The 144179-nt window shown below is 42.7% G+C and overlaps 3 protein-coding genes across 6 annotated transcripts; 1 reads left to right on the top strand and 2 right to left on the bottom strand.

Annotated features, from left to right (window-relative positions):
- Window positions 1-31096: 31096 nt before the first annotated feature.
- Window positions 31097-77663, bottom strand: LOC110533243 (iron-sulfur clusters transporter ABCB7, mitochondrial). Its single transcript, XM_090198945.1, has 16 exons — window positions 77232-77663; window positions 70727-70804; window positions 70522-70596; window positions 62095-62214; window positions 56901-57033; window positions 52071-52339; window positions 47751-47839; window positions 47480-47567; window positions 45271-45445; window positions 42519-42676; window positions 42068-42231; window positions 40818-40947; window positions 40088-40259; window positions 37605-37708; window positions 35095-35202; window positions 31097-33496 (listed from the first exon to the last, which is right to left on the bottom strand). Exons 1-16 carry the CDS (start codon window positions 77424-77426, stop codon window positions 33278-33280), a joined length of 2277 nt encoding a protein of 758 aa, XP_090055071.1. The 5' UTR covers window positions 77427-77663; the 3' UTR covers window positions 31097-33277.
- Window positions 77633-95833, top strand: LOC110533244 (uracil phosphoribosyltransferase homolog). The gene is made up of 7 exons (XM_036943580.2): window positions 77633-78044; window positions 81018-81060; window positions 81165-81234; window positions 88300-88362; window positions 88476-88637; window positions 89770-89868; window positions 93451-95833. The coding sequence occupies exons 1-7, from the start codon at window positions 77773-77775 to the stop codon at window positions 93555-93557; spliced, it is 816 nt and encodes a 271-aa protein (XP_036799475.1). The 5' UTR covers window positions 77633-77772; the 3' UTR covers window positions 93558-95833.
- Window positions 95834-98720: 2887 nt separating this feature from the next.
- On the bottom strand, window positions 98721-124773 carry zdhhc15b (zDHHC palmitoyltransferase 15b). Of its 4 annotated transcripts, none has more exons than XM_090198947.1 (11): window positions 124448-124773; window positions 123918-123944; window positions 123700-123794; window positions 117834-117954; window positions 117145-117214; window positions 116714-116746; window positions 110809-110929; window positions 110148-110280; window positions 108528-108654; window positions 101148-101260; window positions 98721-99583 (listed from the first exon to the last, which is right to left on the bottom strand). In XM_090198947.1, exons 1-11 carry the CDS (start codon window positions 124563-124565, stop codon window positions 99534-99536), a joined length of 1008 nt encoding a protein of 335 aa, XP_090055073.1. In that variant the 5' UTR covers window positions 124566-124773; the 3' UTR covers window positions 98721-99533. The 4 variants fall into 4 exon arrangements, with proteins under 4 accessions (XP_090055073.1, XP_090055075.1, XP_090055072.1 ...); XM_090198946.1 differs by lacking the exon at window positions 98721-99583 and adding an exon at window positions 100281-100874 and having other exon boundaries at window positions 124448-124729; XM_090198949.1 differs by lacking the exon at window positions 101148-101260 and having other exon boundaries at window positions 124448-124729.
- Window positions 124774-144179: the final 19406 nt, after the last annotated feature.

Here is a 144179-nt window from a genome sequence, read left to right as displayed (position 1 = left end):
GCTAGATCTACTCTCTCAATTATATTATGACAGACCAGCTACATCTACAGTCTCTAATATATTATGATAGACATGCAAGATCTAATGTCTCAATTATATTATGGCACACCAGCAGGATCTACTGTCTCTATTATATTATGACAGACCAGCAAGATCTACTGCCTCTTTTATATTATGACAGACGAGCTAGATCTACTCTCTCAATTATATCATGGCAGACCAGCTAGAACTACTGTCTCTATTATGTTATGACAGACCAGCTAGATCTACTGTCTCTATTAAATTCTTCCAGACCAGCTAGATCTACTGTCTCTATTATATTATGACAGAACAGCTAGAACTACTGTCTCTATTACATTTTGACAGACCAGCTAGATCTACTGTCTCTATTATATTATGACAGAACAGCTCAAACTATTGTCTCTATTAAACTATGACAGACCAGCTAGATCTACTGTCTCTATTATATTTTCACAGACCAGCTACATATACTTTCTCTGCTAATTTATGACAGACCAGCTAGATCTACTGCCTATTTTATATTATGACAGACCAGCTACATTTACTGTCTCTACTATATTATGACAGGCCAGCTACATCTACAGTCTCTAATATATTATGATAGACCTGCTAGGTCTACTTTCTCATTAATATTATGACAGACCAGCTAGATCTACTGCCTCTTTTATATTATGACAGACCACCTAGATCTACTGTCTCAATTATATTATGACAGACCAGCTAGATCTACTTTCTAAATTATATTATGACAGACCAGCTAGATCTTCTGCCTATTTTATATTATGACAGACCAACTAGATCTACTGTGTCTATTATATTATGACAGACAGCTAGATCTACCTTCTCTATTGTATTATGACAGTCTAGCTAGATTTAATGTCTCAATTATATTATGACAGAGCAGCTAGATCTTCTGCCTATGTTATAATATGACAGACCAGCTAGATCTACTGTCTCAATTATATTATGACAGACCAGCTACATCTACAGTGTCTAATATATTATGATAGACATGCAAGATCTAATGTCTCAATTATATTATGGCACACCAGCAAGATCTACTGTCTCTATTATATTATGACAGACCAGCAAGATCTACTGCCTCTTTTATATTATGACAGACGAGCTAGATCTACTCTCTCAATTATATCATAACAGACCAGCTAGATCTACTGTCTCTATTAAATTCTTCCAGACCAGCTAGATCTACTGTCTCTATTATATTATCACAGAACAGCTAGAACTACTGTCTCTATTACATTTTGACAGACCAGCTAGATCTACTGTCTCTATTATATTATGAAAGAACAGCTCAAACTATTGTCTCTATTAAACTATGACAGACCAGCTAGATCTACTGTCTCTATTATATTTTCACAGACCAGCTACATCTACTTTCTCTGCTAATTTATGACAGACCAGCTAGATCTACTGCCTATTTTATATTATGACAGACCAGCTAGATCTACTGTCTCAATTATATTATGGCACACCAGCTAGATCTACTGTCTCTATTATATTATGACAGACCAGCTAGATCTACTGTCTCTATTAAATTCTGACAGACCAGCTAGATATACTGTCTCTAGTCTATTATATTATGACAGACCAGCTAGATCTACTTTCTAAATTATATTATGACAGACCAGCTAGATCTTCTGCCTATTTTATATTATGACAGACCAACTAGATCTACTGTGTCTATTATATTATGACAGACAGCTAGATCTACCTTCTCTATTGTATTATGACAGTCTAGCTAGATTTAATGTCTCAATTATATTATGACAGAGCAGCTAGATCTTCTGCCTATGTTATAATATGACAGACCAGCTAGATCTACTGTCTCTATTATATTATGACAGACCAGCTAGATCTACTGTCTCAATTATATTATGACAGACCAGCTACATCTACAGTCTCTAATATATTATGATAGACATGCAAGATCTAATGTCTCAATTATATTATGGCACACCAGCAAGATCTACTGTCTCTATTATATTATGACAGACCAGCAAGATCTACTGCCTCTTTTATATAATGACAGACGAGCTAGATCTACTCTCTCAATTATATCATAACAGACCAGCTAGATCTACTGTCTCTATTAAATTCTTCCAGACCAGCTAGATCTACTGTCTCTATTATATTATCACAGAACAGCTAGAACTACTGTCTCTATTACATTTTGACAGACCAGCTAGATCTACTGTCTCTATTATATTATGACAGAACAGCTAGAACTACTGTCTCTATTAAATTTTGACAGACCAGCTAGATCTACTGTCTCTATTATATTATGACAGAACAGCTCAAACTATTGTCTCTATTAAACTATGACAGACCAGCTAGATCTACTGTCTCTATTATATTTTCACAGACCAGCTACATCTACTTTCTCTGCTAATTTATGACAGACCAGCTAGATCTACTGCCTATTTTATATTATGACAGACCAGCTAGATCTACTGTCTCAATTATATTATGGCACACCAGCTAGATCTACTGTCTCTATTATATTATGACAGACCAGCTAGATCTACTGTCTCTATTAAATTCTGACAGACCAGCTAGATATACTGTCTCTAGTCTATTATATTATGACAGACCAGCTAGATCTACTGTCACAATTATATTATGACAAACCAGCACGATCTACTGCCTCTATTATATTATGACAGAACAGCTAGATCTACTGTCTCAATTATATTATGACAGACCAGCTACATTTACTGTCTCTACTATATTATGACAGGCCAGCTACATCTACAGTCTCTAATATATTATGATAGACCTGCTAGGTCTACTTTCTCATTAATATTATGACGGACCAGCTAGATCTACTGCCTCTTTTATATTATGACAGACCACCTAGATCTACTGTCTCAATTATATTATGACAGACCAGCTAGATCTACTTTCTAAATTATATTATGACAGACCAGCTAGATCTTCTGCCTATTTTATATTATGACAGACTAACTAGATCTACTGTGTCTATTATATTACGACAGACAGCTAGATCTACCTTCTCTATTGTATTATGACAGTCTAGCTAGATTTAATGTCTCAATTATATTATGACAGAGCAGCTAGATCTTCTGCCTATGTTGTAATATGACAGACCAGCTAGATCTACTGTCTCAATTATATTATGACAGACCAGCTACATCTACAGTCTCTAATATATTATGATAGACATGCAAGATCTACTGTCTCTATTATATTATGACAGACCAGCAAGATCTACTGCCTCTTTTATATAATGACAGACGAGCTAGATCTACTCTCTCAATTATATTATGACAGACCAGCTACATCTACAGTCTCTAATATATTATGATAGACATGCAAGATCTAATGTCTCAATTATATTATGGCACACCAGCAGGATCTACTGTCTCTATTATATTATGACAGACCAGCAAGATCTACTGCCTCTTTTATATTATGACAGACGAGCTAGATCTACTCTCTCAATTATATCATGGCAGACCAGCTAGAACTACTGTCTCTATTATGTTATGACAGACCAGCTAGATCTACTGTCTCAATTAAATTCTTCCAGACCAGCTAGATCTACTGTCTCTATTATATTATGACAGAACAGCTAGAACTACTGTCTCTATTACATTTTGACAGACCAGCTAGATCTACTGTCTCTATTATATTATGACAGAACAGCTCAAACTATTGTCTCTATTAAACTATGACAGACCAGCTAGATCTACTGTCTCTATTATATTTTCACAGACCAGCTACATCTACTTTCTCTTCTAATTTATGACAGACCAGCTAGATCTACTGCCTATTTTATATTATGACAGACCAGCTACATTTACTGTCTCTACTATATTATGACAGGCCAGCTACATCTACAGTCTCTAATATATTATGATAGACCTGCTAGGTCTACTTTCTCATTAATATTATGACAGACCAGCTAGATCTACTGCCTCTTTTATATTATGACAGACCACCTAGATCTACTGTCTCAATTATATTATGACAGACCAGCTAGATCTACTTTCTAAATTATATTATGACAGACCAGCTAGATCTTCTGCCTATTTTATATTATGACAGACCAGCTAGATCTACTGTCTCAATTATATTATGACAGACCAGCTACATCTACAGTCTCTAATATATTATGATAGACATGCAAGATCTACTGTCTCTATTATATTATGACAGACCAGCAAGATCTACTGCCTCTTTTATATAATGACAGACGAGCTAGATCTACTCTCTCAATTATATTATGACAGACCAGCTACATCTACAGTCTCTAATATATTATGATAGACATGCAAGATCTAATGTCTCAATTATATTATGGCACACCAGCAGGATCTACTGTCTCTATTATATTATGACAGACCAGCAAGATCTACTGCCTCTTTTATATTATGACAGACGAGCTAGATCTACTCTCTCAATTATATCATGGCAGACCAGCTAGAACTACTGTCTCTATTATGTTATGACAGACCAGCTAGATCTACTGTCTCAATTAAATTCTTCCAGACCAGCTAGATCTACTGTCTCTATTATATTATGACAGAACAGCTAGAACTACTGTCTCTATTACATTTTGACAGACCAGCTAGATCTACTGTCTCTATTATATTATGACAGAACAGCTCAAACTATTGTCTCTATTAAACTATGACAGACCAGCTAGATCTACTGTCTCTATTATATTTTCACAGACCAGCTACATCTACTTTCTCTTCTAATTTATGACAGACCAGCTAGATCTACTGCCTATTTTATATTATGACAGACCAGCTACATTTACTGTCTCTACTATATTATGACAGGCCAGCTACATCTACAGTCTCTAATATATTATGATAGACCTGCTAGGTCTACTTTCTCATTAATATTATGACAGACCAGCTAGATCTACTGCCTCTTTTATATTATGACAGACCACCTAGATCTACTGTCTCAATTATATTATGACAGACCAGCTAGATCTACTTTCTAAATTATATTATGACAGACCAGCTAGATCTTCTGCCTATTTTATATTATGACAGACCAACTAGATCTACTGTGTCTATTATATTATGACAGACAGCTAGATCTACCTTCTCTATTGTATTATGACAGTCTAGCTAGATTTAATGTCTCAATTATATTATGACAGAGCAGCTAGATCTTCTGCCTATGTTATAATATGACAGACCAGCTAGATCTACTGTCTCAATTATATTATGACAGACCAGCTACATCTACAGTGTCTAATATATTATGATAGACATGCAAGATCTAATGTCTCAATTATATTATGGCACACCAGCAAGATCTACTGTCTCTATTATATTATGACAGACCAGCAAGATCTACTGCCTCTTTTATATTATGACAGACGAGCTAGATCTACTCTCTCAATTATATCATAACAGACCAGCTAGATCTACTGTCTCTATTAAATTCTTCCAGACCAGCTAGATCTACTGTCTCTATTATATTATCACAGAACAGCTAGAACTACTGTCTCTATTACATTTTGACAGACCAGCTAGATCTACTGTCTCTATTATATTATGAAAGAACAGCTCAAACTATTGTCTCTATTAAACTATGACAGACCAGCTAGATCTACTGTCTCTATTATATTTTCACAGACCAGCTACATCTACTTTCTCTGCTAATTTATGACAGACCAGCTAGATCTACTGCCTATTTTATATTATGACAGACCAGCTAGATCTACTGTCTCAATTATATTATGGCACACCAGCTAGATCTACTGTCTCTATTATATTATGACAGACCAGCTAGATCTACTGTCTCTATTAAATTCTGACAGACCAGCTAGATATACTGTCTCTAGTCTATTATATTATGACAGACCAGCTAGATCTACTTTCTAAATTATATTATGACAGACCAGCTAGATCTTCTGCCTATTTTATATTATGACAGACCAACTAGATCTACTGTGTCTATTATATTATGACAGACAGCTAGATCTACCTTCTCTATTGTATTATGACAGTCTAGCTAGATTTAATGTCTCAATTATATTATGACAGAGCAGCTAGATCTTCTGCCTATGTTATAATATGACAGACCAGCTAGATCTACTGTCTCTATTATATTATGACAGACCAGCTAGATCTACTGTCTCAAAAATATTATGACAGACCAGCTACATCTACAGTCTCTAATATATTATGATAGACATGCAAGATCTAATGTCTCAATTATATTATGGCACACCAGCAAGATCTACTGTCTCTATTATATTATGACAGACCAGCAAGATCTACTGCCTCTTTTATATAATGACAGACGAGCTAGATCTACTCTCTCAATTATATCATAACAGACCAGCTAGATCTACTGTCTCTATCAAATTCTTCCAGACCAGCTAGATCTACTGTCTCTATTATATTATCACAGAACAGCTAGAACGACTGTCTCTATTACATTTTGACAGACCAGCTAGATCTACTGTCTCTATTATATTATGACAGAACAGCTCAAACTATTGTCTCTATTAAACTATGACAGACCAGCTAGATCTACTGTCTCTATTATATTTTCACAGACCAGCTACATCTACTTTCTCTGCTAATTTATGACAGACCAGCTAGATCTACTGCCTATTTTATATTATGACAGACCAGCTAGATCTACTGTCTCAATTATATTATGGCACACCAGCTAGATCTACTGTCTCTATTATATTATGACAGACCAGCTAGATCTACTGTCTCTATTAAATTCTGACAGACCAGCTAGATATACTGTCTCTAGTCTATTATATTATGACAGACCAGCTAGATCTACTGTCACAATTATATTATGACAAACCAGCACGATCTACTGCCTCTATTATATTATGACAGAACAGCTAGATCTACTGTCTCAATTATATTATGACAGACCAGCTACATTTACTGTCTCTACTATATTATGACAGGCCAGCTACATCTACAGTCTCTAATATATTATGATAGACCTGCTAGGTCTACTTTCTCATTAATATTATGACGGACCAGCTAGATCTACTGCCTCTTTTATATTATGACAGACCACCTAGATCTACTGTCTCAATTATATTATGACAGACCAGCTAGATCTACTTTCTAAATTATATTATGACAGACCAGCTAGATCTTCTGCCTATTTTATATTATGACAGACTAACTAGATCTACTGTGTCTATTATATTACGACAGACAGCTAGATCTACCTTCTCTATTGTATTATGACAGTCTAGCTAGATTTAATGTCTCAATTATATTATGACAGAGCAGCTAGATCTTCTGCCTATGTTGTAATATGACAGACCAGCTAGATCTACTGTCTCAATTATATTATGACAGACCAGCTACATCTACAGTCTCTAATATATTATGATAGACATGCAAGATCTACTGTCTCTATTATATTATGACAGACCAGCAAGATCTACTGCCTCTTTTATATAATGACAGACGAGCTAGATCTACTCTCTCAATTATATTATGACAGACCAGCTACATCTACAGTCTCTAATATATTATGATAGACATGCAAGATCTAATGTCTCAATTATATTATGGCACACCAGCAGGATCTACTGTCTCTATTATATTATGACAGACCAGCAAGATCTACTGCCTCTTTTATATTATGACAGACGAGCTAGATCTACTCTCTCAATTATATCATGGCAGACCAGCTAGAACTACTGTCTCTATTATGTTATGACAGACCAGCTAGATCTACTGTCTCAATTAAATTCTTCCAGACCAGCTAGATCTACTGTCTCTATTATATTATGACAGAACAGCTAGAACTACTGTCTCTATTACATTTTGACAGACCAGCTAGATCTACTGTCTCTATTATATTATGACAGAACAGCTCAAACTATTGTCTCTATTAAACTATGACAGACCAGCTAGATCTACTGTCTCTATTATATTTTCACAGACCAGCTACATCTACTTTCTCTTCTAATTTATGACAGACCAGCTAGATCTACTGCCTATTTTATATTATGACAGACCAGCTACATTTACTGTCTCTACTATATTATGACAGGCCAGCTACATCTACAGTCTCTAATATATTATGATAGACCTGCTAGGTCTACTTTCTCATTAATATTATGACAGACCAGCTAGATCTACTGCCTCTTTTATATTATGACAGACCACCTAGATCTACTGTCTCAATTATATTATGACAGACCAGCTAGATCTACTTTCTAAATTATATTATGACAGACCAGCTAGATCTTCTGCCTATTTTATATTATGACAGACCACCTAGATCTACTGTCTCAATTATATTATGACAGTCTAGCTAGATTTAATGTCTCAATTATATTATGACAGAGCAGCTAGATCTTCTGCCTATGTTATAATATGACAGACCAGCTAGATCTACTGTCTCAATTATATTATGACAGACCAGCTACATCTACAGTGTCTAATATATTATGATAGACATGCAAGATCTAATGTCTCAATTATATTATGGCACACCAGCAAGATCTACTGTCTCTATTATATTATGACAGACCAGCAAGATCTACTGCCTCTTTTATATTATGACAGACGAGCTAGATCTACTCTCTCAATTATATCATAACAGACCAGCTAGATCTACTGTCTCTATTAAATTCTTCCAGACCAGCTAGATCTACTGTCTCTATTATATTATCACAGAACAGCTAGAACTACTGTCTCTATTACATTTTGACAGACCAGCTAGATCTACTGTCTCTATTATATTATGAAAGAACAGCTCAAACTATTGTCTCTATTAAACTATGACAGACCAGCTAGATCTACTGTCTCTATTATATTTTCATAGACCAGCTACATCTACTTTCTCTGCTAATTTATGACAGACCAGCTAGATCTACTGCCTATTTTATATTATGACAGACCAGCTAGATCTACTGTCTCAATTATATTATGGCACACCAGCTAGATCTACTGTCTCTATTATATTATGACAGACCAGCTAGATCTACTGTCTCTATTAAATTCTGACAGACCAGCTAGATATACTGTCTCTAGTCTATTATATTATGACAGACCAGCTAGATCTACTTTCTAAATTATATTATGACAGACCAGCTAGATCTTCTGCCTATTTTATATTATGACAGACCAACTAGATCTACTGTGTCTATTATATTATGACAGACAGCTAGATCTACCTTCTCTATTGTATTATGACAGTCTAGCTAGATTTAATGTCTCAATTATATTATGACAGAGCAGCTAGATCTTCTGCCTATGTTATAATATGACAGACCAGCTAGATCTACTGTCTCTATTATATTATGACAGACCAGCTAGATCTACTGTCTCAAAAATATTATGACAGACCAGCTACATCTACAGTCTCTAATATATTATGATAGACATGCAAGATCTAATGTCTCAATTATATTATGGCACACCAGCAAGATCTACTGTCTCTATTATATTATGACAGACCAGCAAGATCTACTGCCTCTTTTATATAATGACAGACGAGCTAGATCTACTCTCTCAATTATATCATAACAGACCAGCTAGATCTACTGTCTCTATTAAATTCTTCCAGACCAGCTAGATCTACTGTCTCTATTATATTATCACAGAACAGCTAGAACTACTGTCTCTATTACATTTTGACAGACCAGCTAGATCTACTGTCTCTATTATATTATGACAGAACAGCTAGAACTACTGTCTCTATTAAATTTTGACAGACCAGCTAGATCTACTGTCTCTATTATATTATGACAGAACAGCTCAAACTATTGTCTCTATTAAACTATGACAGACCAGCTAGATCTACTGTCTCTATTATATTTTCACAGACCAGCTACATCTACTTTCTCTGCTAATTTATGACAGACCAGCTAGATCTACTGCCTATTTTATATTATGACAGACCAGCTAGATCTACTGTCTCAATTATATTATGGCACACCAGCTAGATCTACTGTCTCTATTATATTATGACAGACCAGCTAGATCTACTGTCTCTATTAAATTCTGACAGACCAGCTAGATATACTGTCTCTAGTCTATTATATTATGACAGACCAGCTAGATCTACTTTCTAAATTATATTATGACAGACCAGCTAGATCTTCTGCCTATTTTATATTATGACAGACCAACTAGATCTACTGTGTCTATTATATTATGACAGACAGCTAGATCTACCTTCTCTATTGTATTATGACAGTCTAGCTAGATTTAATGTCTCAATTATATTATGACAGAGCAGCTAGATCTTCTGCCTATGTTATAATATGACAGACCAGCTAGATCTACTGTCTCTATTATATTATGACAGACCAGCTAGATCTACTGTCTCAAAAATATTATGACAGACCAGCTACATCTACAGTCTCTAATATATTATGATAGACATGCAAGATCTAATGTCTCAATTATATTATGGCACACCAGCAAGATCTACTGTCTCTATTATATTATGACAGACCAGCAAGATCTACTGCCTCTTTTATATAATGACAGACGAGCTAGATCTACTCTCTCAATTATATCATAACAGACCAGCTAGATCTACTGTCTCTATTAAATTCTTCCAGACCAGCTAGATCTACTGTCTCTATTATATTATCACAGAACAGCTAGAACTACTGTCTCTATTACATTTTGACAGACCAGCTAGATCTACTGTCTCTATTATATTATGACAGAACAGCTAGAACTACTGTCTCTATTAAATTTTGACAGACCAGCTAGATCTACTGTCTCTATTATATTATGACAGAACAGCTCAAACTATTGTCTCTATTAAACTATGACAGACCAGCTAGATCTACTGTCTCTATTATATTTTCACAGACCAGCTACATCTACTTTCTCTGCTAATTTATGACAGACCAGCTAGATCTACTGCCTATTTTATATTATGACAGACCAGCTAGATCTACTGTCTCAATTATATTATGGCACACCAGCTAGATCTACTGTCTCTATTATATTATGACAGACCAGCTAGATCTACTGTCTCTATTAAATTCTGACAGACCAGCTAGATATACTGTCTCTAGTCTATTATATTATGACAGACCAGCTAGATCTACTGTCACAATTATATTATGACAAACCAGCACGATCTACTGCCTCTATTATATTATGACAGAACAGCTAGATCTACTGTCTCAATTATATTATGACAGACCAGCTACATTTACTGTCTCTACTATATTATGACAGGCCAGCTACATCTACAGTCTCTAATATATTATGATAGACCTGCTAGGTCTACTTTCTCATTAATATTATGACGGACCAGCTAGATCTACTGCCTCTTTTATATTATGACAGACCACCTAGATCTACTGTCTCAATTATATTATGACAGACCAGCTAGATCTACTTTCTAAATTATATTATGACAGACCAGCTAGATCTTCTGCCTATTTTATATTATGACAGACTAACTAGATCTACTGTGTCTATTATATTACGACAGACAGCTAGATCTACCTTCTCTATTGTATTATGACAGTCTAGCTAGATTTAATTTCTCAATTATATTATGACAGAGCAGCTAGATCTTCTGCCTATGTTATAATATGACAGACCAGCTAGATCTACTGTCTCAATTATATTATGACAGACCAGCTACATCTACAGTGTCTAATATATTATGATAGACATGCAAGATCTAATGTCTCAATTATATTATGGCACACCAGCAAGATCTACTGTCTCTATTATATTATGACAGACCAGCAAGATCTACTGCCTCTTTTATATAATGACAGACGAGCTAGATCTACTCTCTCAATTATATTATGACAGACCAGCTACATCTACAGTCTCTAATATATTATGATAGACATGCAAGATCTAATGTCTCAATTATATTATGGCACACCAGCAGGATCTACTGTCTCTATTATATTATGACAGACCAGCAAGATCTACTGCCTCTTTTATATTATGACAGACGACCTAGATCTACTCTCTCAATTATATCATGGCAGACCAGCTAGAACTACTGTCTCTATTATGTTATGACAGACCAGCTAGATCTACTGTCTCAATTAAATTCTTCCAGACCAGCTAGATCTACTGTCTCTATTATATTATGACAGAACAGCTAGAACTACTGTCTCTATTACATTTTGACAGACCAGCTAGATCTACTGTCTCTATTATATTATGACAGACCAGCTAGATCTACTGTCTCAATTATATTATGACAGACCAGCTACATTTACTGTCTCTACTATATTATGACAGGCCAGCTACATCTACAGTCTCTAATATATTATGATAGACCTGCTAGGTCTACTTTCTCATTAATATTATGACGGACTAGCTAGATCTACTGCCTCTTTTATATTATGACAGACCACCTAGATCTACTGTCTCAATTATATTATGACAGACCAGCTAGATCTACTTTCTAAATTATATTATGACAGACCAGCTAGATCTTCTGCCTATTTTATATTATGACAGACCAACTAGATCTACTGTGTCTATTATATTATGACAGACAGCTAGATCTACCTTCTCTATTGTATTATGACAGTCTAGCTAGATTTAATGTCCCAATTATATTATGACAGAGCAGCTAGATCTTCTGCCTATGTTATAATATGACAGACCAGCTAGATCTACTGTCTCAATTATATTATGACAGACCAGCTACATCTACAGTGTCTAATATATTATGATAGACATGCAAGATCTACTGTCTCAATTATATTATGGCACACCAGCAAGATCTACTGTCTCTATTATATTATGACAGACCAGCAAGATCTACTGCCTCTTTTATATAATGACAGACGAGCTAGATCTACTCTCTCAATTATATCATAACAGACCAGCTAGATCTACTGTCTCTATCAAATTCTTCCAGACCAGCTAGATCTACTGTCTCTATTATATTATCACAGAACAGCTAGAACGACTGTCTCTATTACATTTTGACAGACCAGCTAGATCTACTGTCTCTATTATATTATGACAGAACAGCTCAAACTATTGTCTCTATTAAACTATGACAGACCAGCTAGATCTACTGTCTCTATTATATTTTCACAGACCAGCTACATCTACTTTCTCTGCTAATTTATGACAGACCAGCTAGATCTACTGCCTATTTTATATTATGACAGACCAGCTAGATCTACTGTCTCAATTATATTATGGCACACCAGCTAGATCTACTGTCTCTATTATATTATGACAGACCAGCTAGATCTACTGTCTCTATTAAATTCTGACAGACCAGCTAGATATACTGTCTCTAGTCTATTATATTATGACAGACCAGCTAGATCTACTTTCTAAATTATATTATGACAGACCAGCTAGATCTTCTGCCTATTTTATATTATGACAGAACAACTCGATCTACTGTGTCTATTATATTATGACAGACAGCTAGATCTACCTTCTCTATTGTATTATGACAGTCTAGCTAGATTTAATGTCTCAATTATATTATGACAGACCAGCTAGATATACTGTCTCTATTATATTATGACAGAACAGCTAGAACTACTGTCTCTATTAAATTTTGACAGACCAGCTAGATCTACTGTCTCTATTATATTATGACAGAACAGCTCAAACTATTGTCTCTATTAAACTATGACAGACCAGCTAGATCTACTGCCTCTTTTATATTATGACAGACCACCTAGATCTACTGTCTCAATTATATTATGACAGACCAGCTAGATCTACTTTCTAAATTATATTATGACAGACCAGCTAGATCTTCTGCCTATTTTATATTATGACAGACCAACTAGATCTACTGTGTCTATTATATTACGACAGACAGCTAGATCTACCTTCTCTATTGTATTATGACAGTCTAGCTAGATTTAATGTCTCAATTATATTATGACAGAGCAGCTAGATCTTCTACCTATGTTGTAATATGACAGACCAGCTAGATCTACTGTCTCAATTATATTATGACAGACCAGCTACATCTACAGTCTCTAATATATTATGATAGACATGCAAGATCTAATGTCTCAATTATATTATGGCACACCAGCAGGATCTACTGTCTCTATTATATTATGACAGACCAGCAAGATCTACTACCTCTTTTATATTATGACAGACGAGCTAGATCTACTCTCTCAATTATATCATGGCAGACCAGCTAGAACTACTGTCTCTATTATGTTATGACAGACCAGCTAGATCTACTGTCTCAATTAAATTCTTCCAGACCAGCTAGATCTACTGTCTCTATTATATTATGACAGAACAGCTAGAACTACTGTCTCTATTACATTTTGACAGACCAGCTAGATCTACTGTCTCTATTATATTATGACAGACCAGCTAGATCTACTGTCTCAATTATATTATGACAGACCAGCTAGATCTACTGCCTCTTTTATATTATGACAGACCACCTAGATCTACTGTCTCAATTATATTATGACAGACCAGCTAGATCTACTTTCTAAATTATATTATGACAGACCAGCTAGATCTACTGCCTCTTTTATATAATGACAGACGAGCTAGATCTACTCTCTCAATTATATCATAACAGACCAGCTAGATCTACTGTCTCTATTAAATTCTTCCAGACCAGCTAGATCTACTGTCTCTATTATATTATCACAGAACAGCTAAAACTACTGTCTCTATTACATTTTGACAGACCAGCTAGATCTACTGTCTCTATTATATTATGACAGAACAGCTCAAACTATTGTCTCTATTAAACTATGACAGACCAGCTAGATCTACTGTCTCTATTATATTTTCACAGACCAGCTACATCTACTTTCTCTGCTAATTTATGACAGACCAGCTAGATCTACTGCCTATTTTATATTATGACAGACCAGCTAGATCTACTGTCTCTATTAAATTCTGACAGACCAGCTAGATATACTGTCTCTAGTCTATTATATTATGACAGACCAGCTAGATCTACTTTCTAAATTATATTATGACAGACCAGCTAGATCTTCTGCCTATTTTATATTATGACAGAACAACTAGACCTACTGTGTCTATTATATTATGACAGACCAACTAGATCTACTGTGTCTATTATATTATGACAGACAGCTAGATCTACCTTCTCTATCGTATTATGACAGTCTAGCTAGATTTAATGTCTCAATTATATTATGACAGAGCAGCTAGATCTTCTGACTATGTTATAATATGACAGACCAGCTAGATCTACTGTCTCAATTATATTATGACAGACCAGCTACATCTACAGTGTCTAATATATTATGATAGACATGCAAGATCTAATGTCTCAATTATATTATGGCACACCAGCAAGATCTACTGTCTCTATTATATTATGACAGACTAGCAAGATCTACTGCCTCTTTTATATAATGACAGACGAGCTAGATCTACTCTCTCAATTATATCATAACAGACCAGCTAGATCTACTGTCTCTATTAAATTCTTCCAGACCAGCTAGATCTACTGTCTCTATTATATTATCACAGAACAGCTAGAACTACTGTCTCTATTACATTTTGACAGACCAGCTAGATCTACTGTCTCTATTATATTATGACAGAACAGCTAGAACTACTGTCTCTATTAAATTTTGACAGACCAGCTAGATCTACTGTCTCTATTATATTATGACAGAACAGCTCAAACTATTGTCTCTATTAAACTATGACAGACCAGCTAGATCTACTGCCTCTTTTATATTATGACAGACCACCTAGATCTACTGTCTCAATTATATTATGACAGACCAGCTAGATCTACTTTCTAAATTATATTATGACAGACCAGCTAGATCTTCTGCCTATTTTATATTATGACAGACCAACTAGATCTACTGTGTCTATTATATTACGACAGACAGCTAGATCTACCTTCTCTATTGTATTATGACAGTCTAGCTAGATTTATGGTCTCAATTATATTATGACAGAGCAGCTAGATCTTCTGCCTATGTTGTAATATGACAGACCAGCTAGATCTACTGTCTCAATTATATTATGACAGACCAGCTACATCTACAGTCTCTAATATATTATGATAGACATGCAAGATCTAATGTCTCAATTATATTATGGCACACCAGCAGGATCTACTGTCTCTATTATATTATGACAGACCAGCAAGATCTACTGCCTCTTTTATATTATGACAGACAAGCTAGATCTACTCTCTCAATTATATCATGGCAGACCAGCTAGAAGTACTGTCTCTATTATGTTATGACAGACCAGCTAGATCTACTGTCTCAATTAAATTATTCCAGACCAGCTAGATCTACTGTCTCTATTATATTATGACAGAACAGCTAGAACTACTGTCTCTATTACATTTTGACAGACCAGCTAGATCTACTGTCTCTATTATATTATGACAGACCAGCTAGATCTACTGTCTCAATTATATTATGACAGACCAGCTACATTTACTGTCTCTACTATATTATGACAGGCCAGCTACATCTACAGTCTCTAATATATTATGATAGACCTGCTAGGTCTACTTTCTCATTAATATTATGACGGACAAGCTAGATCTACTGCCTCTTTTATATTATGACAGACCACCTAGATCTACTGTCTCAATTATATTATGACAGACCAGCTAGATCTACTTTCTAAATTATATTATGACAGACCAGCTAGATCTACTGCCTCTTTTATATAATGACAGACGAGCTAGATCTACTCTCTCAATTATATCATAACAGACCAGCTAGATCTACTGTCTCTATTAAATTCTTCCAGACCAGCTAGATCTACTGTCTCTATTATATTATCACAGAACAGCTAGAACTACTGTCTCTATTACATTTTGACAGACCAGCTAGATCTATTGTCTCTATTATATTATGACAGAACAGCTCAAACTATTGTCTCTATTAAACTATGACAGACCAACTAGATCTACTGTCTCTATTATATTTTCACAGACCAGCTACATCTACTTTCTCTGCTAATTTATGACAGACCAGCTAGATCTACTGCCTATTTTATATTATGACAGACCAGCTAGATCTACTGTCTCAATTATATTATGGCACACCAGCTAGATCTACTGTCTCTATTATATTATGACAGACCAGCTAGATCTACTGTCTCTAGTCTATTATATTATGACAGACCAGCTAGATATACTGTCTCTAGTCTATTATATTATGACAGACCAGCTAGATCTACTTTCTAAATTATATTATGACAGACCAGCTAGATCTTCTGCCTATTTTATATTATGACAGAACAACTAGATCTACTGTGTCTATTATATTATGACAGACAGCTAGATCTACCTTCTCTATTGTATTATGACAGTCTAGCTAGATTTAATGTCTCAATTATATTATGACAGAGCAGCTAGATCTTCTGCATAAGTTATAATATGACAGACCAGCTAGATCTACTGTCTCAATTATATTATGACAGACCAGCTACATCTACAGTGTCTAATATATTATGATAGACATGCAAGATCTAATGTCTCAATTATATTATGGCACACTAGCAAGATCTACTGCCTCTTTTATATAATGACAGACGAGCTAGATCTACTCTCTCAATTATATCATAACAGACCAGCTAGATCTACTGTCTCTATTAAATTCTTCCAGACCAACTAGATCTACTGTCTCTATTATATTATCACAGAACAGCTAGAACTACTGTCTCTATTACATTTTGACAGACCAGCTAGATCTACTGTCTCTATTATATTATGACAGAACAGCTCAAACTATTGTCTCTATTAAACTATGACAGACCAGCTAGATCTACTGTCTCTATTATATTTTCACAGACCAGCTAGATCTACTGCCTATTTTATATTATGATAGACCAGCTAGATCTACTGTCTCAATTATATTATGGCACACCAGCTAGATCTACTGTCTCTATTATATTATGACAGACCAGCTAGATCTACTGTCTCTATTAAATTCTGACAGACCAGCTAGATATACTGTCTCTAGTCTATTATATTATGACAGACCAGCTAGATCTACTTTCTAAATTATATTATGACAGACCAGCTAGATCTTCTGCCTATTTTATATTATGACAGAACAACTAGATCTACCTTCTCTATTGTATTATGACAGTCTAGCTAGATTTAATGTCTCAATTATATTATGACAGAGCAGCTAGATCTTCTGCCTATGTTATAATATGACAGACCAGCTAGATCTACTGTCTCAATTATATTATGACAGACCAGCTACATCTACAGTCTCTAATATATTATGATAGACATGCAAGATCTAATGTCTCAATTATATTATGGCACACCAGCAAGATCTACTGTCTCTATTATATTATGACAGACCAGCAAGATCTACTGCCTCTTTTATATAATGACAGACGAGCTAGATCTACTCTCTCAATTATATCATAACAGACCAGCTAGATCTACTGTCTCTATTAAATTCTTCCAGACCAGCTAGATCTACTGTCTCTATTATATTATCACAGAACAGCTAGAACTACTGTCTCTATTACATTTTGACAGACCAGCTAGATCTACTGTCTCTATTGTATTATGACAGTCTAGCTAGATTTAATGTCTCAATTACATTATGACAGAGCAGCTAGATCTTCTGCCTATGTTATAATATGACAGACCAGCTAGATCTACTGTCTCAATTATATTATGACAGACCAGCTACATCTACAGTCTCTAATATATTATGATAGACATGCAAGATCTAATGTCTCAATTATATTATGGCACACCAGCAAGATCTACTGTCTCTATTATATTATGACAGACCAGCAAGATCTACTGCCTCTTTTATATAATGACAGACGAGCTAGATCTACTCTCTCAATTATATCATAACAGACCAGCTAGATCTACTGTCTCTATTAAATTCTTCCAGACCAGCTAGATCTACTGTCTCTATTATATTATCACAGAACAGCTAGAACTACTGTCTCTATTACATTTTGACAGACCAGCTAGATCTACTGTCTCTATTATATTATGACAGAACAGCTAGAACTACTGTCTCTATTAAATTTTGACAGACCAGCTAGATCTACTGTCTCTATTATATTATGACAGAACAGCTCAAACTATTGTCTCTATTAAACTATGACAGACCAGCTAGATCTACTGTCTCTATTATATTTTCACAGACCAGCTACATCTACTTTATCTGCTAATTTATGACAGACCAGCTAGATCTACTGCCTATTTTATATTATGACAGACCAGCTAGATCTACTGCCTATTTTATATTATGACAGACCAGCTAGATCTACTGTCTCAATTATATTATAGCACACCAGCTAGATCTACTGTCTCTATTATATTATGACAGACCAGCTAGATCTACTGTCTCTATTAAATTCTGACAGACCAGCTAGATATACTGTCTCTAGTCTATTATATTATGACAGACCAGCTAGATCTACTGTCACAATTATATTATGACAAACCAGCACGATCTACTGCCTCTATTATATTATGACAGAACAGCTAGATCTACTGTCTCAATTATGTTATGACAGAACAGCTACATTTACTGTCTCTACTATATTATGACAGGCCAGCTACATCTACAGTCTCTAATATATTATGATAGACCTGCTAGGTCTACTTTCTCATTAATATTATGACGGACCAGCTAGATCTACTGCCTCTTTTATATTATGACAGACCACCTAGATCTACTGTCTCAATTATATTATGACAGACCAGCTAGATCTACTTTCTAAATTATATTATGACAGACCAGCTAGATCTACTGCCTCTTTTATATAATGACAGACGAGCTAGATCTACTCTCTCAATTATATCATAACAGACCAGCTAGATCTACTGTCTCTATTAAATTCTTCCAGACCAGCTAGATCTACTGTCTCTATTATATTATCACAGAACAGCTAGAACTACTGTCTCTATTACATTTTGACAGACCAGCTAGATCTACTGTCTCTATTATATTATGACAGAACAGCTAGAACTACTGTCTCTATTACATTTTGACAGACCAGCTAGATCTACTGTCTCTATTATATTATGACAGAACAGCTCAAACTATTGTCTCTATTAAACTATGACAGACCAGCTAGATCTACTGTCTCTATTATATTTTCACAGACCAGCTACATCTACTTTCTCTGCTAATTTATGACAGACCAGCTAGATCTACTGCCTATTTTATATTATGACAGACCAGCTAGATCTACTGTCTCAATTATATTATGGCACACCAGCTAGATCTACTGTCTCTATTATATTATGACAGACCAGCTAGATCTACTGTCTCTATTAAATTTTGACAGACCAGCTAGATATACTGTCTCTAGTCTTTTATATTATGACAGACCAGCTAGATCTACTTTCTAAATTATATTATGACAGACCAGCTAGATCTTCTGCCTATTTTATATTATGACAGAACAACTAGATCTACTGTGTCTATTATATTTTCACAGACCAGCTAGATCTACTGCCTATTTTATATTATGATAGACCAGCTAGATCTACTGTCTCAATTATATTATGGCACACCAGCTAGATCTACTGTCTCTATTATATTATGACAGACCAGCTAGATCTACTGTCTCTATTAAATTCTGACAGACCAGCTAGATATACTGTCTCTAGTCTATTATATTATGACAGACCAGCTAGATCTACTTTCTAAATTATATTATGACAGACCAGCTAGATCTTCTGCCTATTTTATATTATGACAGAACAACTAGATCTACCTTCTCTATTGTATTATGACAGTCTAGCTAGATTTAATGTCTCAATTATATTATGACAGAGCAGCTAGATCTTCTGCCTATGTTATAATATGACAGACCAGCTAGATCTACTGTCTCAATTATATTATGACAGACCAGCTACATCTACAGTCTCTAATATATTATGATAGACATGCAAGATCTAATGTCTCAATTATATTATGGCACACCAGCAAGATCTACTGTCTCTATTATATTATGACAGACCAGCAAGATCTACTGCCTCTTTTATATAATGACAGACGAGCTAGATCTACTCTCTCAATTATATCATAACAGACCAGCTAGATCTACTGTCTCTATTAAATTCTTCCAGACCAGCTAGATCTACTGTCTCTATTATATTATCACAGAACAGCTAGAACTACTGTCTCTATTACATTTTGACAGACCAGCTAGATCTACTGTCTCTATTATATTATGACAGAACAGCTCAAACTATTGTCTCTATTAAACTATGACAGACCAGCTAGATCTACTGTCTCTATTATATTTTCACAGACCAGCTACATCTACTTTATCTGCTAATTTATGACAGACCAGCTAGATCTACTGCCTATTTTATATTATGATAGACCAGCTAGATCTACTGTCTATTTTATATTATGATAGACCAGCTAGATCTACTGTCTATTTTATATTATGACAGACCAGCTAGATCTACTGCCTATTTTATATTATGACAGACCAGCTAGATCTACTGTCTCAATTATATTATAGCACACCAGCTAGATCTACTGTCTCTATTATATTATGACAGACCAGCTAGATCTACTGTCTCTATTAAATTCTGACAGACCAGCTAGATATACTGTCTCTAGTCTATTATATTATGACAGACCAGCTAGATCTACTGTCACAATTATATTATGACAAACCAGCACGATCTACTGCCTCTATTATATTATGACAGAACAGCTAGATCTACTGTCTCAATTATGTTATGACAGAACAGCTACATTTACTGTCTCTACTATATTATGACAGGCCAGCTACATCTACAGTCTCTAATATATTATGATAGACCTGCTAGGTCTACTTTCTCATTAATATTATGACGGACCAGCTAGATCTACTGCCTCTTTTATATTATGACAGACCACCTAGATCTACTGTCTCAATTATATTATGACAGACCAGCTAGATCTACTTTCTAAATTATATTATGACAGACCAGCTAGATCTACTGCCTCTTTTATATAATGACAGACGAGCTAGATCTACTCTCTCAATTATATCATAACAGACCAGCTAGATCTACTGTCTCTATTAAATTCTTCCAGACCAGCTAGATCTACTGTCTCTATTATATTATCACAGAACAGCTAGAACTACTGTCTCTATTACATTTTGACAGACCAGCTAGATCTACTGTCTCTATTATATTATGACAGAACAGCTAGAACTACTGTCTCTATTACATTTTGACAGACCAGCTAGATCTACTGTCTCTATTATATTATGACAGAACAGCTCAAACTATTGTCTCTATTAAACTATGACAGACCAGCTAGATCTACTGTCTCTATTATATTTTCACAGACCAGCTACATCTACTTTCTCTGCTAATTTATGACAGACCAGCTAGATCTACTGCCTATTTTATATTATGACAGACCAGCTAGATCTACTGTCTCAATTATATTATGGCACACCAGCTAGATCTACTGTCTCTATTATATTATGACAGACCAGCTAGATCTACTGTCTCTATTAAATTTTGACAGACCAGCTAGATATACTGTCTCTAGTCTTTTATATTATGACAGACCAGCTAGATCTACTTTCTAAATTATATTATGACAGACCAGCTAGATCTTCTGCCTATTTTATATTATGACAGAACAACTAGATCTACTGTGTCTATTATATTTTCACAGACCAGCTAGATCTACTGCCTATTTTATATTATGATAGACCAGCTAGATCTACTGTCTCAATTATATTATGGCACACCAGCTAGATCTACTGTCTCTATTATATTATGACAGACCAGCTAGATCTACTGTCTCTATTAAATTCTGACAGACCAGCTAGATATACTGTCTCTAGTCTATTATATTATGACAGACCAGCTAGATCTACTTTCTAAATTATATTATGACAGACCAGCTAGATCTTCTGCCTATTTTATATTATGACAGAACAACTAGATCTACCTTCTCTATTGTATTATGACAGTCTAGCTAGATTTAATGTCTCAATTATATTATGACAGAGCAGCTAGATCTTCTGCCTATGTTATAATATGACAGACCAGCTAGATCTACTGTCTCAATTATATTATGACAGACCAGCTACATCTACAGTCTCTAATATATTATGATAGACATGCAAGATCTAATGTCTCAATTATATTATGGCACACCAGCAAGATCTACTGTCTCTATTATATTATGACAGACCAGCAAGATCTACTGCCTCTTTTATATAATGACAGACGAGCTAGATCTACTCTCTCAATTATATCATAACAGACCAGCTAGATCTACTGTCTCTATTAAATTCTTCCAGACCAGCTAGATCTACTGTCTCTATTATATTATCACAGAACAGCTAGAACTACTGTCTCTATTACATTTTGACAGACCAGCTAGATCTACTGTCTCTATTATATTATGACAGAACAGCTCAAACTATTGTCTCTATTAAACTATGACAGACCAGCTAGATCTACTGTCTCTATTATATTTTCACAGACCAGCTACATCTACTTTATCTGCTAATTTATGACAGACCAGCTAGATCTACTGCCTATTTTATATTATGATAGACCAGCTAGATCTACTGCCTATTTTATATTATGATAGACCAGCTAGATCTACTGTCTATTTTATATTATGACAGACCAGCTAGATCTACTGCCTATTTTATATTATGACAGACCAGCTAGATCTACTGTCTCAATTATATTATAGCACACCAGCTAGATCTACTGTCTCTATTATATTATGACAGACCAGCTAGATCTACTGTCTCTATTAAATTCTGACAGACCAGCTAGATATACTGTCTCTAGTCTATTATATTATGACAGACCAGCTAGATCTACTGTCACAATTATATTATGACAAACCAGCACGATCTACTGCCTCTATTATATTATGACAGAACAGCTAGATCTACTGTCTCAATTATGTTATGACAGAACAGCTACATTTACTGTCTCTACTATATTATGACAGGCCAGCTACATCTACAGTCTCTAATATATTATGATAGACCTGCTAGGTCTACTTTCTCATTAATATTATGACGGACCAGCTAGATCTACTGCCTCTTTTATATTATGACAGACCACCTAGATCTACTGTCTCAATTATATTATGACAGACCAGCTAGATCTACTTTCTAAATTATATTATGACAGACCAGCTAGATCTACTGCCTCTTTTATATAATGACAGACGAGCTAGATCTACTCTCTCAATTATATCATAACAGACCAGCTAGATCTAATGTCTCTATTAAATTCTTCCAGACCAGCTAGATCTACTGTCTCTATTATATTATCACAGAACAGCTAGAACTACTGTCTCTATTACATTTTGACAGACCAGCTAGATCTACTGTCTCTATTATATTATGACAGAACAGCTAGAACTACTGTCTCTATTACATTTTGACAGACCAGCTAGATCTACTGTCTCTATTATATTATGACAGAACAGCTCAAACTATTGTCTCTATTAAACTATGACAGACCAGCTAGATCTACTGTCTCTATTATATTATGACAGAGCAGCTAGATCTTCTGCCTATGTTATAATATGACAGACCAGCTAGATCTACTGTCACAATTATATTATGACAGACCAGCTACATCTACAGTGTCTAATATATTATGATAGACATGCAAGATCTAATGTCTCAATTATATTATGGCACACCAGCAAGATCTACTGTCTCTATTATATAATGACAGACGAGCTAGATCTACTGTCTCAATTATATCATAACAGACCAGCTAGATCTACTGTCTCTATTAAATTCTTCCAGACCAACTAGATCTACTGTCTCTATTATATTATCACAGAACAGCTAGAACTACTGTCTCTATTACATTTTGACAGACCAGCTAGATCTACTGTCTCTATTATATTATGACAGAACAGCTCAAACTATTGTCTCTATTAAACTATGACAGACCAGCTAGATCTACTGTCTCTATTATATTTTCACAGACCAGCTACATCTACTTTCTCTGCTAATTTATGACAGACCAGCTAGATCTACTGCCTATTTTATATTATGATAGACCAGCTAGATCTACTGTCTCAATTATATTATGGCACACCAGCTAGATCTACTGTCTCTATTAAATTCTGACAGACCAGCTAGATATACTGTCTAGTCTATTATATTATGACAGACCAGCTAGATCTACTTTCTAAATTATATTATGACAGACCAGCTAGATCTTCTGCCTATTTTATATTATGACAGAACAACTTGATCTACTGTGTCTATTATATTATGACAGACAGCTAGATCTACCTTCTCTATTGTATTATGACAGTCTAGCTAGATTTAATGTCTCAATTATATTATGACAGAGCAGCTAGATCTTCTGCCTATGTTGTAATATGACAGACCAGCTAGATCTACTGTCTCAATTATATTATGACAGACCAGCTACATCTACAGTCTCTAATATATTATGATAGACATGCAAGATCTAATGTCTCAATTATATTATGGCACACCAGCAGGATCTACTGTCTCTATTATATTATGACAGACCAGCAAGATCTACTGCCTCTTTTATATTATGACAGACGAGCTAGATCTACTCTCTCAATTATATCATGGCAGACCAGCTAGAACTACTGTCTCTATTATGTTATGACAGACCAGCTAGATCTACTGTCTCAATTAAATTCTTCCAGACCAGCTAGATCTACTGTCTCTATTATATTATGACAGAACAGCTAGAACTACTGTCTCTATTAAATTTTGACAGACCAGCTAGATCTACTGTCTCTACTATATTATGACAGGCCAGCTACATCTACAGTCTCTAATATATTATGATAGACCTGCTAGGTCTACTTTCTCATTAATATTATGACGGACCAGCTAGATCTACTGCCTCTTTTATATTATGACAGACCACCTAGATCTACTGTCTCAATTATATTATGACAGACCAGCTAGATCTACTTTCTAAATTATATTATGACAGACCAGCTAGATCTTCTGTCTCAATTATATTATGACAGACCAGCTAGATCTACTTTCTAAATTATATTATGACAGACCACCTAGATCTACTGTCTCAATTATATTATGACAGACCAGCTAGATCTACTTTCTAAATTATATTATGACAGACCAGCTAGATCTACTGCCTCTTTTATATAATGACAGACGAGCTAGATCTACTCTCTCAATTATATCATAACAGACCAGCTAGATCTACTGTCTCTATTAAATTCTTCCAGACCAGCTAGATCTACTGTCTCTATTATATTATCACAGAACAGCTCAAACTATTGTCTCTATTAAACTATGACAGACCAGCTAGATCTACTGTCTCTATTATATTTTCACAGACCAGCTACATCTACTTTCTCTGCTAATTTATGACAGACCAGCTAGATCTACTGCCTATTTTATATTATGACAGACCAGCTAGATCTACTGTCTCAATTATATTATGGCACACCAGCTAGATCTACTGTCTCTATTATATTATGACAGACCAGCTAGATCTACTGTCTCTATTAAATTCTGACAGACCAGCTAGATATACTGTCTCTAGTCTATTATATTATGACAGACCAGGTAGATCTACTTTCTAAATTATATTATGACAGACCAGCTAGATCTTCTGCCTATTTTATATTATGACAGAACAACTAGATCTACTGTGTCTATTATATTATGACAGACAGCTAGATCTACCTTCTCTATTGTATTATGACTGTCTAGCTAGATTTAATGTCTCAATTATATTATGACAGAGCAGCTAGATCTTCTGCCTATGTTATAATATGACAGACCAGCTAGATCTACTGTCTCAATTATATTATGACAGACCAGCAAGATCTACTGTCTCTATTATATTATGACAGACTAGAAAGATCTACTGCCTCTTTTATATAATGACAGACGAGCTAGATCTACTCTCTCAATTATATCATAACAGACCAGCTAGATCTACTGTCTCTATTAAATTCTTCCAGACCAACTAGATCTTCTGTCTCTATTATATTATCACAGAACAGATAGAACTACTGTCTCTATTACATTTTGACAGACCAGCTAGATCTACTGTCTCTATTATATTATGACAGAACAGCTCAAACTATTGTCTCTATTAAACTATGACAGACCAGCTAGATCTACTGTCTCTATTATATTTTCACAGACCAGCTACATCTACTTTCTCTGCTAATTTATGACAGACCAGCTAGATCTACTGCCTATTTTATATTATGATAGACCAGCTAGATCTACTGTCTCAATTATATTATGGCACACCAGCTAGATCTACTGTCTCTATTATATTATGACAGACCAGCTAGATCTACTGTCTCTATTAAATTCTGACAGACCAGCTAGATATACTGTCTCTAGTCTATTATATTATGACAGACCAGCTAGATCTACTTTCTAAATTATATTATGACAGACCAGCTAGATCTTCTGCCTATTTTATATTATGACAGACCAACTAGATCTACTGTGTCTATTATATTACGACAGACAGCTAGATCTACCTTCTCTATTGTATTATGACAGTCTAGCTAGATTTAATGTCTCAATTATATTATGACAGAGCAGCTAGATCTTCTGCCTATGTTATAATATGACAGACCAGCTAGATCTACTGTCTCAATTATATTATGACAGACCAGCTACATCTACAGTGTCTAATATATTATGATAGACATGCAAGATCTAATGTCTCAATTATATTATGGCACACCAGCAAGATCTACTGTCTCTATTATATTATGACAGACCAGCAAGATCTACTGCCTCTTTTATATTATGACAGACGAGCTAGATCTACTCTCTCAATTATATCATAACAGACCAGCTAGATCTACTGTCTCTATTAAATTCTTCCAGACCAGCTAGATCTACTGTCTCTATTACATTTTGACAGACCAGCTAGATCTACTGTCTCTATTATATTATGACAGAACAGCTCAAACTATTGTCTCTATTAAACTATGACAGACCAGCTAGATCTACTGTCTCTATTATATTTTCACAGACCAGCTACATCTACTTTCTCTGCTAATTTATGACAGACCAGCTAGATCTACTGCCTATTTTATATTATGACAGACCAGCTAGATCTACTGTCTCAATTATATTATGGCACACCAGCTAGATCTACTGTCTCTATTATATTATGACAGACCAGCTAGATCTACTGTCTCTATTAAATTCTGACAGACCAGCTAGATATACTGTCTCTAGTCTATTATAATATGACAGACCAGCTAGATCTACTGTCACAATTATATTATGACAAACCAGCACGATCTACTGCCTCTATTATATTATGACAGAACAGCTAGATCTACTGTCTCAATTATATTATGACAGACCAGCTACATTTACTGTCTCTACTATATTATGACAGGCCAGCTACATCTACAGTCTCTAATATATTATGATAGACCTGCTAGGTCTACTTTCTCATTAATATTATGACGGACCAGCTAGATCTACTGCCTCTTTTATATTATGACAGACCACCTAGATCTACTGTCTCAATTATATTATGACAGACCAGCTAGATCTACTTTCTAAATTATATTATGACAGACCAGCTAGATCTTCTGCCTATTTTATATTATGACAGACCAGCTAGATCTACTCTCTCTATTATATTATGACAGACCAGCTAGATCTACTGTCTCTATTATATTATGACAGAACAGCTAGATCTACTGTCTCTATTAAATTCTGACAGACCAGCTAGATCTACTGCCTCTTTTATATAATGACAGACGAGCTAGATCTACTCTCTCAATTATATCATAACAGACCAGCTAGATCTACTGTCTCTATTAAATTCTTCCAGACCAGCTAGATCTACTGTCTCTATTATATTATGACAGACCAGCTAGATCTACTGTCTCTATTAAATTCTGACAGACCAGCTAGATCTACTGTCACAATTATATTATGACAAACCAGCACGATCTACTGTCTCTATTATATTATGACAGAACAACTAGATCTGTTGCCTCAATTATATTATGAAAGACCAGCTAGATCTACTGTCTCTATTGTATTACGACAGACCAACTAGATCTACTGTCTATTATATTATGACAGACCAGCTAGATCTACTGTCTCTATTGTATTACGACAGACCAACTAGATCTACTGTCTATTATATTATGACAGACCAGCTAGATCTACTGTCTCTATTGCATTATGACAGACCAGCTACATCTACAGTCTCTAATACATTATGATAGACATGCAAGATCTACTGTCTAAATTATATCATGGCAGACCAGCTAGATCTATTGTCTCAATTATATTATGAAAGACCAGATAGAGCTACAGTCTCAATTACATTATGGCAGACCAGCTCGATCTACTCTCTCAATTATATTACGAAAGACCAGCTAGATCTACTGTATCAGTTATATTATGACAGACCAGCTAGAACTACTGTCTCTATTATATTGTGACAGACCAGCTAGATCTACTGCCCCTATTATATGACAGACCACCTAGATCTATTGTCTCAATTATATTATGAAAGACCAGCTAGATCTACTGTCTCTATTCAATTATGACAGACCATCTAGATCTAACGTCTCTATTAAATTATGACAGACCAGCTAGATCTACTGTATCAGTTATATTATGACAGACCAGCTAGAACTACTGTCTCTATTACATTTTGACAGACCAGCTAGATCTACTACCTCTTTTATATTTTGACAGACCAGCTAGATCTACTGTCTCAATTATTTCATTGCAGACCAGCTAGATCTACTCTCTCAATTATATTACGAAAGACCAGCTAGATTTACTGTCTCAATTATAGTATGAAAGACCAGCTAGATCTACTGTCTCTATTGTATTATGACAGAACAGCTACATCTACAGTCTCAATTATATTATCGCAGACGAGCTAGATCTACTGCCTCGTATATTATGACAAACCATTTTAGAACTACTGTCTCAATTATATTATGACAGACCAGCTAGATCTACTGTCTCTTTTATATTTTTACAGACCAGCTAGATTTACTGTCTCAATTATATTATGGCAGACCAACTAGATCTACTCTCTCAATTATATAACGAAAGACCAGCTAGATTTACTGTCTCAATTATAGTATGAAAGACCAGCTAGATCTACTGTCTCTATTGTATTATGACAGACCAGCTAGATCTACAGTCTCTATTGTATTATGACAGACCAGCTAGACATACTGTCTCTATTGTATTATGACAGACCAGCTAGACATACTGTCTCTATTGTATTATGACAGACCAGCAAGACATACTGTCTCTATTGTATTATGACAGACCAGCTAGACCTACTGTCTCTATTATATTATGACAGACCAGCTAGATCTACTGTCTATTAACTATAAACTGACGAGATGAACTATAAATTGAGAAGAATATTGGGAGACAACTATAAAACGTGGAGACTATGAACTATAAAACGTGGAGACTATGGAGACGAACATTTAACAAACAGAGCTATTACTGACTATCATATAGTAGACTATCAAATCAGGCACATTGGAAGGGTTGAGCATCACCAAGTAAACTTGACTGGCAGAGAGGAGGAACCATGCAGGATGGCTGGTGTTATCAATAGAAAGACCCCTCAAACTTAAACTCTTGACCTCCAAACCAGTTCCATTGCTTTTTAAAAATTGTACCCTTCTAATCAGGGACTGAGTTAGACCCGGGACACCAGGTGGGTGATTCCCCTCTGATCAGGGACTGAGTTAGACCTGGGACACCAGGTAGGTGATTCCCCTCTGATCAGGGCCTGATTTAGACCTAGGACAGCAGGTGGGTGCAAATAATGATCAGGTAGAAAACCAGCAGCAGGCTCCGGACCACGTTGTCAGAGTTGAATATCCCTGCTCTATACGGTGATTAGCTAGATCCCCCAATTATCACTCAGCAGGGGACAGGGAGGGTTAGGTTTTATGTGAGTTACAAACCTCAGCCTGACCTTTCACCTCACAGTTAAGAGTTCATTCAGGGACAGAATGTTGGGGGCATGATGTCACCTGATCAAACAGATTAAAATAACAGCCGTTTCTTTCAAGGGAAATCCTACATGGACCCAAAATGTCTTGAATGATCGGTCACACACACACACAACATTAAGAAAGACATCCCCTTTATTGACTGACAGATCATAGGAACAATATACTATAGGCACAAGAACGTCACTGCTCTTTATTCAGGTTATCCAATGTCTTTCTCCAGTGCTTTTATAGAATGATACACATTACTGCTGTACAACAAGCCCAACTGGTATTCTGTTCTAACAAACTGTACATGACGACATCATGCAACATGGGCACTGATCTGACCAACAAGCTCCCCTCAAATAACAAGGCAATAAAATACCTAACCCATGTGAATATCAGACCATTGTCAGACAATCTTTAATCTAGAACATAGTTGTTAGACAATCCAAAAGATACCATAAGTGTGCATTTAAGTAAAAGGTAGAAATTAATTGGTGAATAGAATGTCCTCAGTTTCTTCAGACTAGCTTTATTCAAAACTCAAAAGGCTGTGATCAATGTAGTACTATACAACGGGTGGGTCTAATCCTAAATTAAAACCAGATTCCAGCTGGTGTCTATTCCAGAAGTTACCACCAGCTAAATCTATGACGTTAAAATGCTTATTTACTCTGTTCCATCTGACTGTGCAATCCACTGTCTCATCAGCCCAGCCAGGCAATTTATATACTTGATCTCCACTATAAAAATCATCTAGACATTCTCATTTCTTTTAGACTAAAATGTAGTTTTCAACAGTGGACATTGGTATAAAACTTTGTCTGTCCGACATTTTCAAGTGATTGTGTAAGCTGTGTTGTTGAGAGACCACATTTTCTATGCCAGGTGAAATCCCACCTCATTAGCTCATTGTTACAGCTTAAACAAATGCAGCTACAATTGTTATTCTGTCTGCTCTGTTTGACGTGACAGTAAGTTAGCCATAGTTGGCTAGCTAGCAAGAAATAAGAACCAATAGAACGAACGACCAGTCCGCTTGGGGTAGCAACCCGAGATGTGTGTCGGGACTTTATCTTATGGAAGTTTGAAATAGTATGAATGAATTCATCGAAATAACGTTTTTAATGAAAATATGTCAATCATTATTTCAATAGGTTGGTAACCCGTTGTATAAAAGTGATAATGCCCCGGAAGCCGGTGTTAAAAGAGATTGTATTGTCTATTGGCCTAACAACACGCGTACCAATATACCCTCCATTAAAAACAGATAGGACTCTTCAGTCAAAAACAAACTATAGCCAGCCAGTCTTCAACATACTTGATGCTCCTGACATGTCACGTTCTCTGATAAAGATCTCTACTCAATAAAACAGGACTATTAATGATCAAGTCTAATATTCATTATTTGTAATAAATTATCTTTAGCTAGGCATGTGTGTTTTCTGTTCTTGAACCACCCACCAAGTAAAGATAATTTTGAGAAAAGGTAATTTTTATAGCGATAGATATACCTGGACAATGTGTGTCTAGTTTGAGTCAGAAGCCTTTTACCCTGATATAGAGATATATACAAATCCTTAATATAAAACAACCACCTAGACTTCCCAACCATATGGAAGAACTAGTTAAAAATGTATTCAAATCAACGTCAAGGCCTCCATCTTCCTACAGGTCAGAAATACCTAATCCAAATACCTCCGGTTTCATCCCAAAAGGCGCCCTTTTCCCTATATAGTGCACTACTTCAGACCAGGGCCTATAGGGCGTAGGGTGGCATTTGGTACAAATCTTCAGAATGAAACAGACTCCTCATGTTGATCAGTAATGTTCTTGCATGTCATCATCCTATACAGCACGATGTCATCATCCTATACAGCACGATGTCATCATCCTATACAGCACGATGTCATCATCCTATACAGCACGATGTCATCATCCTATACAGCACGATGTCATCATCCTATACAGCACGATGTCATCATCCTATACAGCACGATGTCATCATCCTATACAGCACGATGTCATCATCCTATACAGCACGATGTCATCATCCTATACAAGGTCTCTTATGCTTGGTTTGAGGAGAGGATTGGCAGACGAACGTTGCCTCTCTGCAGACATAAGCCAACGGCAGACAGCCTTGCTCCTCAAGTCTCCTCTTCGGGCACCAATCACCTTCCCGGGAGGAGCTTGGCGTGGCAGGGGTGAGATGGAGAGCGGTGTAACGTAAAGTACTGAGCGCAGGTTGTCACTGGACGGAGGAGGAAGGGAGGACAGGTATTGAGGGAGGTGGCACCTCCTGGTCTCTCCTCAACAGGAGCAGTTCCCACAGCCCTTGACACTGTTCATGATCTCCTCCTGTAGTTTCTTCCTCTCCTCCTCCTTCTGGCTGAGTCTCTCTGGCTGCAGTTCCACCGGGCTGTTCTTAATGTTCAGTATCTTACTGTTCTGAGTGTTCCACAGGTCAGCATACAGAGAGCCTGGAGTAGCCAGGAGAGAGTGGTGGTCCCCTCGCTCTGCTATCTTACCCTGGAGGAGGAGGGGAGACAGAGGGGATTCAACTATTATAAAATCTAGTCAGACTAAAGTCCCATGTAAAAAGGACTTTGACACAGAATTAAGTATTGAATGGGAGACATACAGAATTAATGTTAATATCAAGTCTAGAGTGAAGAACAGAGTCAACTCTCCCTTTCCTCGTTCCTCGTGTTTCTACAGACACTGTTTCTAACTCAGTGACTTAATGAGCCGAGACAACGGCGATGCGGCAAAACAGACCTCCTCCTCGCGACAACGACCTTCTGATCTCTCCATCTGACTGCCTCTGCTCCCGTAGGAACACAGGAAACATCAACAACAACTTTCAGAGCGCTACGACTCACCACACGACAAGCAAACCAAGCCTCAGTCCTCTCCAGCCTCTCCAGTCCCCAGCCTCTCCAGTCCCCAGCCTCTCCCCTCTCCAGTCCCCAGCCTCTCCCCTTTCCAGTCCCCAGCCTCTCCCCTTTCCAGTCCCCAGCCTCTCCCCTTTCCAGTCCCCAGCCTCTCCCCTTTCCAGTCCCCAGCCTCTCCCCTTTCCAGTCCCCAGCCTCTCCTATAAGTAATATTGAGGCAGCTTATTGTAATGCTTGGCCTATCCTATAAGTACGCACTAAATCATTGCCCACGTTACACATTAAATATATTGAGGCAAAAATGACAGAAACTAGTCTACAATTAGCAAAATAGCGTGCGTGTGTCGCAGGTCGTTCTGGTGCGTGTCGCAGGTCGTTCTGGTGCGTGTGTCGCAGGTCGTTCTGGTGCGTGTGTCGCAGGTCGTTCTGGTGCGTGTGTCGCAGGTTGTTCTGGTGCGTGTGTCGCAGGTTGTTCTGGTGCGTGTGTCGCAGGTTGTTCTGGTGCGTGTGTCGCAGGTTGTTCTGGTGCGTGTGTCGCAGGTTGTTCTGGTGCGTGTGTCGCAGGTTGTTCTGGTGTGTGTGCGTGCGTGTGTCGCAGGTTGTTCTGGTGTGTGTGCGTGCGTGTGTCGCAGGTTGTTCTGGTGCGTGTGTCGCAGGTTGTTCTGGTGTGTGTGTCGCAGGTTGTTCTGGTGTGTGTGTCGCAGGTCGTTCTGGTGTGTGTGCCGCAGGTTGTTCTGGTGCGTGTGCCGCAGGTTGTTCTGGTGCGTGTGTCGCAGGTTGTTCTGGTGCGTGTGTGTGTGTTGCAGGTTGTTCTGGTTGATGGAAATGTAGCTAGCTCACTAACCAAATGCACCAAGACAGGGAAATGTTGGCAGACGCCCAGATTTGGGACCTGAATGATATTTGAGGTAGAAGAAATCGTGGTTTACTAGCCAAAATCCTTAAACATGTCCTCCAGTGATTTCTTCACTTTTCCTGTCGATAAATGATATCCCAAGTACGGAATTACAGGAAAGTACTACTTCATAAAGTTCAGTTTATCTAAAAAAAATAAAAAAATGTTTTGTTTGTTTTATCCCTTCAAGGTGTGTACTTTACTGTATTTATACTTGGGATATCGCTTTTCAACAGGAAAAGTAATTTTAGTATTTTTTTTTAAAGTAGAAGATCGCTGGAGAACATCTTTAAGCTCCCTCTCTGGACGTATCACTATGAGAAAGAAGGTCTTCTTACCTTGTTGAGTACGATGATCTCGTCTGCGTCTACGATGGTGGACAGTCTGTGAGCGATGAACACCGACGTCCGGTTCTGGACCAGACCCTTCATGGAATTAAGAATGTTCTAGAAGAAGTACACAGAATCACCATGAAGTGTTAGAAATAGTTATAAAACAGCTTACAACATAGGGACATCAAGTGTTAGAAATAGTTCTAGAAGGTTCCAGAACAGAGGAACATCAAATATTATAAATGGTTCTAGAAGGCTCCAGAACAGAGGAACATCAAATATTATAAATGGTTCTAGAAGGCTCCAGAACAGAGGAACATCAAATATTAGAAATGGTTCTAGAAGGTTCCAGAACAGAGGAACATCAAATATTAGAAATGGTTCTAGAAGGTTCCAGAACAGAGGAACATCAAATATTAGAAATGGTTCTAGAAGGTTCCAGAACAGAGGAACATCAAATATTAGAAATGGTTCTAGAAGGTTCCAGAACAGAGGAACATCAAATATTACAAATGGTTCTAGAAGGTTCCAGAACAGAGGAACACGAAATGGTTCTAGAAGGTTCCAGAACAGAGGAACATCAAATGGTTCTAGAAGGTTCCAGAACAGAGGAACATCAAATATTACAAATGGTTCTAGAAGGTTCCAGAACAGAGGAACATCAAATATTACAAATGGTTCTAAAAGGTTCCAGAACAGAGGAACATGAAATGAAAGTCATTCAAGGGTTTTTCTTTATTTGTATCATTTTCTACATTGTAGAATAATAGTGAAGACAAACTATGAAATTACACATGGAATCATGTAGTAACAAAATAAAAATAAATAAAAATAAAGTGTAAAAAAATAATCTAAATATTTTGTAGTATTTGAGATTCTTCAAAAGTAGCCACCCTTTGCCTTGACAGCTTTGCACACTCTTGGCATTATCTCAACCAGCTTCATGAGGTAGTCACCTGGAATCCATCAAGACCTATGATGCAACTGGCTCTCATGAGGACCGCCACAGGAAAGGAAGACCCAGAGTTACCTCTGCTGCAGAGGATACGTTCATTAGAGTTAACTGGCTCTCATGAGGACCGCCACAGGAAAGACCCAGAGTTACCTCTGCTGCAGAGGATAAGTTCATTAGTTATCAGTCTCAGAAATTGCAGCCCAAATAAATGCTTCAGAGTTCAACAGACACGTCTCAACATCAACTGTTCAGAGGAGACTGTGTGAACCAGGCCTTCATGGTCAAATTGCTACAAAGAAACCACTACTAAAGGACACCAATAAGAAGAAGACACTACTTGGGCCAAGATAAACAAGCAATGGACAGACCGATGGACATTCTGTCCTTTGATTTTTGGTTCCAACCGCTGTCTTTGTGAGACGCATAGTAGGTGAACGGATTACCTCAGCATGTGTGGTTCCCATCGTGAAGCATGGAGGAGGAGGTGTGTGGTTCCCACCGTGAAGCATGGAGGTGGTGGTGTGGGTGTGCTTTGCTGGTGACATGGGGGGGCATAATGAGACAGGGGGAGGGGGCATAATGAGACAGGGGGAGGGGGCATAATGAGACAGGGGGAGGGGGCATAATGAGACAGGGGGAGGGGGCATAATGAGACAGGGGGAGGGGGCATAATGAGACAGGGGGGGGCATAATGAAGCTTGGGAGGGGCTGAGTGCAGGGAAAACAATCGCACGTGACAGTATTGAAAAGGGACTGATAAGGGGAGAAACCGTTGAAGGCTCATATCACTTAGTTCCCTGTATAGCAAGAATGATGCAATGTTTAGAGATAAGGAGGAGACTCCACCCAAAGTGGGGTATGAATACCACCATGGGGGAAGCCATGTCTTTGTTCTGAATTACAGCCGTAATGACCCTTTGGGAAGAATTAAACTTGGTTAAGCTTCTCTTGTGTCAGTGAGTTCTTTACTCTGAAAAATTAGAACCTAACAGTATAGAATACAGTAATATATATATACATACTTGAGTTGGAACGCAGAGTGAAGGAAAAGCAGCCAACAAGTTCTCAGCATATGTGGGATATCCTACAAGACTTTTGGAAAAGCATTCCAGGTGAAGCTGGTTGAGTGAAAGCTTTGCACACTGTTGGCAGTCATCAAGGTGAAGGGAGGCTTTTTGAAGAATCTCAAATATAAAATCTATTTTGATGCGTTTAACACTTTTTTTGGTTACTACATGATTCCATACGTGTTATTTCATAGTTTTGATGTCTTCACTTCCCCCCCCACACACGTTTCCATGGCAATTCCATTGTTTTGGTCAAGTTCCATTGACCTCTTTACTGCATCTATTATAACTAGTTCTAGAATGTTGGAGAGAAACAGGAAGTAAAGAAAAGTACAGGTAATTCAGTATGAAACTATAACAGGACATGTGGCCTGTTCTCTCCAACTTCAGGGCACAGTGAACTCTATCCCCTAACATCTACACAGCTGATTGGTGAACAGAGTTGAGCTGCAGAAGAGACAACAGCTGATTCTGTGTGTGTGTGTGGGGGTTACCTCCTCAGTGATAGAGTCCAGTGAGGAGGTAGCTTCATCATACAGCAGGATAGGAGGGTTCTTCAGTATGGCCCTGGCTATGGCCACACGCTGCTTCTCCCCACCTGAAACACACACAGCAAGTCAATAATGCTGTCTTGACACACACGGCAACAGACAGGACAGAAAGCAAACACACACCTAGAACCAGGTGAGACTGGTAGATATAGAAAGCCCCAGTAGTAACTACACCAGTCAGACTGGTAGATATAGAAAGCCCCAGTAGTAACTACCACAGTCAGACTGGTAGATATAGAAAGCCCCAGTAGTAACAACACCAGTCAGACTGGTAGATATAGAAAGCCCCAGTAGTAACAACACCAGTCAGACTAGTAGATATAGAAAGCCCCAGTAGTAACTACCACAGTCAGACTGGTAGATATAGAAAGCCCCAGTAGTAACTACACCAGTCAGACTGGTAGATATAGAAAGCCCCAGTAGTAACTACCACAGTCAGACTGGTAGATATAGAAAGCCCCAGTGGTAACAGTAAGAGAAGAGCACAGTAGAACAGCCTGGCTGTTAGGAGCCACAGAGCCTTGGACTCTGATGAACTCATGTTAACACTAGCTTCAGTCACATCCTCATCAACACTAGATACCAGACTGGAGGCCTCTCCTGGTCCCTCTACACTAGACAACTAGCTTCACAACACCAGATACCAGACTGGAGGCCTCTCCTGGTCCCTCTACACTAGACAACTAGCTTCACAACACTAGATACCAGACTGGAGGCCTCTCCTGGTCCCTCTACACTAGACAACTAGCTTCACAACACTAGATACCAGACTGGAGGCCTCTCCTGGTCCCTCTATACTAGACAACTAGCTTCACAACACCAGATACCAGACTGGAGTCCTCTCCTGGTCCCTCTATACTAGACAACTAGCTTCACAACACTAGATACCAGACTGGAGGCCTCTCCTGGTCCCTATATACTAGACAACTAGCTTCACAACACTAGTAGATACCAGACTGGAGGCCTCTCCTGGTCCCTCTATACTAGACAACTAGCTTCACAACACCAGATACCAGACTGGAGTCCTCTCCTGGTCCCTCTATACTAGACAACTAGCTTCACAACACTAGATACCAGACTGGAGGCCTCTCCTGGTCCCTCTATACTAGACAACTAGCTTCACAACACCAGATACCAGACTGGAGTCCTCTCCTGGTCCCTCTATACTAGACAACTAGCTTCACAACACTAGATACCAGACTGGAGGCCTCTCCTGGTCCCTATATACTAGACAACTAGCTTCACAACACTAGTAGATACCAGACTGGAGGCCTCTCCTGGTCCCTCTATACTAGACAACTAGCTTCACAACACCAGATACCAGACTGGAGTCCTCTCCTGGTCCCTCTCTACTAGACAACTAGCTTCACAACACTAGATACCAGACTGGAGGCCTCTCCTGGTCCCTATATACTAGACAACTAGCTTCACAACACTAGTAGATACCAGACTGGAGGCCTCTCCTGGTCCCTCTATACTAGACAACTAGCTTCACAACACCAGATACCAGACTGGAGTCCTCTCCTGGTCCCTATCTACTAGACAACTAGCTTCACAACACTAGATACCAGACTGGAGGCCTCTCCTGGTCCCTCTCTACTAGACAACTAGCTTCACAACACTAGATACCAGACTGGAGGCCTCTCCTGGTCCCTCTATACTAGACAACTAGCTTCACAACACTAGATACCAGACTGGAGTCCTCTCCTGGTCCCTATATACTAGACAACTAGCTTCACAACACTAGATACCAGACTGGAGGCCTCTCCTGGTCCCTCTACACTAGACAACTAGCTTCACAACACTAGATACCAGACTGGAGGCCTCTCCTGGTCCCTCTCTACTAGACAACTAGCTTCACAACACTAGATACCAGACTGGAGGCCTCTCCTGGTCCCTCTATACTAGACAACTAGCTTCACAACACTAGTAGATACCAGACTGGAGTCCTCTCCTGGTCCCTCTACACTAGACAACTAGCTTCAGTCACGTCCTCATCAACACTAGATACCAGGCTGGAGGCCTCTCCTGGTCCCTCTACACTAGACAACTAGCTTCACAACACTAGATACCAGACTGGAGGCCTCTCCTGGTCCCTCTACACTAGACAACTATCTTCACAACACAAGATACCAGACTGGAGTCCTCTCCTGGTCCCTCTACACTAGACAACTAGCTTCAGTCACGTCCTCATCAACACTAGATACCAGGCTGGAGGCCTCTCCTGGTCCCTCTACACTAAACTAACTGACTTTTTGTCTTCTCTAAAGCACCGGCTGTAATTCGTTGTCTTTGAATGGTGTTTGGAAGATTATCAAGGTTAAAGTTGAATCATTTCAAACAAAGATGATTATGGCTTTACAAGCAGTCTATTACCATTTTATCTGTCCAAAGACAGCCGTGCCAAGCATCTCCCCCGTCCCTACCTGACAGTTTGAGTCCCCTCTCCCCGACCTGAGTGTCGTATCCGTGGGGCATCCTGAGGATGGCGTCGTGGATCCCTGCCAGCCGTGCCACCTGGTACACCTCCTCTGGCGTGGCGTTGATGTTCCCGTACTGAAGGTTGTAGAAGATGGTGTTGTGGAAGAGCACTGCATCCTGGGTAGGAAGGGAGGGGTAGAGAGAGCGACAGAGCGAGCGAGAAGACACATCGGGAGGAGACACATCGGGAGGAGACACAACGGGAGGAGACACAACGGGAGGAGACACATCGGGAGGAGACACATCGGGAGGAGACACATCGGGAGGAGACACATCGGGAGGAGACACAACGGGAGGAGACACAACGGGAGAAGACACAACGGGAGGAGACACACATCGGGAGGAGACACACATCGGGAGGAGACACACATCGGGAGGAGACACACATCGGGAGGAGACACACATCGGGAGGAGACACATCGGGAGGAGACACACATCGGGAGGAGACACACATCGGGAGGAGACACACATCGGGAGGAGACACATCGGGAGAAGACAAAATAAAGTGATGAAACACACTGAACAAAGAAAACCTGTTCTTTCAACATCTGCCCCCTTGTTGTCCGAGTTTATTGTTGTCCGAGTTTATTGTTGTCCGAGTTTATTGTTGTCCGAGTTTATTGTTGTCCAACTTAATAAAGGATCAGTAAGTTCATCAAATCAAGGCAGTTTTACCTGTGGTACCACCCCTACGGCCCGTCGCAGGCTGTCCAGTCCAACGTCTCTGATGTTCTGTCCAGCGATGTAGATGTTTCCCTTCTGGGGCTCGTAAAACCGGAACAACATACGCATTATGGTGCTCTTCCTGAAACAACACAGAACCATGATTACTATGGTGCTCTTCCTGAAACAACACAGAACCATGGTTACTATGGTGCTCTTCCTGAAACACAGAACCATGGTTACTATGGTGCTCTTCCTGAAACAACACAGAACCATGGTTACTATGGTGCTCTTCCTGAAACAACACAGAACCATGGTTACTATGGTGCTCTTCCTGAAACAACACAGAACCATCGTTACTATGGTGCTCTTCCTGAAACACAGAACCATGGTTACTATGGTGCTCTTCCTGAAACAACACAGAACCATGGTTACTATGGTGCTCTCTCTAATTCGCTCTCTTTCTTTCTTTCTCTCGGAGGACCTGAGCCCTAGGACCATGCCTCAGGACTACCTGGCATGATGACTCCTTGCTGTCCCCAGTCCACCTGGCCGTGCTGCTGCTCCAGTTTCAACTGTTCTGCCTGCGGCTATGGAACCCTGACCTGTTCACCGGACGTGCTACCTGTCCCAGAACTGCTGTTTTCAACTCTCTAGAGACAGCAGGAGCAGTAGAGATACTCTGAATGATCGGCTATGAAAAGCCAACAGACATTTACTCCTGAGGTGCTGACTTGCTGCACCCTCGACATCCACTGTGATTATTATTATTTGACCCTGCTGGTCATTTATGAACATTTGAACATCTTGGCCATGTTCTGTTATAATCTTCACCTGGCACAGGCAGAAGAGGACTGGTCATCCTTCATAGCCTGGTTCCACGTCCCAAGTTCTGACATTTGGTAAAGCCACGTTATAATTTCTGACATTTGGTAGGTCATTTGTTTGTCAACTGTAGTTAGATACATCCAGCTTCTCTCTGGTCATGCCCTATGACACCAGATGAAGTAGTGCTCACCAGAACAACATCTTAATTATATCAATGTAACACCGGTAAAGTTGTCTGTTTCATTTAGATGCCGAGAGAATACGCAATAACTCCAAAAGAGTGGAAATATTGGTCCTGAGAAACATGTCCAATGTCATCGGTTTGACCAGTTTTAAGGAAATGAAAAGCTGAGATAACTATGAAATATTTCTGACCAATGCACTTCATACGACTATTTCAGACAGGTCAAGGCCTTTCTAAAACGAGTACCTACCCTGATCCGCTCCCTCCTACGATGGCCACCTTCTTCCCAGCCGGCACCTGGAAGGAGACGCCCTCTAGAACCTTCTGTCCTTCCAGGTACTCAAAGTAGACATCCTCAAACCTGATGGTGGCTTCTTGAGGGGTGACAGAGAGAGAAGGGGCCAGATCTGTCTCCTAGAGTAGAGAAACAGAGAGAGACAAGAGAGTTAGGATAGACTACTTACTATAGACTAGGGGGGGAGTCACAAGGAGGACAGGGGCCAGCTCCTTCAACTGTAGACAGACACACGAGAGGAACTGGTACTGGACTATAAGTACAGAACCTATTAGGAATACTGTGTGCAGCTGGTCAGTAATTCCAGTGTTCTAGATAGATCTTAGCTCTAGCCCAGCACAAGGTGGACTCTGAGTCAAAAGAAGTGCACTACATAGGGAATAAGGGTGCAATTGGTATGTGTTACCTTGATCTTGGTGTCGATACTGAGCAGTGTGAAGAGTGTATTCATGTCGATCAGGGCCTGGCGTGTCTCTCTGTACACGGTGCCCAGGAAGTTAAGAGGCAGAGAGAGCTGGAACAGCAGACCATTCACCATCACCAGGTCTCCTACTGTCATAGAGCCTGTCAACAACAACAACAGGAAGTTAAGAGACAGAGAGAGCTGGAACAGCAGACCATTCACCATCACCAGGTCTCCTACTGTCATAGAGCCTGTCAACAACATCAACACACTGTCAAACTTCCACAGCTACTTAAAGGAGGAATCTGCAGGAATGGAATGTTGATTTTGTAATGTCAGTTGATTTGGACTCAAACCAGATCACAACACCGATTAAAGGGTTCTCTATCTTTCTATTAGGGTTAGTTAGTAGGGGTTAGACTATGCCTTTAAAAGAGCTTGGAAAATTTCAGAAAATTATGTCAATTAGCCTATCAGAAGCTTTTAAAGCCATGACATCATTTGAGTCAATTGGGGGTGTACCTGTGGATGTATTTCAAGGCCTACCTTCAAACTCAGTGCCTCTTTGCTTGACATCATAGGAAAATCAAAATAAATCAGCCAAGACCTCAGAACAAAAAATGATAGACCTCCACAAGTCTGGTTCATCCTTGGGAGCAATTTCCAAACGCCTGAAGGTACCACATTCATCTGTACAAACAATAGTGCGCAAGTATAAACACCATGGGACCACGCAGCTATCATTCCGCTCAGGAAGGAGAGGCGTTCTGTCTCTTAGAGATTAACATACTTTGGTGCGAAAAGTGCAAATCAATGCCAGAACAGCAGCAAAGGACCTTGTGAAGATGCTGGAGTAAAATGAGTTCTATATTGATGTCGACATAACCTGAAAGGCCGCTCAGCAAGGAAGAAGCCACTGCTCCAAAACCGCCATAAAAAAGCCAGACTAAACCCTGACCTCAATCCTTTAGAAAGTTTGTGGGCAGAACTGAAAAAGCATGTGCGAGCAAGGAGGCCTACAAACCTGACTCAGTTACACCAGCTCTGTCAGGAGGAATGGGCCAATGTTTACCCAACTTATTGTGGGAAGCTTGTGGAAGGCTACCTGAAACGTTTGACCCAAGTTAAACAAGTTAAAGGCAATGCTACCAAATAATAATTGTGTATGTAAACTTCTGACCCACTGGGAATGTGATAAAAGAAGTAAAAGCTGAAATAAATAATTATCTCTAATATTATTCGGACATTTCACATTCTTAAAATAAAGTGGTGATCCTAACTGAACAAAGACAGGGAATTTTTACTAGGATTAAATGTTAGGAATTGTGAAAAACTGAGTTTAAATGCATTTGGCTGAGGTGTATGTAAACTTCTGACTTCAACTGTATGTTGTAGGGGACAGTTAGGGTGTAGCGGGCAGTTAGGGGGGACAGTCAGGGGGGGCAGTCAGGGTGTAGCGGGCAGTTAGAAACATCTGCCACGCTGATCCTCAACACTGGAGCTCCCCAGGGGTGTGTGTGCAGTCCCCTCCTGTACTCCCTGTTCACACACACACACACACAACTGCACGACTCCAACACCATCATTAAGTTTGTTAGTGGCGGTAGGTAGCCTTGTGGTAAGAGCGTTGGGACAGTAACCGAAAGGTTGCAAGATCGAATACCCGAGCTGACAAGGTAAAAATCTGTCGTTCTGCCCTTGAACATGGCACTGTTCCTAGGCCGTCATTGAAAATATGAATTTGTTCTTTAACTGACTTGCCTAGTTAAATAAAAGGTAAAAAAAAATAAAAAATTGCAGGCAACACAACAGTAGACCTGATCACCAACAACGACGAGACAGCCTATAGGGAGGTCAGAGACCTGGCCGGGTGGTGCCAGAATAACAACCTATCCCTCAACGTAACCAAGACTAAGGAGATGATTGTGGACTACAGGAAAAGGAGGACTGAGCACGCCCCCATTCTCATCGACGGGGCTGTAGTAGAGCTGGTTGAGAGCTTCAAGTTCCTTGGTGTCCACATCACCAACAAACTAGAATGGTCCAAACACACCAAGACAGTCATGAAGAGGGCATGTCAAAGCCTATTCCCCCTCAGGAAATTAAAAAGATTTGGCATGGGTCCGGAGATCCCCAAAAGGTTCTACAGCTACAACATCGAGAGCATGGTTGCATCACTGCCTGGTACGGCAACTGCTCGGCCCCCCGACCGCAAGGCACTTCAGAGGGTATTGTGTACGGCCCAGTACATCACTGGGGCCAAGTCTAGGACAAAAAGGCTTCTCAACAGTTTTTACCCCCAAGCCATAAGACTCCTGAACAGGTAACCAATGTTTACCTGGACTATTTGCATTGTGCCTCCCCCCCCAACCCCTCTTTTACGCTGCTGCTACTCTGTTCATCATATATGCAAAGTCACTTTAACGATACATTCATGTACATACTACCTCAATTGGCCCGACCAACCAGTGCCCCCGCACATTGGCTAACCGGGCTATCTGCATTGCGTTAGGGTGTAGGGGTTAGGGTGTAGGGGTTCGGGTTAGTTAGGGTGTAGGGGTTAGTTAGGGTGTAGGGGTTAGTTAGGGTGTAGAGGTTCAGGTTAGTTAGGGTGTAGGGGTTCGTTAGGGTGTAGGGGTTCGTTAGGGTGTAGGGGTTCGTTAGGGTGTAGGGGTTCGGGTTAGTTAGAGTGTAGGGATTCGGGTTAGTTAGAGTGTAGGGATTCGGGTTAGTTAGGGTGTAGGGGTAGACTGACCTGCCATGATGCCCTTGCTGGCTAGCACCATGATACCAGTGAGGCCCACACTAAAGATGGCACTCTGTCCAAAGTTGAGCATGGCCAGGGTATAGGTGGTCTTCAGGGAGGAGGACTCGTAGCTCTTCAGATAACCATCGTACTTCTCTGCTTCATACTTCTCATTGTTGAAATACTGGAACAGAGAGAGAGGGAGGTAAGGTCAGACAGTATTGTGTAGTAGAATACTGGAACAGAGAGAGAGGGAGGTAAGGTCAGACAGTATTGTGTAGTAGAATACTGGAACAGAGAGAGGCGGGAGGTAAGGTCAGACAGTATTGTGTAGTAGAATACTGGAACAGAGAGAGAGGGAGGTAAGGTCAGACAGTATTGTGTAGTAGAATACTGGAACAGAGAGAGAGGGAGGTAAGGTCAGACAGTATTGTGTAGTAGAATACTGGAACAGAGAGAGAGGGAGGTAAGGTCAGACAGTATTGTGTAGTAGAATACTGGAACAGAGAGAGAGGGAGGTAAGGTCAGACAGTATTGTGTAGTAGAATACTGGAACAGAGAGAGGCGGGAGGTAAGGTCAGACAGTATTGTGTAGTAGAATACTGGAACAGAGAGAGAGGGAGGTAAGGTCAGACAGTATTGTGTAGTAGAATACTGGAACAGAGAGAGAGGGAGGTAAGGTGAGGTCAGACAGTATTGTGTAGTAGAATACTGGAACAGAGAGAGGCGGGAGGTGAGGTCAGACAGTATTGTGTAGTAGAATACAGGAACAGAGAGAGGAGGGAATTCTGAAGTGCACTTTGAACATCGTACAACGTCAGAATAATTGTCCACATTTACTGTCCCTCAGCCAACAAGATGAGTAACGAACAGCTAAATCACTAGCCTATGTCAATCTACTATAGTAGAAAAGTTTAGGCCACCTATTGTATTGGTCAGCTTGTGGAGAAAGAAATATAGTCTGTTCCAAACAGACTCTGGGACAGTTGTGGGACGATAGACCCCAAGTTTAAACAACCAGTAGGCTTAAATACATTATAATTTAAACATTGAGTTTGATGCAACAGATCAGAAAGTTTAACTTAAAAATGTTGATCAACTATTATTTATTCACATTATAAAGAAAACACCCTTGTCAAAAGCACACTGCACATGGACACCTGCTCTTCCAACATCTCATTCCAAGATCAGGGGCATTAACATGGAGTTGGTCCCCCCCTTTGCTGCTATAACAGCCTCCACTCTTCTGGGAAGGCTTTCCACTAGATGTTGGAACATTGCTGCTATAACAGCCTCCACTCTTCTGGGAAGGCTTTCCACTAGATGTTGGAACATTGCTGCTATAACAGCCTCCACTCTTCTGGGAAGGCTTTCCACTAGATGTTGGAACATTGCTGCTATAACAGCCTCCACTCTTCTGGGAAGGCTTTCCACTAGATGTTGGAACATTTCTGCAGGGACTTGCTTCTATTCAGCCACGAGCATTAGTGAGGTCGGTCACTGATGTTGGGGGCGATTAGCCCTGGCTCGCAGTCGGCGTTACAATTCATCCCAAAGGTGTTTGATGGGGGTTGAGGTCAGGGCTCTGTCCAGGCCAGTCAAGTTCTTCCATAACAATCTCGACAAACCATCTCTGTATGGACCTGCACGGGGGCTCCCGAGTGGCGCAGCGGTCTAAGGCACTGCATCTCAATGCAAGAGGCATCACAGTGCCTGGTTCGAATCCAGGCTGTATCACATCGGTCGTGATTGGGAGTATAGAACAGACATTTAAATGGAAAACAAGGCAGGGGGGGGCTATAGAACAGACATTTAAATGGAAAACAAGGCAGGGGGGGCTATAGAACAGACATTTAAATGGAAAACAAGGCAGGGGGGGGCTATAGAACAGACATTTAAATGGAAAACAAGGCAGGGGGGGCTATAGAACAGACATTTAAATGGAAACAAGGCAGGGGGGGTTATAGAACAGACATTTAAATGGGAACAAGGCAGGGGGGGGCTATAGAACAGACATTTAAATGGAAAACAAGGCAGGGGGGCTATAGAACAGACATTTAAATGGAAACAAGGCAGGGGGGGGCTATAGAACAGACATTTAAATGGAAAACAATGGATGATGAATATCTATCCATGTCATTGAGCAGCAGACTATTAAGGAGGAGGAGAGGGAGAGAAAGACGGAGAAGGAGAGGTAGAGAAAGAGAAACTGTCTCACCTTAACGGTCTCATAGTTCAGTAAGGAGTCAATGGCAGCGTTTCCTGCCTCGTTGTCTGCATTGTTCATCTCTATCCTGAACTGAGTCCTAGAGAACAAGATGGACGCCAACGTTACACAGTTTGGAAGAATTCACAGGAAATGGTAGCTTCAGTTTTTCTATACTGCTAGCTATAGCCAAGCCAACCACATATATGCCTAGAACAATGTAAATCTACAGGTAGCTAAGGTGAAGGCCATCTGTCAACAACAACAACCTAGTGGACTGTACCTCCACTGTGTGACAGCAATGGTGAAGGCTGTATACGCTCCCAGAGTACCCAGAGTCACCGCAGCAAATTCCACCCCGCATTTATAATACTGAGGAGAGAGAGAGACATTTTAATATTGTAGAAAGGAGGGAAACATAATGCTGAGAAACGAGGGAGAAAGCCGTCAAACTGGAGGTGGATAAAGACATTATCAAGGTATCACTTCAACAGACTAGCGGAGCTAGAACAGAAGTCAACCAACCACGTCTGAATAACCAGACTCATTATTAGACTCACCAGGTAGGTAAACACTATTATAATATATAGCACATTTCTCAGTCCATTTCAACATCAAATGGACTGCTGGAGAGGAAACTATTACTGTAAGACTGGTTCCTACTGCTAACGCTGCCCTTAGCTGTAAGGGCAACGGAGCCGGTCCGGCCTGGTTCAACGGTACTGGTCCAGCTTCCTTTCCATATGCTAACATGGAGAACAGTCTCCTTGGCTGTGGAGTCAACACACTAATGCTAACATGGAGAACAGTCTCCTTGGCTGTGGAGTCTACACTATCTAATGCTAACATGGAGAACAGTCTCCATGGCTGTGGAGTCTACACTATCTAATGCTAACATGGAGAACAGTCTCCATGGCTGTGGAGTCTACACTATCTAATGCTAAGATGGAGAACAGTCTCCTTGGCTGTGGAGTCTACACTATCTAATGCTAAGATGGAGAACAGTCTCCTTGGCTGTGGAGTCTACACTATCTAATGCTAAGATGGAGAACAGTCTCCTTGGCTGTGGAGTCTACACGCTGTAATGCTAAGATGGAGAACAGTCTCCTTGGCTGTGGAGTCTACACTATCTAATGCTAAGATGGAGAACAGTCTCCTTGGCTGTGGAGTCTACACTATCTAATGCTAAGATGGAGAACAGTCTCCTTGGCTGTGGAGTCTACACTATCTAATGCTAAGATGGAGAACAGTCTCCTTGGCTGTGGAGTCTACACTATCTAATGCTAAGATGGAGAACAGTCTCCATGGCTGTGGAGTCTACACTATCTAATGCTAACATGGAGAACAGTCTCCATGGCTGTGGAGTCTACACTATCTAATGCTAAGATGGAGAACAGTCTCCATGGCTGTGGAGTCTACACTATCTAATGCTAACATGGAGAACAGTCTCCATGGCTGTGGAGTCTACATGCTGTAATGCTAACATGGAGAACAGTCTCCATGGCTGTGGAGTCTACACTATCTAATGCTAACATGGAGAACAGTCTCCATGGCTGTGGAGTCTACACTATCTAATGCTAACATGGAGAACAGTCTCCATGGCTGTGGAGTCTACACGCTGTAATGCTAACATGGAGAACAGTCTCCATGGCTGTGGAGTCTACACTATCTAATGCTAACATGGAGAACAGTCTCCATGGCTGTGGAGTCTACACTATCTAATGCTAAGATGGAGAACAGCCTCCATGGCTGTGGAGTCTACACTATCTAATGCTAACATGGAGAACAGTCTCCATGGCTGTGGAGTCTACATGCTGTAATGCTAACATGGAGAACAGTCTCCATGGCTGTGGAGTCTACACTATCTAATGCTAACATGGAGAACAGTCTCCATGGCTGTGGAGTCTACACTATCTAATGCTAACATGGAGAACAGTCTCCATGGCTGTGGAGTCTACATGCTGTAATGCTAACATGGAGAACAGTCTCCATGGCTGTGGAGTCTACACTATCTAATGCTAACATGGAGAACAGTCTCCATGGCTGTGGAGTCTACACTATCTAATGCTAACATGGAGAACAGTCTCCATGGCTGTGGAGTCTACACACTAATGCTAACATGGAGAACAGTCTCCATGGCTGTGGAGTCTACATGCTGTAATGCTAACATGGAGAACAGTCTCCATGGCTGTGGAGTCTACACTATCTAATGCTAAGATGGAGAACAGTCTCCATGGCTGTGGAGTCTACACTATCTAATGCTAACATGGAGAACAGTCTCTATGGCTGTGGAGTCTACATGCTGTAATGCTAACATGGAGAACAGTCTCCATGGCTGTGGAGTCTACATGCTGTAATGCTAACATGGAGAACAGTCTCCATGGCTGTGGAGTCTACACACTAATGCTAACATGGAGAACAGTCTCCATGGCTGTGGAGTCTACACTATCTAATGCTAACATGGAGAACAGTCTCCATGGCTGTGGAGTCTACATGCTGTAATGCTAACATGGAGAACAGTCTCCATGGCTGTGGAGTCTACATGCTGTAATGCTAACATGGAGAACAGTCTCCATGGCTGTGGAGTCTACACACTAATGCTAACATGGAGAACAGTCTCCATGGCTGTGGAGTCTACATGCTGTAATGCTAACATGGAGAACAGTCTCCATGGCTGTGGAGTCTACACTATCTAATACTAAGATGGAGAACAGTCTCCATGGCTGTGGAGTCTACACTATCTAATGCTAACATGGAGAACAGTCTCCATGGCTGTGGAGTCAACACACTAATGCCGGGCATACACAACATGACTGTCTAAACGTTTTTGCAGACCCAGACAAATTTTCATGATCGGGGTGAAATCCTATAAACTTGGGCTAGGATCAGTATGCCGGAACTAGCGTAGTTTGAGTGAACAAAAAGGAGTACAGCTGCACCATCGAGAGCATCTTGACAGGCTGCATCACCACTTGCTATAGAAATTACACCACCCTTAACCGCAAAGCACTACAAAGGGTGGTGTGGACATCCCAGTACATCACTGGGGCCCAGCTCCTTGCCATCCAGGACCTCTATACCAGGCGGTGTCAGAGGAAGGCCCGAAGAATTGCCAAAAACTCCAGCCACCCTAGTCATAGACTGTTCTCTCTGCTAACGTCCAGACCAACAGGCTCCGAGACCACTTGTTCCCCCAAGCCATGGGTTAGGGTTGGTACCGGGGCAGTGTTGGTACAGGGGCAGTGTTGGTACAGGGTTGGTACAGTGACATATCCTACTACTCTACTGTCAAGCTGACATTCACCATGCATAATCATATATCCATACTGAGGCAGGGGGACTCTACCCACCAGGACAGCCCCATCTCCAGTGCAGTGGGTCCCAGGTTGAATAGCAGAGAGGACCCCTCACCCTCTACTTCCCCTGCCTCACCCTCTACTTCCCCTGCCTCACCCTCTACTTCCCCTGCCTCACCCTCTACTTCCCCTGCCTCACCCTCTACTTCCCCTGCCTCACCCTCTACTTCCCCTGCCTCACCCTCTACTTCCCCTGCCTCACCCTCTACTTCCCCTGCCTCACCCTCTACTTCCCCTGCCTCACCCTCTACTTCCCCTGCCTCACCCTCTACTTCCCCTGCCTCACCCTCCACTTCCCCTGCCTCACCCTCCACTTCCCCTGCCTCACCCTCCACTTCCCCTGCCTCACCCTCCACTTCCCCTGCCTCACCCTCCACTTCCCCTGCCTCACCCTCCACTTCCCCTGCCTCACCCTCCACTTCCCCTGCCTCACCCTCCACTTCCCCTGCCTCACCCTCCACTTCCCCTGCCTCACCCTCCACTTCCCCTGCCTCACCCTCCACTTCCCCTGCCTCACCCTCCACTTCCCCTGCCTCACCCTCCACTTCCCCTGCCTCACCCTCCACTTCCCCTGCCTCACCCTCCACTTCCCCTGCCTCACCCTCCACTTCCCCTGCCTCACCCTCCACTTCCCCTGCCTCACCCTCCACTTCCCCTGCCTCACCCTCCACTTCCCCTGCCTCACCCTCCACTTCCCCTGCCTCACCCTCCACTTCCCCTGCCTCACCCTCCACTTCCCCTGCCTCACCCTCCACTTCCCCTGCCTCACCCTCCACTTCCCCTGCCTCACCCTCCACTTCCCCTGCCTCACCCCTATTCTAGGGTTAGGGGTTACCCACCAGGATACCAGAGACCAGCCCCATCTCCAGTGCAGTGGGTCCCAGGTTGAATAGCAGAGAGGACCCCTCACCCTCTACTTCCCCTGCCTCTACTTCCCCTGCCTCACCCTCCACTTCCCCTGCCTCACCCTCCACTTCCCCTGCCTCACCCTCCACTTCCCCTGCCTCACCCTCCACTTCCCCTGCCTCACCCTCCACTTCCCCTGCCTCACCCTCCACTTCCCCTGCCTCACCCTCCACTTCCCCTGCCTCACCCTCCACTTCCCCTGCCTCACCCTCCACTTCCCCTGCCTCACCCTCCACTTCCCCTGCCTCACCCTCCACTTCCCCTGCCTCACCCTCCACTTCCCCTGCCTCACCCTCCACTTCCCCTGCCTCACCCCTATTCTAGGGTTAGGGGTTACCCACCAGGATACCAGAGACCAGCCCCATCTCCAGTGCAGTGGGTCCCAGGTTGAAGACAATGGCAGAGAGGACGAAGGAGATGCCCCTGGTGCCCCTATCAATGGCCTTTGACAGCGCCCCCGTCTGGCGGGACAGGTGGAAACCCAGGTCCAGGCTGTGGAGATGCAGGAACACGTTCTTGGCGATACGCCGGATGGAACTCTGGGCCACCTTCCCAAAGACGGCGTTACGCAGCTCATTGAAGAGGGCCGAACCGGCACGGGACACACCATCTGGGAGAAGAGAAAGAGAGGATTTCATCAGAGAGAACAGCACGCCAGCCTTTATACCAATCAGAGACAGACAAGAGGGATATAGAGATCAATTGATTTGGTTGTACTTGGCAAGTCACTTTCCAGTCCAGGCCAGGCTGTGTAGTAACAGAGACCGTCCCAGACCAGGCCAGGCTGTGTAGTAACAGAGACCGTCCCAGACCAGGCCAGGCTGTGTAGTAACAGAGACCGTCCCAGACCAGGCCAGGCTGTGTAGTAACAGAGACCGTCCCAGACCAGGCCAGGCTGTGTAGTAACAGAGACCGTCCCAGACCAGGCTGTGTAGTAACAGAGACCGTCCCAGACCAGGCTGTGTAGTAACAGAGACCGTCCCAGACCAGGCCAGGCTGTGTAGTAACAGAGACCGTCCCAGACCAGGCCAGGCTGTGTAGTAACAGAGACCGTCCCAGACCAGGCTGTGTAGTAACAGAGACCGTCCCAGACCAGGCTGTGTAGTAACAGAGACCGTCCCAGACCAGGCCAGGCTGTGTAGTAACAGAGACCGTCCCAGACCAGGCCAGGCTGTGTAGTAACAGAGACCGTCCCAGACCAGGCTGTGTTTTAAACATTTTATTCCAACACTACACACACAGGGATGGACAGTTAGCTCGCCTGTTGTTGAATCCGACATCCAGCGATCTGCAGTTTTATTCTACAGGCCAATGAAACCAGCAGCAACATCAGTGAACAAGATGGGGCTTTCATCTCAAGGCCAGAGACAGCAGAGGCTAGTGTCAGGCTAGCTGTGTGTGTGTGTGTGTGTGTGTGTGTGTGTGAGTGTGAGAGTGTGAGAGAGAGACTAGCGATGGTTTGGGTTGGCTCAGTTCATTAGAGCTGACAGCAGCAGCATTCAGAGTGATGGTTTGGGTTGGCTCAGTTCATTAGAGCTGACAGCAGCAGCATTCAGAGTGATGGTTTGGGTTGGCTCAGTTCATTAGAGCTGACAGCAGCAGTCAGAGTGATGGTTTGGGTTGGGTCAGTTCATTAGAGCTGACAGCAGCAGTCAGAGTGATGGTTTGGGTTGGCTCAGTTCATTAGAGCTGACAGCAGCAATCAGAGCGATGGTTTGGGTTGGGTCAGTTCATTAGAGCTGACAGCAGCAGTCAGAGTGATGGTTTGGGTTGGCTCAGTTCATTAGAGCTGACAGCAGCAGCATTCAGAGTGATGGTTTGGGTTGGCTCAGTTCATTAGAGCTGACAGCAGCAGCATTCAGAGTGATGGTTTGGGTTGGCTCAGTTCATTAGAGCTGACAGCAGCAGTCAGAGTGATGGTTTGGGTTGGGTCAGTTCATTAGAGCTGACAGCAGCAGTCAGAGTGATGGTTTGGGTTGGCTCAGTTCATTAGAGCTGACAGCAGCAATCAGAGCGATGGTTTGGGTTGGGTCAGTTCATTAGAGCTGACAGCAGCAGTCAGAGTGATGGTTTGGGTTGGCTCAGTTCATTAGAGCTGACAGCAGCAGTCAGAGTGATGGTTTGGGTTGGCTCAGTTCATTAGAGCTGACAGCAGCAGTCAGAGTGATGGGTTGGCTCAGTTCATTAGAGCTGACAGCAGCAGTCAGAGCGATGGTTTGGGTTGGCTCAGTTCATTAGAGCTGACAGCAGCAGTCAGAGCGATGGTTTGGGTTGGTTCAGTTCATTAGAGCTGACAGCAGCAGTCAGAGTGATGGTTTGGGTTGGCTCAGTTCATTAGAGCGGACAGCAGCAGTCAGAGCGATGGTTTGGGTTGGCTCAGTTCATTAGAGCGGACTTCATCAAGGCCATCTCTACCTTCCCGGTCACACTAGACCCACTTCAATTTGCATACCGCCCCAATAGATCCACAGACAATGCAATCCCACTGCCCAACCCCATCTGGACAAGAGGAATACCTATTAGAGGTTGACCGATGAATTTGGGCCGATTTCAAGTTTTCATAACAAAATTCGGTAATGTAAATCGGTAAACGCCGATGACATTGCAATCCACGAGGAAAGTACGTGGCAGGCTGACCACCTGTTACTCCACGAGGAAAGTACGTGGCAGGCTGACCACCTGTTACTCGAGAGCAGCGTCAAAAGCGCCTTATGGCTGCAAGGAGGCAAGGTAAGTTGCATTAAACTTATCTTATAAAAGTCAATCAATCTTAAAATAATCACTAGTTAACTACACATGGTTGATGATATTACTAGGTTAACTAGCTTGTCCTGCGTTGCATATAATCAAAGTGGTGCCTGTTAATTTATCATCGAATCACAGCCTTTTTCAACTTCGCCAAACAGGTGATGATTTAACAAAAGCTCATTCATTGCACAAATGTACCTGACCATAAACACCAATGCCTTTCTTAAAGTCAATACACAGAAGTATATATTTTTAAACCTGCATATTTAGTTAGAAATAAATGCATGTTAGCAGGCAATATTAACTAGGGAAATTGTGTCACTTCTCTTGCGTTCAGTGCAAGCAGAGTCTATGCAGTTTGGGCCGCCTGGCTCGTTGCGAATTGTGTGACTCCCTAACATACACCGCAATTAATTTGCCAGAATTTTACATATATGTTACGTCATATTTAAGGTTCTACAATGTAACAGCAATATTTAGACTTGTGGATGCCACCTGTTAGATAAAATACGCAACGGTTCCGTATACCACTGAAAGAATAAACGTTTTGTATTCCAAATGACAGTTTACAGATTTGACCATATTAGTGACCTAAGGCTCGTATTTCTGTGTGTTTATTATATTATAATTAAGTCTATGATTTGATAGAGCAGTCTGAGCGGTGGTAGGCAGCAGCAGGCTCGTAAGCATTCATTCAAACACCACTTTCCTGCATTTGCAAGCAGCTCTTCGCAAGCACAGCTCTGTTTATGACTTCAAGCCTATCAACTCCAGAGATTAGGCTGGCAATACAACAGTGCCTATAAGAACATCCAATAGTCAAAGATATATGAAATACAAATAGTATAGAGAGAAATAGTCCTATGATTCCTATAATAACTACAACCTAAAACTTCTTAACTGGAAATATTGAAGACTCATGTTAAAAGGAACCACCAGCTTTCATATGTTCTCATGTTCTGAGCAAGGAACTGAAACGTTAGCTTTCTAACATGGCACATATTGCACTTTTACTTTCTTCTCCAACACTTTGTTTTTGCATTATTTAAACCAAATTGAACAGGTTTCATTAATTTGAGACTAAATAGATGTATTATATTAAGTCAATAAAACGGTTCATTGTTTATTCAGTATTGTTATATTTGTCATTTTTTTACACATACATAAAACTGCCGATTAATCTGCTTTTTTGGTCCTCCAATAATCGGTATCGGTATTAAAAAATGATAATCGGTCGACCTCTAATACCAATGCTGTTAATTGAAGTTAGAAAGTTAAGTTCCTCGATATACACATCACTGACAAACTGAAATGGTCCATCCACACAGACAGCGTGTTGAAGAAAGCGCAACAGCGCCTCTTCAACCTCATGAGGCTGAAGAAATGTAGCTTGGCACCCAAAACCCTGACAAACTTTTATAGATGCACAATTGAGAGCAACCTGTCGGGCTGCATCACCTTGTGAAAGTTATTAGATATTACTGCACTGTCCGAGCTAGAAACACAAGCATTTCACAACACCCGCAATAACATCTGCTAAACACGTGTACAGTGCCTTGCGACAGTATTCTGCCCCCTTGAACTTTGAAATACAGTTTTATATCTTTATGTTTGAAGCCTGAAATGTGGCAAAAGGTCGCAAAGTTCAAGGGGGCCGAATACTTTCGCAATGCACTGTATGTGACCAACACAATTTGATCAGCAGTCAGCACCAGAGTTAGGGAAAGGGTATCTAGTCAGTTGTACAACAACGCATTCAACTGAAATGTGTCTTCCGCATTTAACCCAACCGCACCCCTCTGAATCAGAGGGGTGCGGGGGGCTGCCTTAATCGACATCTGAGTTCATTAGAGCTGTTTTCATCAGCAGTCAGAGCCAGAGGATGGAGGCAGTCATGGGCTGACAGGAAGGACTGGACACCCAAACCCTGACCTCTATTCAAAACAGAGGTTGACATCAACATCTATTCACAAGCCACAGAGTGACGGAGCAGAGAGAGTGAGAGCCAGAGGAGACAGAGCCAGAGGAGACAGAGCCAGAGGAGACAGAGCCAGAGGAGACAGAGCCAGAGGAGACAGAGCCAGAGGAGACAGAGGAGCCAGAGGAGACAGAGGAGCCAGAGGAGCCAGAGGAGCCAGAGCCAGAGGAGACAGAGCCAGAGGAGACAGAGCCAGAGGAGACAGAGCCAGAGGAGACAGAGCCAGAGGAGACAGAGCCAGAGGAGACAGAGCCAGAGGAGACAGAGCCAGAGGAGACAGAGGAGCCAGAGGCAGAGCCAACACTAGGTTTGATATACTTATAGTTTAATGGTTCCCAGATAATCTAGAATCTGACTCCTGGACTGTGATAACAATATTCTGTTCCAAGATATTCACTTTTTTTTGTGCCTTTCTGGTTTGTGAAGAAAAGTAGTTGGGACTTACAACCAATAAGAACAGCGGTTGCCATGGTAGCCACGGTGTTGGGGGCGTCGCTCAGGTTCAACATGTGTCCTGACAGGCCATTCAGCTCATCCACAGCATACTTAAACATGAAGGGTACCATCACGTTGGTCATCTAGAGAGAGTGAGAAACAGCAGTGGTGAAAACAGGAATGTCCACTCTTCTGATGGTAGAAGCTCGGTGCAGTAAGGCTGGCTGTGTATTACTATCCTGATGGGGAGAACCCTGAAATTACAGACAGTGAAACAAGGAAAAGTAAACACTACACAGGTAAGCGAACAGTTCCAGAAATCAGGACTGCAGATAGGATCTATAGACCTCTATATCTACGTGGCATTCAGAAAGTAATCAGACCACTAGACTTTAGTTATATTTTTTTTACTCAATCTACACAATACCACATAATGACAAAGTGAAAACAGGTTTAAACATTTTTGCGAATTTATTTACATAAGTATTCAAGACCTTTTGCTATGAGACTCAAATTAGCTAAAGGTGCATCCTGTTTCCATTCATTATCCTTGAAATGTTTCTACAATTCGTAAAACCCCAAATAACTTCACAGATCTTCATCGTTTAAACAGTTTCCCATGCTTGACCCATGTCGGCGCCGACAGAGATGGCCGCCTCACGTTCCAAGGAAACTATGCAGTATTTTGGTTTTTTTTACGTGTTATTTCTTACCCCAGGTAATCGTAGGTTTCATTACATTCGGGAGGAACTAAGTTCCTCGGCGTACACATCACGGACAAACTGAATTGGTCCACCCACACAGACAGCGTCGTGAAGAAGGCGCAGCAGCGCCTCTTAAACCTCAGGAGGCTGAAGTAATTCGGCTTGTCACCAAAAGCACACAAACCTTTACAGATGCAAAATCGAGAGCATCCCGTCGGGCCGTATCACCGCCTGGTACGGCAACTGCCCCGCCCTCAACCGTAAGGCTCACCAGAGGGTAGTGAGGTCTGCACAACGCATCACCGGGGGCAAACTACCTGCCCTCCAGGACACCTACAACACCCGATGTCACAGGAAGGCCATAAAGATCATCAAGGACAACAACCACCCGAGCTACTGCCTGTTCACCCCGCTATCATCCAGAAGGCGAGGTCAGTACAGGTGCATCAACGCTGGGACCGAGAGACTGAAAAACAGCTTCTATCTCAAGGCCATCAGACTGTTAAACAGCCACCACTAACATTGAGTGGCTGCTGCCAACATACTGACTCAACTCCAGCCACTTTAATAATGGAAATTGATGTAAAAAATTTATCACAATGCCACTTAATGTTTAATACCCTACATTACTCATCTCATATGTATATACTCTATACCATCTACTGTGTGTACCATCACTCATTCATATATCTTTATGTACATATTCTTTATCCCCTTACACTGTGTATAAGACAGTAGTTTTGGAATTGTTAGTTAGATTACTTGTTGGTTATTACTGCATTGTCGGAACTAGAGGCACAAGCATTTCGCTACACTCGTATTAACATCTGCTAACCATGTGTATGTGGCAAATAAAATTTGATTTAATGAACATGCACCTGTGGAACAGTCGCTAAGACACTAACAGCTTACAGACGATAAGCAACTAAGGTCACAGTTATGAAAACTTAGGAAACTAAAAAGGCCTTTCTACTGACTCTGAAAAACACTAAAAGAAAGATGCCCAGGGTCCTGGTGATGCAGGTTGAATAATTTTGCACGCCCAATTTTTCAGTTTTTGATTTGTTAAAAAAGTTTGAAATATCCAATAAATGTCGTTCCACTTCAGGATTGTGTCCCACTTGTTGTTGATTCTTCACAAAAAAATACAGTTTTATATCTTTATGTTTGAAGCCTGAAATGTGGCAAAAGGTCGCAAAGTTCAAGGGGGCCGAATACTTTCGCAAGATCCATCCATCCTCAGTTCTCCCATTACAGTCATTTTAAACTCTGTAGCCATTTTAAAAATCACCAACGGCCTCATGGTGACATTCTTAAGCAGTTTCCTTCCTCTCCTGCAGCTCAGTTCAGAAGGTTGAGTGCATCTGATGTGTCTGGGTGGTTTACAGGGTTTTCCCTGTCGGCTATACTTATTTCAGCTGGGTACTAGCGCCACTAGTCAGAAAAGACAAAAATAATCTGCCAAGCCCTCTCCTACTTGAATTAACGAAACATAGCAGGCGTAAAATAAACACCTGAGCAGAGATCCAACATCCGGGTGTCAGCGGAAAAAGGAAGCATCTGGTTGTGGGAAACTCCGATAAAAGGTGAGCTAGAATGAATGATAAGCATTGATAGGACAGGAGCCTGTCAGTCACTAAGGTGACACAGAAACACTGCCAGTTTGACAGTCTGCTGTCTGTTGTGCGCGGTGGTTAAATTTGCATGTCCCATAGCCTATAATGTGTTAACGATGAGTCGAAATCTCACTTAGCCTATTGTTTTCTGGCAGAGTCATTTATTTTCCTTCTCGCCCAGGGTCCGACATTAAAGCTTTTTCCTTTCCAGTTCAACATTTACCTGCTCTGTCGCAGTCTACCACTGAAAACCACTGAAAACCACACGCGTAAACATCAAGCTATTTGTATTTGAGCACAGTGTAGTCAAAACTAAGTATTTCATTTGTTTTCTATCGTAGTTTCATCAGCTGTTTTAAATTAACAGGGTAAAAAGAGTGAACTTTCTGATAGTTGCTGGTTCCAAATACAGAGGCCACCAAAATAGAGCTCGTTTCCCAGGGGGAACCTGGCTGGCTACTTTTTCTATTTGGCAGGGTACTCCATGTGGAAAACCCTGTTTAATACATCGCCCACGGCGTCATTATTAACTTCACCATGATGCTTAAAGAGAGAAATAAAGGTCTGATTTGTTATTGTTACCCATCGACCAATCACTGCCCTTCTTCATGAGGCTTTCGAAAAGCACCCTGGTCTTTGTAGTTGAATCTGTGGTTGAAATTCACTACTAGACGGAGGGACCTTCCAGATGTTGTATATATGGGGGACAGAGGAAGGGGTTAGTCATTCACTACTAGACTGAGGGGACAGAGGAAGGGGGTAGTCATTCACTACTAGACTGAGGGGACAGAAGAAGGGGGTAGTCATTCACTACTAGACTGAGGGACAGAGGAAGGGGGTAGTCATTCACTACTAGACTGAGGGGACAGAGGAAGGGGTTAGTCATTCACTACTAGACTGAGGGGACAGAGGAAGGGTTAGTCATTCACTACTAGACTGAGGGGACAGAGGAAGGGGGTAGTCATTCACTACTAGACTGAGGGGACAGAAGAAGGGGGTAGTCATTCACTACTAGACTGAGGGGACAGAAGAAGGGGGTAGTCATTCACTACTAGACTGAGGGGACAGAGGAAGGGGGTAGTCATTCACTACTAGACTGAGGGGACAGAGGAAGGGGGTAGTCATTCACTACTAGACTGAGGGGACAGAGGAAGGGTTAGTCATTCACTACTAGACTGAGGGACAGAGGAAGGGGGTAGTCATTCACTACTAGACTGAGGGACAGAGGAAGGGGGTAGTCATTCACTACTAGACTGAGGGGACAGAGGAAGGGTTAGTCATTCACTACTAGACTGAGGGGACAGAGGAAGGGGGTAGTCATTCACTACTAGACTGAGGGACAGAGGAAGGGTTAGTCATTCACTACTAGACTGAGGGGACAGAGGAAGGGGGTAGTCATTCACTACTAGACTGAGGGGACAGAGGAAGGGTTAGTCATTCACTACTAGACTGAGGGACAGAGGAAGGGTTAGTCATTCACTACTAGACTCACTACTAGACTGAGGGGACAGAGGAAGGGGGTAGTCATTCACTACTAGACTGAGGGACAGAGGAAGGGGTTCGTCATTCACTACTAGACTGAGGGGACAGAGGAAGGGTTAGTCATTCACTACTAGACTGAGGGACAGAGGAAGGGTTAGTCATTCACTACTAGACTCACTACTAGACTGAGGGGACAGAGGAAGGGGGTAGTCATTCACTACTAGACTGAGGGGACAGAGGAAGGGGGTAGTCATTCACTACTAGACTGAGGGGACAGAGGAAGGGGGTAGTCATTCACTACTAGACTGAGGGGACAGAGGAAGGGGGTAGTCATTCACTACTAGACTGAGGGGACAGAGGAAGGGTTAGTCATTCACTACTAGACTGAGGGGACAGAGGAAGGGGGTAGTCATTCACTACTAGACTGAGGGGACAGAGGAAGGGTTAGTCATTCACTACTAGACTGAGGGACAGAGGAAGGGTTAGTCATTCACTACTAGACTCACTACTAGACTGAGGGGACAGAGGAAGGGGGTAGTCATTCACTACTAGACTGAGGGGACAGAGGAAGGGGGTAGTCATTCACTACTAGACTGAGGGGACAGAGGAAGGGGTTCGTCATTCACTACTAGACTGAGGGACCTTACAGATGTTGTATATATGGGGGACAGAGGAAGGGTTAGTCATTCACTACTAGACTGAGGGGACAGAGGAAGGGGGTAGTCATTCACTACTAGACTGAGGGGACAGAGGAAGGGGGTAGTCATTCACTACTAGACTGAGGGGACAGAGGAAGGGTTAGTCATTCACTACTAGACTGAGGGGACAGAGGAAGGGGGTAGTCATTCACTACTAGACTGAGGGACAGAGGAAGGGTTAGTCATTCACTACTAGACTGAGGGGACAGAGGAAGGGTTAGTCATTCACTACTAGACTGAGGGACAGAGGAAGGGTTAGTCATTCAAAAATCATATCAATCCCTATTATTTAACAGAGTGAGTCCATGTAACTTGCTAAGCCACATTTTAGTTATTAACTTGTAAAAATGTGTATTATTTTTTCACTTTGACATTATGGAGTATTATGTAAATCATTTATAAAAAAAATGACAAATATATTTCAATCCCACATTTGAACAAAATGTGAAAAGGTTGAGATGTATACTTTCTATAAGCACTGTAACTCCAGTCAGCAGACGTGTCCCACCCGGCTACCTCCTCCACCCGGCTACCTCCTCCACCCGGCTACCTCACCTCCAGCCAGCAGACGTGTGTGTGTGTGTGTGTGTGTGTGTGTGTGTGTGTGTGTGTGTGTGTACACGTGTGTGTGCGTGCGTGTGTGTGTGTGTGTGTGTGTGTGTGTGTGTACACGTGTGTGTGCGTGCGTGTGTGTGTCAGACTACCTTAGCTCCAGCCAGCAGTCCCAGGGCGATGGCAACTCTAGCCCGTAGATCAGGCCGGTCCTTGGGCCACACGTAGGACAGCATGTTAGACAGGATGGTCTGGGAATTCACCTCCTTCAACTGCCACCAGGACACAAGAAAAACACTGTTAGATGACATAACATTGCTTATTCACATGGCTCAGTTGGTAGAGCATGGAGGTTGCAAAGACAAGGATTGTGGGTTTGATTCCCGCTGGGGCCTTCCTTTACACAAAAAAGTCCCTTGGGATGAAAGCGTCTGCTAAATGTCATCCGTTATCATTTAAATGTGTTCCTCCTCACTGTGATCACAGAACAGGAAGGTAACACATGTAACGCCTCAAGGAAAAAGCTTCATTTGTCCAAAACACTGACAAATAATAATAATAACAGCACTCAAGAGGAAAAGTGTAGATCATTTTAACAACCATTGATGACCAAGGTTTCTTTGATAACAATATGGCAAGACAATGTGTTTGTCCAATAGGATCCTGTAGTTCTTTCCCAATTGGTTTGTCCAATAGGATCCTGTAGTTCTCTTTCCCAATTGGTTTGTCCAATAGGATCCTGTAGTTCTCTTTCCCAATTGGTTTGTCCAATAGGATCCTGTAGTTCTCTTTTCCAATTGGTTTGTCCAATAGGATCCTGTAGTTCTCTTTTCCAATTGGTTTGTCCAATAGGATCCTGTAGTTCTCTTTCCCAATTGGTTTGTCCAATAGGATCCTGTAGTTCTCTTTCCCAATTGGTTTGACAGACAGAGAAGGGAAAACTAGAGGCCCCTGGCCTGTAGCTGCTCTCCAGGCCCCATGCAACCCACTCTGACACCTGATGCTTGGTGTGGGGTTGTGTACACCCAGGGAAACGGGGAGCAGACTGGCCATCTGTCTCCAGGTGAACACGAATAGCCCGCCTGACACTACATCTCCCAGAGGGCCGTAGGGCTGGGCAGCAGCTCAGAGATAGAAAGAGGTCTCTAGATGGACATCGTCATCAAGGGCTTCCATAATTTTAAAGTAGTCATCTGAGTGGGGAGCGATCAGCCGATGAATGATCAGAGCATTGTCTTCATGTTGCATTGCCTATAATTTGTAAATAGCTTTAAGCAATATCTCTGCCATCTAGTGGCTTTGTCAGCCGGCTGCCACGGAGGCCTGGCTAAAGCGACAGAGCTGCTGAAGAGCAGCAACACCTGATTACAGTTTTTTATTTTATTTTTTTATTTTACCTTTATTTAACCAGGTAGGCCAGATCACCTTTATTTAACCAGGTAGGCAAGTTGAGAACACCTTTATTTAACCTGGTAGGCAAGTTGAGAACACCTTTATTTAACCAGGTAGGCAAGTTGAGAACAAGTTCTCATTTAGAATTGCGACCTGGCCAAGATAAAGCAAAGCAGTTCGACACATACAACAACACAGAGTTACACATGGAGTAAAACAAACATACAGTCAATAATACAGTATAAACAAGTCTATATACAATGTGAGCAAATGAGGTGAGAAGGGAGGTAAAGGCAAAAAAGGCCATGGTGGCAAGGTAAATACAATATAGCAAGTAAAACAATGGAATGGTAGTTTTGCAATGGAAGAATGTGCAAAGTAGAAATAAAAATAATGGGGTGCAAAGGAGCAAAATAAATAAAATAAATACAGTAGGGAAAGAGGTAGTTGTTTGGGCTAAATTATAGGTGGGCTATGTACAGGTGCAGTAATCTGTGAGCTGCTCTGACAGTTGGTGCTTAAAGCTAGTGAGGGAGATAAGTGTTTCCAGTTTCAGAGATTTTTGTAGTTCGTTCCAGTCATTGGCAGCAGAGAACTGGAAAGAGAGGCGGCCAAAGAAAGAATTGGTTTTGGGGGTGACTAGAGAGATATACCTGCTGGAGCGTGTGCTACAGGTGGGAGATGCTATGGTGACCAGCGAGCTGAGATAAGGGGGGACTTTACCTAGCAGGGTCTTGTAGATGACATGGAGCCAGTGGGTTTGGCGACGAGTATGAAGCGAAGGCCAGCCAACGAGACCGTACAGGTCGCAATGGTGGGTAGTATATGGGGCTTTGGTGACAAAACGGATTGCACTGTGATAGACTGCATCCAATTTGTTGAGTAGGGTATTGGAGGCTATTTTGTAAATGACATCGCCAAAGTCGAGGATTGGTAGGATGGTCAGTTTTACAAGGGTATGTTTGGCAGCATGAGTGAAGGATGCTTTGTTGCGAAATAGGAAGCCAATTCTAGATTTAACTTTGGATTGGAGATGTTTGATATGGGTCTGGAAGGAGAGTTTACAGTTTAACCAGACACCTAAGTATTTGTAGTTGTTCACGTATTCTAAGTCAGAGCCGTCCAGAGTAGTGATGTTGGACAGGCGGGTAGGTGCAGGTAGCGATCGGTTGAAGAGCATGCATTTAGTTGTACTTGTATTTAAGAGCAATTGGAGGCCACGGAAGGAGAGTTGTATGGCATTGAAGCTTGCCTGGAGGGTTGTTAACACAGTGTCCAAAGAAGGGCCGGAAGTATACAGAATGGTGTCGTCTGCATAGAGGTGGATCAGAGACTCACCAGCAGCAAGAGCGACCTCATTGATGTATACAGAGAAGAGAGTCGGTCCAAGAATTGAACCCTGTGGCACCCCCATAGAGACTGCCAGAGGTCCGGACAACAGACCCTCCGATTTGACACGCTGAACTCTATCAGAGAAGTAGTTGTTGAACCAGGCGAGGCAATCATTTGAGAAACCAAGGCTGTTGAGTCTACCGATGAGGATGTGGTGATTGACAGAGTCGAAAGCCTTGGCCAGATCAATGAATACGGCTGCACAGTAATGTTTCTTATCAATGGCGGTTAAGATATCGTTTAGGACCTTGAGCGTGGCTGAGGTGCACCCATGACCAGCTCTGAAACCATATTGCATAGCAGAGAAGGTATGGTGAGATTCGAAATGGTCGGTAATCTGTTTGTTGACTTGGCTTTCGAAGACCTTAGAAAGGCATGGTAGGATAGATATAGGTCTGTAGCAGTTTGGGTCAAGAGTGTCCCCCCCTTTGAAGAGGGGGATGACCGCAGCTGCTTTCCAATCTTTGGGAATCTCAGACGACACGAAAGAGAGGTTGAACAGGCTAGTAATAGGGGTGGCAACAATTTCGGCAGATAATTTTAGAAAGAAAGGGTCCAGATTGTCTAGCCCGGCTGATTTGTAGGGGTCCAGTTCTTTCAGAACATCAGCTGAATGGATTTGGGAGAAGGAGAAATGGGGAAGGCTTGGGCGAGTTGCTGTTGGGGGTGCAGTGCTGTTGACAGGGGTAGGAGTAGCCAGGTGGAAAGCATGGCCAGCAGTAGAAAAATGCTTATTGAAATTTTCAATTATGGTGGATTCAGTGGTGACAGTGTTTCCTATCTTCAGTGCAGTGGGCAGCTGGGAGGAGGTGTTCTTATTCTCCATGGACTTTACAGTGTCCCAGAACTGTTTTGAGTTAGTGTTGCAAGAAGCAAATTTCTGCTTGAAAAAGCTAGCCTTGGCTTTTCTAACTGCCTGTGTTTTAATGGTTTCTAGCTTCCCTGAACAGTTGCATATCACGGGGGCTGTTCGATGCTAATGCAGAACGCCATAGGATGTTTTTGTGTTGGTTAAGGGCAGTCAGGTCTGGGGAGAACCAAGGGCTATATCTATTCCTGGTTCTAAATTTCTTGAATGGGGCATGTTTATTTAAGATGGTTAGGAAGGCATTTAAAAAAAAATATCCAGGCATCCTCTACTGACGGGATGAGATCAATATCCTTCCAGGATACCCCGGCCAGGTCGATTAGAAAGGCCTGCTCGCTGAAGTGTTTCAGGGAGCGTTTGACAGTGATGAGAGGAGGTCGTTTGACCGCTGACCCATTACGGATGCAGGCAATGAGGCAGATATCGCTGAGATCTTGGTTGAAGACAGCAGAGGTGTATTTAGAGGGGAAGTTGGTTAGGATGATATCTATGAGGGTGCCTGTGTTTAAGGCTTTGGGGAGGTACCTGGTAGGTTCATTGATAATGTGTGTGAGATTGAGGGCATCAAGTTTAGATTGTAGGATGGCTGGGGTGTTAAGCATGTTCCAGTTTAGGTCGCCTAGCAGCACGAGCTCGGAAGATAGATGGGGGGCAATCAGTTCACATATGGTGTCCAGAGCACAGCTGGGGGCAGAGTGTGGTCTATAGCAGGCGGCAACGGTGAGAGACTTGTTTTTAGAGAGGTGGATTTTTAAAAGTAGAAGTTCAAATTGTTTGGGTACAGACCTGGATAGTAGGACAGAACTCTGCAGGCTATCTTTGCAGTAGATTGCAACACCGCCCCCTTTGGCAGTTCTATCTTGTCTGAAAATGTTGTAGTTTGGAATTAAAATGTCTGAATTTTTGGTGGTCTTCCTAAGCCAGGATTCAGACACAGCTAGAACATCCGGGTTGGCAGAGTGTGCTAAAGCAGTGAATAGAACAAACTTAGGGAGGAGGCTTCTAATGTTAACATGCATGAAACCAAGGCTATTACGGTTACAGAAGTCGTCAAAAGAGAGCGCCTGGGGAATAGGAGTGGAGCTAGGCACTGCAGGGCCTGGATTCACCTCTACATCGCCAGAGGAACATAGGAGGAGTAGAATAAGGGTGCGGCTAAAAGCAATAACAATTGGTCGTCTAGAACGTCTGGAACAGAGAGTAAAAGGAGGTTTCTGGGGGCGATAAAATAGCATCAAGGTATAATGTACAGACAAAGGTAAGGTAGGATGTGAATACAGTGGAGGTAAACCTAGGTATTGAGTGATGAAGAGAGAGATATTGTCTCTAGAAACATCATTGAAACCAGGAGATGTCATTGCATGTGTGGGTGGTGGAACTAATAGGTTGGATAAGGTATAGTGAGCAGGACTAGAGGCTCTACAGTGAAATAAGCCAATAAACACTAACCAGAACAGCAATGGACAAGACATATTGACATTAAGGAGAGGCATGCTTAGTCGAGTGATCAAAAGGGTCCAGTGAGTGGAGAGGTTGGTTGAGGGTCACGGCGATTTAGACAGCTAGCCAGGCCATCGGTAGCAAGCTAGCATAGGATGGAGGTATGTTGTTAGCCACCTCTTGCGTTCGGTCAGTAGATTAGTGGGGTTCCGTGTGGTAGAGGGGATTAATCCAAATCACACAACAACAAAAATAAGAACAATAGATATAGTTATAGAGGCCCGAGAAGAAAACATAATAATAATAAAAATAAATAAATTGTCCGATTGTCTATTCAGATAGCAGCCGGTAAGACAGCTAACGGTTAGCGGGCCGCAGATGGGCGTTCAGGTAACGTCGCGACGGAGGAGCCAGCCGGATCTCCTTCAGGTAGATAACGTCGGCAGTCCAGTTGTGAAGGCCCGGTGGGGCTCCGCGTAGGCAGTAAAACGGGTCCGGATAAGTGACTGCAGCCCAGGAGTGAATGATGGAACTCAGGAGTGATTGACGGAGCTGGCTAGCACCAGAATAATTGATGTTTGCTCCGGAATCGACGAAAGCCGATTGTCACACGGATAGTAGCTAGCTAGCTGTGAGATCCGGGTATGAATGTCCAGAGAGCAGTTGAAATCCAGGGACATGGAGAGAAAAATTGGTCCGGTATGTTCCGTTCCGAGCCGCGCTGCACCGTACAAAACTGGCGATAGATTTTCGAGCTAAAGGATAGCTGATGACCACAAACCGTGGTTAGCTGAATACTAACGATTTGCCAGTAAAGAAGCTAACTAGCTTCTAATTAGCTTCTGGATTAGCTTCTGGGCTAGCTCCTGGCTAGCTTCTGGCTAGTTTCTGGCTAGCTTCTTGGAGGATTACAGATCTGAGGTAAATAATACTTTTTTATAAATATAAATTGGTGAGGCTGGTTGCAGGAGAGTGTTTAGAAGATGAGTTGATGGAAAATAAAAATAAAATGTATGTGAAAAAAGTTGTAAATATATATATATATATATACAGGACACGACAAGACGAGGACAAAAGACGTCTGAACTGCTATGCGATCTTGGAGTGTTTTGATGACAGTAATGTGTGTTGCACAGTATACTGAAACTTTGGTATTTTTAACTATACAAAAAAAAAATGGTTTGATAGTAGAATTTTGGTTAGGTTCAGTACTTCTGTCCAATGCATCTTACACCTACTTTACCTTCTCAATCACGTATCAGATCAGCCCCTTTATAGCACGAAGAGCAGTGCTCCACTTCCTCATTGATTTCTAGAGCTCTCTGGGTTGCATTGTTTGCTCCCCGCTCATGCTGCACACAAGTATAATGTGACAGGGCATGTAGAAATGTTGAAAATGTTCATTATTGTTCGCAAAACAATGTCCTACAGGCAAGAACCCTTTACAATGCAAGAAGATACCGATATCTTCCATCTTTATAGGACAAATGTCCCAGCTAGCTGACAGCTGAAGCTATCATCAATTCACTACCCTGGTACATTGTTTATGATAATACGCAAACTAGAGGTATCATTATTCATTTGAGACTAAATAGAATTTATTTATGCATTATATTAAGTCAAAATAAAAAAATGTTAATTGTTCATTCAGTATTGTTGTAACTGTCATTATTACAAATCTATATAAACCCCCCCCCAAAAAAAGTAGCCCGATTAATCGGCATCGGCTTTTTTTGGCCTTCCAATAAATCGGTATCGGCGGTAAAAAAATCGTATTCATGAAGCAAAATATGCAACTTTCAAAGCTGATTGCCACCAAAACTTTATCAATTCACTTAATCTCCCTTGCCACCATAAACAAATGTACTCAGCCTCCCGTCGGGTTTCCACTAGAATAGTAACACAGCCACATTCTACCTCCAAATGACATCATTATTTTCTTAAAGAGACAGCGCAGACTTTTACAAAAAGGGATCGCTTTTTCCATGCAAATGTTGATCAGTACAATAAAAAGAATATGATCTAGCAGTTGCCAATAAAATAAGTTCTAAATGGAAGGGAAATAGACTCATCTGTAGCCCCATGAAATCAGCCAAAACCAGCTCAACTTAATGCATGACAGTCCTATTGAATACATACCATACATACACACCTGTATTGTAACGAGACCTATTGAATAATATATATTACCTGTATTGTGACTACACGTGGACTACATCTTGATTTACTCAGTTTATCAAGAGATTTACCATTCAAATAAATGAATACCATTATGTTATGTAGTTATATTGGTAAAGTCAAATTGATTGCAAGATTGAATAATTGATTCATTAATGAATACATGGCTGAATAAAACATAAAACATTACAATGTTAAAATGTAATGATATTGAAAGATGCCCAATGATTGAACAGAGCTTTACTGGTCAGCATCAAGGGTCATTCTGGGACTTTGGCTAATACTTTTGTTGTGGTATTGAGTAGTGTAATGGTATAAAGTCATGTGATACTAAACCTGGAATCGAAACAATAGTGTACTTTATGACAAAATCTGACTTTAATCTGACTTCATTTACACCAGTGGTGTAAATAACTTTAGTAGATCAAAGTATTTTAACTTATGTAGTACAGCAAAGTATTTTTACTTATGTAGTACAGCAAAGTATTTTAACTTATGTAGTACAGCAAAGTATTTTTACTTATGTAGTACAGCAAAGTATTTTAACTTATGTAGTACATCAAAGTATTTTTACATATGTAGTACATGAAAGTATTTTAACTTATGTAGTACATCAAAGTATTTTTACTTATGTAGTACATCAAAGTATTTTAACTTATGTAGTACATCAAAGTATTTGTACTTAAGTAGTACATCAAAGTATTTGTACTTATGTAGTAGATCAAAGTATTTTTACTTAAGTAGTACATGAAAGTATTTTAACTTATGTAGTACATCAAAGTATTTGTACTTATGTAGTAGATCAAAGTATTTTTACTTAAGTAGTACATGAAAGTATTTTAACTTATGTAGTACATCAAAGTATTTTTACATATGTAGTAAATCAAAGTATTTTTACTTATGTAGTACATCAAAGTATTTGTACTTATGTAGTACATCAAAGTATTTGTACTTATGTAGTACAAAGTATTTTTACTTAAGTAGTACATGAAAGTATTTTAACTTATGTAGTACATCAAAGTATTTTTAATTATGTAGTACAAAGTATTTTAACTTATGTAGTACATCAAAGTATTTTTACTTATGTAGTACATCAAAGTATTTTAACTTTTAACTGTCTTTGCTGGTCTACTGATGGAACTAATTAACACAAACAGTTGGCTATAAAAGTAGAGGTGACTCTTTCCCTGCAGAATTGAGTTAGGAACAAATGAATCATCACCTATTTTCTCTGTTTACATGCTGATCATGGAGCTAATAAAACAACATGCTTCTGTTATTGAACATTTGGAAATATTATTTTTCTTACCACATTTTTGGGGTCTGCGTTTAATCTTCCACCCGCATTTCCGTGCCAACATGTCCGATCTGTCACCTGCAAATGCTGTGAACAAGCACACACACACACACACACACACACAATATATTACAACTAGATTCTTCAGAGTTCATATTTAAACGTAATTGTTTCTGATACCGTAAATGGCATAAGCTCCAATAACAATCTAAAGTACCTTTGCAGCTTCCAGTAAACGTCTGCTGTTGTCACTCCTGTTGACTGTCCACGTGGCTGTCCTCAGGTTGGGGCTCAACTACAGAATGGGAGAGACCAGAGGGGAGGAGACACCAGAGGGGAGGAGACACCAGAGGGGAGGAGACACCAGAGGGGAGGAGACACCAGAGGGGAGGAACCCGTTTCAGTAAAAATGTACAGATCCAGACAGAAGAGAAACAATTCCTTCTTGTTGACAGATACCCCCTCAGGGCTGTGAGATAAAACAGTGGCCAAAAAGCATGGAAGTTCAAACACAGCCGGTGTCAGTTGAGGTCACGGTGTACAGATAATATTTAACAGAGTGTATTTAGGAGACAAGAGGTTGTGAACATAACTAAGACTATAGAGTGGAGGTAACCCTTATTGATGACATGTGGGTCGATCCATTTCAACCATGACACCCAGCGTTTCAGAGAGTTCCGAAATATTTTCTGTAGTTAGGAATGCTGATTTATTTCTACAACATTATTTTGCTGAGATACAATTTGATTTCTGAGAAATTATACTAATTGATTGCACCCATATTGGCCATTTTAATTTATAGGATCCAAATCATATTCAATAAATATAGTACCCGACATCCGATTTGGACCAAACGTTTTTCAAACAATGAGTAAGACATGAGGAATCCAAAGACATGGTCAAAAGCCCCTCATGGACCCGCCACACCATCCCACGACCAGTACACAGTATCAGTTCTGAGACAAGTAGTATGGAGCTACGGCTCTGAGTATTGTTTCTTCATATAATAATGTATTCAGTGAATTTGGTGAGGTTTGTTTGCCCTGTTCAGATAAACCTAAACTTAAATGTCTAATTTATGTCTCATTCTACATCCTGACATAAACAGATTCTGACCAGTAGATGGTGCTGTTCCTGCTATAAGGTGTGATTTGTTTTTAGGATGACGACTTATGTCCCCATGGGGAAATGTTGGTTGCAGATCTGTGCATACATGACACATAATAGAAGCTAACGTTTTCTGTAAGTCTTCACAAGGTTTTCACACACTGTTGCTGGTATTTTGGCCCATTCCTCCATGCAGATCTCCTCTAGAGCAGGGATGTTTTGGGGCTGTTGCTGGGCAACATGGACTTTCAACTCCTTCCAAAGATTTTCTATGGGGTTGAGATCTGGAGACTGGCTAGGCCACTCCAGGACCTTGAAATGCTTCTTACGAAGCCACTTCTTCAATGCCCGGGCGGTGTTTTTGGAATAATTGTCATGCTGAAAGACCCAGCCACGTTTCATCTTCAATGCCCTTGCTGATGGAAGGAGGTTTTCACTTCAAATCTCACGATACATGGTCCCATTCATTCTTTCTTTACACGGATCAGTCGTCCTGGTCCCTTTGCAGAAAAACAGCCCCAAAGCATGATGTTTCCACCCTATGCTTCACAGTAGGTATGGTGTTCTTTGGATGCAACTCAGCATTCTGTGTCCTCCAAAGACGACGAATTGAGTTACCAAAAAGTTATATTTTGGTTTCATCTGACCATATGACATTCTCCCAATCTTCTTCTGGATCATCCAAATGCTCTCTAGCAAACTTCAGACGGGCCTAGACATGTACTGGCTTAAGCAGGGAGACAAGTCTGGCACTGCAGGATTTGAGTCCCTGGCGGCGTAGTGTGTTACTGATGGTAGGCTTTGTTACTTTGGTCCCAGCTCTCTGCAGGTCATTCACTAGGTCCCCCCGTGTGGTTCTGGGATTTTTGCTCACTGTTCTTGTGATCATTTTGACCCCACGGGGTAAGATCTTGCGTGGAGCCCCAGATCGAGGGAGATTATCAGTGGTCTTGTATGTCTTCCATTTCCTAATAATTGCTCCCACAGTTGATTTCTTCAAACCAAGCTGCTTACCTATTGCAGATTCAGTCTTCCCAGCCTGGTGCAGGTCTACAATTTTGTTTCTGGTGTCCTTTGACAGCTCTTTGGTCTTGGCCATAGTGGAGTTTGGAATGTGACTGTTTGAGGTTGTGGACAGGTGTCTTTTATTCTGATAACAAGTTCAAACAGGTGCCATTGATACAGGTAACAAGTGGAGTACAGGGGAGCCTCTTAAAGAAGAAGTTACAGGTCTGTGAGAGCCAGAAATCTTGCTTGTTTGTAGGTGACCAAATACTAATTTTCCACCACAATATGCAAATAAGTTCATTAAAAATCCTGCAATTTGATTTTCTGGATTTTTTTTCTCATTTTCTGTCATAGTTGAAGTGTACCTATGATGAAAATTACAGGCCTCATCTTTTTAAGTGGGAGAACTTGCACAATTGGTGGCTGACTAAATACTTTTTTGCCCCACTAAGTATTCAGACTCTTTACTCAGTACTTTGTTGAAGCACATTTAGCAGTGATTACAGCCTCAAGTCTTCTTGGGTACGACGCTACAAGCTTGGCATACCTGTATTTGGGGAGTTTCTCCCATTCTTCTTTGCAGATCCTCTAAAGCTCTGTGAGGTTGGATGGTGAGCGTCGCTGCATAGCTATTTTCAGGTCTCTCCAGAGATGTTTGATCGGGTTCAAGTCTGGGCTCTAGCTGGGCCACTCCAGGAAATTCAGACTTGTACCGAAGCCCCTCCTGCGATGACTTGGCTGTGTGCTTAGGGTCGTTGTCCTGTTGAAAGGTGAACCTTTAACTCAGTCTGAGGTCCTGAGTGCTCTGGAGCAGGTTTTCACCAAGAATCTCTCTGTAATTTGCTCTATTCATCTTTGCCCCGATCCTGACTAGTTTCCCAGTTCACGCCGCTGAAAAACATCCCCACAGCGTGATGCTGCCACTACCATGCTTCACCGTAGGGATGGTGTCCGGTTTCCTCCAGACTTGACGCTTGGCATTCAGGCCAAAGAGTTCAATATTGGTTTCATCAGAACAAACAGGATGCACCTGAGCTCAATTTCAAATCTCATAGCAAAGGGTCTGAATACTTAAGTAAATAAAGTATGTTTTAATTTTTTTTATAAATTTGCAATAATGTCTAAACACCTGTTTACCCTTTGTCTTTATAGGGTATTGTGTGTAGTGTGTAGAGTAAGGCCGTGTAGTGTGTAGAATGAGGCCGTGTAGTGTGTAGAATAAGGCCGTGTAGTGTGTAGAATAAGGCCGTGTAGTGTGTAGAGTAAGGCCGTGTAGAATAAGGCCGTGTAGTGTGTAGAGTAAGGCCGTGTAGTGTGTAGAGTAAGGCCGTGTAGTGTGTAGAATAAGGCCGTGTAGTGTGTAGAATGAGGCCGTGTAGTGTGTAGAGTAAGGCCGTGTAGTGTGTAGAGTAAGGCCGTGTAGTGTGTAGAATGAGGCCGTGTAGTGTGTAGAATGAGGCCGTGTAGTGTGTAGAATGAGGCCGTGTAGTGTGTAGAATGAGGCCGTGTAGTGTGTAGAATGAGGCCGTGTAGTGTGTAGAATGAGGCCGTGTAGTGTGTAGAGTAAGGCCGTGTAGTGTGTAGAGTAAGGCCGTGTAGTGTGTAGAATGAGGCCGTGTAGTGTGTAGAATGAGGCCGTGTAGTGTGTAGAATGAGGCCGTGTGTAGAATGAGGCCGTGTGTAGAATGAGGCCGTGTAGTGTGTAGAATGAGGCCGTGTAGTGTGTAGAATAAGGCCGTGTAGTGTGTAGAATAAGGCAGTGTAGTGTGTAGAATAAGGCTGTGTAGTGTGTAGAATAAGGCCGTGTAGTGTGTAGAATGAGGCCGTGTAGTGTGTAGAATGAGGCCGTGTAGTGTGTAGAATGAGGAAGTGTAGTGTGTAGAATAAAGCAGTGTAGTGTGTAGAATAAGGCAGTGTAGTGTGTAGAATAAGGCAGTGTAGTGTGTAGAATAAGGTCGTGTAGAATAAGGCTGTATAGTGTGTAGAATGAGGCCGCGTAGTGTGTAGAATAAGGAAGTGTAGTGTGTAGAATGAGGCTGTGTAGTGTGTAGAATAAGGCTGTGTAGTGTGTAGAATAAGGCTGTGTAGTGTGTAGAATGAGGCCGTGTAGTGTGTAGAATGAGGCAGTGTAGTGTGTAGAATAAGGCCGTGTAGTGTGTAGAATAAGGCTGTGTAGTGTGTAGAATAAGGCTGTATAGTGTGTAGAATGAGGCAGTGTAGTGTGTAGTGTGTAGAATAAGGCTGTGTAGTGTGTAGAATAAGGCTGTAACAACTAAATGTGGAAAAAGTATAGGGGTCTTAATACACACGGAAGAGGACTATATTAGCACCCTCTAATTGGTTGTTGATCATTGCCAGACAGCCATCTTCAAGTCTTGCATTACATTTTCAAGTAGATTCACTATTCCATACTCAGTCAGCAATACCTTCCATATATACATATAAAGAAAAGCAAAAAGTAGGCAGAAAAACATGTTGTTTGAAAGGTGTACAAGTAACATTGAGTTACAATCAATTTGTTGATACTTTAGGATGATTTAGACATGCAAAAGTCTAATATAGGTCCCTTGTCCATAGACTGCAAACACAGGAAACAAATGTAATTTTGGTGAACTATCCCTGTAGCATTGAGGGAGGAAGGGTCTTCAAACTTTTTTTTCAGCTAATAGCAGGAACTGCACTATCTAGGAGGTCAGAACCTGGTAATAAGAGGATGTTGGCTGGAACATACACCCAACAACTTCAATTAGTAATGGTCTCTGAACAGGGGAAACAAACATCCAATTCACTGAGTACATTACAGCTCTATACTATTTATCAGACAGAACTGATAATGTATACTGGTTAACAGTTTTCAAATTACAGACATGTTTGTACATAGTCCCCCCATTTTAGGGGTCCAAAAGCAATGGGACCAATTCACTTGTGTATTAAAGTAGTGAAAAGTTAAGTATTTGGTCCCATATTCATAGCATACAATGACTACAAATTTGTTGATGCTTTTTAAGTTTGTTTTGGTTGTGTTTAGATTATTTTGTGCCCAATTGAACTGAATGGTAAATAATGTATTGAGTCACTTATTGTAAATAAGAATAGAATATATTTCTAAAACACTTCTACATTAATGTGGATGCTACTATGATTACGGTAATCCTGAAGGAATTGTAAATAATTATGAGTGAGAAAGTTAAACGCACAAATAGCTTACTGTAGAAGTTTAGCACAGATACATACAGCCATGTGCGCCTCCATCTGACATGTTCAGAGCCACGCTAGATAGCTAAGCAGCACAGCTGGTCGCCTCATATTCCATCTGTTATCCGTAAACAAGTGTTGTAACTTGGAGACACAGTCGTCTGGGAAGCATAACCCTAACAAGGCCGTTTAATCTTTAGTTTAAAAAAAACTATTTCTCGCTAATAGTAAAGATAAGGTCATTATGCTTCCAAAACCGTACAGCAAGCATTTTGTTTTTGTATTTAACAAGCAATACATGTTAATGTTGAGACCGAACGTCAGGGATCTTAAAACTCCCCCCTACAGAAGACACCTTCGTCCAATGACTTATGGAACGGAGTGTCAGGAACAAACCCAGTGTGTCAGGAACAAATTGAGACAGTGCTCCTGGTGGAATACGTGTTTTACAACCTATAGAGATGATTTTAGACATCAAGAGCTAGCTATATGCCAGAACATGCAGGATCATCTTTTATATCCGTTTTGGAAAACCACCTTGACAGTGTTGTCCAACTACTATGTGTAAAGTCTGTCATAACTGTAGTACTAGCTGGCTTATACAACCTGGGGTGTAATAATTAGTCCAAACAGTTGCAAAACGGAACATTTCTAGAGTTTCTATTGGACAAATTCAGGTAGGTCCCTCCCAGTTTCGTTAGCTTCCGTTTAAGAAAGGTTTTGCAACACATTTGGCCTAATGAATACGCCAACGGTGTCTGCCAAGTTCAGGCAATATCAGTCGGTTCAAGGTTGGGATGCCCAGTCTTATCTCACGGGACATACTGTGCACGGACACTCTTTTACTCTGTCAGTTCCAAAGTAGGCAGACAGCCTAGCGGTTAAGAGCGTTGGGTCGAATCCCTGAACCGACTAGGTGAAAAATCTGTCGATGTGCCCTTCAGCAAGACACTTAACCCTAATTACTCCTGTAAATCGTGGAAGGATAAGAGCTTCTACCAAATGACAACTGTAAATGGTCAACACGTGACCCACTCACTGGAGCCCACAAACTATATACCTCAGCGACAAAAAATTAACCCAGCAAGCTACGTATGAGGTGTAACTTCAGTTAGTATTCAAAGTATATTTAGCTAGTTAGTCATGTGTCGAAATCACTTTCACCTCAACTTGCCGGATACGTCGAGTAGCAGGCAAGGCTACCAACCTAGCAAAACATTGACAGCCATGGCAATCTTGTGAAAACAGACACCACAAGCTTGGTTAGCTTAACTTTCTGGTAGCTGACACATATTACTATAATATCACTTATACGGTCATCCCAAAACCGGATAACGTTATAACATGTTGATGTGCCCTTGTCAGCTTGTGTCGAAAGTGTGACTCTCAGAACAGTGTCCTTCTCCCCTCACCAAATAAGTAGTCTGTTGTTTCCGTTGCTTCCCATTCGGTTTGTTACCTCCTCGCCAAGCATGATAAAAACTTGTCTGTTGAAGTAAAATAGCTAATTTTCTTCTCTGCAGGTGTAAAACGCATTCCAGTGGGACCAACAGCGGAGCCATCTTACCTAAGGAAAGCGGGGTCGATAACGAACAAACTTCCGTCATTTCCTATTAGAACGACCTTTGCACCTTTATCGTCTTTCATTATTATTTTTTGAAGAAATAAAATCATAATAGCTATCTATGTGGCTATTTCGAAACATGTGGTCCTTATATACCTAATTAAATTATATTTCGACGTTTTGCTTGTAATGTAGGTTTTTACTCCTCTGATTGATACGATTTGTAAACAATCACGTACTTGTGACCTTACTAAGTGTTGTGGGAATTGTCGTCATTTCCTGAAGCCAGGCGGATGTGTTGACGTCACCAACGTTGCGACACGTACGGCTCGTTGTCAGCAAATAGCGAACTTTATTCGGTTTTAACAATATACAGTGAGTACAGCAACATGCCCTGCCACAACCAGTCGTTAAATAACGTTACTACCGGCCAAGAACATAACTTAACGAAGCATGTTCGGTTCGCCGCGAGCAGTAACAGCAGCAGCGTTCCGGTGGCGCCAAGCTCTGAGGCGGTGGATGACGTCAATAAACAGCGTTTGAACGGGAACTGTCCGAATGGTGGTGGGCTCGGCCCAGATGTGTTAAACCTTGGACCTCAACTGAAACTGCTTCCTCTTAACAGTCAGATACTAGAATTACAGACCATCATCAGAGACAAGTGAGTGTTTGACTTGGTGTAGTAGACCTCACAGTGAAATGCTGAATACAACAGGTGTAGTAGACCTCACAGTGAAATGCTGAATACAACAGGTGTAGTAGACCTCACAGTGAAATGCTGAATACAACAGGTGTAGTAGACCTCACAGTGAAATGCTGAATACAACAGGTGTAGTAGACCTTACAGTGAAATGCTGAATACAACAGGTGTCGTAGACCTTACAGTGAAATGCTGAATACAACAGGTGTAGTAGACCTTACAGTGAAATGCTGAATACAACAGGTGTAGTAGACCTCACAGTGAAATGCTGAATACAACAGGTGTAGTAGACCTCACAGTGAAATGCTGAATACAACAGGTGTAGTAGACCTCACAGTGAAATGTTGAATACAACAGGTGTAGTAGACCTCACAGTGAAATGCTGAATACTACAGGTGTACAGTGAAATGCTGACTTACCAGCCCCTAACCAACAATGCAGTTTAAAAAATAAGAATAAGAAATAAAAGTAACGAGTAATTAAAGAGCAGCAGTAAAATAACAATAGCGAGACTACATACAGGGGGATAACGAGTCAATGTGCGGGGCACCGATTAGTCAAGGTAATTGAGGTAGTATGAACAAGTGGTAGTATGAACAAGTGGTAGTATGTACAAGTGGCTATGCATAGATAATAACAGTAGCAGCGGAGTAAAAGGAGGGGGGGGGGGTCAATGCAAATAGTCTGGGTAGACATTTGATTAGATGTTCAGGAGTCTTATGGCTTGGGTGTAGAAGCTGTTTTAGAAGCCTCTTGGCCCTAGACTTGGCGCTCCGGTACCGCTTGCCGTGCGGTAGCAGAGAGAACAGTGTATGACTAGGGTGGCTGGAGTCTGAACATTTTTAGGGCCTCCCTCTGTCACTGCCTGGTATAGAGGTCCTGGATGGCAGGAAGTTTGGCCTCAGAGATGTACTGGGCCGTACGCACTACCCTCTGTCGTGCCTTGCGGTCGGAGGCCGAGCAGTTGCCATACCAGGCAGTGATGCAACCAGTCAGGATACTCTCGATGGTGCAGCTGTTGAACCTTTTGAGGATCTGAGGATCCATGCCAAATCTTTTCAGTCTCCTGAGGGGAATAGGTTTTGTCGTGCCCTCTTCATGACTGTCTTGGTGTGCTTGAACCATGATAGTTTGTTGGTGATGTGGACACCAAGGAAATTGAAGCTCTCAACCTGCTCCACTACAGCCCTGTCGATGAGAATGGGGGTGTGCTTGGTCCTCCTTTTCCTGTAGTCTACAATCATCTCCTTTGTCTTGATCAGTTTGAGGGAGAGGTCCTGGCACCGCATGGCCAGGTCGCTGACCTCCCTATAGGCTGTCTCGTCATTGTCAGTGATCTACCACTGTTGTGTCATCGGCAAACTTAATGATGGTGTTGGAGTCGTGCCTGGCCGTGCAGTCATGAATGAACAGGGAGTACAGGAGAGGCCTGAGAACGCACCCCTGAGGGGCCTCTATGTTGAGGATCAGCTTGGCAGATGTGTTGCTACCTACCCTTCCCGTCTGGCGTCATTTAGGCAGGTTACCTTAGTGTTCTTGGGCACAGGGACTATGGTGGTCTGCTTGAAACATGTTGGTATCACAGGGACAGGTTGAAAATGTCAGTGAAGACACTTGCCAGTTGGTCAGCGCATGCTCGCAGTACACACCCTGGTAATCCATCTGGCCTTGTGAATGTTACTCACATTGGCTGCGGAGAGCATTTTTTTGCTTGTAAGCAGGAATCAGGAGGATAGAGTTATGGTGTGATTTTCCAAATGGAGGGCGAGGGAGAGCTTTGTACGCGTCTCTGTGTGGGGTTAAAGGTGGTCTAGAGTTAGTTTTTCCCCCCTCTGGTTGCACATTTAACATGAAGATAGAAATTTGCATTAAAGTCCCCGACCACTAGGAGTGCCGTCTCTGAGTGAGTGGTTTCCTGTTTGCTTATGGTGGTATACATTGAGTGCTGTCTTAGTGTCGGCATCAGTCTGGTGGTATGTAGACAGCTACGAAATACACATATAAACTCTCTAGGTAGATATTGTGGTCTACAGCTTATTTGATTTATTTATTTATTTATTTATTTATTTAACTAGGCAAGTCAGTTAAGAACATTCTTATTTTCAATGACGGCCTAGGAACAGTGGGTTAACTGCCTGTTCTGGGGCAGAACGACAGATTGTCAGCTCGAGGGTTTGAACTTGCAACCTTCCGGTTACTAGTCCAACGCTCTAACCACTAGGCAACCCTGCCGCCCCTTATCATGAGATACTCTACCTCAGGCGAGCAAAACCTTGACACTTCCTTAGATATTGTGCACCAGCTGTTGTTTACATATAAGCATTAGTCCGCTGCCCCTTGTCTTACCAGACGTCGCTGTTCTATCCTGCTGGTACAGCGTATAACCAGCCAGCTGTATGTTGATAATGTCGTCGTTCAGCCACAACTCTGTGAAGCATAAGATATCACAGTTGGTAGTTTAATTTTCCTCGTAGGTCATTGATTTTATTTTCCTATGATTAGCTAGTAGGACAGAAGGCAAGGGGGGTTTATTCAATCGCCTACGAATTCTCAGAAGGCACCCCGACCTCCATCCTCTTTTCTTCACGCAAATGACGGGGATTTGGGTTTTGTTCCCGGGAAAGCAGTATGTCAGGCTCGTCTGACTCGTTAAGGGAAAAACAAAAGCTTCTTTCTGCCAGTTCGTGGTGAGTCATCGCTGTTCTGAAGTCCAGATTATTATTATTTTCGGTCATAAGAGACGGCAGCAGCAACATTATGTACACAATAAGTTACAAACAACGCAAAAAAAACGAACATAAAATGACAATCGGTTAGGAACATGTAAAAACATCAGCCATCTTCTCCGACGCCGTACTCAACTCAGACGTGGGAGCAAGGTAACAAGATGCTGTGGCCTCAGCAGGACAAATTATGTTTGTTTGTGTTTTGCAGGACAACCAGCAGAGGGGATTTTGTGTTCTGTGCAGACCGACTGGTAAGATTCCTTTTAAGAAGTCATCAGCTAGCTAGTAACTACAGTCGTTCATTTCATGGAAAAAAAGAGCATGAAGAGTTGAAACTGTTGATCTTCCTCCTCAGATCAGACTGGTGGTGGAAGAAGGACTGAACCAGCTGCCCTACTCAGAGTGCACGGTGACCACTCCTACAGGTACTGACTCTTACTCCCTAACCCCTACCCAGAGTGCACTGTGACCACTCCTACAGGTACTGACTCTTACTCCCTAACCCCTACTCAGAGTGCACTGTGACCACTCCTACAGGTACTGACTCTTACTCCCTAACCCCTACCCAGAGTGCACTGTGACCACTCCTACAGGTACTGACTCTTACTCCCTAACCCCTACCCAGAGTGCACTGTGACCACTCCTACAGGTACTGACTCTTACTCCCTAACCCCTACCCAGAGTGCACTGTGACCACTCCTACAGGTACTGACTCTTACTCCCTAACCCCTACTCAGAGTGCACTGTGACCACTCCTACAGGTACTGACTCTTACTCCCTAACCCCTACCCAGAGTGCACTGTGACCACTCCTACAGGTACTGACTCTTACTCCCTAACCCCTACCCAGAGTGCACTGTGACCACTCCTACAGGTACTGACTCTTACTCCCTAACCCCTACTCAGAGTGCACTGTGACCACTCCTACAGGTACTGACTCTTACTCCCTAACCCCTACTCAGAGTGCACTGTGACCACTCCTACAGGTACTGACTCTTACTCCCTAACCCCTACTCAGAGTGCACTGTGACCACTCCTACAGGTACTGACTCTTACTCCCTAACCCCTACCCAGAGTGCACTGTGACCACTCCTACAGGTACTGACTCTTACTCCCTAACCCCTACTCAGAGTGCACTGTGACCACTCCTACAGGTACTGACTCTTACTCCCTAACCCCTACCCAGAGTGCACTGTGACCACTCCTACAGGTACTGACTCTTACTCCCTAACCCCTACCCAGAGTGCACTGTGACCACTCCTACAGGTACTGACTCTTACTCCCTAACCCCTACCCAGAGTGCACTGTGACCACTCCTACAGGTACTGACTCTTACTCCCTAACCCCTACTCAGAGTGCACTGTGACCACTCCTACAGGTACTGACTCTTACTCCCTAACCCCTACTCAGAGTGCACTGTGACCACTCCTACAGGTACTGACTCTTACTCCCTAACCCCTACTCAGAGTGCACTGTGACCACTCCTACAGGTACTGACTCTTACTCCCTAACCCCTACCCAGAGTGCACTGTGACCACTCCTATAGCAGAGTTTCCGTTAGCTGTTTTTATATGAATGAAGTTGTCTGTGAGAAGAAGAAAATCCCATTGTGAAATAATGTTTTATAGCTTCTTCATTGATGGAAATACCAGATGACATGCTTATCGGTCTGCAGGGGCATTTGCATAATTTAGTGGAATTAAATTGGCACGTGTACAGTATATTTGTGACATGTTTTCGTTATGTATGCATCTTGCCTTTGAGTGGAAAGTCGGTCAGACAGAGAGCTGCTGCAGCATCTGGTGGGAACTTGGACAAATCATGACGTCATTGATCTTCAGGTTGGAACGTCAGAGCTCTAGAAAGAGGGCGGCGTTCCCGTGTTGGAATTCCTAGCTGTCCATTCAAAAATAATTTTCTCCCCAGTTGTTTTGAACATGAAATGTCAACAGACGGAAATGTCAACATTCTTTTTCATCACTTCACAATGAGCTGGAGGCAGTAGGCATTTTGAAAAGCTTTTTGTTTTTGACCTTTATTTAACCAGGCAAGTCAGTTAAGAACAAATTCTTATTTTCAATGACAGGGTTAACTGCCTGTTCAGGGGCAGAACGACAGATTTGTACCTTGTCAGCTCGGGGATTTGAACTTGCAACCTTTCAGTTACTAGTCCAACGCTCTAACCACTAGGTTACCCTGCCGCCCCAATAATTGTTTGAAATGTGAACGTATTGAGGCATGTCTAACCTTTCTTCAAAGTAGCCTATTAGATCCACACTGCTCAAAAAAATACAGGGAACACTTAAACAACACAATGTAACTCCAAGTCAATCACACTTCTGTGAAATCAAACTGTCCACTTAGGAAGCAACACTGATTGACAATAAATGTCACATGCTGTTGTGCAAATGGAATAGACAACAGGTGGAAATTATAGGCAATTAGCAAGACACCCCCAATAAAGGAGTGGTTCTGCAGGTGGGGACCACAGACCACTTCTCAGTTCCTAACATCCTAGCTGATGTTTTGGTCACTTTTGAATGCTGGCGGTGCTTTCACTCTAGTGGTAGCATGAGACGGAGTCTACAACCCACACAAGTGGCTCAGGTAGTGCAGCTCATCCAGGATGGCACATCCATGCGAGCTGTGGCAAGAAGGTTTGCTGTGTCTGTCAGCGTAGTGTCCAGAGCATGGAGGCGCTACCAGGAGACAGGCCAGTACATCAGGAGACGTGGAGGAGGCCGTAGGAGGGCAACAACCCAGCAGCAGGACCGCTACCTCCGCCTTTGTGCAAGGAGGAGCACTGCCAGAGCCCTGCAAAATGACCTCCAGCAGGCCACAAATGTGCATGTGTCTGATCAAACGGTCAGAAACAGACGCCATGAGGGTGGTATGAGGGCCCGACGTCCACAGGTGGGGGTTGTGCTTACAGCCCAACACCGTGCGGGACGTTTGGCATTTGCCAGAGAACACCAAGATTGGCAAATTTGCGCCCTGTGCTCTTCACAGATGAAAACAGGTTCACACTGAGCACATGTGACAGACGTGACAGTCTGGAGACGCCGTGGAGAACGTTCTGCTGCCAACATCCTCCAGCATGACCGGTTTGGCGGTGGGTCAGTCATGGTGTGGGGTGGTATTTCTTTAGGGGGCCGCACAGCCCTCCATGTGCTCGCCAGAGGTAGCCTTACTGCCATTAGGTACCGAGATGAGATCCTCAGACCCCTTGTGAGACCATATGCTGGTGCGGTTGGCCCTGGGTTCCTCCTAATGCAAGACAATGCTAGACCTCATGTGGCTGGAGTGTGTCAGCAGTTCCTGCAAGAGGAAGGCATTGATGCTATGGACTGTCCCGCCCGTTCCCAGACCTGAATCCAATCGAGCACATCTGGGACATCATGTCTCGCTCCATCCACCAACACCACAGACTGTCCAGGAGTTGGCGGATGCTTTAGTCCAGGTCTGGGAGGAGATCCCTCAGGAGACCATCCGCTACCTCATCAGGAGCATGCCCAGGCGTTGTAGGGAGGTCATACAGGCATGTGGAGGCCACACACACTACTGAGCCTCATTTTGACTTGTTCTAAGGACATTACATCAAAGTTGGAATAGCCTGTAGTGTGGTTTTCCACTTTAATTTTGAGTGTGACTCCAAATCCAGACCTCCATGTGTTGATAAATTTGATTTCCATTGATCATTTTTGTCTGATTTTGTTGTCAGCACATTCAACTATGTAAAGAAAAAAGTATTTAATAAGAATATTTCATTCATTCAGATCTAGGATGTGTTATTTTAGTGTTCCCTTTATTTTTTTGAGCAGTGTATTTTCTAAATATCTAAATTATTTTGTACATAATGTTTCTGCCACCGTCTCTTGTGACCGAAATGAGCTTCTAGATATCAGGACAGCGATTACTCACTCACCCTGGAATACGTTTTTTAACGAGTCGGGCGCAAAGGATTTACTCCAGACACCCGACAAGGCCCTCATCTCCGTCATTCACAGGAGAAAGACACGGATCCGATGGCGAGAGGGTAATAGGCCTTTTCCATCGGTTCTATTAGCCAACGTACAATCATTGGATAATAAAATAGACAAACTACGGGCACGTATATCCTACCAACGGAACAATAATAACTAATATCTTATGTTTCACTGAGTCGTGGCTGAACGACGACATGAATAACATACAGCTGGTGGTTTATACACTGTATCGGCAGGATAGAACAGCAGCCTCTGGTAAGACAAGGTGTGGTGGTCTATGTATATTTGTAAACAACAGCTGGTGCACGAAATCTAAGGAAGTCTTGAGGTTTTGCTCGCCTGAGGTAGAGTATCTCATGATAAGCTGTAGACCACACTATTTTTTTTATTTTTTTTTTATTTATTTTTTTATTTCACCTTTATTTAACCAGGTAGGCTAGTTGAGAACAAGTTCTCATTTGCAACTGCGACCTGGCCAAGATAAGGCATAGCAGTGTGAACAGACAACACAGAGTTACACATGGAGTAAACAATTAACAAGTCAATAACACAGTAGAAAAAAAGGGGAGTCTATATATACATTGTGTGCAAAAGGCATGAGGTAGGCAAATAATTACAATTATGCAGATTAACACTGGAGTGATAAATGATCAGATGGTTATGTACAGGTAGAGATATTGGTGTGCAAAAGAGCAGAAAAATAAAAATAAATAAATAAAAACAGTATGGGGATGAGGTAGGTGAAAATGGGTGGGCTATTTACCAATAGACTATGTACAGCTGCAGCGATCGGTTAGCTGCTCAGATAGCAGATGTTTGAAGTTGGTGAGGGAGATAAAAGTCTCCAACTTCAGCGATTTTTGCAATTCGTTCCAGTCACAGGCAGCAGAGAACTGGAACGAAAGGCGGCCAAATGAGGTGTTGGCTTTAGGGATGATCAGTGAGATATACCTGCTGGAGCGCGTGCTATGGATGGGTGTTGCCATCGTAACCAGTGAACTGAGATAAGGCGGAGCTTTACCTAGCATGGACTTGTAGATGACCTGGAGCCAGTGGGTCTGGCGACGAATATGTAGCGAGGGCCAGCCGACTAGAGCATACAAGTCGCAGTGGTGGGTGGTATAAGGTGCTTTAGTGACAAAACGGATGGCACTGTGATAAACTGCATCCAGTTTGCTGAGTAGAGTGTTGGAAGCAATTTTGTAGATGACGTCGCCGAAGTCGAGGATCGGTAGGATAGTCAGTTTTACTAGGGTAAGTTTGGCGGCGTGAGTGAAGGAGGCTTTGTTGCGGAATAGAAAGCCGACTCTTGATTTGATTTTCGATTGGAGATGTTTGATATGGGTCTGGAAGGAGAGTTTAGAGTCTAGCCAGACACCTAGGTACTTATAGATGTCCACATATTCAAGGTCGGAACCATCCAGGGTGGTGATGCTGGTCAGGCGTGCGGGTGCAGGCAGCGAACGGTTGAAAAGCATGCATTTGGTTTTACTAGCGTTTAAGAGCAGTTGGAGGCCACGGAAGGAGTGCTGTATGGCATTGAAGCTCGTTTGGAGGTTAGATAGCACAGTGTCCAAGGACGGGCCGGAAGTATATAGAATGGTGTCGTCTGCGTAGAGGTGGATCAGGGAATCGCCCGCAGCATGAGAAACATCATTGATATATACAGAGAAAAGAGTCGGCCCGAGAATTGAACCCTGTGGCACCCCCATAGAGACTGCCAGAGGACCGGACAGCATGCCCTCCGATTTGACACACTGAACTCTGTCTGCAAAGTAATTGGTGAACCAGGCAAGGCAGTCATCCGAAAAACCGAGGCTACTGAGTCTGCCGATAAGAATACGGTGATTGACAGAGTCGAAAGCCTTGGCAAGGTCTATGAAGACGGCTGCACAGTACTGTCTTTTATCGATGGCGGTTATGATATCGTTTAGTACCTTGAGCGTGGCTGAGGTACACCCGTGACCGGCTCGGAAACCAGATTGCACAGCGGAGAAGGTACGGTGGGATTCAAGATGGTCAGTGACCTGTTTGTTGACTTGGCTTTCGAAGACCTTAGATAGGCAGGGCAGGATGGATATAGGTCTGTAACAGTTTGGGTCCAGGGTGTCGCCCCCTTTGAAGAGGGGGATGACTGCGGCAGCTTTCCAATCCTTGGGGATCTCAGACGATATGAAAGAGAGGTTGAACAGGCTGGTAATAGGGGTTGCGACAATGGCGGCGGATAGTTTCAGGAATAGAGGGTCCAGATTGTCCAGCCCAGCTGATTTGTACGGGTCCAGGTTTTGCAGCTCTTTCAGGACATCTGCTATCTGGATTTGGGTAAAGGAGAACCTGGAGAGGCTTGGGCGAGTAGCTGCGGGGGGGGGGGAGCTGTTGTCCGAGGTTGGAGTAGCCAGGCGGAAGGCATGGCCAGCCGTTGAGAAATGCTTGTTGAACTCTTTACCAAAAGAGTTCTCATCTATATTCTTCGTAGCTGTCTACCACCACAGACCGATGCTGGCACTAAGACTGCACTCAATGAGTTAGGAATTTTATGAATAATGACTAAACATTATCCCCATTTTAAATAGAATTGTAACTAAGTAAACTTATACTCTGTTTTATTATATCTGATTAACAATATGAATTCATAAGTGAGAGATTGTGGAGCCTGATACAGGGGGTAATTAAATACCATTCCAGCCAGGTTGGAGAAGACTGGAAGTGTTTTCTTTTAAGTAAAGCAGAAAGGGTCATTAACCTATGGTTGAACCGACTCCACTTAGCTCTGGGATCTTTAGATAAGGCAGTGTGTGTTTTCTTAGGTTTTCCATTAGCTGGAACTGTCTGCTGAATGGTGATGGATGAAGACTTCAGAAGGTTTATCTCGAATTAACTTTTGAACTGTTGGGAGAAAGAATATTTTATAACCTATGACGTCATATTTTGTATATAAACTGTTGTTCGTGGTTACATGGCAGCGCGCTCCGAGAATAAATACTAGTATCTAATTTTGATAAGACTGGTCTCTGTCTATTTTATGCAAATAAGAATCTTACAAATTCTCAGAAAATAGATTAAGTGAATTAAATTAAAGAAAACATATTTGAATTATGAAATTACAGTGACAATGAGCAAACGGGAAAACGCTCATTGAGGCGGCGCCCCTAGTGGCCGGGGACTTTAATGCAGGGAAACTGAAATCCGTTTTACCTCATTTCTACCGGCATGTTAAATGTGCAACCAGAGGGAAAATAACTCTAGACCACCTTTACTCCCTCGTCCTCCACTTGGCAAATCTGACCATAATTCTATCCTCCTGATTCCTGCTTACCTCACATCGTTGCATCCTCGACTTGCATGTTCTGTTCATTATGAATTACTATATTCTAAATGCGATTTCTGTCATTCTGAGCACTGTGGGTGGACGCCCTAATTACACGCTGACCCCTAACCTCTACACGCCGACCCCTTACACACTATCCACATGCTGCTGATAACATTCTGCTTCATCTCTCAACAGGACACATGTATGAAGGTGTAAAGTTTGAGAGAGGTAACTGTGGAGTCAGCATTATGAGAAGTGGTGAGTCTGGTATTTCCCCCCCCCTCTACTGAAAAAATGTCCCTTTTTCTGCTTTTTTCATGTTATTTCACATACCTGACCTCTTTAGGGACCTGTGTCTGTCCATCCCCCAGGTGAGGCCATGGAGCAGGGTCTGAGGGACTGTTGTAGGTCCATTCGCATCGGGAAGATCCTGATCCAGAGTGATGAAGAGACCCAGGAGGCTAAGGTCTACTATGCTAAGTTCCCCCCAGACATAAACAGGAGGAAGGTGCTGCTCATGTACCCAATACTGAGTAAGTAAAAAAGATCGCTGGCAAAAGGGAAAGATATTACAGACGTCTTGAATGTTGGGTCATTTTTCCTAATCCTGGAGTTTTTTTCAGCCAGGCAAATAATGAAATGGTTGAAAAAGTTCCTGTTGTTAACATGTTGTCATTAACTATAGACAAATAAATTAGAGCAGTTGATCAAATTCAACACAAAAAATAGACAACATAATGACCCGGTACCGCTGAGTAACATAATGACCCGGTACTGCTGAGTAACATAATGACCCGGTACCGCTGAGTAACATAATGACCCGGTACTGCTGAGTAACATAATGACCCGGTACCGCTGAGTAACATAATGACCCGGTACTGCTGACTAACATAATGACCCGGTACCGCTGAGTAACATAATGACCCGGTACCGCTGAGTAACATAATGACCCGGTACCGCTGAGTAACATAATGACCCGGTACCGCTGAGTAACATAATGACCCGGTACCGCTGAGTAACATAATGACCCGGTACCGCTGAGTAACATAATGACCCGGTACCGCTGAGTAACATAATGACCCGGTACCGCTGAGTAACATAATGACCCGGTACCGCTGAGTAACATAATGACCCGGTACCGCTGAGTAACATAATGACCCGGTACTGCTGAGTAACATAATGACCCGGTACCGCTGAGTAACATAATGACCCGGTACCGCTGAGTAACATAATGACCCGCTACCGCTGAGTAACATAATGACCCGGTACCGCTGAGTAACATAATGACCCGGTACCGCTGAGTAACATAATGACCCGGTACCGCTGAGTAACATAATGACCCGGTACCGCTGAGTAACATAATGACCCGGTACTGCTGAGTAACATAATGACCCGGTACCGCTGAGTAACATAATGACCCGGTACCGCTGAGTAACATAATGACCCGGTACCGCTGCACGGTATCTCCGGTATCTTATGAATGAAGTCTTCAGGTCTCAGACAAAATTACTCATCATGCACTTTAGCACTGAACTGTGTGTCTAGGTAACACAGTGTGTGTTGTGTGTGTGTGTGTGTGTCCCAGGTACAGGTAACACAGTGTGTGTTGTGTGTGTGTGTCCCAGGTACAGGTAACACAGTGTGTGTTGTGTGTGTGTGTCCCAGGTACAGGTAACACAGTGATCGAGGCGGTGCAGGTGTTGATTGAGCATGGACTCCAACCCAAACACATCATCCTCCTCTCTCTCTTCTCCACCCCACACGGTAGGTAACACATCATCCTCATCTCTCTCTTCTCCACCCCACACGGTAGGTAACACATCATCCTCATCTCTCTCTTCTCCACCCCACACGGTAGGTAACATATTATCCTCATCTCTCTCTTCTCCACCCCACACGGTAGGTAACATATCCTCATCTCTCTCTTTCTCCACCCCACACGGTAGGTAACACATTATCCTCATCTCTCTCTCTTCTCCACCCCACACGGTAGGTAACACATCATCCTCATCTCTCTTTCTCCACCCCACACGGTAGGTAACGCATTATCCTCATCTCTCTCTCTTCTCCACCCCACACGGTAGGTAACACATTATCCTCATCTCTCTCTTTTCTCCACCCCACACGGTAGGTAACACATTATCCTCTCTCTCTTCTCCACCCCACACGGTAGGTAACACATTATCCTCATCTCTCTCTTTTCTCCACCCCACACGGTAGGTAACACATTATCATCTCTCTCTTCTCCACCCCACACGGTAGGTAACACATTATCCTCATCTCTCTCTCTTCTCCACCCCACACGGTAGGTAACACATCATCCTCATCTCTCTCTTTTCTCCACCCCACACGGTAGGTAACACATCATCCTCATCTCTCTTTTTCTCCACCCCACACGGTAGGTAACACATTATCCTCATCTCTCTCTCTTCTCCACCCCACACGGTAGGTAACACATTATCCTCATCTCTCTCTCTCTCTTCTCCACCCCACACGGTAGGTAACACATTATCCTCATCTCTCTCTTCTCCACCCCACACGGTAGGTAACACATGATCCTCATCTCTCTCTCTTCTCCACCCCACACGGTAGGTAACACATCATCCTCATCTCTCTCTCTTCTCCACCCCACACGGTAGGTAACACATGATCCTCATCTCTCTCTCTTCTCCACCCCACACGGTAGGTAACACATTATCCTCATCTCTCTCTCTTCTCCACCCCACACGGTAGGTAACACATTATCCTCATCTCTCTCTCTTCTCCACCCCACACGGTAGGTAGCACATAATCCTCATCTCTCTCTCTTCTCCACCCCACACGGTAGGTAACACATGATCCTCATCTCTCTCTCTTCTCCACCCCACACGGTAGGTAACACATGATCCTCATCTCTCTCTCTTCTCCACCCCACACGGTAGGTAACACATAATCCTCATCTCTCTCTTCTCCACCCCACACGGTAGGTAACACATGATCCTCATCTCTCTCTCTTCTCCACCCCACACGGTAGGTAACACATTATCCTCATCTCTCTCTTTTCTCCACCCCACACGGTAGGTAACACATCATCCTCATCTCTCTCTTTCTCCACCCCACACGGTAGGTAACACATTATCCTCATCTCTCTCTTCTCCACCCCACACGGTAGGTAACACATTATCCTCATCTCTCTCTTTTCTCCACCCCACACGGTAGGTAACACATCATCCTCATCTCTCTCTTTCTCCACCCCACACGGTAGGTAACACATCATCCTCATCTCTCTCTTCTCCACCCCACACGGTAGGTAACACATGATCCTCATCTCTCTCTTCTCCACCCCACACGGTAGGTAACACATTATCCTCATCTCTCTCTTCTCCACCCCACACGGTAGGTAACACATCATCCTCATCTCTCTCTTCTCCACCCCACACGGTAGGTAACACATGATCCTCATCTCTCTCTCTTCTCCACCCCACACGGTAGGTAACACATTATCCTCATCTCTCTCTTCTCCACCCCACACGGTAGGTAACACATCATCCTCATCTCTCTCTTCTCCACCCCACACGGTAGGTAACACATTATCCTCATCTCTCTCTTTCTCCACCCCACACGGTAGGTAACACATGATCCTCATCTCTCTCTCTCTTCTCCACCCCACACGGTAGGTAACACATTACCCTCATCTCTCTCTCTTCTCCACCCCACACGGTAGGTAGCACATAATCCTCATCTCTCTCTCTTCTCCACCCCACACGGTAGGTAACACATGATCCTCATCTCTCTCTCTTCTCCACCCCACACGGTAGGTAACACATTACCCTCATCTCTCTCTCTTCTCCACCCCACACGGTAGGTAACACATCATCCTCATCTCTCTCTTCTCCACCCCACACGGTAGGTAACACATCATCCTCATCTCTCTCTTCTCCACCCCACACGGTAGGTAACACATGATCCTCATCTCTCTCTCTTCTCCACCCCACACGGTAGGTAACACATTATCCTCATCTCTCTCTTTCTCCACCCCACACGGTAGGTAACACATCATCCTCATCTCTCTCTTCTCCACCCCACACGGTAGGTAACACATTATCCTCATCTCTCTCTTTTCTCCACCCCACACGGTAGGTAACACATCATCCTCATCTCTCTCTTCTCCACCCCACACGGTAGGTAACACATTATCCTCATCTCTCTCTCTTCTCCACCCCACACGGTAGGTAACACATTATCCTCATCTCTCTCTTCTCCACCCCACACGGTAGGTAACACATCATCCTCATCTCTCTCTTCTCCACCCCACACGGTAGGTAACACATTATCCTCATCTCTCTCTCTTCTCCACCCCACACGGTAGGTAACACATCATCCTCATCTCTCTCTTCTCCACCCCACACGGTAGGTAACACATCATCCTCATCTCTCTCTTCTCCACCCCACACGGTAGGTAACACATCATCCTCATCTCTCTCTTCTCCACCCCACACGGTAGGTAACACATTATCCTCATCTCTCTCTTTTCTCCACCCCACACGGTAGGTAACACATCATCCTCATCTCTCTCTTCTCCACCCCACACGGTAGGTAACACATTATCCTCATCTCTCTCTTTCTCCACCCCACACGGTAGGTAACACATGATCCTCATCTCTCTCTCTCTTCTCCACCCCACACGGTAGGTAGCACATAATCCTCATCTCTCTCTCTTCTCCACACGGTAGGTAACACATGATCCTCATCTCTCTCTCTTCTCCACCCCACACGGTAGGTAACACATTATCCTCATCTCTCTCTCTTCTCCACCCCACACGGTAGGTAACACATGATCCTCATCTCTCTCTTCTCCACCCCACACGGTAGGTAACACATGATCCTCATCTCTCTCTCTTCTCCACCCCACACGGTAGGTAACACATTATCCTCATCTCTCTCTTCTCCACCCCACACGGTAGGTAACACATTATCCTCATCTCTCTCTCTTCTCCACCCCACACGGTAGGTAACACATTATCCTCATCTCTCTCTTCTCCACCCCACACGGTAGGTAACACATCATCCTCATCTCTCTCTTCTCCACCCCACACGGTAGGTAACACATGATCCTCATCTCTCTCTCTTCTCCACCCCACACGGTAGGTAACACATTATCCTCATCTCTCTCTTCTCCACCCCACACGGTAGGTAACACATTATCCTCATCTCTCTCTCTTCTCCACCCCACACGGTAGGTAACACATTATCCTCATCTCTCTCTCTTCTCCACCCCACACGGTAGGTAACACATTATCCTCTCTCTCTTCTCCACCTCACTGTAGGTAACACATTATCCTCCTCTCTCTCTCTTCATCTCTCCAGGAGCCAAGGCCATCCTCCAAGAGTTCCCAGAGATCACCCTGCTCACCACAGAGCTGCACCCGGTCGCCCCCACACACTTTGGACAGAAGTACTTTGGCACAGAATGACAAACGCGCACACCAGACCACACCACGCTAGACCACACCACGCTAGACCACACCACGCTAGACCACACCACGCTAGACCAGACCACACCACGCTAGACCACACCAGACCACACCACATTAGACCAGACCACGCCAGACTGCACCAGACCACGCCACGCTAGACCACACCACACTAGACCACACCACACTAGACCACACCACACTAGACCACAACACGCTAGACCACAGCACACTAGACCACACCATGCTAGACCACGCCAGACCACACCACATTAGACCAGACCACACCACGCCAGACTGCACCAGACCACGCCACGCTAGACCACACCACACTAGACCACACCACACTAGACCACACCACACTAGACCACACCACACTAGACCACACCACACTAGACCACACCACGCTAGACCACACCAGACCACACCACATTAGACCAGACCACGCCAGACTGCACCAGACCATGCCACGCTAGACCACACCACACTAGACCACACCACACTAGACCACACCACACTAGACCACAACACGCTAGACCACAGCACACTAGACCACACCATGCTAGACCACGCCAGACCACACCACATTAGACCAGACCACACCACGCCAGACTGCACCAGACCACGCCACGCTAGACCACACCACACTAGACCACACCACACTAGACCACACCACACTAGACCACACCACACTAGACCACAACACGCTAGACCACACCACACTAGACCACTCCAGACCGAACTAGAGGTTGGCCGATTTCAAGTTTTCATAACAATTGGAAATCTGTATTTTTGGACACCGATTTGGCCGATTTATTTTAACACCTATTTTTACTTAACCTTTATTTAACTAGGCAAGTCAGTTAAGAACACATTCTTCTTTTCAATGACGGCCCAGGAACAGTGGTTAACTTCCTGTTCAGGGGAAGCTCGGGGGATCCACTCTTGCAACCTTACAGTTAACTAGTCCAATGCTCTAACCACCTGCCTCTCATTGCACTCCACGAGGAGACTGCCTGTTATACGAATGCAGTAAGCCAAGGTAAGTTGCTAGCTAGCATTAAACTTATCTTATAAAAACAATCAAGCATAATCACTAGTTAACTACACATGGTTGATGATATTACTCGTTTATCTAGCGTGTCCTGCGTTGCATATAATCTGACTGAGCATACAAGTGTCTAAGTATATGACTGAGCGGTGGTAGGCAGCAGCAGGCTCGTAAGCATTCATTCAAACAGCACTTTCGTGCGTTTTGCCAGTAGCTCTTCGTTGTGTGTCAAGCATTGCGCTGTTTATGACTTCAAGCCTATCAACTCCCGAGATGAGGCTGGTGTAACGGCTAGCTAGTTAGCGGGGTGCGCGCTAATAGCGTTTCAAACGTCACTCGCTCGCCACTTGGAGTGGTTGTTCCCCTTGCTCTGCATGGGTAACGCTGCTTCGAGGGTGGCTGTTGTCGATGTGTTCCTGGTTCAAGCCCAGGGAGGAACGAGGAGAGGGATCGAAGCTATACTGTTACACTGGCAATACTAAAGTGCTTATAAGAACATCCAATAGTCAAAGGTTAATGAAATACAAATGGTATAGAAGGAAATAGTCCTATAATTCCTATAATAACTACAACCTAAAACTTCTTAACTGGAAATATTGAAGACTCATGTTAAAAGGAACCACCAGCTTACATATGTTCTGAGCAAGGAACTGAAACGTTAGCTTTCTTACATGGAACATATTGCACTTTTACTTTCTTCTCCAACACTTTGTTTTTGCATTATTTAAACCAAATTGTTTCATTATTTATTTGAGGCATTATATTAAGTTAAAATAAGTGTTCATTCAGTATTGTTGTAATTGTCATTATTACAAATAAAATAAAAAATTAAATGGCCGATTAATCGCTATCGGCTGTTTTGGTCCTCCAATAATCGCTATCGGCTGTTTTGGTCCTCCAATAATCGCTATCGACTGTTTTGGTCCTCCAATAATCGCTATCGACTGTTTTGGTCCTCCTATAATCGCTATCGGCTGTTTTGGTCCTCCAATAATCGCTATCGGCTGTTTTGGTCCTCCAATAATCGCTATCGGCTGTTTTGGTCCTCCAATAATCGCTATCGGTATTGGCATTGAAAAATCATAATCGGTCGACCTCTAGACCGAACCAGACCAGACCGAACCACACCAGACCGAACCAGACCACACCGAACCAGACCAGACCGAACCACACCAGACTACTCATCCCTAAGATCAGTGTGAATAAAAAAACATTTAAAACTTTAGATGTGATGTTACTGAGTCCTAACTTCATTATCTACAGTATGTGTTCTTATCTGATGTGATGTTACTGAGTCCTAACTTCATTATCTACAGTATGTGTTCTTATCTGATGTGATGCTAGTGTACATCTACCTCTGTTCCTCCTCCTACTGCGGTTCCTACCCTTCTCCCACCGCGGTTCCTACCCTCCTACCGCAGTTCCTACCCTCCTCCCCCCTCCTACCGCAGTTCCTACCACCCTCCTACCGCAGTTCCTACCACCCTCCTACCGCAGTTCCTACCCTCCTCCCCACTCCTACCGCAGTTCCTACCCTCCTCCCCCCTCCTACCGCAGTTCCTACCCTCCTCCCCCCTCCTACCGCAGTTCCTACCCTCCTACCGCGGTTCCTACCCTCCTCCTCCCACCGTGGTTCCTACCGCGGTTCCTCCCCTCCTACCGCGGTTCCTACCCTCCTCCCCCCTCCTACCGCGGTTCCTACCCTCCTCGCCTCCCTCTCTGCCACTGTCCCTAATGCCCCCCTCTACAAAATGTCCTTCACATGGTCAAGAACTATTCTGACATAATGTCAAAATACTGCCACCATATTGCCTTAATGCTTCTGCAGAACAAACTTGACCTCAAACTGAATGTATTGACCCACTACTTACAGGGAAGGATTCGGGGCTCTATTCAGCCTGGGTCCTGAAATGTTACAATAGAAATGTAAAGGTCATTTCCCATTGGGCCGACGCGTGCGGTCTCCGCCAACGTGGATTAGGCATCAGTGCTGAACCTCTGCGATACGTATTGAATAGAGGAGTTCAGACATGAAACCACATCAGTTTGACAGATTTATCCAGTCGTGTGTGTGTAAGACTCAGGTAAACGGAGTGATTGTGTTGATCTCCTGTTGGAATGATGAATAAAACAGGAACCAGAAGTGATCAGGAGTAAAAGTTAATTTCAGTGTCAGTCAGTATGATGATCAGCAACATAGTACATGGAGTTAGAGCACCAGACCCAAACACCACCTCCTCTCAGTGATGGGAAGAGCACCAGTAAACTGCTGACCCAAACACCACCTCCTCTCAGTGATGGGAAGAGCACCAGTAAACTGCTGACCCAAACACCACCTCCTCTCAGTGATGAGAAGACCAGTAAACTGCTGACCCAAACACCACCTCCTCTCAGTGATGGGAAGAGCACCAGTAAACTGCTGACCCAAACACCACCTCCTCTCAGTGATGGGAAGAGCACCAGTAAACTGCTGACCCAAACACCACCTCCTCTCAGTGATGGGAAGAGCACCAGTAAACTGCTGACCCAAACACCACCTCCTCTCAGTGATGGGAAGAGCACCAGTAAACTGCTGACCCAAACACCACCTCCTCTCAGTGATGGGAAGAGCACCAGTAAACTGCTGACCCAAACACCACCTCATCTCAGTGATGAGAAGAGCACCAGTAAACTGCTGACCCAAACACCACCTCCTCTCAGTGATGGGAAGAAGACATACTCAACATCCATGAAGGTCCATCCTCTCTTCACTCTCTCCCAGTCACATACACAGACAATCATTCACACAGTCACATACACAGACAATCATTCACACAGTCACATACACAGACAATCATTCACACAGTCACATACACAGATATGATTGTAAATGAACATTGACACCATAAGGAACATTTTGCTGAATGGAAGAGATGAAATAATCAATAACTTGTTTATGTCTGTACAGAGCAGATGTCTTAGTTGTAACAACAGCCGTATTGCATTATTTGATCATGATGTTAAACCAATGTAAATACACACAAAGGGGCATATGTATCAAGCATCTGAGTAGGAGTGCTGACCTAGGGTCAGTTCTGCCTTCTACAACACATTACATGCACAGGAGCCTGATCCTAGATCAGTCAGTTCTGCCTTCTACAACACATTACATGCACAGGAGCCTGATCCTAGATCAGTCAGTTCTGCCTTCTACAACACATTACATGCACAGGAGCCTGATCCTAGATCGGCACTCTGAACCGCTTGAGACAGACAGCACTAGACCTACCTTGATAACAGCTTTGGCCCGGTCCAGACAAGGCCCTTAGCCCCTCCCCAAGTCTGTCTGCATCCCAAATGGCACCCTATTCCCTATACAGTGCACTAGTTTTGACCAGAGCCTTATGGGTAATAGAATGCCATTTAGGATGCAAACCAAGGACTGACTACCTAAGCTAAGGAGTAGGAACTAGGGTCTGCTTCTGTAGTGGAGCAGGTTGAGAGCTTCAGGTTCCTTGGTGTCCACATCACCAACAAACTATCATGGTCCAAGCACACCAAGACAGTTGTGAAGAGGGCACGACAAAACCTTTTCCCCCTCAGAAGACTGAAAAGATTTGGCATGGGTCCTCAGATCCTCAAAAGGTTCTACAGCTGCCCCATCCGGAGCATCTGTACCGTAACACCCTGTGTATATAGTCTCCACATTGACTCTGTACCGGTACCTCCTGTATATAGCCTCCACATTGACTCTGTACCGGTACCCCCTGTATGTAGTCTCCACATTGACTCTGTACCCCCTGTATATAGCCTCCACATTGACTCTGTACCCCCTGTATATAGCCTCCACATTGACTCTGTACCGGTACCGCCTGTATATAGCCTTTACATTACTCTGTACCGTAATACCCTGTATATAGCCTCCACATTGACTCTGTACCGTAATACCCTGTATATAGTCTCCACATTGACTCTGTACCGGTACCCCCTGTATATAGTCTCCACATTGACTCTGTACCGGTACCCCCTGTATATAGCCTTCACATTGACTCTGTACCAGTACCCCCTGTATATAGCCTCCACATTGACTCTGTACCGTAATACCCTGTATATAGCCTCCACATTGTTTCTCATTTATTTATTTTAAATATTTTGTTTATTTTAGTAAATACTTTAACACTTATTTTCATTAAAACTGCACTGTTGGTTAAGGGCTTGTAAGTCAGCATTTCACTGTAAGGTCTACCTACACCTGTTGTATTCGGCGCATGTGACAGATAACATTTGATTTGGGCAGGGCAGCATCTTTACAATACAAAGGAACGACAGGTGCATGGCCCTAAGATGACAACAAATACATGTGGTTTTAATGGGCTTTCTCCATTCTGATTGGGCCTTAAGGGCCCTGCAAATGGAATAATGATAATACATTACATTTATAGAGCTCTTTTCATTTAAAGATGTAAATCACAAAGCTATTTACATTAACAAAATACGGGCAAAAAAAGACGAGAAATGAAAAGCTAGCTAGTAGCCTAGTACTATATAAGATACACAATAAGACAACAGAAGTAAGGAGACAGAGAGAGACAACAGAAGTAAGGAGACAGAGAGAGACAACAGAAGTAGAGAGACAGAGAGAGACAACAGAAGTAGAGAGACAACAGAAGTAAGGAGACAGTGCTAGACATGGTCTTTCTCTTAAAACAATTGTGTACTGTGACATAATATTAGTTGACTTCTGTTCCCCTAACATTGTCCTTCCTCCACGGTGAACTGAAAACTCTTCCTGATGTTGAGAAGGTGACGTCTAAGAACGTTTTGGCTGCACGCCGAGGTCTTCCTGTGTCCGATGGTCCCACAACGTCTGTCTGCCTCCTCAGGGTCTGTCTGCCTCCTCAGGGTACAACACCCACTGCACCGTTTATAAAGTCCATAAAGTGATCCTACTCCTCTTCGTCCATCTCTACGGTAACAGAGGGATCCCTGTCACCACCTGGAAAATACAGATTCATACAGGAACATTGTTTAATTCAAAGTTCACCCACCCCCCCACCACACACAACAAAAAAACACAACATGCAACAATTTCTAAGATTTGACTGAGTTACAGTCCATATGAGGAAATCAGTCAATTTAAATAAATATCAGGCCCTATACTATGGATTTCACATGGCTGGGAATACAGGTATGCATCTGTTGGTCACAGATACCTTTAAAAAGAGAATACAGGTATGCATCTGTTGGTCACAGATACCTTTAAAAAGAGAATACAGGTATGCATCTGTTGGTCACAGATACCTTTAAAAAGAGAATACAGGTATGCATCTGTTGGTCACAGATACCTTTAATACAGATATGGGCGTGGCTCAGAAAACCAGTCAGTATTTGGTGTGACCACCCCATACAGTGCCACATCTCCTTCACAGAGTGTTGATCAGGATCCCACTCCTCTTTAATGGCTGTGAGAAGTTGCTGGATATCGGCGGGAACTGGAAAAGAGCATCCCAAACATGCTCAACGGGTGACACGGCTGGCAAGTACGTAGGCCATGAAACTGGGACATTTTCAGCTTCCACAAATTGTGTACAGATCCTTGCGACATGGAGAAATGGGTTGTAGAGAAATAAGCTTGGTGTGTATGGAACATCTATTTGATTTCAGCTCCTGAAACATGGGACCAACACGTCACGTTTCCTTTATATTCCTGTTCAGTGTGGCTTCCCCTGACAGACAGTATTATATCGTTCACAGATTGGGGGTTGACCACTTCATTTAGTACACAGAACATCAATATAAAATGCCCACATGCCACAATCTCAACAATTTAGTTACAGGTACAGTTCATTCTAGGAAATCAGTCAATTGAAAAACTCATTAGGCCCTAATCTATGGATTTTACATGACTGGGCAGGGGTGCAACCATGGGTGGGCCTGGGAGGACATAGGCCAACCCACTGGGGAGCCAGGCCCAGCCACTGGGGAGCCAGGCCAACCCACTGGGGAGCCAGGCCAACCCACTGGGGAGCCAGGCCAACCCACTGGGGAGCCAGGCCCAGCCACTGGGGAGCCAGGCCAATCACAATTCGTTTTTCCCCACAAAAGGACTTTATTACAGACAGAAATACTCCTCAGTTTCATCAGCTGTCCGGGTATCTGGTGACCGACGACCCCGCAGGTGAAGAAGCCGGATGTGGAGGTCCGGGGCTGGCGTGGTTACACGTGGTCTGCGGTTTTGAGACTGGTTGGACGTACTGTCAAATTCTCTAAAATGACGTTGGAGGCACCTTATGGTAGAGAAATTAACATTAAATTCTCCGGCAACAGCTCTGGTGGACATTCCTGTAGTCACCATGCCAATTGCACGCTCCTTCAAAACTTGAGACATCTGTGGCATTGTGTTGTCTGACAAAATTGCACATTTGAGTGGCCTTTTATTGTCCACAGCACAAGGTTGAACCACCATGCAACCTAGCAGTAAATTAGGGACACCACCACCACATCATGTATTCTTCCCTGATAGATATTCGTCTAAGAATCGGTCCTATTGGCCCCCTTACTTATGTTGTCGTCCTCTGACTCCTCTTCCTCATCCCATTTCTCCTCATTGGCTAATAGAGAGGTTGAGGATTCACTCAGACTCTTCAGAGGGAAGTAGTGGCCATCTCCTTGGCTGGGCAAAACAGAAACACAGACATGATGGGGTTAAATATCCATAGTCGGGGAAGTAGAGGCTCCTGGGAAACACATTAAAACAAATCAAATCGTATTGTTCCATACACATATTTAACAGCTGTTATTGGTCCACAGAGTCTCCTGACCCCTCCCGTCTCAGCCTCCAGTATTTATGCTGCAGTAGTTTGTGTCGGGGGGCTAGGGTCTGTCTGTTATATCTGGAGTACTTCTCCTGTCTTATCCAGTGTCCTGTGAATTTAAGTATGCTCTCTCTAATTCTCTTTCTCTCGGAGGACCTGAGCCCTAGGACCATGCCTCAGGACTACCTGGCATGATGACTCCTTGCTGTCCCCAGTCCACCTGGCCGTGCTGCTGCTCCAGTTTCAACTGTTCTGCCTGCGGCTATGGAATCCTGACCTGTTCACCGGACGTGCTACCTGTCCCAGACCTGCTGTTTTCAACTCTCTAGAGACAGCAGGAGCGGTAGAGATACTCTGAATGATCGGCTATGAAAAGCCAACTGACATTTACTCCTGAGGTGCTGACTTGCTGCACCCTCGACAACCACTATGATTATTATTATTTGACCATGCTGGTCATTTATGAACATTTGAACATCTTGGCCATGTTCTGTTATAATCTCCACCTGGCACAGCCAGAAGAGGACTGGCCACCCCTCAGAGCCTGGTTCCTCTCTAGGTTTCTTCCTAGGTTTTGGCCTTTCTAGGGAGTTTTTCCTAGCCACCGTGCTTCTACACCTGCTGTTTGGGGTTTTAGGCTGGGTTTCTGTACAATACATTGTGACATCAGCTGATGTAAGAAGGGCTTTATAAATACATGTGATTATTGGTCCGGTCACATACAGTTGAAGTCAGAAGTTTACATACACTGAGGTTGGAGTCATTAAAACTGTTTTTTCAACCACTCCACAAATCTCTTGTTAACAAACTATAGTTTTGGCAAGTCGGTTAGGACATCTACTTGGTACACAAGTCATTTTTCCAATAATTGTTTTCAGATTATTTATCTTATAATTCACAGTATCACAATTCCAGTGGGTCAGAAGTTTATATACACTAAGTTGACTGTGCCCTTACACAGCTTGGAAATTCTAGAAAATGATGTCATGGCTTTAAAAGCTTCTGATAGGCTAATTGACATAATTTGAGTCAATTGGAGGTGTACCTGTGGATGCATTTCAAGGCCTACCTTCAAACTCAGTGGCCTCATGGGAAAATCAAAAGAAAATCAGCCAAGACCTCAGAAATTGTAGACCTCCACAAGTCCGGTTCATCCTTGGGAGCAATTTCCAAATGCCTGAAGGCACCACGTTCATCTGTACAAACAATAGTACGCAAGTATAAACACCATGGGACCACGCAGCCGTCATACCACATATTCATCTCCTAGAGATGAACGTACTTTGGTGTGAAAAGTGCAAATCAATCCCAGAACAATAGCAAAGGACCTTGTGAAGATGCTGGAGGAAACAGGTACAAAAGTATCTATATCCACAGTAAAACGAGTCCTATATCGACATAACCTGAAAGGCCGCTCAGCAAGGAAGAAGCCACTGCTCCAAAACTGCCATAAAAAAGCCAGACTACGGTTTGCAACTGAACATGGGGACAAAGATCATACTTTTTGGAGAAATGTCCTCTGGTCTGATGAAACAAAAATAGAACTGTTTGGCCATAATGACCATCGTTATGTTTGGAGGAAAAAGGGTGATGCTTGCAAGCCGAAGAACACCATCCCAACCGTGAAGCACGGGGGTGGCAGCACGAAGTTGTGGGGGTGCTTTGCTGCAGGAAGAACTGGTGCACTTCACAAAATAGATGGCATCATGAGGGAGGAAATTATGTGGATATTTTGAAGCTACATCAGTCAGCAAGTTAAAGTTTGGTCGCAAATGGGTCTTCTGAATGGACAATGACCCCAAGCATACTTCCAAAGTTGTGGCAAAATGGCTTGAGGACAACAAAGTCAAGGTATTGGAGTGGCCATCACAAACCCTGACCTCAATCCGATATAAAGTTTGTTGGCAGAACTGAAAAAGCGTGCGAGAGCAAGGAGGCCTTCAAACCTGACTCAGTTACACCAGCTCTGTCAGGAGGAATGGCCAGGAGGAATGGCCACCCATCTTATTTTGGGAAGCTTGTGGAAGGCTACCCGAAACTTTTGACCCAAGTTAAACAATTTAAAGGCAATTCAACCAAATAATAATTGAGTGTATGTAAACTTCTGACCCACTGGGAATGTGTAATAAAAGCTGAAATTAATAATTATCTCACAATTATTCTGACATTTCACATTCTTAAAATAAAGTGGTGATCCTAACTGAACAAAGACAGGGAATCTTTACTAGGATTAAATGTCAGGAATTGTGAAAAACTGAGTTTAAATGTCTTTGGCTGAGGTGTATGTAAACTTCTGACTTCAACTGTATTTAACACATGTTACTGGTCACATATTTAACACATGTTACTGGTCACATATTTAACACATGTTACTGGTCACATATTTAACACATGTTACTGGTCACATATTTAACACATGTTACTGGTCACATATTTAACACATGTTACTGGTCACATATTTAACACATGTTACTGGTCACATATTTAACACATGTTACTGGTCACATATTTAACACATGTTACTGGTCACATATTTAACACGTTACTGGTCACATATTTAACACGTTACTGGTCACATATTTAACACATGTTACTGGTCACATATTTAACACATGTTACTGGTCACATATTTAACACGTTACTGGTCACATATTTAACACATGTTACTGGTCACATATTTAACACATGTTACTGGTCACATATTTAACACATGTTACTGGTCACATATTTAACACATGTTACTGGTCACATATTTAACACATGTTACTGGTCACATATTTAACAGATGTTATTGGTCCATATTTAACAGATGTTATTGGTCCATATTTAACACATGTTACTGGTCCATATTTAACAGATGTTATTGGTCCATATTTAACAGATGTTATTGGTTCATATTTAACAGATGTTACTGGTTCATATTTAACAGATGTTATTGGTCCATATTTAACAGATGTTATTGGTCCATATTTAACAGATGTTATTGGTCCATATTTAACAGATGTTATTGGTCCATATTTAACAGATGTTATTGATCCATATTTAACAGATGTTATTGGTCCATATTTAACAGATGTTACTGGTCCATATTTAACAGATGTTATTGGTCCATATTTAACAGATGTTATTGGTCCATACTCATATTTAGCAGATGTTATTGAGGTGTAGTGAAATTCTTGTGTTTCTAGCTCTAACAGTGCAGTAATATCTAACAATTCACAACAATACACACACATCTAAATGTAAAAGAAGAGAATGAAGAAAAACATGAATACGAGGACGAGCAATGTTGGAATGGCATAGACAAACAGAATACAGTTTATACATATGAGAGCAATAAAGCTGTATGTGAAAATTATTAAAGTGACCAGTGTTCCATTATCAAAGGGACCAGTGTTCCATTATCAAAGGGACCAGTGTTCCATTATTAAAGTGACCAGTGTTCCATTATCAAAGGGACCAGTGTTCCATTATCAAAGGGACCAGTGTTCCATTATCAAAGTGACCAGTGTTCCATTATCAAAGTGACCAGTGTTCCATTATCAGAGTGACCAGTGTTCCATTATCAAAGGGACCAGTGTTCCATTATCAAAGTGACCAGTGTTCCATTATCAAAGGGACCAGTGTTCCATTATCAGAGTGACCAGTGTTCCATTATCAAAGGGACCAGTGGTCCATTATCAAAGGGACCAGTGTTCCATTATCAAAGGGACCAGTGTTCCATTATCAAAGGGACCAGTGTTCCATTATCAAAGTGACCAGTGTTCCATTATCAGAGTGACCAGTGTTCCATTATCAAAGGGACCAGTGTTCCATTATCAAAGGGACCAGTGTTCCATTATCAAAGGGACCAGTGTTCCATTATCAAAGGGACCAGTGTTCCATTATCAAAGGGACCAGTGTTCCATTATCAAAGTGACCAGTGTTCCATTATCAAAGTGACCAGTGTTCCATTATCAGAGTGACCAGTGTTCCATTATCAAAGGGACCAGTGTTCCATTATCAAAGTGACCAGTGTTCCATTATCAAAGGGACCAGTGTTCCATTATCAAAGGGACCAGTGTTCCATTATCAAAGTGACCAGTGTTCCATTATCAAAGTGACCAGTGTTCCATTATCAGAGTGACCAGTGTTCCATTATTAAAAAGTGGCCGGTGTTCCATTATCAAAGTGGCCGGTGTTCCATTATCAAAGTGACCGGTGTTCCATTATCAAAGTGACCGGTGTTCCATTATTAAAGTGACCAAAGTGTCCCAGCCTCCAGTATTTATGCTGCAGTAGTTTATGTGTCGGGGGGCTAGGGTCAGTTTGTTATATTTGGAGTACTTCTCCTGTCCTATTCGGTGTCCTGTGTGAATTTAAGTGTGCTTTCTCTAATTCTCTCTTTCTTTCTCTCTCTCTCTCGGAGAACCTGAGCCCTAGGACCATGCCTCAGGACTACCTGGCATGATGACTCCTTGCTGTCCCCAGTTCACCTGACTGTGCTGCTGCTCCAGTTTCAACTGTTCTGCCTTATTATTATTCGACCATGCTGGTCATTTATGAACATTTGAACATCTTGGCCATGTTCTGTTATAATCTCCACCCGGCACAGCCAGAAGAGGACTGGCCACCCCACATAGCCTGGTTCCTCTCTAGGTTTCTTCCTAGGTTTTGGCCTTTCTAGGGAGTTTTTCCTAGCCACTGTGCTTCTACACCTGCATTGCTTGCTGTTTGGGGTTTTAGAGTGGGTTTCTGTACAGCACTTTGAGATATCAGCTGATGTACGAAGGGATATATAAATAAATTTGATTTGACCAGTGTTCCATTATCAAAGTGGCCAGTGTTCCATTATTGAAGTGGCCAGTGTTCCATTATTAAAGTGGCCAGTGTTCCATTATCAAAGTGGCCGGTGTTCCATTATCAAAGTGGCCGGTGTTCCATTATCAGAGTGACCGGTGTTCCATTATCAAAGTGGCCGGTGTTCCATTATCAGAGTGACCGGTGTTCCATTATCAGAGTGACCGGTGTTCCATTATCAAAGTGGCCGGTGTTCCATTATCAGAGTGACCGGTGTTCCATTATCAAAGTGGCCGGTGTTCCATTATCAGAGTGACCGGTGTTCCATTATCAAAGTGGCCGGTGTTCCATTATCAAAGTGGCCGGTGTTCCATTATCAAAGTGGCCGGTGTTCCATTATCAAAGTGGCCGGTGTTCCATTATTAAAGTGACCAGTGTTCCATTATTAAAGTGACCAGTATTCCATTATTATAGTGACCAGTGTTCCATTATTAAAGTGACCAGTGTTCCATTATTAAAGTGACCAGTGTTCCATTATTAAAGGGACCAGTGTTCCATTATTAAAGGGACCAGTGTTCCATTATTAAAGGGACCAGTGTTCCATTATTAAAGGGACCAGTGTTCCATTATTAAAGGGACCAGTGTTCCATTATTAAAGTGACCAGTGTTCCATTATCAAAGTGACCAGTGTTCCATTATTAAAGTGACCAGTGATTCCATGTCTATGTATATAGGGCAGCAGCCTCTAAGGTGCAGGGTTGAGTAACCGGGTGGTAGCCGGCTAGTGATGGCTATTTTAACAGTCTTATGGCCTTGACATTGAAAAACAGCTTCTGTCTCTCGGTCCCTGCTTTGATGCACCTGTACTGACCTCGCCTTCTTGATGATAGCGGGGTGAACAGGGAGTGGCTCGGGGTGGTTGTTGTCCTTGATGATCTTTTAGGCCTTCCTGTGACATCGGGTGCTGAAGGTGTCCTGGAGGGTAGGTAGTTTTCCCAACACATCACCGGGGGCAGATCGTACCACCCTCTGGAGAGCCCTGCGGTTGCCGGCAGTGCAGTTGCCGTACCAGGATGTAATTGTGCATCTGTAAAAGTTTGTGAGGGTCTTAGGAGACAAGCCAAATTTATTCAGCCTCCTGAGGTTGAAGAGGCACTGTTGAGCCTTCATCACCACACTGTCTGTGTGGGTGGACCATTACAAGTTGTTAGTGATGTGTATGTCGAGGAACTTCAAGCTTTTCCACCTTCTCCACTGCGGTTCCGTCGATGTGGATAGAGGCATGCTCCCTCAGCTCCTTCCTTCTGTTGACGTTGAGGTTATTTCCCTGGCACCACTCCATCAGAGCTCTCACCTCCTCCCTGTAGGCCGTTTTGTCGTTGTTGGTAATCAAGCCCACTACTGTTGTGTCATCTACAAACTTGATGATTGAGTTGAGGCGTGCGTGGCCACGCAGTCATGGGTGAACAGGGAGTACAGGAGGGGGCAGAGCACATACCCTTGTGGAGGGTATCTCTCTAAGAACAGGGTTGGAGTATAAAACCTACAGGAGGGTATCTCTCTAAGAACAGGGTTGGAGTATAAAACCTACAGGAGGGTATCTCTCCAGGAACAGGGTTGGAGTATAAAACCTACAGGAGGGTATCTCTCCAGGAACAGGGTTGGAGTATAAAACCTACAGGAGGGTATCTCTCCAGGAACAGGGTTGGAGTTAAAACCTACAGGAGGGCATCTCTCCAGGAACAGGGTTGGAGTTAAAACCTACAGGAGGGTATCTCTCCAGGAACAGGGTTGGAGTATAAAACCTACAGGAGGGTCTCTCTCCAGGAACAGGGTTGGAGAGCCCTGGGGTAGGAGCCCTCAAACTCATCTCTGGACTTTGAAGCCAGTTCCACAGCGTGTTTTAATAGTTCCCCTCGAATCAGGGACTGATATAGACCTGGGACACCAGATGGGGGATTCCCCTCGAATCAGGGACTGATGTAGACCTGGGACACCAGATGGGTGACTCCCCTATAATCAGGGACTGATTTAGACCTGGGACACCATGTGGGTGTAATTAATGATCAGGTAGAACAGAAAACAAGCAGTACTCTCGACCTCGTAGGGTCAGAGTTGAATTACCCCTGGTCTAGAGGATAGGATGTAAGGGTTAAGGGTCTAGGGGTTAAGGGTGTAGAGGATACGATGTAAGGGTTAAGGCCTAGGGGTTAAAGGTCAGGTTAGATGAGGTAGAGGTTAGGGTTAATGGGTAGAGGATGAAGGTTAGGGGGTAGAGGTTAGAGGTTAGAAACTAGAAGTTAGAAACTAGAGGTTAGGGGGTAGAGGTTAGGGTTAGAGTCTCACCTGGTGCAGATAGGCAGGAACCAGAGTCTCTTATTGTCTCCAAACACCTGCTGCAGGTTCCTCCTGATCCCCACATTGAAACCATTACGGTCTGGTCCTGTCGTGAAGACTGGAGCAGAGAACGCCTCTGGATGAGAGGAGAGAGGGGGGAAGAGAGGGAGGGGGAGTAGAGGGAGGGGAGGAGGGGGAGTAGAGGGAGGGGGAGTAGAGGGAGAGGAGGAGGGGGAGTAGAGGGAGGGGAGGAGGGGGAGTAGAGGGAGTAGAGGGAGGGGAGGAGGGGGGGTAGAGGGAGGGGAGGAGGGGGAGTAGAGGGAGGGGAGGAGGGGGAGTAGAGGGAGAGGAGGAGGGGGAGTAGAGGGAGAGGAGGAGGGGGAGTAGAGGGAGAGGAGGAGGGGGAGTAGAGGGAGGGGAGGAGGGGGAGTAGAGGGAGAGGAGGAGGGGGAGTAGAGGGAGGGGAGGAGGGGGAGTAGAGGGAGAGGAGGAGGGGGAGTAGAGGGAGAGGAGGAGGGGGAGTAGAGGGAGGGGAGGAGGGGGAGTAGAGGGAGGGGAGGAGGGGGAGTAGAGGGAGGGGAGGAGGGGGAGTAGAGGGAGGGGAGGAGGGGGAGAGGAGAAGGGGGAGTAGAGGGAGGGGGAGTAGAGGGAGAGGAGGAGGGGGAGTAGAGGGAGGGGAGGAGGGGGAGTAGAGGGAGGGGAGGAGGGGGAGTAGAGGGAGGGGAGGAGGGGGAGTAGAGGGAGGGGGAGTAGAGGGAGAGGAGGAGGGGGAGTAGAGGGAGGGGAGGAGGGGGAGTAGAGGGAGAGGAGGAGGGGGAGTAGAGGGAGGGGAGGAGGGGGAGTAGAGGGAGGGGAGGAGGGGGAGTAGAGGGAGGGGAGGAGGGGGAGTAGAGGGAGAGGAGAAGGGGGAGTAGAGGGAGGGGAGGAGGGGGAGTAGAGGGAGGGGAGGAGGGGGAGTAGAGGGAGAGGAGGAGGGGGGGTAGAGGGAGGGGAGGAGGGGGAGTAGAGGGAGGGGAGGAGGGGGAGTAGAGGGAGGGGAGGAGGGGGAGTAGAGGGAGGGGACGAGGGGGAGTAGAGGGAGGGGAGGAGGGGGAGTAGAGGGAGGGGAGGAGGGGGAGTAGAGGGAGGGGAGGAGGGGGAGTAGAGGGAGGGGAGGAGGGGGAGTAGAGGGAGAGGAGGAGGGGGAGTAGAGGGAGAGGAGGAGGGGGAGTAGAGGGAGGGGAGGAGGGGGAGTAGAGGGAGGGGAGGAGGGGGAGTAGAGGGAGGGGAGGAGGGGGAGTAGAGGGAGGGGAGGAGGGGGAGTAGAGGGAGGGGAGGAGGGGGAGTAGAGGGAGGGGAGGAGGGGGAGTAGAGGGAGGGGAGGGAGGGGAGGAGGGGGAGTAGAGGGAGGGGAGGAGGGGGAGTAGAGGGAGGGGAGGAGGGGGAGTAGAGGGAGGGGAGGAGGGGGAGTAGAGGGAGGGGAGGAGGGGGAGTAGAGGGAGAGGAGGAGGGGGAGTAGAGGGAGGGGGAGTCAGAGAAGGAAAGAGGAATAGAGTTCAGTGGCTGTGTTTCTCCATGAAATTGAAGACCTACATTGCTAATGCAGCCGAGCAGCTCTTATTGCCTCAAAATGGCAGCTGTGTGTATTACCTAGTGTGGACCGGTTCTGGACGACCAGCCAGCAGTGGTAACCCAACAGGAACATGAGACTGACCAAGAACATCAAAGCCACAAACATCAGGAAGAGAACGTGGAACTTAGCGGGTCCATTTGGCAGGTCCCCCTGTAGGAGAACACACACAACACGGAGAACTACAACCGTGTAGGAGAACCTCTGCCGTTCCACAACAAACAATGTGCCTTGTGCTGAGTCAGCTTACATCAATATGTTACTATGGTTACACCAGCAGTAGGTCATGTGATCTGACTGTTGACACAGCTTATGTCAATATGTTACCATGGTTACACCAGCAGTAGGTCATGTGATCTGACTGTTGACACAGCTTATGTCAATATGTTACCATGGTTACACCAGCAGTAGGTCATGTGATCTGACTGTTGACACAGCTTATGTCAATATGTTACCATGGTTACACCAGCAGTAGGTCATGTGATCTGACTAGCTCTGGAATGCAGTGGATAGGAGTGTCTGATAAATGACTAAGGGGGTGGGAAATGGCGCCCTGTTCTCTGTGCTTCACTGTTGACCAGAGCTCTGTGGGCCCTGGACAGAGGTAGGTACTCTATAGGGAATAGGGGAGCTTTTGAGACTCAGACTAAGCTGGGATGTAAAACATCCATCACCACTCACCACCCAGAAGTTGATGAAGAATCTGAAGACTGAGGCAGAGATGAACACACAGTAGACCATGGAGTAGGACAGGAAGAGGAGGAAGAACTTGTAGTTGGAGAACCCCACACAGTTATTCACCCTGGAGAGAGAGAGAGAGACAGTTATTCACCCTAGAGAGAGAGAGAGAGACAGTTATTCACCCTGGAGAGAGAGAGAGAGAGACAGTTATTCACCCTAGAGAGAGAGAGAGAGACAGTTATTCACCCTGGAGAGAGAGAGAGAGAGACAGTTATTCACCCGAGAGAGAGAGAGAGAGACAGTTATTCACCCTGGAGAGAGAGAGAGAGACAGTTATTCACCCGAGAGAGAGAGAGAGAGACAGTTATTCGCCCTGGAGAGAGAGAGAGAGAGAGACAGTTATTCACCCTAGAGAGAGCGAGAGAGAGAGAGACAGTTATTCACCCTAGAGAGAGCGAGAGTGAGAGAGACAGTTATTCACCCTGGAGAGAGACAGTTATTCACCCTGGAGAGAGAGAGAGAGACAGTTATTCACCCTGGAGAGAGAGAGAGAGAGAGACAGTTATTCACCCTAGAGAGAGCGAGAGAGAGAGAGACAGTTATTCACCCTAGAGAGAGAGAGAGAGACAGTTATTTACCCTGGAGAGAGAGAGAGAGAGAGACAGTTATTTACCCTGGAGAGAGAGAGAGAGAGAGACAGTTATTCACCCTAGAGAGAGAGAGAGAGACAGTTATTCACCCTGGACAGAGAGAGAGAGAGAGACAGTTATTCACCCTAGAGAGAGCGAGAGAGAGAGAGACAGTTATTCACCCTAGAGAGAGAGAGAGACAGTTATTCACCCTGGAGAGAGAGAGAGAGAGACGGTTATTCACCCTAGAGAGAGCGAGAGAGAGAGAGACAGTTATTCACCCTGGAGAGAGACAGTTATTCACCCTGGAGAGAGAGAGAGAGAGAGACAGTTATTTACCCTGGAGAGAGAGAGAGAGAGAGACAGTTATTTACCCTGGAGAGAGAGAGAGAGAGAGAGACAGTTATTTACCATGGAGAGAGAGAGAGAGACAGTTATTTACCATGGAGAGAGAGAGAGAGAGAGTTATTTACCATGGAGAGAGAGAGAGACAGTTATTTACCATGGAGAGAGAGAGAGAGAGACAGTTATTTACCATGGAGAGAGAGAGAGAGAGAGAGAGACAGTTATTTACCATGGAGAGAGAGAGAGAGAGAGACAGTTATTTACCATGGAGAGAGAGAGAGAGAGAGAGATACAGTTATTTACCATGGAGAGAGAGAGAGAGCGAGACAGTTATTTACCATGGAGAGAGAGAGAGAGAGAGAGAGACAGTTATTTACCATGGAGAGAGAGAGAGAGAGAGACAGTTATTTACCATGGAGAGAGAGAGAGAGAGAGAGAGAGAGTTATTTACCATGGAGAGAGAGAGAGAGAGAGTTATTTACCATGGAGAGAGAGAGAGAGACAGTTATTTACCATGGAGAGAGAGACAACAGACAGACCATATTAACCACCCACCATATTAAACCACCCACCACAGACAGACCATGTTAAACCACCCACCATATTAAACCACCCACCACGGACAGACCATATTAAACCACCCACCACGGACAGACCATATTAACCACCCACCATATTAAACCACCCACCACGGACAGACAATATTAAACCACCCACCACGGACAGACCATATTAAACTACCCACCACGGACAGACCATATTAAACCACCCACCATATTAAACCACCCACCACGGACAGACCATATTAAACCACCCACCACGGACAGACCATATTAAACCACCCACCACGGACAGACCATATTAAACCACCCACCACGGACAGACCATATTAAACCACCCACCACGGACAGACCATATTAAACCACCCACCACGGACAGACCATATTAAACCACCCACCACGGACATACCATATTAAACCACCCACCACGGACAGACCATATTAAACCACCCACCACGGACAGACCATATTAAACCACCCACCATATTAAACCACCCACCATATTAAACCACCCACCATATTAAACCACCCACCACGGACAGACCATATTAACCACCCACCATATTAAACCACCCACCACGGACAGACCATATTAAACAACCCACCACGGACAGACCATATTAAACCACCCACCACGGACAGACCATATTAAACCACCCACCACGGACAGACCATATTAAACCACCCACCACGGACAGACCATATTAAACCACCCACCACGGACAGACCATATTAAACCACCCACCACGGACAGACCATATTAAACCACCCACCACAGACAGACCATATTAAACCACCCACCACGGACAGACCATATTAAACCACCCACCACGGACAGACCATATTAAACCACCCACCACGGACAGACCATATTAAACCACCCACCACAGACAGACCATATTAAACCACCCACCACGGACAGACCATATTAAACCACCCACCACGGACAGACCATATTAAACCACCCACCACGGACAGACCATATTAAACCACCCACCACGGACAGACCATATTAAACCACCCACCATATTAAACTACCCACCACGGACAGACCATATTAAACCACCCACCATATTAAACCACCCACCACGGACAGACCATATTAAACCACCCACCACGGACAGACCATATTAAACCACCCACCATATTAAACCACCCACCATGGACAGACCATATTAAACCACCCACCACGGACAGACCATATTAAACCACCCACCATATTAAACCACCCACCACGGACAGACCATATTAAACCACCCACCATATTAAACCACCCACCACGGACAGACCATATTAAACCACCCACCACGGACAGACCATATTAAACCACCCACCATATTAAACCACCCACCACGGACAGACCATATTAAACCACCCACCATATTAAACCACCCACCACGGACAGACCATATTAAACCACCCACCGTGGACAGACCATATTAAACCAACCACCATGGACAGACCATATTAAACCACCCACCATATTAAACCACCCACCACGGACAGACCATATTAAACCACCCACCACGGACAGACCATATTAAACCACCCACCATATTAAACCACCCACCACGGACAGACCATATTAAACCACCCACCATATTAAACCACCCACCACGGACAGACCATATTAAACCACCCACCGTGGACAGACCATATTAAACCAACCACCATGGATAGACCATATTAAACCAACCACCATGGACAGACCATATTAAACCACCCACCATGGACAGACCATATTAAACCACCCACCACGGACAGACCATATTAAACCACCCACCACGGACAGACCATATTAAACCACCCACCATATTAAACCACCCACCACGGACAGACCATATTAAACCACCCACCATATTAAACCACCCACCACGGACAGACCATATTAAACCACCCACCACGGACAGACCATATTAAACCACCCACCATATTAAACCACCCACCACGGACAGACCATATTAAACCACCCACCATATTAAACCACCCACCACGGACAGACCATATTAAACCACCCACCGTGGACAGACCATATTGAACCAACCACCATGGACAGACCATATTAAACCACCCACCATATTAAACCACCCACCACGGACAGACCATATTAAACCACCCACCATATTAAACCACCCACCACGGACAGACCATATTAAACCACCCACCACGGACAGACCATATTAAACCACCCACCATATTAAACCACCCACCATGGACAGACCACATTAAACCACCCACCATATTAAACCACCCACCACGGACAGACCATATTAAACCACCCACCATATTAAACCACCCACCACGGACAGACCATATTAAACCACCCACCGTGGACAGACCATATTAAACCAACCACCATGGACAGACCATATTAAACCACCCACCATATTAAACCACCCACCACGGACAGACCATATTAAACCACCCACCATATTAAACCACCCACCACGGACAGACCATATTAAACCACCCACCACGGACAGACCATATTAAACCACCCACCATATTAAACCACCCACCACGGACAGACCATATTAAACCACCCACCATATTAAACCACCCACCACGGACAGACCATATTAAACCACCCACCGTGGACAGACCATATTAAACCAACCACCATGGACAGACCATATTAAACCACCCACCATATTAAACCACCCACCACGGACAGACCATATTAAACCACCCACCATATTAAACCACCCACCACGGACAGACCATATTAAACCACCCACCACGGACAGACCATATTAAACCACCCACCATATTAAACCACCCACCACGGACAGACCATATTAAACCACCCACCATATTAAACCACCCACCACGGACAGACCATATTAAACCACCCACCATATTAAACCACCCACCACGGACAGACCATATTAAACCACCCACCGTGGACAGACCATATTAAACCAACCACCATGGACAGACCATATTAAACCACCCACCATATTAAACCACCCACCACGGACAGACCATATTAAACCACCCACCATATTAAACCACCCACCACGGACAGACCATATTAAACCACCCACCACGGACAGACCATATTAAACCACCCACCATATTAAACCACCCACCACGGACAGACCATATTAAACCACCCACCATATTAAACCACCCACCACGGACAGACCATATTAAACCACCCACCATATTAAACCACCCACCACGGACAGACCATATTAAACCACCCACCGTGGACAGACCATATTAAACCAACCACCATGGACAGACCATATTAAACCAACCACCATGGACAGACCATATTAAACCACCCGCCACGGACAGACCATATTAAACCACCCACCGCGGACAGACCATATTAAACCACCCACTACGGACAGACCATATTAAACCACCCACCACGGACAGACCATATTAAACCACCCACCACGGACAGACCATATTAAACCACCCACCATATTAAACCACCCACCACGGACAGACCATATTAAACCACCCACCATATTAAACCACCCACCACGGACAGACCATATTAAACCACCCACCATATTAAACCACCCACCACGGACAGACCATATTAAACCACCCACCATATTAAACCACCCACCACGGACAGACCATATTAAACCACCCACCATATTAAACCACCCACCACGGACAGACCATATTAAACCACCCACCATATTAAACCACCCACCACGGACAGACCATATTAAACCACCCACCATATTAAACCACCCACCACGGACAGACCATATTAAACCACCCGCCATGGACAGACCATATTAAACCAACCACCACGGACAGACCATATTAAACCACCCACCACGGACAGACCATATTAAACCACCCACCACGGACAGACCATATTAAACCACCCACCACGGACAGACCATAATAAACCAACCACCACGGACAGACCATATTAAACCACCCACCACGGACAGACCATATTAAACCACCCACCACGGACAGACCATAATAAACCACCCACCATATTAAACCACCCACCACGGACAGACCATATTAAACCACCCACCACGGACAGACCATATTAAACCACCCACCACGGACAGACCATATTAAACCACCCACCACGGACAGACCATATTAAACCACCCGCCACGGACAGACCATATTAAACCACCCACCACGGACAGACCATATTAAACCACCCACCACGGACAGACCATATTAAACCACCCGCCACGGACAGACCATATTAAACCACCCGCCACGGACAGACCATATTAAACCAACCACCACGGACAGACCATATTAAACCACCCACCACGGACAGACCATATTAAACCACCCACCATATTAAACCACCCACCACGGACAGACCATATTAAACCACCCACCACGGACAGACCATATTAAACCACCCACCATGGACAGTGATGATCCATCTTCAGAACACACCTGCAACAGACAACACATGTTACTGGACAGGGTTAACGTAAACAACTACCATTAGAAGATGCAGCATTCAATCAACATAAAAAGGTTTGCTACATTTTTTCTTTGCTTTGAGAAAACTGTCAAGAGATTTATTTTGGGGATTCAAATGTCTGTCTATAGACAACAGCAGTAAACAGGTCAGATTTCAGTATATACACAGCCCATTTATCAATCAGGCCCCAAGGGAAAGAAGATTCTAGTAGCTGGCCAAAGTGTTCAGTCATCATCATTAACAGGACAGGTGTTGTTCTCCAGGTGTACAAGAGACACTAATGCTGTCCAATCAGATCATTGTTATCTGTACACAGACAGGGAGACGGGTATGGGTCTGTGTGTATAATGACAGCAGGGAGACTTACGTTTCACATACAGAGCAATGGTGACTGCGGTCAGGCTTCAGCACCTGGCACCGGTCACAGAACCTGATAGCTGAGGGGAGTCAGAGACAGAGAGACAGAGAGAGAGAACGAGAGTGAGAGAGAGAGTGACAGAGAGAGAGAGAGAGAGACAGAGAGAGAGAATGAGAGAGAAACACACACAGAGAGAGAGAGAATGAGAGATACAGAGAGAGAGAGAATGAGAGAGAAACAGAGAGAGAGATTGAGATACAGAGAGAGAGAGAGAATGAGATACAGAGAGAGAGAATGAGATACAGAGAGAGAGAGAATGAGATACAGAGAGAGAGAATGAGATACAGAGAGAGAGAGAATGAGATACAGAGAGAGAGAGAATGAGATACAGAGAGAGAGAGAATGAGATACAGAGAGAGAGAGAATGAGATACAGAGAGAGAGAGAACGAGAGAGAAACACACAGACAGAGAGAGAGACAGAAAGAGAGAGAGACAGAGGTCATATGATCTTTCCTTATCTTCCAGACACTAACTGATCAGTACAGTCAGCTGCATGTTGTAAATGTTTGATAGGAGGTTTACTAACAGGACTGGAAAAGCTTGGTTGCGTCCCAAATGGAACCATGTTCCCTGTATAGTGCACTACAAAGGGAATAGGGAGCCATTTGGGTCGCTGCTTTAGATATGAGTGGGTCACCTCCAGACGTAGCTCTAGTGAAGATGGGGAGACTCTTAGCGATGTCCACCAAAATCTGTTTCTGAGCATCAGGCCTCTCCTCCCTCTCATAACGGTCCTTGTCGGAGTACGACAGCTGGAACTGGAACCAACAACCACGTTATAATGCTCTACTAATATGAGCCTTGATGAAGCATGTGTTGTCAAATCTGTGAATGTATTGTAATGTTTTAAACATTTTATAAACTGCATTAATTTTGATGGATCACAGGAAGAGTAGCTGCTGCCTTGGCAGGAACTAATGGGGATCCATAATAAACCCCAGGAAGAGTAGCTTCTGCCTTGGCAGGAACTAATGGGGATCCATAATAAACCCCAGGAAGAGTAGCTGCTGCCTTGGCAGGAACTAACGGGGATCCATAATAAACCCCAGGAAGAGTAGCTGCTGCCTTGGCAGGAACTAATGGGGATCCATAATAAACCCCAGGAAGAGTAGCTTCTGCCTTGGCAGGAACTAACGGGGATCCATAATAAACCCCCAGGAAGAGTAGCTGCTGCTTTGGCAGGAACTAATGGGGATCCATAATAAACCCCAGGAAGAGTAGCTGCTGCCTTGGCAGGAACTAATAGGGATCCATAATAAACCCCCAGGAAGAGTAGCTGCTGCCTTGGCAGGAACTAATGTGGATCCATAATAAACCCCCAGGAAGAGTAGCTGCTGCCTTGACAGGAACTAATAGGGATCCATAATGAACCCCAGGAAGAGTAGCTGCTGTCTTGGCAGGAACTAATAGGGATCCATAATAAACCCCAGGAAGAGTAGCTGCTGCCTTGACAGGAACTAATGGGGATCCATAATAAACCCCCGGAAGAGTAGCTGCTGCCTTGGCAGGAACTAATGGGGATCCATAATGAAACCCAGGAAGAGTAGCTGCTGCCTTGGCAGAACTAATGGGGATCCATAATAAACCCCCAGGAAGAGTAGCTGCTGCCTTGGCAGGAACTAATGGGGATCCATAATAAACCCCAGGAAGAGTAGCTGCTGCCTTGACAGGAACTAATGGGGATCCATAATAAACCCCAGGAAGAGTAGCTGCTGTCTTGGCAGAACTAATGGGGATCCATAATGAAACCCAGGAAGAGTAGCTGCTGTCTTGGCAGGAACTTATGGGGATCCATAATAAACCCCCAGGAAGAGTAGCTGCTGCTTTGGCAGGAACTAATGTGGATCCATAATAAACCCCAGGAAGAGTAGCTGCTGCCTTGGCAGGAACTAATGGGGATCCATAATGAACCCCAGGAAGAGGAGCTGCTGCCTTGGCAGGAACTAATGGGGATCCATAATAAACCCCAGGAAGAGTAGCTGCTGCCTTGGCAGGAACTAATGGGGATCCATAATAAACCCCAGGAAGAGTAGCTGCTGCCTTGGCAGGAACTAATGGGGATCCATAATAAACCCCAGGAAGAGTAGCTGCTGCCTTGACAGGAACTAATGGGGATCCATAATAAACCCCAGGAAGAGTAGCTGCTGCCTTGACAGGAACTAATGGGGATCCATAATAAACCCCAGGAAGAGTAGCTGCTGCCTTGACAGGAAGTAATGGGGATCCATAATGAACCCCAGGAAGAGTAGCTGCTGCCTTGACAGGAACTAATGGGGATCCATAATAAACCCCAGGAAGAGTAGCTGCTGCCTTGGCAGGAAGTAATGGGGATCCATAATAAACCCCAGGAAGAGTAGCTGCTGCCTTGACAGGAACTAATGGGGATCCATAATAAACCACAGGAAGAGTAGCTGCTGCCTTGACAGGAACTAATGGGGATCCATAATAAACCCCAGGAAGAGTAGCTGCTGCCTTGACAGGAACTAATGGGGATCCATAATAAACCCCAGGAAGAGTAGCTGCTGCCTTGACAGGAACTAATGGGGATCCATAATAAACCCCAGGAAGAGTAGCTGCTGCCTTGACAGGAAGTAATGGGGATCCATAATGAACCCCAGGAAGAGTAGCTGCTGCCTTGACAGGAACTAATGGGGATCCATAATAAACCCCAGGAAGAGTAGCTGCTGCCTTGGCAGGAACTAATGGGGATCCATAATAAACCCCAGGAAGAGTAGCTGCTGCCTTGGCAGGAACTAATGGGGATCCATAATAAACCCCAGGAAGAGTAGCTGCTGCCTTGGCAGGAACTAATGGGGATCCATAATAAACCACAGGAAGAGTAGCTGCTGCCTTGGCAGGAACTAATGGGGATCCATAATAAACCCCAGGAAGAGTAGCTGCTGCCTTGGCAGGAACTAATGGGGATCCATAATGAACCCCAGGAAGAGTAGCTGCTGCCTTGACAGGAACTAATGGGGATCCATAATAAACCCCAGGAAGAGTAGCTGCTGCCTTGACAGGAACTAATGGGGATCCATAATAAACCCCAGGAAGAGTAGCTGCTGCCTTGACAGGAACTAATGGGGATCCATAATAAACCCCAGGTAGAGTAGCTGCTGCCTTGGCAGGAACTAATGGGGATCCATAATAAACCCATAGGAAGAGTAGCTGCTGCCTTGGCAGGAACTAATGGGGATCCATAATAAACCCCAGGAAGAGTAGCTGCTGCCTTGGCAGGAACTAATGGGGATCCATAATAAACCCCAGGAAGAGTAGCTGCTGCCTTGACAGGAACTAATGGGGATCCATAATAAACCCCAGGAAGAGTAGCTGCTGCCTTGGCAGGAACTAATGGGGATCCATAATAAACCCCAGGAAGAGTAGCTGCTGCCCTGGCAGGAACTAATGGGGATCCATAATAAACCCCAGGAAGAGTAGCTGCTGCCCTGGCAGGAAGTAATGGGGATCCATAATAAACCCCAGGAAGAGTAGCTGCTGCCTTGGCAGGAAGTAATGGGGATCCATAATAAACCCCAGGAAGAGTAGCTGCTGCCTTGGCAGGAAGTAATGGGGATCCATAATAAACCCCAGGAAGAGTAGCTGCTGCCCTGGCAGGAACTAATGGGGATCCATAATAAACCCCAGGAAGAGTAGCTGCTGCCTTGGCAGGAACTAATGGGGATCCATAATAAACCCCAGGAAGAGTAGCTGCTGCCCTGGCAGGAACTAATGGGGATCCATAATAAACCCCAGGAAGAGTAGCTGCTGCCTTGGCAGGAACTAATGGGGATCCATAATAAACCCCAGGAAGAGTAGCTGCTGCCTTGGCAGGAACTAATGGGGATCCATAATAAACCCCAGGAAGAGTAGCTGCTGCCTTGGCAGGAACTAATGGGGATCCATAATAAACCCCAGGAAGAGTAGCTGCTGCCTTGGCAGGAAGTAATGGGGATCCATAATAAACCCCAGGAAGAGTAGCTGCTGCCTTGGCAGGAACTAATGGGGATCCATAATAAACCCCAGGAAGAGTAGCTGCTGCCTTGGCAGGAACTAATAAGGATCCATAATAAACCCCAGGAAGAGTAGCTGCTGCCTTGGCAGGAACTAATGGGGATCCATAATAAACCCCAGGAAGAGTAGCTGCTGCCTTGGCAGGAACTAATGAGGATCCATAATAAACCCCAGGAAGAGTAGCTGCTGCCTTGGCAGGAACTAATGAGGATCCATAATAAACCCCAGGAAGAGTAGCTGCTGCCTTGGCAGGAACTAATGAGGATCCATTATAAATCCCAGGAAGAGTAGCTGCTGCCTTGGCAGGAACTAATGGGGATCCATAATAAACCCCAGGAAGAGTAGCTGCTGCCTTGACAGGAACTAATGGGGATCCATAATAAACCCCAGGAAGAGTAGCTGCTGCCTTGGCAGGAACTAATGGGGATCCATAATAAACCCCAGGAAGAGTAGCTGCTGCCTTGACAGGAACTAATGGGGACCCATAATAAACCCCAGGAAGAGTAGCTGCTGCCTTGGCAGGAACTAATGGGGATCCATAATAAACCCCAGGAAGAGTAGCTGCTGCCTTGGCAGGAACTAATGCTGATCCATAATAAACCCCAGGAAGAGTAGCTGCTGCCTTGGCAGAACTAATGGGGACCCATAATAAACCCCAGGAAGAGTAGCTGCTGCCTTGGCAGGAACTAATGCTGATCCATAATAAACCCCAAGAAGAGTAGCTGCTGCCTTGACAGGAACTAATGGGGATCCATAATAAACCCCAGGAAGAGTAGCTGCTGCCTTGACAGGAACTAATGGGGATCCATAATAAACCCCAGGAAGAGTAGCTGCTGCCTTGGCAGGAACTAATGGGGACCCATAATAAACCCCAGGAAGAGTAGCTGCTGCCTTGACAGGAACTAATGGGGATCCATAATAAACCCCAGGTAGAGTAGCTGCTGCCTTGGCAGGAAGTAATGGGGATCCATAACGAATACAAATAAATACACAGGCTTTGAATCATCTTCTGATTATAACAGCAACATTCTATGGCTGTTATAGACAACATTATATTCAAAAGCTTGCAGCAACATAAAAAGTTACATTAGTCAACAGGGATCATGCTTTATTAGGCTACGCATGCATATAGCCTTATTCACACAGGCAGTTTGAAGTGACACAGATCCACTTTTTTTGCATATCCGATTAAAATCTATACTTTTTCCTGAAATCTGAACAGCCAAAAAGCACATGGAATCGAATATTTAAAGCCTAAATTCAAACAACCTTTGTAGGTGGTTTGAAATCAGATACAAATCTGATTCCTGGCCATGCGTCAAATCTGATGTTGTTGCCCTCAAGGTGGTTTTTAGACTTATTTGGCATATCTTGTTGCTTGCTACTCTGCGTTTTGAGGTTTAGCAAAACAAATACCTCCCGTATTATTGGCCACCTTAATATTTTGTTTAATTACAAGATATATTTGTTTAATTTTGTTCAACAAAGAGACACCAACCTCGTATCCGAAGTGTTTACTAGTTAGTTGACTAGTTGACTAGTCTTCCAGTAACAAATACAAAAGGACTTGTCTGTCTTTCCATTGAATGTGCCCCCTCCTGTTGACTGTTAAAAATGGTTCTTCACCAACATCTTCTTCAGTGTTGTAACCAAATAATGTCTCATTATTTATTTTACAGATTTAATCTTATGTTTTGAGAAAGTAGATCAGTTTAATACTAACATATAAATGAGTATGAATAATTTAGGTAAAAAATTGCATATTAAATGTGTAGTCTGTCGCGCATTTGAATTTGACAATTTACAGCGTGTCCCACAAAATGTATATTACTTTTTTGAAAACTCTCAAAACCTAACTTACATAAACTGCAATGAAAATCGGTGGTCAGCTAGCTAGAAGGCTGTCTTTAGTGGCAAAATGTACCGTTATTTTCCAGTCCATTTAAAATGTTGAGCTCGAGGTGATTTAATCCTCCAACTGCTAGTGTCCTAAATTAGGGGGTGTCCGATGTTGGGGGAAAATTAGCTAGCTAGCTAGTTGACTGTTGTGTCTAGCCAAAAAAGGACTCGTTTTGAAAGTTGGATCATCTTATCCTTTGAGTCTTGATAATTTTGAACATTCAAAGCAACTGGGAAATTTCCATGGCGAGGCATCGTTGTAATCTTAGCTTGTTACATAACTTCTGAGTGATAGGATGCAGAGCCCACGAGCACCACCACCAATCAGCCTACACCACTGCACACACGCCAGTCGTTACTATGACTTAGCATAGCCAAGTCAGCAAATGACTGTTTTCTGAACACATTAATCTGATTTGGTCACTTTGTAACTTTCTGTCTGAACAGTCAGTATTCCAAAACAGATATGAAAAAAAAGAATAATAATTTAAGCATTACAGCTTGCAGTGTGAACAAGACAAGTCTTGATGATGTCTGGCTTGGCCATGTAGGCCTACTCCAGACGGGACAAACCACCAACAATGAACTCCTACCTTCTTGCAGGGTGTGGCAGGAGGAGTGAAGATGGCCTTCCAATAGGTCCAGGAGAACATCACAAAACACACATGGAACACCAGTAGGTAGGCCACTGGAAACACAGACAGATACAACACTTAGGAAACCATCAAGATGATATTCAAGTGTCTACAAGGTGTCAGATGACTATTCTGACCATTGATTAGGCCTATATGTTTTTTTAAAAAAAACTCACCCTTCTCCAATGTGTTGCTGATAGTGACTGTGAAGAGCACACATTGGACAATTCTGAATTATTGACATGCAAACAGCTGTACAGCAGTACTCCAACAGATACTTGGTAGCTGAAGCTGCTAACACTTGGGTTGTGACGACAGCAAAACAACATGTTACAGTCTGACGGTGATTACTTCACACCTGTCCTTACAGTAGCTCACTAACATACTGTCTTATCACAACATAGTTAGCTACATTCCGTAACGTTAATGGCCTTTAAATATATAGCTAGCTATTTATTTCCTAGATATGGTAGGTCAATGTAACAACAGTATAATTCGTTCACGAATGGAATTAGAAACAACAACAAAAAAACAGTACAATATGGTCACTATTTAGATTTATAAAGACAATTATTACGAGAAAAAAGACGCTTCCTGCTTAGCATGATGCTAGGTTTGGCTAGCAGGTTTAAAGAGCTGTTTGTGTTAGCTAGCTAGCATCGCCGACAAAAACATAACAGACAACAGTCATAATCCCCATACTTACATACACATAGCTCAAACACATAGGCGTAGTAGGACCACAGCACCACGGAGGTGATTATGAGGACAGGTATCCAGGAAAACACCCGGGCACAGCATCTCAGACCTCGGGAAAGAGCCATTGTCCATCTCCGACCAAACTGGCTCTACAATCATATTCTCAGCACTCCGCTCCATTCCAGTCCGCTCCACCCCACTGCACTCCATTCCATTACACTGCACTCTACTCCACTCCACTGCTTCTTTCTTTCTTCCTTCCTCCTCCTCCTCCTTCTTCTTCTTCTATGGAAACGTGGCGGTCCGCAAACAATCGTGTAAATGCATTCCCCACGCACTATGCTTGAATGTATGATCAATCATTAGCTGCCCAATTCTGTACTACCATGAAAATAACATTCTAAACCAAATAAATCCCTAACTTCTACCTCCCCCTCATCCATAACCCATTCAACTGTATCTATACCATGCCTAAACACTCCCTTAGGATTGTTCAGCATGTCAACAGTAACATCTGTTACCCCCAATATCTCTTCTGCCGTCTCCACAATAACCTTCAACCTGGCATTTCTGGTTTCCACAACCCGAGTCGTATTGATAACCTTACCAATAAAAGCTATGAAGTCAACTGTGTTCATTATCAAAGGGTCCTTTGACGCCACACATTCATGAGCACCAGATTTCTGAACAGGCCTTGAAACCATGCCAGGACCAGCAGAAACACCAGCCCTGACAGTAGGTCCACTTACTACAGGTACATCCATGTCAGCTCCATCAGTCTGACAGCAGGGCCACTTACTACAGGTACATCCATGTCAGCTCCATCAGTCTGACAGCAGGGCCACTTACTACAGGTACATCCATGTCAGCTCCATCAGTCTGACAGTAGGTCCACTTACTACAGGTACATCCATCTCAGCTCCATCAGTCTGACAGTAGTTCTACCAATCTGTTTTACAGGCTCTGCGTATGATACATCATGACGGATCCTGTATCCCTGAGCCTCTCTTGCCTCTCTCTGAACCTGGCATCCACCAAATGCTAGCTCTGTGTTCTCCCCTACAATTACAACACTCAAGAGAGGAGAGGAGTCATCGTTCACCATAATCATGTTCCCCTCCACGCTTGGCTCATCTTTTATTTCCTTTACACTGAGCAGCTCCCATTCTTTGGTATTTAATGGGACAAATTCTCAAACATTGAATCTAAGGATTCTTATGTGTACTTTTCCCAGCAAAACTTTCTCCAACCTCATCATCACTGAAAAGCTTTCATTTCTTCGACCCTCTTTCCAACTGATCAACCTTTTGGCCTCAATCCCTCTGCCTGCCATTTTCTTTAATGTCATCTGTGGACATAAATATTGGGACACCAGTGATGACTCCTCTCCACCTAGCATAATCCCTAGGGACATGACTTTTCATCTTCTTCCCATGAAGCTTTTCAATTTTCAGAATCTTCTCTTGCTGAGCCTGGCTACCACACAATATTAACAATCTACCATTTCCAATTATCCAAGATAATTTGACGTCACCTACTTCTTTATCTACTGCGTTAGTTAGTTGGGTAGAGTGTAAATGAGGCCCTGTGGTCTCATCAAACACACTCTCACCACTTTCCACTCCAACACATCACCACTCCTGCTTCCTACCTGGGTCCTCTTTATGCTTTCTTTACTAGACGCTCCACTGTTTTCGGTATCATGATCTCTCTTCTTCCTGTGTCTTTCTGTATCATGATCTCTCTTCTTCCTGTGTCTTTCTGTATCATGATCTCTCTTCTTCCTGTGTCTTTCAGTATCATGATCTCTCTTCTTCCTGTGTCTTTCAGTATCATGATCTCTCTTCTTCCTGTGTCTTTCTGTATCATGATCTCTCTTCTTCCTGTGTCTTTCTGTATCATGATCTCTCTTCTTCCTGTGTCTTTCAGTATCATGATCTCTCTTCTTCCTGTGTCTTTCAGTATCATGATCTCTCTTCTTCCTGTGTCTTTCTGTATCATGATCTCTCTTCTTCCTGTGTCTTTCAGTATGATGATCTCTCTTCTTCCTGTGTTTCAGTATCATGATCTCTCTTCTTCCTGTGTCTTTCTGTATCATGATCTCTCTTCTTCCTGTGTCTTTCAGTATCATGATCTCTCTTCTTCCTGTGTCTTTCTATATCATGATCTCTCTTCTTCCTGTGTCTTTCAGTATCATGATCTCTCTTCTTCCTGTGTCTTTCTATATCATGATCTCTCTTCTTCCTGTGTCTTTCAGTATCATGATCTCTCTTCTTCCTGTGTCTTTCAGTATCATGATCTCTCTTCTTCCTGTGTCTTTCTGTATCATGATCTCTCTTCTTCCTGTGTCTTTCTATATCATGATCTCTCTTCTTCCTGTGTCTTTCAGTATCATGATCTCTCTTCTTCCTGTGTCTTTCAGTATCATGATCTCTCTTCTTCCTGTGTCTTTCAGTATCATGATCTCTCTTCTTCCTGTGTCTTTCTATATCATGATCTCTCTTCTTCCTGTGTCTTTCTATATCATGATCTCTCTTCTTCCTGTGTCTTTCTATATCATGATCTCTCTTCTTCCTGTGTCTTTCTATATCATGATCTCTCTTCTTCCTGTGTCTTTCAGTATCATGATCTCTCTTCTTCCTGTGTCTTTCTATATCATGATCTCTCTTCTTCCTGTGTCTTTCAGTATCATGATCTCTCTTCTTCCTGTGTCTTTCTGTATCATGATCTCTCTTCTTCCTGTGTCTTTCTATATCACGATCTCTCTTCTTCCTGTGTCTTTCTATATCATGATCTCTCTTCTTCCTGTGTCTTTCAGTATCATGATCTCTCTTCTTCCTGTGTCTTTCTATATCATGATCTCTCTTCTTCCTGTGTATTTCAGTATCATGATCTCTCTTCTTCCTGTGTCTTTCTATATCATGATCTCTCTTCTTCCTGTGTCTTTCTATATCATGATCTCTCTTCTTCCTGTGTCTTTCAGTATCATGATCTCTCTTCATCCTGTGTCTTTCTATATCATGATCTCTCTTCTTCCTGTTTCTTTCTATATCATGATCTCTCTTCTTCCTGTGTCTTTCTATATCATGATCTCTCTTCTTCCTGTGTCTTTCAGTATCATGATCTCTCTTCTTCCTGTGTCTTTCTATATTATGATCTCTCTTCTTCCTGTGTCTTTCAGTATCATGATCTCTCTTCTTCCTGTGTCTTTCTGTATCATGATCTCTCTTCTTCCTGTGTCTTTCTATATCACGATCTCTCTTCTTCCTGTGTCTTTCTATATCATGATCTCTCATCTTCCTGTGTCTTTCAGTATCATGATCTCTCTTCTTCCTGTGTCTTTCTATATCATGATCTCTCTTCTTCCTGTGTATTTCAGTATCATGATCTCTCTTCTTCCTGTGTCTTTCTATATCATGATCTCTCTTCTTCCTGTGTCTTTCTATATCATGATCTCTCTTCTTCCTGTGTCTTTCAGTATCATGATCTCTCTTCTTCCTGTGTCTTTCTATATCATGATCTCTCTTCTTCCTGTGTCTTTCAGTATCATGATCTCTCTTCTTCCTGTGTCTTTCAGTATCATGATCTCTCTTCTTCCTGTGTCTTTCTGTATCGTGATCTCTCTTCTTCCTGTGTCTTTCTATATCATGATCTCTCTTCTTCCTGTGTCTTTCAGTATCATGATCTCTCTTCTTCCTGTGTCTTTCAGTATCATGATCTCTCTTCTTCCTGTGTCTTTCTATATCATGATCTCTCTTCTTCCTGTGTCTTTCAGTATCATGATCTCTCTTCTTCCTGTGTCTTTATATATCATGATCTCTCTTCTTCCTGTGTCTTTCTATATCATGATCTCTCTTCTTCCTGTGTCTTTCTATATCATGATCTCTCTTCTTCCTGTGTCTTTCTATATCATGATCTCTCTTCTTCCTGTGTCTTTCAGTATCATGATCTCTCTTCTTCCTGTGTCTTTCTATATCATGATCTCTCTTCTTCCTGTGTCTTTCAGTATCATGATCTCTCTTCTTCCTGTGTCTTTCTGTATCATGATCTCTCTTCTTCCTGTGTCTTTCTATATCACGATCTCTCTTCTTCCTGTGTCTTTCTATATCATGATCTCTCTTCTTCCTGTGTCTTTCAGTATCATGATCTCTCTTCTTCCTGTGTCTTTCTATATCATGATCTCTCTTCTTCCTGTGTATTTCAGTATCATGATCTCTCTTCTTCCTGTGTCTTTCTATATCATGATCTCTCTTCTTCCTGTGTCTTTCTATATAATGATCTCTCTTCTTCCTGTGTCTTTCAGTATCATGATCTCTCTTCATCCTGTGTCTTTCTATATCATGATCTCTCTTCTTCCTGTTTCTTTCTATATCATGATCTCTCTTCTTCCTGTGTCTTTCTATATCATGATCTCTCTTCTTCCTGTGTCTTTCAGTATCATGATCTCTCTTCTTCCTGTGTCTTTCTATATCATGATCTCTCTTCTTCCTGTGTCTTTCAGTATCATGATCTCTCTTCTTCCTGTGTCTTTCTATATCATGATCTCTCTTCTTCCTGTGTCTTTCTATATCATGATCTCTCTTCTTCCTGTGTCTTTCTATATCATGATCTCTCTTCTTCCTGTGTCTTTCGATATCATGATCTCTCTTCTTCCTGTGTCTTTCATTATCATGATCTCTCTTCTTCCTGTGTCTTTCTATATCATGATCTCTCTTCTTCCTGTGTCTTTCTATATCATGATCTCTCTTCTTCCTGTGTCTTTCAGTATCATGATCTCTCTTCTTCCTGTGTCTTTCTATATCATGATCTCTCTTCTTCCTGTGTCTTTCTGTATCATGATCTCTCTTTTTCCTGTGTCTTTCTATATCATGATCTCTCTTCTTCCTGTGTCTTTCTATATCATGATCTCTCTTCTTCCTGTGTCTTTCTATATCATGATCTCTCTTCTTCCTGTGTCTTTCTATATCTTGATCTCTCTTCTTCCTGTGTCTTTCAGTATCATGATCTCTCTTCTTCCTGTGTCTTTCTATATCATGATCTCTCTTCTTCCTGTGTATTTCAGTATCATGATCTCTCTTCTTCCTGTGTCTTTCTATATCATGATCTCTCTTCTTCCTGTGTCTTTCTATATAATGATCTCTCTTCTTCCTGTGTCTTTCAGTATCATGATCTCTCTTCATCCTGTGTCTTTCTATATCATGATCTCTCTTCTTCCTGTTTCTTTCTATATCATGATCTCTCTTCTTCCTGTGTCTTTCAGTATCATGATCTCTCTTCTACCTGTGTCTTTCTATATCATGATCTCTCTTCTTCCTGTGTCTTTCAGTATCATGATCTCTCTTCTTCCTGTGTCTTTCTATATCATGATCTCTCTTCTTCCTGTGTCTTTCCATATCATGATCTCTCTTCATCCTGTGTCTTTCTATATCATGATCTCTCTTCTTCCTGTGTCTTTCGATATCATGATCTCTCTTCTTCCTGTGTCTTTCAGTATCATGATCTCTCTTCTTCCTGTGTCTTTCTATATCATGATCTCTCTTCTTCCTGTGTCTTTCTATATCATGATCTCTCTTCTTCCTGTGTCTTTCAGTATCATGATCTCTCTTCTTCCTGTGTCTTTCTATATCATGATCTCTCTTCTTCCTGTGTCTTTCTGTATCATGATCTCTCTTCTTCCTGTGTCTTTCTATATCATGATCTCTCTTCTTCCTGTGTCTTTCTATATCATGATCTCTCTTCTTCCTGTGTCTTTCTATATCATGATCTCTCTTCTTCCTGTGTCTTTCTATATCATGATCTCTCTTCTTCCTACGTCTTTCCACTACCCACCATCCCGGCCCTTGACCCCTTGACCCCTTTACTCCTCCCACTCCATACCATCAGGACTGACACCCTATTTGTTCACATTCCAGTACAGCTGTTTCTTCACCAACCTACTTCTTTATCTACTGCGTTAGTTAGTTGGGTAGAGTGTAAATGAGGCCCTGTGGTCTCATCAAACACACTCTCACCACTTTCCACTCCAACACATCACCACTCCTGCTTCCTACCTGGGTCCTCTTTATGCTTTCTTTACTAGACGCTCCACTGTTTTCGGTATCATGATCTCTCTTCTTCCTGTGTCTTTCTGTATCATGATCTCTCTTCTTCCTGTGTCTTTCTATATCATGATCTCTCTTCTTCCTGTGTCTTTCTATATCATGATCTCTCTTCTTCCTGTGTCTTTCAGTATCATGATCTCTCTTCATCCTGTGTCTTTCTATATCATGATCTCTCTTCTTCCTGTTTCTTTCTATATCATGATCTCTCTTCTTCCTGTGTCTTTCTATATCATGATCTCTCTTCTTCCTGTGTCTTTCAGTATCATGATCTCTCTTCTTCCTGTGTCTTTCTATATCATGATCTCTCTTCTTCCTGTGTCTTTCAGTATCATGATCTCTCTTCTTCCTGTGTCTTTCTATATCATGATCTCTCTTCTTCCTGTGTCTTTCTATATCATGATCTCTCTTCTTCCTGTGTCTTTCTATATCATGATCTCTCTTCTTCCTGTGTCTTTCGATATCATGATCTCTCTTCTTCCTGTGTCTTTCAGTATCATGATCTCTCTTCTTCCTGTGTCTTTCTATATCATGATCTCTCTTCTTCCTGTGTCTTTCTATATCATGATCTCTCTTCTTCCTGTGTCTTTCAGTATCATGATCTCTCTTCTTCCTGTGTCTTTCTATATCATGATCTCTCTTCTTCCTGTGTCTTTCTGTATCATGATCTCTCTTCTTCCTGTGTCTTTCTATTTCATGATCTCTCTTCTTCCTGTGTCTTTCTATATCATGATCTCTCTTCTTCCTGTGTCTTTCTATATCATGATCTCTCTTCTTCCTGTGTCTTTCTATATCATGATCTCTCTTCTTCCTACGTCTTTCCACTACCCACCATCCCGGCCCTTGACCCCTTGACCCCTTGACTCCTCCCACTCCATACCATCAGGACTGACACCCTATTTGTTCACATTCCAGTACAGCTGTTTCTTCACCAACCTACTTCTTTATCTACTGCGTTAGTTAGTTGGGTAGAGTGTAAATGAGGCCCTGTGGTCTCATCAAACACACTCTCACCACTTTCCACTCCAACACATCACCACTCCTGCTTCCTACCTGGGTCCTCTTTATGCTTTCTTTACTAGACGCTCCACTGTTTTCGGTATCATGATCTCTCTTCTTCCTGTGTCTTTCTGTATCATGATCTCTCTTCTTCCTGTGTCTTTCTGTATCATGATCTCTCTTCTTCCTGTGTCTTTCAGTATCATGATCTCTCTTCTTCCTGTGTCTTTCAGTATCATGATCTCTCTTCTTCCTGTGTCTTTCTGTATCATGATCTCTCTTCTTCCTGTGTCTTTCTGTATCATGATCTCTCTTCTTCCTGTGTCTTTCAGTATCATGATCTCTCTTCTTCCTGTGTCTTTCAGTATCATGATCTCTCTTCTTCCTGTGTCTTTCTGTATCATGATCTCTCTTCTTCCTGTGTCTTTCAGTATGATGATCTCTCTTCTTCCTGTGTTTCAGTATCATGATCTCTCTTCTTCCTGTGTCTTTCAGTATCATGATCTCTCTTCTTCCTGTGTCTTTCAGTATCATGCTCTCTCTTCTTCCTGTGTCTTTCAGTATCATGATCTCTCTTGTTCCTGTGTCTTTCAGTATCATGATCTCTCTTCTTCCTGTGTCTTTCTATATCATGATCTCTCTTCTTCCTGTGTCTTTCTATATCATGATCTCTCTTCTTCCTGTGTCTTTCAGTATCATGATCTCTCTTCTTCCTGTGTCTTTCTATATCATGATCTCTCTTCTTCCTGTGTATTTCAGTATCATGATCTCTCTTCTTCCTGTGTCTTTCTATATCATGATCTCTCTTCTTCCTGTGTCTTTCTATATCATGATCTCTCTTCTTCCTGTGTCTTTCAGTATCATGATCTCTCTTCATCCTGTGTCTTTCTATATCATGATCTCTCTTCTTCCTGTTTCTTTCTATATCATGATCTCTCTTCTTCCTGTGTCTTTCTATATCATGATCTCTCTTCTTCCTGTGTCTTTCAGTATCATGATCTCTCTTCTTCCTGTGTCTTTCTATATCATGATCTCTCTTCTTCCTGTGTCTTTCAGTATCATGATCTCTCTTCTTCCTGTGTCTTTCTATATCATGATCTCTCTTCTTCCTGTGTCTTTCTATATCATGATCTCTCTTCTTCCTGTGTCTTTCTATATCATGATCTCTCTTCTTCCTGTGTCTTTCGATATCATGATCTCTCTTCTTCCTGTGTCTTTCAGTATCATGATCTCTCTTCTTCCTGTGTCTTTCTATATCATGATCTCTCTTCTTCCTGTGTCTTTCTATATCATGATCTCTCTTCTTCCTGTGTCTTTCAGTATCATGATCTCTCTTCTTCCTGTGTCTTTCTATATCATGATCTCTCTTCTTCCTGTGTCTTTCTGTATCATGATCTCTCTTCTTCCTGTGTCTTTCTATATCATGATCTCTCTTCTTCCTGTGTCTTTCTATATCATGATCTCTCTTCTTCCTGTGTCTTTCTATATCATGATCTCTCTTCTTCCTGTGTCTTTCTATATCATGATCTCTCTTCTTCCTACGTCTTTCCACTACCCACCATCCCGGCCCTTGACCCCTTGACCCCTTGACTCCTCCCACTCCATACCATCAGGACTGACACCCTATTTGTTCACATTCCAGTACAGCTGTTTCTTCACCAACCTACTTCTTTATCTCCTGCGTTAGTTAGTTGGGTAGAGTGTAAATGAGGCCCTGTGGTCTCATCAAACACACTCTCACCACTTTCCACTCCAACACATCACCACTCCTGCTTCCTACCTGGGTCCTCTTTATGCTTTCTTTACTAGACGCTCCACTGTTTTCGGTATCATGATCTCTCTTCTTCCTGTGTCTTTCTGTATCATGATCTCTCTTCTTCCTGTGTCTTTCTGTATCATGATCTCTCTTCTTCCTGTGTCTTTCTATATCACGATCTCTCTTCTTCCTGTGTCTTTCTATATCATGATCTCTCTTCTTCCTGTGTCTTTCAGTATCATGATCTCTCTTCTTCCTGTGTCTTTCTATATCATGATCTCTCTTCTTCCTGTGTATTTCAGTATCATGATCTCTCTTCTTCCTGTGTCTTTCTATATCATGATCTCTCTTCTTCCTGTGTCTTTCTATATAATGATCTCTCTTCTTCCTGTGTCTTTCAGTATCATGATCTCTCTTCATCCTGTGTCTTTCTATATCATGATCTCTCTTCTTCCTGTTTCTTTCTATATCATGATCTCTCTTCTTCCTGTGTCTTTCTATATCATGATCTCTCTTCTTCCTGTGTCTTTCAGTATCATGATCTCTCTTCTTCCTGTGTCTTTCTATATCATGATCTCTCTTCTTCCTGTGTCTTTCAGTATCATGATCTCTCTTCTTCCTGTGTCTTTCTATATCATGATCTCTCTTCTTCCTGTGTCTTTCTATATCATGATCTCTCTTCTTCCTGTGTCTTTCTATATCATGATCTCTCTTCTTCCTGTGTCTTTCGATATCATGATCTCTCTTCTTCCTGTGTCTTTCATTATCATGATCTCTCTTCTTCCTGTGTCTTTCTATATCATGATCTCTCTTCTTCCTGTGTCTTTCTATATCATGATCTCTCTTCTTCCTGTGTCTTTCAGTATCATGATCTCTCTTCTTCCTGTGTCTTTCAGTATCATGATCTCTCTTCTTCCTGTGTCTTTCTATATCATGATCTCTCTTCTTCCTGTGTCTTTCTATATCATGATCTCTCTTCTTCCTGTGTCTTTCAGTATCATGATCTCTCTTCTTCCTGTGTCTTTCTATATCATGATCTCTCTTCTTCCTGTGTCTTTCTGTATCATGATCTCTCTTCTTCCTGTGTCTTTCTATATCATGATCTCTCTTCTTCCTGTGTCTTTCTATATCATGATCTCTCTTCTTCCTGTGTCTTTCTATATCATGATCTCTCTTCTTCCTGTGTCTTTCTATATCATGATCTCTCTTCTTCCTACGTCTTTCCACTACCCACCATCCCGGCCCTTGACCCCTTGACCCCTTTACTCCTCCCACTCCATACCATCAGGACTGACACCCTATTTGTTCACATTCCAGTACAGCTGTTTCTTCACCAACCTACTTCTTTATCTACTGCGTTAGTTAGTTGGGTAGAGTGTAAATGAGGCCCTGTGGTCTCATCAAACACACTCTCACCACTTTCCACTCCAACACATCACCACTCCTGCTTCCTACCTGGGTCCTCTTTATGCTTTCTTTACTAGACGCTCCACTGTTTTCGGTATCATGATCTCTCTTCTTCCTGTGTCTTTCTGTATCATGATCTCTCTTCTTCCTGTGTCTTTCTATATCATGATCTCTCTTCTTCCTGTGTCTTTCTATATCATGATCTCTCTTCTTCCTGTGTCTTTCAGTATCATGATCTCTCTTCATCCTGTGTCTTTCTATATCATGATCTCTCTTCTTCCTGTTTCTTTCTATATCATGATCTCTCTTCTTCCTGTGTCTTTCTATATCATGATCTCTCTTCTTCCTGTGTCTTTCAGTATCATGATCTCTCTTCTTCCTGTGTCTTTCTATATCATGATCTCTCTTCTTCCTGTGTCTTTCAGTATCATGATCTCTCTTCTTCCTGTGTCTTTCTATATCATGATCTCTCTTCTTCCTGTGTCTTTCTATATCATGATCTCTCTTCTTCCTGTGTCTTTCTATATCATGATCTCTCTTCTTCCTGTGTCTTTCGATATCATGATCTCTCTTCTTCCTGTGTCTTTCAGTATCATGATCTCTCTTCTTCCTGTGTCTTTCTATATCATGATCTCTCTTCTTCCTGTGTCTTTCTATATCATGATCTCTCTTCTTCCTGTGTCTTTCAGTATCATGATCTCTCTTCTTCCTGTGTCTTTCTATATCATGATCTCTCTTCTTCCTGTGTCTTTCTGTATCATGATCTCTCTTCTTCCTGTGTCTTTCTATTTCATGATCTCTCTTCTTCCTGTGTCTTTCTATATCATGATCTCTCTTCTTCCTGTGTCTTTCTATATCATGATCTCTCTTCTTCCTGTGTCTTTCTATATCATGATCTCTCTTCTTCCTACGTCTTTCCACTACCCACCATCCCGGCCCTTGACCCCTTGACCCCTTGACTCCTCCCACTCCATACCATCAGGACTGACACCCTATTTGTTCACATTCCAGTACAGCTGTTTCTTCACCAACCTACTTCTTTATCTACTGCGTTAGTTAGTTGGGTAGAGTGTAAATGAGGCCCTGTGGTCTCATCAAACACACTCTCACCACTTTCCACTCCAACACATCACCACTCCTGCTTCCTACCTGGGTCCTCTTTATGCTTTCTTTACTAGACGCTCCACTGTTTTCGGTATCATGATCTCTCTTCTTCCTGTGTCTTTCTGTATCATGATCTCTCTTCTTCCTGTGTCTTTCTGTATCATGATCTCTCTTCTTCCTGTGTCTTTCAGTATCATGATCTCTCTTCTTCCTGTGTCTTTCAGTATCATGATCTCTCTTCTTCCTGTGTCTTTCTGTATCATGATCTCTCTTCTTCCTGTGTCTTTCTGTATCATGATCTCTCTTCTTCCTGTGTCTTTCAGTATCATGATCTCTCTTCTTCCTGTGTCTTTCAGTATCATGATCTCTCTTCTTCCTGTGTCTTTCTGTATCATGATCTCTCTTCTTCCTGTGTCTTTCAGTATGATGATCTCTCTTCTTCCTGTGTTTCAGTATCATGATCTCTCTTCTTCCTGTGTCTTTCAGTATCATGATCTCTCTTCTTCCTGTGTCTTTCAGTATCATGCTCTCTCTTCTTCCTGTGTCTTTCAGTATCATGATCTCTCTTGTTCCTGTGTCTTTCAGTATCATGATCTCTCTTCTTCCTGTGTCTTTCTATATCATGATCTCTCTTCTTCCTGTGTCTTTCTATATCATGATCTCTCTTCTTCCTGTGTCTTTCAGTATCATGATCTCTCTTCTTCCTGTGTCTTTCTATATCATGATCTCTCTTCTTCCTGTGTATTTCAGTATCATGATCTCTCTTCTTCCTGTGTCTTTCTATATCATGATCTCTCTTCTTCCTGTGTCTTTCTATATCATGATCTCTCTTCTTCCTGTGTCTTTCAGTATCATGATCTCTCTTCATCCTGTGTCTTTCTATATCATGATCTCTCTTCTTCCTGTTTCTTTCTATATCATGATCTCTCTTCTTCCTGTGTCTTTCTATATCATGATCTCTCTTCTTCCTGTGTCTTTCAGTATCATGATCTCTCTTCTTCCTGTGTCTTTCTATATCATGATCTCTCTTCTTCCTGTGTCTTTCAGTATCATGATCTCTCTTCTTCCTGTGTCTTTCTATATCATGATCTCTCTTCTTCCTGTGTCTTTCTATATCATGATCTCTCTTCTTCCTGTGTCTTTCTATATCATGATCTCTCTTCTTCCTGTGTCTTTCGATATCATGATCTCTCTTCTTCCTGTGTCTTTCAGTATCATGATCTCTCTTCTTCCTGTGTCTTTCTATATCATGATCTCTCTTCTTCCTGTGTCTTTCTATATCATGATCTCTCTTCTTCCTGTGTCTTTCAGTATCATGATCTCTCTTCTTCCTGTGTCTTTCTATATCATGATCTCTCTTCTTCCTGTGTCTTTCTGTATCATGATCTCTCTTCTTCCTGTGTCTTTCTATATCATGATCTCTCTTCTTCCTGTGTCTTTCTATATCATGATCTCTCTTCTTCCTGTGTCTTTCTATATCATGATCTCTCTTCTTCCTGTGTCTTTCTATATCATGATCTCTCTTCTTCCTACGTCTTTCCACTACCCACCATCCCGGCCCTTGACCCCTTGACCCCTTGACTCCTCCCACTCCATACCATCAGGACTGACACCCTATTTGTTCACATTCCAGTACAGCTGTTTCTTCACCAACCTACTTCTTTATCTCCTGCGTTAGTTAGTTGGGTAGAGTGTAAATGAGGCCCTGTGGTCTCATCAAACACACTCTCACCACTTTCCACTCCAACACATCACCACTCCTGCTTCCTACCTGGGTCCTCTTTATGCTTTCTTTACTAGACGCTCCACTGTTTTCGGTATCATGATCTCTCTTCTTCCTGTGTCTTTCTGTATCATGATCTCTCTTCTTCCTGTGTCTTTCTGTATCATGATCTCTCTTCTTCCTGTGTCTTTCTATATCACGATCTCTCTTCTTCCTGTGTCTTTCTATATCATGATCTCTCTTCTTCCTGTGTCTTTCAGTATCATGATCTCTCTTCTTCCTGTGTCTTTCTATATCATGATCTCTCTTCTTCCTGTGTATTTCAGTATCATGATCTCTCTTCTTCCTGTGTCTTTCTATATCATGATCTCTCTTCTTCCTGTGTCTTTCTATATAATGATCTCTCTTCTTCCTGTGTCTTTCAGTATCATGATCTCTCTTCATCCTGTGTCTTTCTATATCATGATCTCTCTTCTTCCTGTTTCTTTCTATATCATGATCTCTCTTCTTCCTGTGTCTTTCTATATCATGATCTCTCTTCTTCCTGTGTCTTTCAGTATCATGATCTCTCTTCTTCCTGTGTCTTTCTATATCATGATCTCTCTTCTTCCTGTGTCTTTCAGTATCATGATCTCTCTTCTTCCTGTGTCTTTCTATATCATGATCTCTCTTCTTCCTGTGTCTTTCTATATCATGATCTCTCTTCTTCCTGTGTCTTTCTATATCATGATCTCTCTTCTTCCTGTGTCTTTCGATATCATGATCTCTCTTCTTCCTGTGTCTTTCATTATCATGATCTCTCTTCTTCCTGTGTCTTTCTATATCATGATCTCTCTTCTTCCTGTGTCTTTCTATATCATGATCTCTCTTCTTCCTGTGTCTTTCAGTATCATGATCTCTCTTCTTCCTGTGTCTTTCTATATCATGATCTCTCTTCTTCCTGTGTCTTTCTGTATCATGATCTCTCTTTTTCCTGTGTCTTTCTATATCATGATCTCTCTTCTTCCTGTGTCTTTCTATATCATGATCTCTCTTCTTCCTGTGTCTTTCTATATCATGATCTCTCTTCTTCCTGTGTCTTTCTATATCATGATCTCTCTTCTTCCTGTGTCTTTCAGTATCATGATCTCTCTTCTTCCTGTGTCTTTCTATATCATGATCTCTCTTCTTCCTGTGTATTTCAGTATCATGATCTCTCTTCTTCCTGTGTCTTTCTATATCATGATCTCTCTTCTTCCTGTGTCTTTCTATATAATGATCTCTCTTCTTCCTGTGTCTTTCAGTATCATGATCTCTCTTCATCCTGTGTCTTTCTATATCATGATCTCTCTTCTTCCTGTTTCTTTCTATATCATGATCTCTCTTCTTCCTGTGTCTTTCTATATCATGATCTCTCTTCTTCCTGTGTCTTTCAGTATCATGATCTCTCTTCTACCTGTGTCTTTCTATATCATGATCTCTCTTCTTCCTGTGTCTTTCAGTATCATGATCTCTCTTCTTCCTGTGTCTTTCTATATCATGATCTCTCTTCTTCCTGTGTCTTTCCATATCATGATCTCTCTTCTTCCTGTGTCTTTCTATATCATGATCTCTCTTCTTCCTGTGTCTTTCGATATCATGATCTCTCTTCTTCCTGTGTCTTTCAGTATCATGATCTCTCTTCTTCCTGTGTCTTTCTATATCATGATCTCTCTTCTTCCTGTGTCTTTCTATATCATGATCTCTCTTCTTCCTGTGTCTTTCAGTATCATGATCTCTCTTCTTCCTGTGTCTTTCTATATCATGATCTCTCTTCTTCCTGTGTCTTTCTGTATCATGATCTCTCTTCTTCCTGTGTCTTTCTATATCATGATCTCTCTTCTTCCTGTGTCTTTCTATATCATGATCTCTCTTCTTCCTGTGTCTTTCTATATCATGATCTCTCTTCTTCCTGTGTCTTTCTATATCATGATCTCTCTTCTTCCTACGTCTTTCCACTACCCACCATCCCGGCCCTTGACCCCTTGACCCCTTTACTCCTCCCACTCCATACCATCAGGACTGACACCCTATTTGTTCACATTCCAGTACAGCTGTTTCTTCACCAACCTACTTCTTTATCTACTGCGTTAGTTAGTTGGGTAGAGTGTAAATGAGGCCCTGTGGTCTCATCAAACACACTCTCACCACTTTCCACTCCAACACATCACCACTCCTGCTTCCTACCTGGGTCCTCTTTATGCTTTCTTTACTAGACGCTCCACTGTTTTCGGTATCATGATCTCTCTTCTTCCTGTGTCTTTCTGTATCATGATCTCTCTTCTTCCTGTGTCTTTCTATATCATGATCTCTCTTCTTCCTGTGTCTTTCTATATCATGATCTCTCTTCTTCCTGTGTCTTTCAGTATCATGATCTCTCTTCATCCTGTGTCTTTCTATATCATGATCTCTCTTCTTCCTGTTTCTTTCTATATCATGATCTCTCTTCTTCCTGTGTCTTTCTATATCATGATCTCTCTTCTTCCTGTGTCTTTCAGTATCATGATCTCTCTTCTTCCTGTGTCTTTCTATATCATGATCTCTCTTCTTCCTGTGTCTTTCAGTATCATGATCTCTCTTCTTCCTGTGTCTTTCTATATCATGATCTCTCTTCTTCCTGTGTCTTTCTATATCATGATCTCTCTTCTTCCTGTGTCTTTCTATATCATGATCTCTCTTCTTCCTGTGTCTTTCGATATCATGATCTCTCTTCTTCCTGTGTCTTTCAGTATCATGATCTCTCTTCTTCCTGTGTCTTTCTATATCATGATCTCTCTTCTTCCTGTGTCTTTCTATATCATGATCTCTCTTCTTCCTGTGTCTTTCAGTATCATGATCTCTCTTCTTCCTGTGTCTTTCTATATCATGATCTCTCTTCTTCCTGTGTCTTTCTGTATCATGATCTCTCTTCTTCCTGTGTCTTTCTATTTCATGATCTCTCTTCTTCCTGTGTCTTTCTATATCATGATCTCTCTTCTTCCTGTGTCTTTCTATATCATGATCTCTCTTCTTCCTGTGTCTTTCTATATCATGATCTCTCTTCTTCCTACGTCTTTCCACTACCCACCATCCCGGCCCTTGACCCCTTGACCCCTTGACTCCTCCCACTCCATACCATCAGGACTGACACCCTATTTGTTCACATTCCAGTACAGCTGTTTCTTCACCAACCTACTTCTTTATCTACTGCGTTAGTTAGTTGGGTAGAGTGTAAATGAGGCCCTGTGGTCTCATCAAACACACTCTCACCACTTTCCACTCCAACACATCACCACTCCTGCTTCCTACCTGGGTCCTCTTTATGCTTTCTTTACTAGACGCTCCACTGTTTTCGGTATCATGATCTCTCTTCTTCCTGTGTCTTTCTGTATCATGATCTCTCTTCTTCCTGTGTCTTTCTGTATCATGATCTCTCTTCTTCCTGTGTCTTTCAGTATCATGATCTCTCTTCTTCCTGTGTCTTTCAGTATCATGATCTCTCTTCTTCCTGTGTCTTTCTGTATCATGATCTCTCTTCTTCCTGTGTCTTTCTGTATCATGATCTCTCTTCTTCCTGTGTCTTTCAGTATCATGATCTCTCTTCTTCCTGTGTCTTTCAGTATCATGATCTCTCTTCTTCCTGTGTCTTTCTGTATCATGATCTCTCTTCTTCCTGTGTCTTTCAGTATGATGATCTCTCTTCTTCCTGTGTTTCAGTATCATGATCTCTCTTCTTCCTGTGTCTTTCAGTATCATGATCTCTCTTCTTCCTGTGTCTTTCAGTATCATGCTCTCTCTTCTTCCTGTGTCTTTCAGTATCATGATCTCTCTTGTTCCTGTGTCTTTCAGTATCATGATCTCTCTTCTTCCTGTGTCTTTCTATATCATGATCTCTCTTCTTCCTGTGTCTTTCTATATCATGATCTCTCTTCTTCCTGTGTCTTTCAGTATCATGATCTCTCTTCTTCCTGTGTCTTTCTATATCATGATCTCTCTTCTTCCTGTGTATTTCAGTATCATGATCTCTCTTCTTCCTGTGTCTTTCTATATCATGATCTCTCTTCTTCCTGTGTCTTTCTATATCATGATCTCTCTTCTTCCTGTGTCTTTCAGTATCATGATCTCTCTTCATCCTGTGTCTTTCTATATCATGATCTCTCTTCTTCCTGTTTCTTTCTATATCATGATCTCTCTTCTTCCTGTGTCTTTCTATATCATGATCTCTCTTCTTCCTGTGTCTTTCAGTATCATGATCTCTCTTCTTCCTGTGTCTTTCTATATCATGATCTCTCTTCTTCCTGTGTCTTTCAGTATCATGATCTCTCTTCTTCCTGTGTCTTTCTATATCATGATCTCTCTTCTTCCTGTGTCTTTCTATATCATGATCTCTCTTCTTCCTGTGTCTTTCTATATCATGATCTCTCTTCTTCCTGTGTCTTTCGATATCATGATCTCTCTTCTTCCTGTGTCTTTCAGTATCATGATCTCTCTTCTTCCTGTGTCTTTCTATATCATGATCTCTCTTCTTCCTGTGTCTTTCTATATCATGATCTCTCTTCTTCCTGTGTCTTTCAGTATCATGATCTCTCTTCTTCCTGTGTCTTTCTATATCATGATCTCTCTTCTTCCTGTGTCTTTCTGTATCATGATCTCTCTTCTTCCTGTGTCTTTCTATATCATGATCTCTCTTCTTCCTGTGTCTTTCTATATCATGATCTCTCTTCTTCCTGTGTCTTTCTATATCATGATCTCTCTTCTTCCTGTGTCTTTCTATATCATGATCTCTCTTCTTCCTACGTCTTTCCACTACCCACCATCCCGGCCCTTGACCCCTTGACCCCTTGACTCCTCCCACTCCATACCATCAGGACTGACACCCTATTTGTTCACATTCCAGTACAGCTGTTTCTTCACCAACCTACTTCTTTATCTCCTGCGTTAGTTAGTTGGGTAGAGTGTAAATGAGGCCCTGTGGTCTCATCAAACACACTCTCACCACTTTCCACTCCAACACATCACCACTCCTGCTTCCTACCTGGGTCCTCTTGATGCTTTCTTTACTAGACGCTCCACTGTTTTCGGTATCATGATCTCTCTTCTTCCTGTGTCTTTCTGTATCATGATCTCTCTTCTTCCTGTGTCTTTCTGTATCATGATCTCTCTTCTTCCTGTGTCTTTCAGTATCATGATCTCTCTTCTTCCTGTGTCTTTCAGTATCATGATCTCTCTTCTTCCTGTGTCTTTCTGTATCATGATCTCTCTTCTTCCTGTGTCTTTCTGTATCATGATCTCTCTTCTTCCTGTGTCTTTCAGTATCATGATCTCTCTTCTTCCTGTGTCTTTCAGTATCATGATCTCTCTTCTTCCTGTGTCTTTCTGTATCATGATCTCTCTTCTTCCTGTGTCTTTCAGTATGATGATCTCTCTTCTTCCTGTGTTTCAGTATCATGATCTCTCTTCTTCCTGTGTCTTTCAGTATCATGATCTCTCTTCTTCCTGTGTCTTTCAGTATCATGATCTCTCTTGTTCCTGTGTCTTTCAGTATCATGATCTCTCTTCTTCCTGTGTCTTTCTATATCATGATCTCTCTTCTTCCTGTGTCTTTCTATATCATGATCTCTCTTCTTCCTGTGTCTTTCAGTATCATGATCTCTCTTCTTCCTGTGTCTTTCTATATCATGATCTCTCTTCTTCCTGTGTCTTTCAGTATCACGATCTCTCTTCTTCCTGTGTCTTTCTATATCATGATCTCTCTTCTTCCTGTGTCTTTCTATATCATGATCTCTCTTCTTCCTGTGTCTTTCAGTATCATGATCTCTCTTCTTCCTGTGTCTTTCTATATCATGATCTCTCTTCTTCCTGTGTCTTTCAGTATCATGATCTCTCTTCTTCCTGTGGCTTTCTATATCATGATCTCTCTTCTTCCTGTGTCTTTCGATTTCATGATCTCTCTTCTTCCTGTGTCTTTCAGTATCATGATCTCTCTTCTTCCTGTGTCTTTCTATATCATGATCTCTCTTCTTCCTGTGTCTTTCTATATCATGATCTCTCTTCTTCCTGTGTCTTTCAGTATCATGATCTCTCTTCTTCCTGTGTCTTTCTATATCATGATCTCTCTTCTTCCTGTGTCTTTCTATATCATGATCTCTCTTCTTCCTGTGTCTTTCTGTATCATGATCTCTCTTCTTCCTGTGTCTTTCTATATCATGATCTCTCTTCTTCCTGTGTCTTTCTATATCATGATCTCTCTTCTTCCTGTGTCTTTCTATATCATGATCTCTCTTCTTCCTGTGTCTTTCTATATCATGATCTCTCTTCTTCCTACGTCTTTCCACTACCCACCATCCCGGCCCTTGACCCCTTGACCCCTTGACTCCTCCCACTCCATACCATCAGGACTGACACCCTATTTGTTCACATTCCAGTACAGCTGTTTCTTCACCAACCTTTTCTCCATTTCCTTCATATCGTCCACACTACTCGCCTCCATTTCCCATTCCCCGAACTCTGGGTCAACTCTACACGCTACACCAATCAAGAAACCTCATGAAAACAACTCGACCACAACTCGACCTCCCACGGGACAATGCTGCCCTTCCATCTGCCCAGCAGCCACAGCCTCTTCTTCTTAGAGGGGTTAAATGCGGAAGACACG

This window comes from Oncorhynchus mykiss, chromosome 14 (genome assembly GCF_057628025.1).
Source record: "Oncorhynchus mykiss isolate SJ-2025 chromosome 14, ASM5762802v1, whole genome shotgun sequence".
Lineage (NCBI taxonomy): Eukaryota > Metazoa > Chordata > Actinopteri > Salmoniformes > Salmonidae > Oncorhynchus > Oncorhynchus mykiss.
The sequence above is the reverse complement of the archived record's forward strand: the minus strand, read 5'-3'. Positions and strand labels throughout refer to the sequence as shown.

Bases quoted from the DNA above. Each gene is read 5' to 3' on its own strand.
- zdhhc15b (XM_090198946.1), bottom strand. From the start codon at position 124,565: ATGGCTCTTTCCCGAGGTCTGAGATGCTGTGCCCGGGTGTTTTCCTGG. The intron at 116,747-117,144 runs GTAAGTCTCCCT...TGTCTGTTGCAG, and splicing joins CATTGCTCTGTATGTGAAAC to GTGTGTTCTGAAGATGGATC. The intron at 101,261-108,527 runs GTGAGACTCTAA...TGTTTTGCCCAG, and splicing joins TTCCTGCCTATCTGCACCAG to CCAAGGAGATGGCCACTACT.
- LOC110533244 (XM_036943580.2), top strand. From the start codon at position 77,773: ATGCCCTGCCACAACCAGTCGTTAAATAACGTTACTACCGGCCAAGAA. The intron at 78,045-81,017 runs GTGAGTGTTTGA...TGTGTTTTGCAG, and splicing joins CAGACCATCATCAGAGACAA to GACAACCAGCAGAGGGGATT. The intron at 88,638-89,769 runs GTAAGTAAAAAA...TGTGTGTCCCAG, and splicing joins GCTCATGTACCCAATACTGA to GTACAGGTAACACAGTGATC.
- LOC110533243 (XM_090198945.1), bottom strand. From the start codon at position 77,426: ATGACGGAAGTTTGTTCGTTATCGACCCCGCTTTCCTTAGGTAAGATG. The intron at 70,805-77,231 runs GTGAGGGGAGAA...CCCATTCTGTAG, and splicing joins AACAACAGACTACTTATTTG to TTGAGCCCCAACCTGAGGAC. The intron at 42,232-42,518 runs GTAACACATACC...TCTCTACTCTAG, and splicing joins GTATCGACACCAAGATCAAG to GAGACAGATCTGGCCCCTTC.